This window comes from Semicossyphus pulcher, unplaced genomic scaffold, assembly GCF_022749685.1.
Source record: "Semicossyphus pulcher isolate SPU_LCO1_2020_fin unplaced genomic scaffold, fSemPul1.0.p SCAF_23, whole genome shotgun sequence".
NCBI lineage: Eukaryota > Metazoa > Chordata > Actinopteri > Labriformes > Labridae > Semicossyphus > Semicossyphus pulcher.
This window is the reverse complement of record NW_027211697.1, coordinates 6,259,674-6,403,852: the sequence shown is the minus strand read 5'-3', so window position 1 is coordinate 6,403,852 and position 144,179 is coordinate 6,259,674. Positions and strand designations below refer to the sequence as shown.

General features: G+C 40.4%; 3 protein-coding genes across 3 annotated transcripts in view; all 3 read right to left on the bottom strand.

Moving 5' to 3' along the window:
* Nucleotides 1-81,699: 81,699 nt before the first annotated feature.
* On the bottom strand, nt 81,700-85,932 carry LOC138602913 (ADP-ribosylation factor-like protein 4D). The gene is made up of 3 exons (XM_069674539.1): nt 85,793-85,932; nt 83,679-84,369; nt 81,700-82,702 (listed from the first exon to the last, which is right to left on the bottom strand). Exons 2-3 carry the CDS (start codon nt 84,120-84,122, stop codon nt 82,538-82,540), a joined length of 609 nt encoding a protein of 202 aa, XP_069530640.1. The 5' UTR covers nt 84,123-84,369; nt 85,793-85,932; the 3' UTR covers nt 81,700-82,537.
* Nucleotides 85,933-94,705: 8,773 nt separating this feature from the next.
* On the bottom strand, nt 94,706-124,655 carry nbr1b (NBR1 autophagy cargo receptor b). Its single transcript, XM_069674339.1, has 23 exons — nt 124,444-124,655; nt 120,062-120,124; nt 118,944-118,962; nt 118,826-118,848; nt 114,751-114,939; nt 113,134-113,211; nt 112,757-113,013; nt 111,070-111,195; nt 110,341-110,547; nt 108,863-109,022; nt 107,279-107,362; nt 106,922-107,107; nt 106,623-106,739; nt 105,689-105,764; nt 105,306-105,416; nt 104,919-105,095; nt 104,291-104,566; nt 102,091-102,301; nt 101,620-101,868; nt 101,368-101,453; nt 101,050-101,128; nt 100,790-100,883; nt 94,706-99,977 (listed from the first exon to the last, which is right to left on the bottom strand). Exons 1-23 carry the CDS (start codon nt 124,543-124,545, stop codon nt 99,804-99,806), a joined length of 3,144 nt encoding a protein of 1,047 aa, XP_069530440.1. The 5' UTR covers nt 124,546-124,655; the 3' UTR covers nt 94,706-99,803.
* A 2,492-nt stretch (nt 124,656-127,147) lies between these two features.
* LOC138603212 (sodium- and chloride-dependent GABA transporter 2-like) overlaps nt 127,148-144,179 on the bottom strand; it is an 18,848-nt gene continuing 1,816 nt past the window's right edge. Inside the window, exons 2-14 of the mRNA XM_069674914.1 lie at nt 135,969-136,103; nt 135,304-135,441; nt 132,607-132,718; nt 132,359-132,491; nt 131,417-131,551; nt 131,119-131,222; nt 130,549-130,673; nt 130,335-130,447; nt 129,988-130,125; nt 129,765-129,867; nt 128,500-128,600; nt 127,346-127,536; nt 127,148-127,259 (exon numbers count right to left, since the gene is read on the bottom strand). Of these exons, the coding sequence (XP_069531015.1) occupies nt 127,148-127,259; nt 127,346-127,536; nt 128,500-128,600; nt 129,765-129,867; nt 129,988-130,125; nt 130,335-130,447; nt 130,549-130,673; nt 131,119-131,222; nt 131,417-131,551; nt 132,359-132,491; nt 132,607-132,718; nt 135,304-135,441; nt 135,969-136,103 (1,640 nt within the window). The remainder of the gene's footprint in view (nt 127,260-127,345; nt 127,537-128,499; nt 128,601-129,764; nt 129,868-129,987; nt 130,126-130,334; nt 130,448-130,548; nt 130,674-131,118; nt 131,223-131,416; nt 131,552-132,358; nt 132,492-132,606; nt 132,719-135,303; nt 135,442-135,968; nt 136,104-144,179) is intronic.

The window sequence follows — 144,179 nt, the reverse complement described above, 5'->3', positions numbered from 1 at the left end:
ATCTGGCCCCATCTTCGCTAAGGGCCTGTGGGCGCCTGCAGAGCGAGCACGCCTCAAACTCCCACCAATCCAAAATTAATTCAAGCAGAGGTCCAAAAGATAACTTTTTTGGACCTCAGCCTGAATTTTCCCCCCACCTTTCTTTCCAACCTTACTCTGTAACATTTCCCGACCTTCTTTACTTCTCTCTCTTCACTTTAATCTCTAACTAATCTTACTGTTTTTCCCTTTTCCTTCCACTTGTATGGGTTTACCCCGGGTGCTCCGGTTTTCCCAACGATCCAATAAATTAAAAAAAAAAAAGAAAACTGTATGAAGTGATATTCTCATATTTGAGCTGTTTTTAGGTGTTTTAAAGTTTGTACTTTTAATATTTATCCTTAAATAGTAAATCCTTAAACCCTATAGGGTTTCAACTCTCTCTCTTTTCAACTTAGCTTGCTTGGTGTAGCTCTCTCATACTGTTTGAATGCTGATTACAGTGTACTGGGAGAGCATGGAATGCAAGTTAAAACACACACACACAAACAAAACTAAAACACAGCTTAATAGTGGTAGACATCTCTCGCTTTCTAGATCCCTAGATACTATTCATGGATGAAACAACAGATTTTCATTTTCCATTATGAAATAAATTAAACTCATTCTATAAAAGAGGCTCTGCTGATCCTGAAACTAATATTATTCATCATAAACCAAAGAATCCCAGGTATTGTACTTTACAGAATGGGGGGAAAACCCCTAGCAGCTCTGAAGATCAAAGCCTATGAAATGTGATGATGTCAGAATAAAATCAAAAGAAAATAAACATCAAAGGAATGTGATGATGTCACAAATAGAATCATGAGAATCTATAAATGAAGCCCAGAGATCCAGACCGCTTAGCGTGAACTCTAGATTAATACTGCTACATTCGAAACACTATATTTAGCCTAGATTAATACAGCTACATCTTAAACACAATATTTAGCTCTTACTATTAGGCTTCTTGAAAGGGACAAACCACAAACCAATTAGTATTTTGCTAGTAACTGTTTTACCACCTAATTCATTTTCATTGTCCTAAACAAGAACCATGAGCTGCACAGCCTCAAAGAAGACCATTGGTGGCCGTCCCCACCGCATGCAGGCCCCCACCTCTCAGGTGAACAAAGCCCTGCTTGGGAGGACACCACAGCTGGAGAGGGCTCGGAGTAGAAATCTCCGGTTCCCAAAAAGTGGTCCTTCAGAAGAGACCATAATCATAAAATCGTCTGAGTGGCAGCAGATGGTCCAAGGATTCCCCCCTCTCACCAAGAGGGAGAGGCAGACCCAGAGGACGAAAGAGGAGTTTGAAGCTGCTGAGGACAGAAAGCGACGAATCATGGAGGTGGACAGAATACGGCAAAAGAACAAGCCACCCACTGAGGAGGAGCTTAGGGCCTGTAAGCTTTCAAAGAAGGCGATAGAGCACACCAATATTCTAAGGATGGAGCAAGAGGAGGAGATCCAGGATATCAACAAAAGGATTTTGGCCACTGAGTGTCAAGCAGTTAGGGAGGTCCAAATTCAATTAAAAAATATGACAAAAAAGAAGTTGGCAGAGGAGGAGTTATTTCTCGATGCCAGGTTAGAGGAGGAGCGCCACAAAGAGGTGGAGAAAATGGAGCAGATTGATAAGCAGCGAAAACAAAAGCTGAACAGTGGGCTGCATCAAATTTCTGTTCAAATCCAGCAACGTATGGATGATAAGAAAGTACTGAATGAGATTAAAAAGAAGGAGAGACAAGAGTTAGAAGAAAAAGAGGAGGAACTGAAACTGAAAGACCTCAAGGCCCTGGAGAAGAAGAGGGAGGCACAACAGCGTCTGATGGAGGATGTAGAGCTCATGAAGGCTCAGAACATCCTGGCCAAGCAACAGAGAAAAGAGGAGGAGAAGCTGGCTGACCTGAGAGACAAAGAATACATCCAAAACAGAATCAAGCGGGAGGAGGAACATGAAGCGAAACAGAGCAGCATCAGGAGGGAGAGGGAGTTGAAGATTAACAACCTGTTAGCTGAGCAAACAAAATCAACAGACATGAGGGCAGAGCAAGATGAGATCCATGCTAAGAGGATCCAAGACTTGACTGACAGAGAGTGGAGGAGAAAAGAGAAAGAGCTGGCTGTGAAGAAAGCACAGGAGAAAGAGATGCTGCGTGCTGATCGCCTGAAGCAGGTTCAAATCAAAGAGGACTTACTCACGGCTGAGGCAAGGATCCAGAAGGCCGAGTTTGATCGGGTGCTGAAGGTGCTTCAAGAAAACAAAATCAAAGCTGAGAAGGAGGAGGAGAAGCAGCGTCAGAAAGGAAAGGATTATTTGGAGGCATTGAAAATTCAGATGAAAGAACAAGAGCTCTCAGCCAAAGCTCAGCGCAAAGAGCTGTTAAAGGAGACTGATTACTTCCTTGAGGAAGCCCAGCAGAAACGTGTGCGCCTTGATAAGGTCAAAGAAAGGAAGCAGAATCAGTTAAAGGCTACGCCATTGCCTGAAAAATACTGCAGTGACTTGGAAAGCAGGTTGTTCAAGAAGCACGAAGTAGTAGACAAGAAATGTACAGAGGGCAAACTCCTCACGACGCTGGGGCTGATGGTTGACGAACCAAGAAAAGAGAAGCAGGCCAGTGATAAAGATTTGAATTTGCTTGCTGCAGAGGAGGCAGAAAGTAAGAAACAAGACAGAACAAATACTAAGTTTCACCCGACTGACAAGGCACAAAATCAGCAAAAAGAAATGAATGAAAAGAAACTGCTGAAGACAGACAAGGGACTGCCGGGCAAGAGGGTTGGAAAACTTCTTGATAGACGACCAACAATGGAGCCCAACAGAAAATCTGTAATTCAGCATGTAAACAAAAGCAATGTCGCCAAGGAGTCAGTCGACCTGCCAGCCATTCCCGGTGCAGTTAGAACAATTTCACGTGTAGAGAACACAACCACAGGAGGGTCTGATGTCATGTTCAGAGAAAGGGAGCCATTGCGTAGAAATTCCAAAGCTCCACCTCCCAATATTAAAGATTTGCACGTCTACAAAAAGGCAGGGCTCCAACGCCAAGAGACCACGGTGATTGACATGAGACAAATCTTCGCCTCATCTGGCCCCATCTTCGCTAAGGGCCTGTGGGCGCCTGCAGAGCAAGCACGCCTCAAACTCCCACCAATCCAAAATTAATTCAAGCAGAGGTCCAAAAGATAACTTTTTTGGACCTCAGCCTGAATTTTCCCCCCACCTTTCTTTCCAACCTTACTCTGTAACATTTCCCGACCTTCTTTACTTCTCTCTCTTCACTTTAATCTCTAACTAATCTTACTGTTTTTCCCTTTTCCTTCCACTTGTATGGGTTTACCCCGGGTGCTCCGGTTTTCCCAACGATCCAATAAATTAAAAAAAAAAAAGAAAACTGTATGAAGTGATATTCTCATATTTGAGCTGTTTTTAGGTGTTTTAAAGTTTGTACTTTTAATATTTATCCTTAAATAGTAAATCCTTAAACCCTATAGGGTTTCAACTCTCTCTCTTTTCAACTTAGCTTGCTTGGTGTAGCTCTCTCATACTGTTTGAATGCTGATTACAGTGTACTGGGAGAGCATGGAATGCAAGTTAAAACACACACACACAAACAAAACTAAAACACAGCTTAATAGTGGTAGACATCTCTCGCTTTCTAGATCCCTAGATACTATTCATGGATGAAACAACAGATTTTCATTTTCCATTATGAAATAAATTAAACTCATTCTATAAAAGAGGCTCTGCTGATCCTGAAACTAATATTATTCATCATAAACCAAAGAATCCCAGGTATTGTACTTTACAGAATGGGGGGAAAACCCCTAGCAGCTCTGAAGATCAAAGCCTATGAAATGTGATGATGTCAGAATAAAATCAAAAGAAAATAAACATCAAAGGAATGTGATGATGTCACAAATAGAATCATGAGAATCTATAAATGAAGCCCAGAGATCCAGACCGCTTAGCGTGAACTCTAGATTAATACTGCTACATTCGAAACACTATATTTAGCCTAGATTAATACAGCTACATCTTAAACACAATATTTAGCTCTTACTATTAGGCTTCTTGAAAGGGACAAACCACAAACCAATTAGTATTTTGCTAGTAACTGTTTTACCACCTAATTCATTTTCATTGTCCTAAACAAGAACCATGAGCTGCACAGCCTCAAAGAAGACCATTGGTGGCCGTCCCCACCGCATGCAGGCCCCCACCTCTCAGGTGAACAAAGCCCTGCTTGGGAGGACACCACAGCTGGAGAGGGCTCGGAGTAGAAATCTCCGGTTCCCAAAAAGTGGTCCTTCAGAAGAGACCATAATCATAAAATCATCTGAGTGGCAGCAGATGGTCCAAGGATTCCCCCCTCTCACCAAGAGGGAGAGGCAGACCCAGAGGACGAAAGAGGAGTTTGAAGCTGCTGAGGACAGAAAGCGACGAATCATGGAGGTGGACAGAATACGGCAAAAGAACAAGCCACCCACTGAGGAGGAGCTTAGGGCCTGTAAGCTTTCAAAGAAGGCGATAGAGCACACCAATATTCTAAGGATGGAGCAAGAGGAGGAGATCCAGGATATCAACAAAAGGATTTTGGCCACTGAGTGTCAAGCAGTTAGGGAGGTCCAAATTCAATTAAAAAATATGACAAAAAAGAAGTTGGCAGAGGAGGAGTTATTTCTCGATGCCAGGTTAGAGGAGGAGCGCCACAAAGAGGTGGAGAAAATGGAGCAGATTGATAAGCAGCGAAAACAAAAGCTGAACAGTGGGCTGCATCAAATTTCTGTTCAAATCCAGCAACGTATGGATGATAAGAAAGTACTGAATGAGATTAAAAAGAAGGAGAGACAAGAGTTAGAAGAAAAAGAGGAGGAACTGAAACTGAAAGACCTCAAGGCCCTGGAGAAGAAGAGGGAGGCACAACAGCGTCTGATGGAGGATGTAGAGCTCATGAAGGCTCAGAACATCCTGGCCAAGCAACAGAGAAAAGAGGAGGAGAAGCTGGCTGACCTGAGAGACAAAGAATACATCCAAAACAGAATCAAGCGGGAGGAGGAACATGAAGCGAAACAGAGCAGCATCAGGAGGGAGAGGGAGTTGAAGATTAACAACCTGTTAGCTGAGCAAACAAAATCAACAGACATGAGGGCAGAGCAAGATGAGATCCATGCTAAGAGGATCCAAGACTTGACTGACAGAGAGTGGAGGAGAAAAGAGAAAGAGCTGGCTGTGAAGAAAGCACAGGAGAAAGAGATGCTGCGTGCTGATCGCCTGAAGCAGGTTCAAATCAAAGAGGACTTACTCACGGCTGAGGCAAGGATCCAGAAGGCCGAGTTTGATCGGGTGCTGAAGGTGCTTCAAGAAAACAAAATCAAAGCTGAGAAGGAGGAGGAGAAGCAGCGTCAGAAAGGAAAGGATTATTTGGAGGCATTGAAAATTCAGATGAAAGAACAAGAGCTCTCAGCCAAAGCTCAGCGCAAAGAGCTGTTAAAGGAGACTGATTACTTCCTTGAGGAAGCCCAGCAGAAACGTGTGCGCCTTGATAAGGTCAAAGAAAGGAAGCAGAATCAGTTAAAGGCTACGCCATTGCCTGAAAAATACTGCAGTGACTTGGAAAGCAGGTTGTTCAAGAAGCACGAAGTAGTAGACAAGAAATGTACAGAGGGCAAACTCCTCACGACGCTGGGGCTGATGGTTGACGAACCAAGAAAAGAGAAGCAGGCCAGTGATAAAGATTTGAATTTGCTTGCTGCAGAGGAGGCAGAAAGTAAGAAACAAGACAGAACAAATACTAAGTTTCACCCGACTGACAAGGCACAAAATCAGCAAAAAGAAATGAATGAAAAGAAACTGCTGAAGACAGACAAGGGACTGCCGGGCAAGAGGGTTGGAAAACTTCTTGATAGACGACCAACAATGGAGCCCAACAGAAAATCTGTAATTCAGCATGTAAACAAAAGCAATGTCGCCAAGGAGTCAGTCGACCTGCCAGCCATTCCCGGTGCAGTTAGAACAATTTCACGTGTAGAGAACACAACCACAGGAGGGTCTGATGTCATGTTCAGAGAAAGGGAGCCATTGCGTAGAAATTCCAAAGCTCCACCTCCCAATATTAAAGATTTGCACGTCTACAAAAAGGCAGGGCTCCAACGCCAAGAGACCACGGTGATTGACATGAGACAAATCTTCGCCTCATCTGGCCCCATCTTCGCTAAGGGCCTGTGGGCGCCTGCAGAGCAAGCACGCCTCAAACTCCCACCAATCCAAAATTAATTCAAGCAGAGGTCCAAAAGATAACTTTTTTGGACCTCAGCCTGAATTTTCCCCCCACCTTTCTTTCCAACCTTACTCTGTAACATTTCCCGACCTTCTTTACTTCTCTCTCTTCACTTTAATCTCTAACTAATCTTACTGTTTTTCCCTTTTCCTTCCACTTGTATGGGTTTACCCCGGGTGCTCCGGTTTTCCCAACGATCCAATAAATTAAAAAAAAAAAAGAAAACTGTATGAAGTGATATTCTCATATTTGAGCTGTTTTTAGGTGTTTTAAAGTTTGTACTTTTAATATTTATCCTTAAATAGTAAATCCTTAAACCCTATAGGGTTTCAACTCTCTCTCTTTTCAACTTAGCTTGCTTGGTGTAGCTCTCTCATACTGTTTGAATGCTGATTACAGTGTACTGGGAGAGCATGGAATGCAAGTTAAAACACACACACACAAACAAAACTAAAACACAGCTTAATAGTGGTAGACATCTCTCGCTTTCTAGATCCCTAGATACTATTCATGGATGAAACAACAGATTTTCATTTTCCATTATGAAATAAATTAAACTCATTCTATAAAAGAGGCTCTGCTGATCCTGAAACTAATATTATTCATCATAAACCAAAGAATCCCAGGTATTGTACTTTACAGAATGGGGGGAAAACCCCTAGCAGCTCTGCTTGTCTGCCCCGACAGGAGAGCAATAAGCATCTAGTTGTGAAAAAAATAATAATAATGAAAACAAAAAACGAAATAAACCTTTAAAGTCAAGTCTCACTTCATAATTTTGCTGTGTCACATATGAATTTGTCGCAGATCACTTCTAAACATTGGTTGTTGCCATTCGCTCTGCATTTGGCAGTTATTGTTTAACTTGTTTGAACTTGACCTAATCGAATAAAAAGGCAGCTAAAATCAGTAACGGATAAGGTGTAACGCCAGAACATCATGGTAAAAAGATACTACATTCTATACATCTGAAGTAGTGCAGCAGGACTTTTTTTTACACTAAACTCATCTTTTACCTGGACCAGCAGCTTCAAACAGCCTGCCAGAGTAGCGCTGAACTGCTGCAGCTCCCTTTACAGCAGCTGTGTGTAAGCTGACAAGAATTGTTTGTTTTTAAAAGGTCTCATAGAATCCTCTCCATTCTGTTTTGTAATCAGATTGTTTTTATATATGTTGGCCTTTTAAATGGTAAATGGACTGTACTTATAGCTCTCTTCTAGTCTTTGCGACCACTCAAAGCTGCTTTTACAATACATGTCACATTCACCCATTCACACACACATTCGGGGCTGCTACGTAAAGTGCCCAACTGTCAATCAGTTAACACATTCATAGCAATTTAGGGTTCAGTGTCTTGCCCAAGGACACTTCGACATGTAGACTGAGGGAGCTGGGGATCGAACCCCACTTGAGTGTTTGTTTCCAGTAAAAAGTAATAATCCACAACAAATATTTTTTGCTCCAACTCGAAAAACGAGAAATAGACTAATAAAAAGAAAAAAAGGCTGAAAAGTCCCAGCGATGTGATGAGTCGTTGTGGCACCATCTTTAATACAGAGAACATAATTATAATTACGAATAATTAATTCATCATCATACATTAATCATACATTCAATCCATCTAACAATCTTTAGATTAGAGATTGTGAGATTGAATACAATAAAAATAAAAAACAAATAACAACACAGGGGATATTTGTAAATTGAAGAACTGAAATAACAACTGAAAAGCTGAACTGCTTTAATTACGTGCAGTTATGACTCACCACTTCATCCGCCTATGGGGCGCAAATTTAAGGGCAAGCCCGAGAGCATCCTCCACTTCAGTGGCTGTGGCCTTTGCAAATCATTTTTGACATGCTCCTAAAACAAAACAAAACAAAACAAAACAAAATAAAAAAGGATTTATTTATTGAGTTTTTCAAATATTAATGAAGATGAAAAGTAAATGTATCAAATGTATCAAGTATCAAAGACTGAAATAAACTGAAGTTACTGTCTATCACAGCAATAGCCTACCGATCATTGCTCCACACAGCCGAAGTTTGTGCAAGAGGCGCTTTTCACGCCTCCCCCTGAGGCTGTAGTTTGACCAGAGGCCAGATGTGCTCACTCGGCGGAGCATTTTTCCTGTAGCGGCAGCTAGGTTAGCGCCACCTAGTGAGCGCAAATAGTTCACCTGTAAGGAATTAAAAAAGGTACTTATAAATCACACTTTGCATTGATTGGAATCACCAAGAAATCATGTAGCCTCAGGGTGGCCTAATTTGGTGTCAACCAGGATGCAGAACAAAAAGAATCAAATTCAGGAGGAGGAGCAAATACTGTAGTTGTGGACTGCATTTTACAATTTTGCCTTTCATTCATCTATGACACCTGATTCTCCCATTGTCAAATCACAAGATGCGCGAGGGCTGTGATGCAGACTTTTCAATGCCAAATTATGGCCTTTCCATGAGACCTCAACTGCAGACTTTCCTGCGGGACTGAGAGTTACTCAGAGTTCATAGCAAACTTGGTGACATATACAGACGCAATTGTCCAGCACCCCACTAAATGTAAACAATTGTTCATACATTGAAGTAGTATTCAAGTTTGTTAAATAAATTTGTCTTATGTTATGTTATGTTATGTTATGTTATCTTAAAATATGTAAACACTGTAAGACTCATGCTGGAGGTCTTTTTTTTCGTATTAGACACTGCATGCCTGATGCCATTAAAGTCCGTGAGTGTTCAGTGCTTAGGCTTTAGGCTGGAGATTGGGATTGGGCCTATGTAGCTCAGTGCTGTAGCCTACATGGCTGAGGATTTCCGGGTCAGTCGAGGAGAAAGGAAGCGAGGATGTGCAAATTAACACAAGACAGCCTGGCAGCAGACCTGCACTCTCAGGTCGGTTCTGTTGCAGCGTCCACTGTCAGGACTAACCGGAAAACATAACACAACTACACAAGTTTATTTTGTAATTTTTTTATTCCATTTCCGGGCGTGACAGTGGGGCTGCAACAGAACTGCATGACAATGCAGGGCTACTTCTCAAGTCTCACTGCAGCCAGACCCCTCTTAAATTAATGTAATGAGAAGCTGTGCAGACGCCTATAATAATAATAATAATAATAATAATACATTTTATTTGTATAGCGCTTTTCATGGTAATCAAAGTCACTTTACATAACTAAAAACAACTAAAGAAACAAAATAAGAACAGCAGAAGAAACACAATAAGAGGAACTATGAGAAAAACAAATAAATAAATCAGCATCAGAGGTTAAAAGCAGTTCTAAAAAGGTGGGTCTTGATCAGACATTTGTTTGAAGTCAGGTCAGTGCAGTCTTGGATGTGTTGGGGTAGAGAGTTCCAGAGGGAGGGGGCAGCTATGGAGAAAGCTCTGTCACCCCAGGCTCGGTGTTTGGTTCTGTGTGGCGGGGAGAGGAGGTTTGCATCAGAGGAGCAGAGGCCGCGGGAGGGAACATGGCGGTGGAGCAGGTCTGTAAGATATGAAGGGGCCTGGTTATGGAGGGCTTTGTGGGTGAGAAGGAGGACTTTGAACTGGATGCGTTGAGGAACAGGGAGCTAGTGGAGTTTCTGAAGGACGGGGGTGATGTGTTCACGGGAGCGGGAGTGGGAGAGGAGGCGGGCAGCAGAGTTCTGAATGTATTGGAGCTTATTTAGGACTTTGGAGGATGAACCATAAAGGATGCTGTTGCAGTAGTCAATTCTGGATGTGATGAAGGCATGGATCAGAGTTTGAGCAGCAGGGAAAGAGAGTGATGAATGGAGATGAGCGATGTTTTTGAGGTGAAAGAAAGCAATCCTGGGGATTTGATTGGCGTGTTGTTGACTTTTCAGTCAGATAATGACGAGAATATCACCTTATATCAAAGACCAGCTGGTCTTTCCCTGGAGGTCCCAGAAGACTTTGGCAGTTTTCCAATGGATGATGATGCCTTAGAGGTTAGTAAATTAAAGTCTCCTGTGTTAGTGGTAAGTTGGTTACGTCAGGACCACTGTGCCACTGATATCTGTGTCTGATTTTGTGTTTGTATTTGAGACTTTCAGCCAGAGTATGTAGTTAGACGATGATGAAATAGAAAAAGACTCACAAACACACAATGTTCTGTTGAGAAATACTCCACACTTTCTCTTTACTTCCTGTCTCGCTATTAAAGGCAGATGCTTGTGAGAGGGCCATTGTAGAGATGAATGATGCCAAACTGGATGCTTCTACAGAACAAAATGTGGACAACATAAACCCTGATGCTGAGGGATATCCCGTACTCTCATTTGCGGTGAGTTTGGGGAGAAAAAACTTTCTAGGTATCAACTAGAAAATATGATTGTATTTACCCTCTATTAAAACATACTGATTTCAGAGGCTTGACAAGTGGGATTTAGAGGATGGGCTGTCTCTGCAACAATATGTGTCAGCTGAACCAGTGAAAACTACAGGTTAGTATTCAGAAGACCAACCCCTGTAGCTATACCAAGCAATTAATGGTTGCTGGGTAATTGTGTGTGTCTCATCTTGTTTTATAGTTTCAACCCAATTTATTTCATAGGTGGTAACAAGGACAGATACCAGGAGAATATAATGGAGAAACTAGTTGCTTTCTTTAAGAACCAGTCATCTATGTCTGTGTTAGAGCCTGTGAAGAGTCCAAACCAAATCAGGTAAGTCATATCACTCCAAAGGTTTTAGGACCAAGTTTGTTTGTTAATAAAAATCTTCATCTTTTTCATGCAGACAGAATAACGCTTGGAACACTTCATCAGAGCTGCAGCTCAGCCGCCGGGAGCGTCCTACTGTTATTGACCTGTGCTGCCCCACCCCTAACCCTAAATCCCCAACCAAACACAACACCCACAAAGAAACATCACCTGCAAAGAAACCCCATCTTAAATTGCACGCAGGATCACAGATGGAGGGCAGGTAAACACAGTATATCCTGCATCAGAAGTATTTGTAAGGCTTTTGTCCAGCACATTTTGTTTCAGTTCATATTGTCATGTCTTTGCTTCCAGGGAAGTGACTGGCAAGTGTATGTTGCTTCAGAAAATAAGAGAGGTGAAAAGCAACGTAGAATCAAGAACAATCTCAGAACAGCAGCAGCAGAGGTACGTATTTTTTCTGTTTTCAACCCCCACATGATTGAAAATATAGTAAAATATTTCAACCATTATATGATTTTGTTAGTGACCAAGAGAGACAACCAATTGAGCAGACATTACAACATCAACAACACGAACAAATCTTTAAGAAACTGGAAAAACATCGACTAGCTAAATCTGTCAATCAGATGGAGCCAGCTGCTGAAAGGGCAGATGTTCTTTATCATTTTGTAAGTGCAACAATAACTTCAAACCCACAGCACGTATATAATAAACATTTTGACAAAACAAAAACTTATAATAACTTGTTTATCAGGAAGCATCATATCTCCAGCCTGTCAGCACACTACCAGCAGAGATTGCAAGTAAGGGGCAAATGCTTCTGATCATCAGCCTCTCCACTCCTGGTATGATTGGAGACAAAAATCATCTGTATCCAGCTGCAACCAAATCCCACATCTACAACACTTTGGTGGCTGGATGTGATGAAGGCATGGATCAGAGTTTGAGCAGCAGGGAAAGAGAGTGATGAATGGAGATGAGCGATGTTTTTGAGGTGAAAGAAAGCAATCCTGGGGATTTGATTGGCGTGTTGTTCAAAGGTGAGGTTATTGTTGAAAATTACTCCAAGGTTACGGATGTATGGTGATGGGGACAGTGTGGTATTGTCAATGGTTAGGCAGAAGTCATGGGTGGTTTTAGTGAGGGATTTGGGGCCAATGATTATGTCAGAATTATCATAGTTGAGTTGGAGGAAGTTTGCTTGCATCCATGTTTTTAATTCGGTGAGGCAGTTGGTCAGAGTGGAGCGAGTTGCTGTGGTGATGGATTTGGTGGAGATGTAAATCTGGACGTCGTCGGCATAGCAGTGAAAATAGAGACCATGTTTGCGTATGATGTTACCGAGGGGGAGTATGTAAAGGATGAACAAGAGAGGACCAAGCACCGAGCCCTGGGGGACACCTTGTGACAGAGGAGCAATGGAGGAGGTGAAGTTATTGATGCTGATGAACTGTTGTCTGTTGGTGAGATATGAACTTAGCCAGGAGAGGGCAGTGCCGGTGATGTTGAGGTAAGATTCCAGGCGGGAGAGGAGAATGGAGTGGTTGATAGTGTCAAAAGCTGCAGTGAGGTCGAGCATGGTGAGAATGTTGAGGAGGCCAGAGTCAGAGATGAGGAGGAGGTCATTGGTTACTTTGAGAAGGGTTTCTGTGCTATGCTGTGAGCGGAATCCAGATTGAAAAGGTTCAAACAGTGCATTTGAGGTGAGGTGGGTTTTAAGTTGAGCTGCGACAACACGTTCCAGGATTTTTGACAGAAAGGGGAGATTGGAGATGGGCCGGAAATTGTTCATGATATCAGGGTTGAGTCCAGGTTTATTAAGGATGGGGGTAGCAGCAGCAAGTTTGAGGGGTTGAGGTACCAATCTGGAGCTGAGGGATGTATTAATTATTGCAGTGATAAGTGGAGAGATGGATGGGAGACAGGCCTTAATGAGAGTGGATGGGATGGGATCAAGAATACAGGTGGAGCTTCTCATCCCTGTCGTGAAGTTAGAGAGCTCCAGTGGGGACAACGGAGAGAACTGAGACAGAGGCTGAGAGGGTGGAGGGGGGGAGGTAGGTGGGGGGGTTGAAGGAGCAGGGGAGGTGGACAGGTTGCTGTAGATGTTGTTGATTTTGCTTTGGAAAAATGACAGGAATGAGTTGCACTTATCTACTGTGAAGGATGCGGAGGTGTTATCGGTGGGTTTGAGAAGTTTATTTAGTGTGGAGAATAGAGTCTTGAGGTTTTTGGAGCCAGAGTGTATGAGGTGGGAGTAGTAGGTGGATGGTATATATGAGTAGTGAGAGAGGCTGAAAGGACTGGGGGGGTGATGGATTTGAGATTTCTGAATGATATTTTGCTCTTGTCTTTTGGGAGGGGGATGGGAATGTCAATGTCCATAGTGATAGCCAAGTGATCGGAGATATGGAGGTTGAAGCTGGAGAGTTGTTGTAATGTGAGACCAGTTGAGCAGACCAGATCCAGGATGTGACCGCAGCTGTGAGTGGGGAAGTATTCTCAACAATGTGCTCTTCTGTTTGTGTGTATTTGCGGGTAAGCAGACATATATCATACCAGTGGTATTCAAATCAAATGTAAGTAGAGACCGTTGGTCACTGTGAGGGAAATTCTCCTCCTGAAGATAATTTGTGAAGAACAAGCAAACTCAATGTTATGCATCAAGTCTCTTTACTTACATTTTACATGCAGCATGAAGAGAAGTACAGCAGTTCCCTCCTAAGCTATTACAGTGTTCAAGCTTATATACAACATCAACAAACCCCCTACCCCATCCCCACATGGTACTTCAATCATCCACCTGGCCTTCGTCAGCAAGATAAGATGATCCTTCTCTGCTCTCCAGGGGGGAATCCGGGGTTCAACAAGTAAACGTCATAAAATAAATTGCCCCCCCCCATATAACTTTAAATTTAAACAAGTTACCCCCCTGATGATCCCCGGAAAATTCCCACATTCCCTCCTTTTGACACAAAGTGTAAACAATCATTATTGGGGATTCAATTTCACATCACACTCCATGTTATAGGATAATCAAGTTAAAATTTCATGAATTTGCAAAAAATACAAAACAAAATCAAAGACACAATACACCAGAGGAAATTACAATTATGCTACAAACAATACCATAGGAAATGTACACTAACAATAACAACATATAACTTGAACAGTTCTTCTTTATCAATTTATATTCGTCTTCTTCTGGGGTCTCTGGACCCTGCGACGGTGACATGCCAATGCCACTTCCCTCTGTGCCCTCTTGCACCCTTAGTAACATTAGTCCATTTCCGCCCTCCTTTGATGGGTCGGGTGTATGTGTATCAGTATAAATGAAGTCAGTTTGGCTTTTGAATGCAAGTGGATCAGTTTGCAGTGTGGTGGGTGTAAGTATATGAGGATGTTCGAAGTCCAGTCCTTGTTAGTCTGTGAATCTTAAAACTTTTTTAAGTCAGTCAATGCTGTTTCTGTCAAGTCAAGTCAAGTCAGTCTTTCCCCATGAGTCATGTCATACATGGGTTGGGAGATCTCCACAAAATCAAAAATCCATGGATGGCAATACCTTGCTATGCCTAAAAAGAGAAGGTAACACACTGATCGCGCAACAAACTGCAGCAACAACACTGTGTCAGCTTGATAATACTCTTGTGCAGGGAAAACACACCAAGAGGTCATCAACATACTGACCAAGTGTGCTGCCACACATTGGCTTTCAATATATAACACCTAGCATTGAATGTGGAAGCAAACCAGAACTGTGAGTCAGGACAAACAGGAATGCTAAATATGCATTTGCCAAATCAATCACAGAAAACCAACATGTGTTTGCTAACACCTGTGAAAAAGAAGCATGTGAATTAGGGCATTCCACAATGGCACCTTGATAAGCTACTTATAAACCTGTTTATAAGTGTCACCAATGCTTGTGTGTGTGTATTCTGCGCAATGCTCTGACCTGCCTCCGCTGTCTCCTATGGCTGTGTCAACAGCAATCCTGGGAGTGAACAACAAGTCCAATCATGTGACATGTGGCCAAAACCTTCACATCTGTAACACCTCAGCTTGCAGCCATACTTACCTTGAAGTCTTTGACGTGGACCCCATCTCCTTCTGTCTCTCAGCATGCAGGACATGTGTCCTAACAGTTGCTGCCATGGACTGTCCACCAACACTTCTGGATCCCAGTGGCTGTGTGCGCTCCTCCTGTTGGCCTTGGCTTGAGATTTAGACACATCATCATGAGCAGTTGTTTGCACAGTCCCTTTGTCCCTTAGCTCCGCAACCAATAATAGAACAATCAAATGAAGTTTGGACAGGTCAGGGTATACTGTTGCCCCTTCCCCCTCCTGCTCAACTGTTGGGGGATGTGTCTCGTCACCAGGAGGCCTGCAGGCATGGAAACAGCATATGGAGGCAGGAGAGCCCTATCTTTTACCCTACATTTGCTTTTCTCTCTGTTTTCTACATACCCTTTCATCTTCCATCTTTTGCTTTACCATCACATCAGCTATTGACTTAGCTTCCCTTATTTCTGCCCACTTTTGGAAACCTTGCCAATCCATCTGCTTCTTCCCCACTTTCTTTCCCTGTTCTCTTTCTTCTAAACATAATCTACATCTTCCTACACAATCATTACTCAATGTGCATACTAAAGGAAAAAATCCTGTGTTATATAGTGCCAGAGTGAAACATCGTCAACCACATTTTTCCCCATTTGTCTACAATCAATTTAACAGGACCTGAAAGAAGGTCAGGTAACTGACTCAGTAGGACAGATATGCTTGCAAATCCAATGGGCTTATCATCCACACAAAAAAAAACACAGTCACACTAATCTTCCTATACAAGTATGGTTGGATCTTATCAAGCATACACTTCCTTTGGGTAACTTATTCAACCAGGTGGTTTGTACGACACATTCGTTCCGAGCAACGCACCCCTGTACACATGAATATGTACTAGACACTGAATGAGTAACCACAAAGTTTATTCTTTATATATTTCTTAGATTTTTCAATCATACGCCCATTTTATCACAATGTGCTATACCCTTATAATGTGCTAATATTACAGTATACTTAGGTTGCAACAAACATATATTTACTAAACTTCTTTGAGGATTATCTAAAACTCCTCCACCCGTACAATCGCTTTTTTTTGTTTTTGCTTTTCTTGATTCCCCTTGTCAGTTCTAACAACCTTTTTTCCAGAATTACATAGAACTGGTCTACAATACCACAAAGGATTTACATGCCAACGGGCTCTGCTCCCCCAAGGAAATCCATCAGAGAAATACAGCCTCACGTTACTTTCACAACCGCTTGTCTGGAATTACGCTGAAACTAGTTTCCAATACCACAAAGGAATTACAAGGAAACAGTTGTCCTATCACACAACAATTACACAGGTTCCATCGAGAAAATGATTCATAACACCGTACTCACCGCGATAAAAAATAGATGGAGCATCCACTGTTCGAAACCCTTGTCTGACTTCAGGCGGGTTCCTATCACCCTTTTTTGTGGGGAGGTCACCCTGAGTCTCAAAAAAGACCCCTGCCGGCAGTTTACCCTCAGTCCAGACTCAGGAGTCGATCAGCGAAATGTCCATCCCACTTCTGACACCAAATGTGAGGGAAATTCTCCTCCTGAAGATAATTTGTGAAGAACAAGCAAACTCAATGTTATGAATCGGGTCTCTTTACTTACATTTTACATGCAGCATGGAGAGAAGTACAGCACATCACGGATAGAGAGTGGGGAAGCTGGTCGTTTATTTCCACTAAGAATGTTTTAACGGAAATTGAGTTGTTATCAAACCAAACCCCTCACCAAAAATATGTGATAAATAAATATTTAATGTTTGAAATTAATACTCTTCGTTTTTTTCATTGCTCTTTACAAAAACTTTTTAGGTCAAATGACTACTTCAATAAAATCTTTACTACCATGTTAGAAATAATATGATAATATGATAAAATTTACTGAGAGAGGAATTGTGGAGAGTCATAGTGTGTAGCAAAGGCGGTCCTATTGGTGAACATTTGTTATTATTTTTGTGTAGGAATTGCAAAATAGCTTTATTTCCTTTACATCACAGAGAATGTGACATTGTAACATTTTGGAAACTCATTTTTTTTGGGACCGCCATCCCATGCATGCTCTGCTCACACGTGTCCAATATGGTGTGTGCCAAAATGTGTGCGGTGGCAGTGAGAGAAGACAGCGTGTTCTGCATAAGGTAAGATTACCTCGTAAAATACTTTTTTAATTAATTAATACGGTCGTTGTCATTTGTAAGTTGCTGCTTGAGTTCTGTTAGGTGCTCGTTTTTGTCGACGTTAATAAAACTAGTGAGCTAGCGCCATGTGAAGTTGGTTATGCCAACTAACCTTGGCTTCCCTGCCGTGCTGCTTCAGACTTCGTTCTCCAATTCGTGTCCACAGCAGGCCTCGTGTGGCGTGAAAGGCTAGCCCCTCTCTCACAATGCAGTGTGTATTGTACATGTCAAAATATGACTATGCATGAGTGTTATGGTATTCAATGTAGATCACTATATAATACTGTAAGGTAGGCAGTGAGCGCTACGTAATGCCGCATTCCATGCAGTAAATTGACGATGATCGAAAGAGGCTGTCATGTTTTTTGAAAATCTTATAGTTCATAATAGTTTTATCCTTTCATTGCTCAGTTCTGTGCCGTTTTGTCGCGCCACATTATCAGTTATGAATTTGTTTTGTTCCACTGCGTGAGATAATTCACTTGTCGCGTAAAAGCATGTGAAAAGTGTCAATGCGTGAGACTTCGCAGCTGTTTCAGAACAATGGACATCGCTGTTTTTTGACGTCTTAAAAACACAAATCAGTAGCATGAGACAGTACTGTAGTTTTCCCGGTATGTAGCCTGTTGAAGTAGCTGGTGCCCTACCAATCTTTTTAAATATATAACGCCACTGCTTGAGTAATGCAGTTAGTGCGCTCATTTGAGTTGTAGTTGTTAAAATGTTTGTATCCTAGGCTTGTGGAATATAAGCACAGGGTTCACTTGAGTGATAATTGGAGGATAAAATTTATTGATTTTATTGATTTATTTTGTAATTGATTTTGTTTTATGTTACTGATTTTGTTATCTATCACATAAGAAAAGGCGTTTTGCCCATCCAGAACAAATAATTAATAGTCAGTTTTGTTATGTTCATTGAAATTTCCATGGAGCATACATTTTGACATTATAATTGTATAAATTATACAATGATATGTTTATATAATCCTAACTTAAAGATGATCAATTACCCAGTCTGATATGATCAGGTCATAACAAACCCTGCTGTTGACCTCTGACATGAGAAAATGTAGAGTGAGAGCACAAAACATAAATTGCAGAGAGAAACTGACCACAGCTAGTGTTAAAGGTCTGAAATAGTCATCAATTTTATTTTACACAACTGCTTTCACTTTATCACAGTATATACTAATACCCTGTCTTTTGCCCTCTCACAACACGCTTTCTGGTTTAAAGCTAAGCAGAATAGTATATGTATATGAGGGCAGACTACTTAAAAATTAAAGCATTTCTGAATAAGGATTGAGTTTAAATGAGGAGACTTGGAATGAGTAACAATAATATTTGGATTTAAACATCTAGATATTAAGACAAAGGAAAAAGGGATGGTTGACTAATGAAACTTTCAACTAAATCAAGGTCATTTTAAATTGAAAGGAGGGGTCACATATCCTTCTAATATACTAATTCCTTTCTCATTTTTTAATCTCAAGTGATTTTCAAGTGCATAACCTTAACATTGTCAGGAACATTTTTAAGAATTGTAAGCATTCCAAAAGAATTGGGGTTCACCGTTTATCTTAGAAACATTCGGGAGATTAAAAAAAAAAAAGTTATGAAATTGAATGGCTCACCATTTTTTTCCTCTGTCCTTTTTCCTCCAGGTCTTCCTCCAGAGCCTGGAGCTCCTCCTCTGTCTCACAGGGCAATGGTTCATCTTCAAGTAAAAGATTTGTAGCCATTGCCTTCTTTGGTTCCTTAATATTTCTTCCTGTAGTTCTGTTATTTAATCAAATTTTATGAGAACTTTGATTTGAAAGTCTGAAAAACAGATTAAAAAACTACGTGTAATAGTTTTTAAACTTGATTTTGTCTAAAGATAGTATTAGTCACATGCATTTTTTGTAAAAGTAAAGGCTCTATATAAGTATATCTCATCATGTGTTTTTCTTTCATTCTGACTGATTAGGACTCTGCTCAGGTGTTAATAAGGCAAAGCTATAATGGGAATTATGTTTACAAGGATCGAAAGATGTAAATGCTAATGAGAATGACTGGGCTCCTTCTCCTGCAAGGTGACAAACATGTTTAGACTTTAGCCTGTGCCACCACAGTCCCTAGAATAGGTGGGCAAGGTAACATAGCTAAGTGAGTTTACCACACAGGTGTGTAAGGACTTACTATCGTGAGGCACTTGTGGTGGTGCACTGGACGCTGCTTCAAATAAAAACAAGCAAACAAAAGGTAGAAGTGATGACAATGTAGTGTTACTACAGGACCGATCTGATATGAACTTTTCAACCTACCATTAGGAGGAGCTCTGGTTGACAGAAGGGTAGCCACTACAAATTGAAGAAAGGTGTTATGGCCAGCGCAGTAAGAAAAGTATGCATGTATGTTGCTATATGTCTTTTTGGAATATTATGTGGGTCTTTATGTTAGGAGGAATGTGATGTGAGAATCTGTATAGTAGGCACTATTAAAAAGTACAAAATGAAAAGAGTAGCTGTTAATAGTCAGCGCTTTCTACTGTTGCCTAAAGTCAGGGGCTTGACACCTTTAAGGCCACATTTACTTTAATTGGAATATGATTTGATTTCTGAATGTGCACATCGATTGATGTAATGAATTGCATCTAATAAATTTACTGATTACTTGAGTAGTTTTCTTACGTGATACTTTCTTACTCTTATTGAAGTAGTTATTTTTATAGCTAATTTTACTTCTTCTAGAGCACATAAAATTATAAAGTAACAGTACTTTTACTTGAGTACCATTTTTGGTTACTCTACCCACCACTGACTGTGGTAAAACAAAATGTAATTGTCATTAATGATTCTGTATGTACCTTCAACCGGAGTGTTTTGTGGAGATGGAGGAAAGCCAGGTCTGGGAGAGAACAACTCTTGTGATCCCTCTAATTCTTGTAATCCAAAACCCAAGGAGAAGAACAGGATCCGTCAATGAAGGTATTAGTACTCAACATTAACAGCAGCAAAATGTGAACCTTACTTAGAGGTATTTATCAGTAAGTTAACAGGAGTTTCTGAATCGGTCCATTGATGTGCTGTAATAATAAGCAAAACATACAAGAGTTTGTTGTAAATATGCTTTTTGAATGTTAATCAATGTGTGTCTAATTCGACATTGGTGAAAAAAAAAGGATGCTTGCCTCCTTTTAGTTGATCTGTGTCTTTCCTTGGAACATCTGTGTATTGGGGAAATGATATATATATATTTATAAAAAAATAATGCTTTGGATTTTTTACACTTAAATCATAAATTAAAAGAAAAGGCTAACACCAGTTTTAAGACTTAATGATACTCCAACCATATTCTCTTATACTTGAATATTGTTAGTGTGATTCACAGTACCCATATAGTGCAAAGTACATAATGATAATTCATTAATTGTTAATTAATTAAGTCCGTAGACGTCTGTGTGGCATATAGGGAAAATAGGGGTGGGACGAAATTTCGTGCCACGAAATATTGGCGCGATAAAACGTGACGATATGATATGATATCGTTATAATATCGTATCGTGAACCCAATATCGCCTATCGCATCATATCGTGAGCTGAGTGAATCGTCACACCCCTAATGGAAATGGTCAGATTGCTGCCACTGGTGTTTCCTCATCCATTGTTTGTGCAATCAATGCAATTCTTAATGTGTTTTGTCATCACGTGTTTTGCTTGTATTTGTCAAACACTGAAGACGACTTTTTGCTCTGTACTCTGCTGGACACAACATCCTAGCTGAATGCTCACCATGCTTACACACAAATTCATATAGATCAGGGGTGTCAGTCGCAATCTACCTGTCAATCGCAGGGTGCTTACAGGTCGATCACACAATCCTTTTTGGGTTAGGAGTGTATGTATCACAGACTAGGAATCCCCACCAGGAGTGAGACGCGAGCAGCCTATACATTCTGTCATTCAGCCCCCAATGACTCTGCCTCCCATCGCATTTATTGAAGCGTAATCTGCATAGACAGCTCTTTAAATCACACAAATATGCTGCTGTATATGTATATCTACATTACTTGATCAAGGCTCGCAGTCTGTGCGCTTCTCCTCACTCACTCCAGCAGATCATGGGGAGCTGAAGGGACAGCGGCCAGCTACCCTGCCTTCACCTGGCAGAAGGCAGAAATTTACTGAACCAAAATAGTTTTAATGTCGGATCCATGGGAAGAAATTACCAGTGCTTTTAGGTATTGATTTATTGATTTTAATTCCCTGCTAACCGTAGTCAGTGAGGGGAATCTGTCTGAAGTGAAACAGAAAGCAAGGAGACGAACTGAGAGCGTTGATCAGTCAATCTAGATATGGTTAATAAGTTCAAAACACATACAGTGACTATAAAAAGTATTCACCCCCTTGGATTTGTTGCTTTTATTAAATGAACCATGGTCAATATAACTTTGCTTTTTTGACAAGAATTTACAAAAAAAATGTAAAATTTAATTAAAAATATTATTTGAAAATAAGTGATTGCATAAGTATTCACCCCCTTCAAGTCAGTATTTAGTTGATGCACCTTTGGCCGCAATTACAGCACTGAGTCTTTGTGGATAGGTCTCAATCAGGCAAGCACATCAGGACGTTGAAATTATACTCCAATCTTCTTTGCAAAACTGCTCCATGAGATGTGTGTCTCTGAAGATGAACACGCTAAGTTGCTGTTGCATACTGACATGCGTGGATTAAGAGAATTGCCAGCTGGATGAAGAGCAGTGTCTCATGGACTCTGGGTTTCTCACTGACCTGACTGCATTCTGAATGAACTGAATTTAGAGTTGCAGGGCAAAACAAAACTATAACTGACATGATAAGCACTGTAACGGTTTTAAGTGCAAACTACTGCTACGGAATGATACAGAATGATACAGATAAAATCCAGGACATCCACTGACATGAAGGGTGAATTTTGGCCCCTGCTCTCAGAGAAGTATCCTCACATAAGATGTAAGAACCAAATTAAGGTTTTCTATGTACCCAGTAAAGTGTAATCTGTGGTATCTTTTGTGGGTGTTGCGGTTCCACCTCAACTTGTGAATTAAGTTTAGGAAGTTCACTGTCTAAGTCAGGTGTGTGTGATCCCGGAAGGGCAACAGTATTTGACTGCTGCAGCCTAAAGTTCTGTTATCAGCGCAAATTGTGTGTTTGCTGCCTTGCATTGAAATGGACTATTTTAATCTGGACTAATGGAGAAATCAATAAAAGAACTGTTTTAATTGCAATTCAGTCTGGCTGCCAATCATCATTTAATCCTGGGTTAGCCACCTAAGTAACTCAGTACAAGACTGAACTCCAACCTACCTATGTCAATCTGCCTTCTACCATCATCATAAAGGTCAAGTTCAGATCCTCCATGACAGACAAACACCTATCCGCCTGCCTGAGACTTGTCACCACCTGCTCGTGCGTGATCATAAGAAACGAGCAGCAGTATCCTCCCAATGCCAAAGATCCCATTAAGGTAAACATATGTCTGCTGTATAACTGTAGCCTTACGCAACTCCTTAGCGGACAGGGACTGCGATTCGGGACTGGTAGATTTTTTGATAATGCAAAAGTAGATCTCAGGTGTAAAAAGATTGGGCACCCCTGATATAGAGCGTGTGGGGGCAGCACCGATGCACACAGACAGGCACATTTCTCTATCATCGTGCTTGCATTGTTTTGAAGTGTACATGCTGGGAAAAGCAACTTATTAATCAAAACTATTTTATTAGAATCATATAATATATAATTAAGTTGCCACCTGGACTTAAATGAGTAGTCGGCTCTTTGGCAAGCAGGCGCTTCTGGAAATCTCTGCTACTCTAGAGATGGTCCATCTCAGCACTGCTTGGTGCACTAAAACTGGTAATGGAAGCGCAAATCAGTGCGGCAGGATTTGACTCAAAGCGGCCAAAAATGCAGATGGAAAAGCCCTACATGTCAGATGTAATGTAGTGTAATGTCATGTATTTCCCTGAATCGATTCTAATCCACAAGGTCCCAATTCCTTTGGATTCATTATCGATTATTATGATTAGGAAAATTTAAGTTAAAATACAATTTTGCTTGGATTGGAAAGAGATTCTCAGAACTATTCCTGTAAATTAAGGAACCCTTCTAAACTCATACTTACATGAGGAAGGGGCTGGTGGTGCTGCCTTTTGTTTATTTTTTCTGGGTGGTTCTTCCGAAAAGTTGAAGCATCTGAATTAACACAATGAACATAAATGTATTATCATTATTTTTCATTTTTCATTTTATTTAACCAACCCTGATCATTGAAAGTCGTGGCTTTAATATATCATGGAGGTCTTTTTTGCTTTAGGATTTCTTTATTTTTTTGTTGTGTCTTAATTCAATACTACAATAAGTATGTACATTTCTGGATATGAACCTGCTGGTATAAAACCTGCTATAACCAAGTAGCAAGTGTGGTGGCAATTTTCTGATGACGAGACCAATAAAGTTCTTAGGGGAACAAAGTTGTCTTTTGATGTCATTTAATTGAAGAATATTAAAAGATGAGTAAAAGTAAATAACAACTCGAGCTGGGCCAGATCAGTACTACACAGAACGCAGCTGTCTGACTGACTGACACAGACTCAAGGTTCACAGTGTATTTTATACATTACAGATAGAATTCCTTCTCACTGAGACAAAGCTACATGTCATTGTTATGACTTTAGCTGAGGCGCCTGACTATCTAGAGTTTACCCTTGGCCTTGGAGGTCTCAGCCCCAGACAAGCCCACCAACTATCTCTCGAGGACAGAAGGAGCAACAGTAAATCATGCACAAGACCCTGGAGAGGAGCAGACAATACATATCCTTAAAATTAACCTTAGCTGATTATACCATGATTATTGATTCTAGAGTAATAAAGAAATCAAACACCTGATCAAACAGGTTGACATAAAAATTTCCTTCACAGCAAGTAGTGTATGGTGGGGTTACTAGAGCCTTTAAACTGAAAACCATTGCCTAATATGGCAGAAAAAAATTCTACGAGCAAACAAAAACTGCAAAGAAGTGGGCTGGCCAGCTAAAGAAGGAGCTGAAAGTCACTATAACGCTCTGTAAAGCCAAGAAGGTTGCAGATTTGGCGGATGATTCTCTGGAGGTTCATCACAACAAGCGACCCTTTTCACATTGTCATTTGATATATTGTTAATATCAAAATAATGATTATTATAGACACTGTAAGGTTACAAACATTATTATTCATGCCATTTTAGTAGTTGCTACTTGACCTAACAAGTGTATTTCACACAGTAGAGCAGAATAATTTTCAAGACAAAAGAAAATAAATTATTTGTAATGTAATCTGTAATCTGTAATGTTACACTGTCCACACCCTCCAAGTTAGAAACATAACATCACATAATTTACCATCAGTGGAACCATCCGTTTCAAATCGCGAAGGCCTTTTTGCTTTTCTCTTCTGCGTTTCAGCCTCCGTCTCAATGTTCGAGGTCTCTGCCACCAGTCGGGCCTTTTCAAGTGCCTTGTTATATGAGTCTTAAGATATAATATGAAGAAAATTATTGTTGTACATGACACATTCTGATTATCTTATCTCTGATCATCTTAACATATGGATTGAAACACAGGGCATACTGTTGAGTACTTTTCCAAGGCTGGATTTTTAGTTATGTTGCGACAAATGTCAAAGGGATTTTTTTTCGTGCTTCTGGAACTAAACTGAAGTACTGGTTTCACTTTTCAAGGAATCAAGTTAATTTATCGGTCAGTTTGCAACACAGGGTGGAACAACATTTTAGATTTTTTGTTATTGTTGATGTTATTATGAGGTGATATATCCACCTGTCATGGTCCAGATTTTTTTTAAGAGTGTCCACTTCATTTTGTCTGGCAGCTCACAGATCTTCACCTTCTTCCTGACGTCCACAAATGTCCAGTAGCAGAACAAACCCTACAGAGAGGATGGATACAGTGGTGAACAATACAGATGTGGCAGAAAATCCAAAATGCATGTTGGTCATTACCCGATTGGTCTTCTCCACCCAGGAACTGGGAATAACCTCCACAGAACTGTCAGCTGAGAACTCCACAACCGAGAACTTTTTGGGATTAATTTCTACCAAAACAAAAACAAGTGGGGAAAGATAGTTCTGGTAGTAAGTAGCAAGATTATTACTTTTAAATGCACTTCCAGTGTTAACTTATAAAATATCTGGAAAACGGAGTGTGTTGCTTGTACATAATAAAAAATCTAATCCCATTAATTAGGATCTAGTGGACCAGTACTTTGGGCTAAATGCAAAGTTTTTAAATTATTTTATTTCTGTGGTAACACAATCAGTGTTTTATTTATAGTATTACCTTTTTTGGCTCATCTCAAGGTTTTATTTGTTTCTGTTTGTAGAAAGTGAATACTCTTAAGCTGTAAGTCAATTCAGTCACGTCTGCCATTCAAGGGACAGGGCTCTTTGAAATCCTATTGTGTTTTTAAGGTAATCTAAAGTTTATTCCTTTTATTCTTCCTTTCTTTCTTTTTTCCACAATTAAGAATGTGGAATTCGACGTTCATTCAGGGACAATAGACAAGCCGGATGCGAAGTGAGGCCTTCCATTGTCTGAAGGGTCCCATGGCAGCAGAGTAATGTGGAGCAACAAACATTGTGTCCAGCCTGTGATCCCACATTTTGGTAAGAAGACGTATTATTATTATTCCTTTTTTTGAAGGAGTCTCAATTTGGGATAAGAATTAAGTGGTGGTGTGTGGTGGCTTGACTGTATCTGCTGTTTCACTTCTTTCTTCACCTCTTTTCAACAGGATGGAATTTGAGGCAGATGGAGCAACCTAGTCTTCCTAGATAAGTAGTGGGAGTTGGGGACACTTTCCTTGGGACTTGGGCAAATGAAAAGTGAAAGTGAAGTGAAAATTTGACACTGTGGGCCCTATTTAAACAATCTATAGTGCAATGTGTAAAGTGCATGGCGCAAATGCATTCAGGGTGTGTCCAACCCACTTTCGCTAGTTAATGTTGGGGTAGGCAGTTTATTTTTGGCACCATAGGGCAAAAATTCCATAGTAACCTTTCAGCATATTGTAATTCAAGTGATCTGAGAGAACCTCCTCCTCTGGGTTTTGTTTTCATGCTTCAGAAAATCGGGCCTGTTACAGGAGACTTTGGCCAATCATAGGTCATTTTAGAGAGAGAGAGCACTCCAATTGGCTGTTCTACAAATGCGGATGCGAGTGCAATATTCCTTCGGTGAAAGCCTGATTCTTAAACTTTCTATGCCAAGCTGTGGTCAATTCAGGGCTAAACCATTAGGTGAGAGAGGCTTAATTTTCATCCACCTATATGCAGTGCAGCACATTACATAGAGGATGAAACTGTGTTAAAAGGTAGTCAGGAGAGCTGCTGGTCTGCTGGGGTTAGTCATGAGCTAGTGCATAATAGCATAAAGGTCTGAACAGTGGTCTGAACACAATTTTTTTCAAGGTGTTTTCTTTTGTTATATAAGAAAGCAGATGACGCTGATACAGACAGTAAGTGACAGCTGACCATTATGAATATAGGTTTTAGATAACTGCCGAAATAGTTATCCTTTAGCCTAGCACAAATACTCGCATTTATTGCATCTACGTGACCTCTCACGACCCCTTATGGCATCTCCTTGGTCGGATTGCAGCAGAGATACCCTGGCTTCAGGCTCTGCTCCTTGAAACTTTAGCAGGTTAAGACTGTGCAAGGTTTTGTGGAAGCCGGTTAGTCTAAAGGCAAACCCCAGCCGACCACCACTCCACTCCATGGACAATAAACTGGACTACCTTTTACACAGTCTATATTACAGCATCGGAATGATTACAATGAATGACGAGTACCGGTACTCTATGAAATTAGTGCACGTGCACGAGCACTACAGTCGCAGACCCTGGAAGTGGTGAGGTCCGGGCGAGGAGTGCTGGAAAGCTGTGAACCAGACTGTGCAAATGTTGAAGTGTAAAAAAATTCATTATAAAACTGTGGCAAATCAAATTAGACAGTGGCGGCCAAATATCTGGCTCATGACAGCACGCCGTGCGCCTGCCGACTCTAAATGAAATCTATTCTGTTAACAAAAAGGAATACTAAGCTAATGCTGGCTCATGTTATTTTGCTTCTTACACTTGCAGCTGTGAAGCATGCAGCTGAGGGAAATATTTTTTGCCATACTGTGCCATTGACTTTAGATATATATAGATATTTAGATACCTCAAGATAGCAATGTGCCAATAATGTGCCTGAACACACCTCATCACAGGACCAACCCACAACCCAGCGATGGCCACAAGTAGATTTGCTATACACACATTGGTCCTCATTTATCAATCTTGCGTGAAAACGGGTGCAGATCTGAGCGCAGAATTGGTCTTACGACAGGACACACGTGTGATTTATGAAACGTTCCTATCTGACCAATCCCAGCGTACGAACGATCGGGTCTTGATAAATGCGGCGGCTGAATTCGATCATTCGTCATTAACATGTTACGCCCTTAAATATTCCTGGTTCGGAGGCCTCGCCCACTGAGGTCAAACATGGAGAGAAGAAACACTGGCAAGAAAAGAAACTTTTCCGAGATGTTAATCGGCATCCTCACATCTGAGGTGGAGCAAGATGTGCTTTTTGGCAGTCTGAAAACTGGAATTAAAGGAGCTCATAAAAAGCTGTGTGGAAGAGGATAACGGAGGCAGTCAACAGCGTTGCCGTACAGGAACAGACTCTGGCTGAGGTTTGATTAAAAATCTCAATAACTTACAAATTTCTTACAAATAATTAGGCTTACACGTTACATGGGTATACATTTTTATTGTATGTTTAAATGTTTCAGAGCCAGGCACCAGCAGTATGTCGGCCAGGTCTCCCCCCCAGAGCGGTCCCACTGAGTCAGACCCACCGAGTCAGGCTGCCGAGAGCGAGCGCGTGCCCTCTGCCCCCCGTGCTGCGCTGCCTCAGTTGTCGGCACACTTGAGGCAATAAATAACACATTAAAAGAAATTAACGAAACCCTAAAAAAGCCTTAATAAAATGTTTAAATGACTAAATGTTGTCCATCGTCTGTGTTTAGTATGCCTTTAGCCAATTTCACCTAGGATACTTCATCACATTACTGATTAAACACTGCAGCGTGTTTGCAAAAGTTTAAGGTATACTTTACATTTTAAAAGCGATTAATGATGTCCTGTCTCCTCCGTATAGCCCCCAGTGGAGGCTGTGCTGCCACGGTTCCCTGGGCATTGGCTCCTCTGGCTGCGCCGGCACATCTAAAGGCACTCCATTTACTAATGCAATGTTATGCAAAACGGAACAGGCCAAAATAATGTTGCACACTTTCTCTGGGGTATACAGCAGCGTTCCCCCCGCTGGTCCAAGACAGAGCCACCTGCCCTTGAGCAACCCAAAGCAGTGCTCCACTGTGACCCGTGTGCGTGTGTGCGCACTGTTGAACCTGCGCTCAAAAACAATTGCACAATTTTACCATAGGCTATTTTGAGTTCATTTGCAAACACAGATTTCTGCTTGTATTTATTATTATTTCAAATTTTAATGTGCAATAATTAGTTGTCATGTTTAAAATATTTAGCCTATCATATTTTTTTTATTTTACAAAAAAAGTGGTATCAGTAAAAACGTGGGCTTTTAAAAAAAATCATTTTGTTTTATTCGTTTTAAGAATCCGTTTTGATCTGTTCTGAATATGTGGCTGCTTATGCTTAGATGACAGCGGAGGTTTGTTTAATAATTACTTTCAGACTCAGCCAGATTTTGCTGTGCTGCACCGCAAATCCAAAAACTCAGATTTGCGTACACAAGCTCAGACCTGACGTGAGATCTGATCGTAGCTTCCGCTCACGTCCAAATTGATAAATGCCGAAGCTTGCGTGGAAATGGTTGTATGCACGTTTTTTTTTTGCCGTACGTTCGTTTGATAAATGAGGGCCAGTGAGTGGTTAGAGTACTGCTTTCTTAAGTGAGTCCAGCCGTCCATCCAGATGCTCAGAGTCAAAACTGCCAGATACTGTGAAAAAAAAAAAGGCTAGTCCATAGCTGGGGAAGCTTTCATATGTCACATGCAATTTTCTCAAAGAAAGATTGAGACAAGGATTTACCGAAGAGACAAGTAACAGATTTGTTGTTTAACATCAACAAACAGGGCTTTTGTCTTTTTGTAAGAACACACTGTGTAATTTATTGATGTCAAATTTAAAAACAATAAATGCTAAATGGATTGTACTTATATAGCGCTTTTCTAGTCTTCTGACCACTCAAAGCGCTTTTACACTACATGTCACATTCACCCTTTCCAAGACACACTCACACACTGATGGCAGAAGCTTCTACGCAAAGTGTCAATCTGCTCATCAGGATTTAACACATTCACCAGTTATGGATCTGCCTTTGGGAGCAATTTGGGGTTCGGTGTCCTGCCCAAGGTTACTTCTACATGTAGACTGCAGCAGCTGGGGATCAAACCGCCAACCTGGAGAGTGACGACTACACTACACTACATTGGAAAAGAAAAAACTGCTGTACTACATCTTCGCATTACAGACTGAGCCGTTGATTGTTATTTTTTAACAGAGGAACAATAATATAGTAAAAATTAGTATTGAACACAAAAAAATGTAGAGACTTAGTTTAGGTTGTAATTAAAAACCTTATGATTTAGTCTTGTATGCATGTTCATTTAATGACTGAAGTGATATACTCTCTACAAGCAGGATAATGAGCCCTGGCCTCCTTAAAGACTAATGCAAAGAAAGCATGCTTTGTCATGATATAATGAACCTTGGCCAAAAGCCAAGATTGAATTTATACAGTTTGGCCCAGGCCGCAAATTTTTAACAACCCCGAGGGCCATGACCGCGTGAATGTTGTTGAGAGCAATTACTTCAATTAAATTCCCAGCAGCCTTACTGACATGTGAAGCTAGGAGGCAGATGCCCTTTTATGTTCCCTTTTTAAAAACCAAAGAATAGGATGGTGCCTGTTGTGGTCGCTTTGAAAGTTTCTCACACAAGCTGATGCTAGAACATGGAAGCGTGGTAAACTGAGGCAGCCCACTTAAATGAAGAAGACACCAAACAACTAGGCCTTTGAGGACTGTTATAACTGAATGATTTATTATCTGATGTACCCTATTGTGTAATTCCTTTTCATCTGTTTATGTAACTGTTCTCCCGTCTATCTATTTGTTAGTTTGGTTGTGTATCTAGCCCCCGTTTACGCAGCATGTTTAAAGGTGGGACTGTTTATGTATATTCTCCCTCGCCATTCTTATTAAAAAGTACAGGCACAGCTCATAACATAATCTCATCCTTCCCCCAAGTTGTGTTATATATCATATCATATTTTTCAAGGTGGATGTTAGTTTGACACCTCATGGCTCGCTCACATTTATAGATAAGAAGACATTAGCTAGAATTATAGCAGGTATGCTGCTGTTCTGACTCTATTTGTGTTGTTTTAGTCATGAATGTATTATGAGAAGTGGATGCTGGACACCAAGATGGCATCCAACCATTTGAATTAAAATGAGTTACTAAGCGCATTTGCCAAAAAAAGTTTTTTCTCTCTTTCTGGTTTGCTTCTGTATTATGAGGCCAAGCGCAAATTCAGTCATGGAGAAACTGCTTTTAGAGCGACACAGGATTTCTTTTTAATTACTGGTTTAAGTTACCAGCATGGCTGACTTGACAGTTTTCAGCTTTCTTTATGTATACAGTCTCAGACTGTCAACCAATGATTGAACAGCGACAGTTGGCACAATCATGAAACAGAACAGTTTCTTCTAGATTTAGATTTTCATCTCAACAAAGAGCACAGAACTGGAAGTTTTACATGGCACGAATATAATATGCTGTAGGATATGCAGTTCTATAGACTGTTTAGAAATGTTGTCTTTAAAGCTGGACATGTACTTGCTGCTTGGCCTTGCGTTCACGTACACAACCGGCTGCATCATGAACGTAATGGTTCACATACTTGTCTAAGCACTACGCGTGTTACTGGAGGATACCTCTAGAGGGCAGACCAAGACATGGAGACACTCAAGGACGTTACTATGATGTTCATTCTGAGATCATGGTAGAATAGGTGAGTTTGGTGGACAGAACACACCGTCTACACCGTCCCAACTCCGTTTCTCAAACATTTTGCTCCGTGCACGGACTTAACGGTCCCAGATTTGTTTCCATTTAGTTTTGCAGGTTTCCACGTCGACTTCTAAAATGATCTTATCTGTCTCCAGCAATTTTGACAGGAATGTTTGTCGTTGTGTAGCAGTGATAACGCATCGTACAGATGTGGTTAATGGCGGACTTTATCTATCAGCTCTTCTTCAAAACTTTCTGCCTGCTGCTGTGTTGAACCTGTCACATTCCCTCTTGTCGCTACACTGCCCCTACCGGTCACGTGCATACTGCATCTCACGTATGCGTAGCATTAATTTCTGAGGATGTGCACAGCTGGCGCGCCAAACAGACGCAGGGAATGTGTTGCAGCCATCATGCGTACACATACGCGTACCTACAAGCGAGTATATCTTCGCCATAAGGGTAATTAAACTTCCTGCTTTTGCACTGCACTGGTGGAATTGTTGATAAGCTCTGGGCTACATTAATTACAACAATGATCACTATTTTCTAAGTGTATCAGTAATGTCTCTGTGTCACATGCAGGAATAATTTAGCTACTCATAAAAAGGGGGTGTGCAGTGTTTTATAATTATTTTGCATCACATCATCTAACATAGATTACCTTACAAAAAACTGAAAGACCTAGTCAGCAACAATCTAGCAAAAAAGTATACTTTTATTTTTCAAGTTTCGCATAAACAAACCTCGTAACACTTGGTTGTAACGCTGTGCCAGCAATGGAGATAGATCTGGCTGAATCTAAATTGGGTAGCAGAGCTGAACGTGGCATCCACCAGTCCTGTAATGTTTATGCTAGGGATGCACAGTATTGGATTTTTTGTCGATATCCAATGTGCCGATATTTTCCAACCCTTTCCCGATTGCCGATTTCGATACCGATATGTTAGGCACATGTTTTTTTCCACCTCATTTCAGAGAACATCAAGTCTCCCCTGTAGGGGAATTGATATCATGACTACTCTTATTGTAGTGACCAAGTGGCAGAAATAACATAATACAGTGCTTTTTACAATGTTACAATGTTACAATTCACCCCAGGTGGTGGAACAAGCTACCAAACTCGCAGAGTCCCTTTCGACCTTGACGAGCATGTCTTTGGACTGTGTGAGAAAGTGGAGTACCCGGAGGAAACCCATGCATGCACGGGGAAAGCATGCACACTACACACAGAAAGGCCCCTACGTCCAAACTGAGATTCAAACCAGGAACCAGACAGACATTCACACCTACTTGCAATTTTAGAGAGTCACCAAAAATTGGATGGAAGCCTGAGTACCGGGATTCAGACAGGTTCATTTTCATGTTTTCAACATCTTATGAAGCCATATTTATCTGGGTTAAGTTTAAACTAATGTATGGTTTTAGGCTAAATTGAATTTGTTGAGGTTATTTAGGTTTCAGTGAGTTAGATTGAAACAGTATTACATTTATTTTATGTCGTCTGCACAATCTCAATGCTTATGTACAGACTATTTTAACACATATCTATGATTTTGATATATGTTGGGATGATGTGGCCTGAGCTCTGTGTGTAGCAATATACATCATTCTCAGGGAAATATCATGGAATATTTTTAATTACAGTCCATATCTAAGCGCGCACTGAAGTAGCCAGTTTCCATGCACTAGTCTTTCATGTGAATCTGAGGATATTTTCAGGTCTACGATTACAGAGTGCTGTTTAAGTAGCAGCTGGACTACAAGGCCAAGCCAAACCTCAAGGCAGCAGCCCAACTCCAAACTGCACATGAGACTCTGAAAAAGATGAGTTGAATCAGGATGAGGTAGGGGCTGCATGGACTGTTCTCTACTTTACATGTGATTGAATGTGCGGTTTTGTCTCAGGCAGGGGCGGTGTGTTTGTGGGGGTCAGAGATGTCAAGGTTTGTACGAATGTTGGAGGAGCAGTGGGTGTGTGTCTTGATTTAAACAGAGGGGGGTGGAGAAGACATATACAGTACTCGAGTAAATGTGTTGTTACTTTGCAAAAACAAATATCCAAGTAGAGGTTATTATAGTACTCAAAATGACTTCTTGACTTCAAACACAAAAGAACAGACTTCAGTAGCAAGTAACTTGTGGGTCTTTTGTAGTTGGACTCGCCGACTAGAAAAACAAAATCAGTGCTTCAGCATCTCAGTAGAAAGCATCCAGTCTTTAAATCTAGTCCATGCAGAGGACCTGACACATGTTAGAGCCAACATTAGCATTTAACATAAATCTGTATGAATCCTTGTTAATCCAAGTTAAGGCTGCAGAATGCCAGGTGCCACTTGTTTTTCCTTATATCATTACGAGCTGGTACCAAGCAGTAGCTCACGCTCATTTATACACCCGGAGGAAGTTGTATTTAAGGGCAAGAATACAGAAAATAAAATGCTGCAGTCAATTTGTGACAGCCTATGCATTTCACGCTAATTAGCTTCACTTCACACACTTAATTAGCCTCATATTTCTATTTGTGTTTCAGTCTGTGGAAGACCCCAACACCTTTCTTAATACAAGACCACTCTCCAGCCCTGTGGTGATCGTCTGTGAGAGCAACTGCATTCTGGCCATCGGAATCATGCCTGTGCTGAATTTCCCAAAGGAGGACATCTCTGACAGTGCGATGTACATCATGGCATGCTATTACACCTTTCACCTCACATACCCCAAGTGCTTAGCCACACTCCTCTCTGTGCTGCAGACAGAAGTCCTCATGGACGCCATCCATGACCGAGACATGACTTCTTCATATAAAAAAGCTATGGCTGAGTGGAGGAAGTTCACTGAGTAGGCTTGTACATTGATCTCCAATTCCAGTAAATGTTGGATGAGCCGGTTTGTTCAGGTCTCGGCGTCCTAATACTATTTTACAGCACATTCTTGTGTAGAATGTTTATTGTTATACAGTTTACATAACTGTTTGCACAGTCATCTGTCCATTCAGCCTTTCAATGATGACCAGTAATTGTAATGTTTTGTTCTGTTAATGTGCACCTTAAATATATTAAAGAGGTGAAAAGAAATTGGATTCATATCTTCATTTAAGCAAGTGAGATTTACTGTTCTTGTAGTCAGGATCACTGATTATAAGCATTAATATGATTTATGAATTCCACAGCATCTGGCTCATTTTAAGAATTTTAAGAAAATGATCCTACATAATGAGAAATATATTCTTAACTGTTGCCTTTCCATCAAGAAAAGTTAATTAGTTTTAAGTAACTTTGTTGGTTTCAAGAAATGTAATGCCTAGTGCATATCATTATGTCAAGATAATGGCACTAGCATTTACTTAATTTAAGAATATTTTTCAACATATTGAGAAAAGAGGCCTCATATTTTTTATTTCTATCAAGAAAAATGCACTTGTTATTAGTGAGAATATACGAATTTTAAGGTATTTCTGGGTTCATTGAGGTTAGATATTTTTACTTGTTTTGGAAAGTCTTGACAAACCAAATTTTCTTGTTCTGTTGGCAGATAATTTTACTTAGTTTAAGTAATATACCCACAATTTTTGTATTTTTTTTTTTTTCTTGTTTTTGAAGGCTGGCTTTTTGCAGTGTAGCTATTTTGCTGACTAAAATGTTGACTAAAAAGACTAAATAACTGCAATATTTATAGCCTAGCCTGTATTATAGTAAACCTCGTCACTTACCAGTAGAAGACGAGCCCTGAATCAGGGAAATAAATTCAGTGTCTAGGTAGATTTTGGTTCTTCTTGAAGCAGCCACCATCTTGAAAAGCTTGTAAAGTCACATTGTCTTTTGACTTAGGCAAAATGAAACAACCTCTTGACATAGGCCATTATACTTCAGCTGTAGAATCGCATGATCTGTTCAACTGAGGATGTAGGCGATTTTACCAGAGGTGGCCAGCATCATGAGGAGATGATTTAGGCAAAAATAACATTTTTGTCAAGAAATGACTTTGGCCATTATTTTAGGAAGGTGTGGATATGCTAAAAAGTCTTCTGTGAAAAGGCCTATATGCCTGTCGAGAAAAAAAACAAACAACAAACATCCTATTAAAAGTTTAATTCTTATAGCTCCAAGAGAGCAAACCATGCTTTCGATCATAAAGACAATCTCATAATTGTGCATTTAAAATGCAAGCAGGAATTTTAATGGCTCAATTCTACCTGAATTTAATCAATAAGAACTGTTTATGGGTTTGTGAATGGCAAATTTATACTACATTAAGCTATGTGTGTTATGTAGTAACCTAAATAGAATCAGTGCCATGGCCTATGGGCAGACAATTGCAACCAGAAACTCTGAATCAGAACCCGAATCACTTCTGTGATGTATATATCATCAATTTTAAGAAAAGGCAAAATATATTTCCCTTTCTCAAACACACACATACATAAACATAAACACACACACAGACACACACACACACACACACACACACACACACACACACACACACACACACACATATCTTTGTCCACTGCTGTCCCAGAGGATAACAGCTCATCTCACAGCCCATTAACCAAATCTCATTAGAAATCCCTGGGAAAGTAAATAATCCTTTTAGTTTCCTGTGCAGAGGGCCATATGGATGAGGATGCTGATGATGATTAGATGTATATTACGACCCATTTTCTTACAGCAGATGTTTTACATACTTGGATCAAAGCAAATAATCTGCTTTTATGTCAAGAGGGAAGGAGAAGGAGGGCCCAAATTAAGCTCAGTCACCCAAAGATTTCACTTTAATTGTACTATCTTGGTTGTAGCTTTTTAAATCAAGCTTCATCTTGAGATCTTTCAGTGTTTTTTTTGTGTTGATATCTTCTTCATAGAAATCTGAGTCTGATATTTCCTCGCTCCTTGATTGTCGCTCCAATTGGTGGTAGTTCCGGATCCACCATATTAAGGACTATCCCAGAGCTCTTATCTTTGATAGGAGAAGTGAGGAGGGAATTCTGAGAAACGATGAGCAGGGATACTCGAGAGCAGCCTTCCTGGAAGACCTTCGGCTGAACGGTACAAAAGCTCCGCTCCTGCATTCAGCCGTTTAAACAAGATGGCGGGAAAGCAGTTTAAGTGGCTGTTTTTTGTTCTTTGCAGTGAATCGCTTTAATAAATGTGTCTACATCTGACTCCAGACAGCAAAGATATGTAATGCAAGACGATGGTGATCCTGAATGTTGTTATTTCTCAATTTTTCTTAAACACTTTTGTTATGTCATGAATGTCACGTACAGCACCTTTGCAAAGCATTTACTGTACTCATCCCTAAACTGTAAGATTATGACAGTAACAACAGTAAGCGTTCTCAGTTCTAAACCACAATATCACTGTTGTAAAACACACACTGGCCTTTCATGGATTTTTCTGTTATGAGAGTTAAATAAGGTCTTTGGTGGCTTGTATGAGGCTCTATGCTGTTTCATAGATACTTCTTATGTAACGGGGACAGAAGAAGACACAAAACGACTCATTGAGTTGAGGTCCGAAAATGAACACCTGTTTACAGAGAGAAGGCATACTGCCAAAAAAAGGGTGGGGGTGAGTTCACTGTTTCACATCTGTTTCGTCGCGTTATTCTGCTGTCCAGGAGGCTCAATGCTACAGCATGCTATATGCTAAAATAAAGACATGTAAATATTTTGGGTGACAATATAAGGGATGGAATAAGTTGATGTGATTTTTGCTCCACAGCGAAGTGATAAGGCTGATGAATTTGGAGGGCCAAGTGACAACATCCCAGGTCACATAAAATTGAATAATTTTAATAGAAACTCACTACTGGTTTTTAAGCATTATTGAAGCTTGTTGTTTCACATAATGCAACATGTGGTTCTTAAGTTTGTCTGCACCTCATTGATAAATCCCTTGTTTCACTTTTAAACAGGATCCATAGTCGTCATTTAAACGTCTTGTCAATAGAGAAATGCTCAATGGAAACCTCAACAGATACACTTCCACAGAACATGCCTGCAGCAAGATTGTTGCTGTGGTGTAGTAGTCCTTTTTGCTTAGGAAGGTTACTTCTAAATAGACTTGTGGGCTGCAGTTACTTATACGCAGAGTTGGGTAATGTTACTTTTAAAACTTGTTAGGTTACTCGCACGCACGGAGCACAGGAGAGAGAGGAACAGAACAGTCACTTGTTGTGCACTTATCATGGAGAAGTTGATTCACTCACTCGTCCACTAAAATGCGTTATACTGTCTGAGTTCAGCTCAGTAGCTCAAATCTCTGTTTAAACTGGACATAAAGGAAGACTTAACCTTTAATGAATGGGAAGGTGTAGATGGTTTACAACCAACATTAATCTTGCAATATTTCATACTTATAGATTAAAAATAAAAAACAGAACAGACTGAAATAGCGTTGATGTAAATGAAGTTAAGTAGGCTGCATGTTTCTGTTTGCCTCAACGCTTTGATTATTTCGGGCCTGAGCAGCAGTCTGTGTCCCAGGATTGGTACATCTTACACCTCCACTGACTCCAAAAGTTGCTCACACACACCAAAGACAACTTTCTGGGTGAACAGCTTGAGCTCTGTTATTGTCATCCATAGGAATGTGAGCATCTTCACCACAAGTCGAGCTTGTTCTGCTCACGCTGTGGGAAATAGCAGTTATTAGTGCTGTTGTTGTAGACAGCATGGAGCGGAGTTGTGGTCCAGTGGTGAACTTGCACACAGGAAAAAACACAGTGAATCATAAAGAATTCTTTTTTCAGCCCGTCTCCAGAGGCAGATGGGGTCCTGAAGAATCCAAACAATGTAACACGAAAACAAAGTAAGGACCCAAACAAGGATGGACATGTTTAAGGAAGCGTGTGTGCGCTCAGGGCACGCTTATTGTTTGTTGTGTTTGCATCTGCACAATTATACACGGGAGTGTATTTTGTGTGTTTATTGTTTCCCTTTCGTTGCAGGATGTTATAGTTAGCGCTGATGACCGAGCGACAGTGTTTGTGTGGTTTGGATGGACAGCAGAACTGCAATCACTGACCTTCTGAGCTGAGCTTAGGACCTCAGTGTTTATCACTTCTACTGTTGTTTTGTCAGGCGTAAATAATGACTGTTCTGTCCGTATTCTGCCCATGAAGACACGTGGCATCTAAATTGATCTATTCATTCAAGTTGTCCCTGTCTTTTCTCTCCCTGTGCCAGGGTATATTATTTGGTAAGGTGGAAAGTACTTTACTGGTGTTACTGTAATTGAGTAGTTTTTTGTGTACTTTTAAAAAAATCTGTAATTTTACAGATTTTACTTAAGTAGGTTTCATATGAAGTACTGTACTTCGCTACATTTTAAATCACATCTGTTACTGAGTAAAAAAAATGTAGGCCTAAATAAAAAACTAAAGGAGGAGGAGGAAAAAATCACGCCCTGTAAACAACTGCAGTGAATGATCAACAGGAGAACAAAGTGGCACTAAATCACAAGGAAGATGGAGACGGACACATCAGGCAACAGTGGCGCAGACCCAGCTGAAGGCGAAACGTTGAATTCTGAGATTTTGTTCTTCTTTGGTTCATTTAGGGAAAGTCACAACACTTGTGACCTTGAGCCGTTTTGATTAATAGATTTGCAGTATGACTGTTGTTGGTGTTTGTTGGTGAAGAAAAGAAGGATGGTCTACAGAATCCACAATTTACGCCACCTTCAATGGTTGTGTTGTTTGAAAATGTTTTATGAGATGGCCTGAACTAAAATGACACATTATACCTCCCTCAAGGTTTTAAATGTTGTGTGTCGACATGTTTTATTTTGTTAGTGCACTTCAATTTGTGAAGATTTTCCTTTAATTAAAAACAACTAGTTTGAGATTTATATCCCCTTGTCCTTTTTGTACATCACAGGATTTATTTATTTAAGGATGGCCGGTCGATAGCAGGTTCGGCTCTCGGAAAAGAACGGAGCCATAAGATCCGAGGTGAGAGCGAACGTGCCTGCACTCTATTTCTCCTGTGTCAACCATAGATTGTATAAAAAGATGGACGACATGACAGCTCCCTAAAAATGAAGCCAAAAATTTCGGGCGCCCCCTGCTGACTGGCTGCAGTATAGGTCATAAAGCCTGCCTCCTCCATGTTACAGGTGGGACATGAGTCAAACTGTAAAATCAAAATACACGCCCGATAAATTTTTCTCAAACATGGTTTCTGTCATTATAGCTAGTTATTATCATGGTGATTCACGTCCAATTTTTCTGACAAGTTTATTTTTAATTAGTTATTTGATGCTGTCAAAATGATGATTGACTGCTCTGTTGACAAATTCGGCTCCTGCAGCCAATCAGTTCCGGGTGAGCAGAGCAGAGGATGATCCGCGAGTGGAAACGTAACTAAAACAATCACTACAGTCATTGAAGTTTCCATACCTGTGAACGTTAACCTCAGACCAACACAGAGAAGCTGTTCTGCTGTTAAACACGCCGGCGTGCGGGATCCTTGCTGTTTTTTCATTAAGTTAAGTGTGTGTTTGGGCTAGGGGAAGTGGCTACTGCCGCTTCACTCGCCGATCTCTACTGCGTAGTCTCTGGCTCCATATGACGTCGCCATCGCAAGATGGCAACGCCTATCGCAGGGGCTATTTTGGCATCAATTTCGTACAATGGGAGCAGATAGAGACGCGCTGTCTATCTATATATACAGTCATTGGTGTCAACACACGCATATTTAAAACTCTGCACTTTTAAAATTTGAAAGGAAACAGCAGAATAATGTAGGAACAATTAATTAACATCATTGATTTGCCAATAATTTATGATACAACCTGACCTGACCTGGTATAGCGGAGTTGCAGTTGAGAAACGTTTCTCTCACCTACCCACCAAAGAGCCGTTCAAAAGAGTCTGATCGTTTGCAAACGTCACAACACCACTAGTCCGAGTGGTATTGACTTATCACGTTTAAGCTAACTTTGGTTGTAGGCAAGAAAAAGGAAAAGATGCAGAACCTGATGCCTGAAACGAAATCCCAGAAATCATCATTTCTCGGATTATCATCTGGGATGGGATGAAATCACTATCGTCTGATGACAATTTAGCGCAATACACTTAATATATGAGGAACAGTGTAAGATGGAACACATGCGCTGATGTGATTACAAAATATTTTCATGCAAAAGTCTCTTGACTGACAGTGAAAGAAACATAAAAGCAGCTTTTTGTAACTAAGTTTGAGCCTTGTTGAGCTGCTTTCGGCACAACGCTGAATCTTTCTCAGTTCAATACCATTGACAAAACAGAAAGTGCAGACACACTGAGCCGTGGGAATTTGTCAACCAATCAGCTGCATTTTTTGTTACAGCTGGAGAAGACGAGAGCTAAATAACGCTTCGCCAAGTTTGGCTTCCCAGAGAACTTGCTGGTGGCAGTAAGTTCGGCTATTATTAAGCATTGCCTGGTTCAGGTTTGTATAGGTGAAATTTATACTCAAAGCTCGATTAATTGGCCAAGAAGCTGTTATCCTGTTATTTGACAATGGTTAAAATACCATCTGGAACTATCAGTTTAATCACGGTTGAACTCAGTGAATAATTTATTCCCCATCTCAACTACTGGAAATATGCTCTAACTTGAACCAGGAGTCAGTCTGTTAATTTGATACATGTTTACAGTGGACAATTTGGGAAATATTGTTGCATTTGTTTTATCTTCCCTATGAGATCAACACGCCTAGTAGGCTAACACTGTAGATAGCTGCTGCTTCTGCTTCCAGTTAGTTGTGTTTACCGGACTTAAATGGAATTCCTCTTCCTGTCTGCTGGCTTCAAACAACATAATCACATAAAGGCAGGTTTTTCAATGAGAACTTAATAAAGGGTTAGTGCAGCCAGCACACTGGGGGGGACAGAGGATCGGAAGCGGCTGGCATATGGAATCAGATCCACAGGGACTCATGAGAGGAAAGGGCAACAAGTGGGGCGTGGTGTCGTCAGCATAAATAAACTTTGGGCGGTGACGGGGGGCTCAGACACTCAGTGTGTGTGTGTGTGTGTGTGTGTGTGTGTGTAAGTGAGGTCAGAGGTTGTATCAAGACTGCAAATCAGAGAGGGATGAACAGAAGGCTTGAGAGTGCGGGTGGTAGTCGGGGGGTGTGAGATGAGATAGGTGGTAGAACGGCTCTGTGTGCAAAAGCGTGTGTGTGTCAGAGGAGTCAAATGGCATCATGCATTAATGAGCCACCTGAAAACAACAAAGGAGTGTGTGTGTGTGTGTGTGTGTGTGTGTGTGTGTGTGTGTGTGTATGTAGCATATTTTTCCTTATCTATAACCCTTAATGAGTCCAATACTTCCTCTCATAAAGCCAAATCTTGGACTGATTGTGACAATCTTTGACATTTTACCAAAAGCATTTCTGTTTTTTCTGATGCATTTTTGCTGCTCTGGCTCATAACAGTTAATTTACTTATATTGATCATTAGAGCGGCTAAGTATCGGCTGTCATAGGCTTTTTAGATGCCTGGGAATAATAAATAAATAAATAATAAACAACTGATATCTCAGTTTGTATTTATTAACTTTTTTTTTGTTAGTGTGTGTGCACTCGCGGTATCAAAAACACCTGAAACGGCTATTATCCATTTTTGCAGGTGAACTCTGTATAAAGGCCATGATATGCCAGAGGTCATATTTCTATTTATTTTACACAATGATTTAAATCCTTCTGCCATCAGAGTCACGAATCCTCATTCCTCCTGTTTATATGCGTACGCATTGGTCAGAGCTGCCGTGAAGGGCCACACATTTCCCTGTCAAGTTTGTTTTTTATAAAGCCCAAAGTTTGCTTTGAAAGCGGCATACACCTTCTTTTGTGCGTGTGCTGCGTTTATAAATGAAGCCCCAGGTCTCTTAAAACATCACAAGGCAAGAAAATGTTTTAAAAAGCATGACTCAACATAATGTAACATCAGACCAGCACGATCAGAGTACATGAGTCATGCTTCACAAGCATTTTGTGTTTCTCCCCCTTAAGCTCCTGGGAGGCCACGTCGATCTGTACACCTGGGTTTCTCTTTTCTTTTTGTTTGCACTAAAGTACCCTGCCACAAAGTCTGAGGGGACTGAACTATTTAAACGAGCACAGTCACTCACACATTCAGTATAAACACTGCAATAACACCCAGCTATTATGTTGCTGCAGTGGAGACTTGGTGTGGTCTAATCACAGAGAGACAAGGGTGACTTCCCAGTCCTAGCCCAAACACTGCAGGGAAATGACAGATATTTTTGGCATCTGTGTCAGAGGTGAAGGTAAGGATAATCTGGTAGTCTGGACCACAAACACAACAGTTATTTTTGCTCGCTGTGAAAATGTACATGTGTAGTAATGATGCAGGAGTTTCTTTTCTACATCTCTCTGCATCTTTTTCTAACATTATCCATCTCCTGGAACGGTGGAAACGTTCAAAGAACTACATTATCTCGAGGATTGTGACACAAAAGCAGACATTTAACAGTGAAGAGGTTGTCCCCGTCTACATTAAGAGTTGTAACAAGGCCTTCCATACTTTGCCAAGTATTAAAACTGAAGAAAAAGGACGCTTCCACTGATTGTCCAATGGCAATGACAAGAGAAACTAAAATAAGGCCAGGCTGGCTGCACTAGACTCATGTTGATGACTCAGTGCTGAGAGATTCCCTCACACAGATACTGTATAAAGTAGTAGGCAGTAGTAGGCACGGAGCTGTGGGTTGCATCTACTTTTCTTAAAAACTGATTTCATGCACAACCTTTGCAAGAACTCCAAGTGACCTAAATCAGACACCTACGATGTTAGATGCCCAACAGAGGCACCCTGGGCCTGGCTAATGTGCTTCAAGATAAAACGGATCCTCAATTGCTACATTCAAAAAGAAGTTTCGTCCACTGGGAGTTATGTGAAGCCTTTCGGTGGGTTTTGACAATAAACCCTGTCACGCTGTGCCAACTGTGAGAGCTCACTGCACTCTTCAATTTTCCGGGCGGGCTGCACGTGGGAATACAAACTGCCCGATTTTTAAAACCCGACTTTAGGCGGACTTTTCCCTTCAAAGTTGGGGTGAGCCGATGTTTGTACGCAGTAGGTAATAGTCCGAAAAGTTCTCTGTGGGCGAGTGGGCAGGTTGATATATCATGCGGCCAGTGTGAAAACGAAAGAGCGACAAATAACAGCATGATTAAAATCATCTGAGGTTGAGAAAGAAAGATCATTTACAAGACAACAATAGCAAACACACAGACACCAAATGAGTTCAACTTGTTGAGGAAATTGAACTCATTTGGTGTCTGTGAGAATATTTTAAGCAACTTTTATCAAGCTTTAATTGAGAGTTTGTTGGTTTAACAGGTTGTCTGCGTAGGACAAAAAGAGTCTTAACGACATCGTCAGAGTTCGTGCCAAGATTATCGGAGTCCAACAAGATGACCTTTGCTCTCTTTGGAGAAAGCGAGTAGTCAAGAAAGCAGAAGGAATAATACATCAACCTGACCATATCCTATTCAAGGATTTTCCAGCTGTGCCCTCAGGCAAGCTGCACAGAGAAAAAAACAGATATGCAAACTCCTTCATTCCTTCTGTTATCAGGCTGCTAACAGTTTGAATGCATAACCCGACTGGGAAAGTCCTTTGTTTGTTGTTGTTGATGCCTGATTGTGACGTCAGCCTATGCACTTTATCTGTTCTTTTTATCCTTCTTTTATTCCTCTTATGGATGGGTAAGACTGTAAAAATGAATTGCCCTCTGGGATTAATAAAGTATTCTGAATCTGAATCAAAGATGTCAGCAAATTGGAGAGATAAGGAAATTCAGGAGCTTCTGGCTAACATGCCCTCTCCCTCATCCTAGCAAGTAGGCTCTCTCTCTCTCCCTCTGTCTGTGTGTGTGCTTGATTACTTGAAGTGGGATCAGGTGTGCAGAGGTTTGGGCTGCAGCTGCAAATCATCTACAATCAACGCTGCTACAAATACTGGATTCAACTCCACCACGCTGCCAGATCGTAGGCTCTGTTTTCTCAGTCTAGTTCAAGCCATTTTTTTAAAACCACTTGCCTGTTTTTGAATAATTTACTCACACCTGTTCTCCTTTGCCTGCAGCTGTGCTCGACCCAAACCCTGCCTCAGTTCCACTCCTGAACCCTCTGGATTCAAGATACCCAGCTGTCCCCTCCTGCCAACTCACCTGACCTTGCTCTGCTCCACTCCCTGGCTCAGGACTCATTCCCCTGACCAAAAGACTCACCCACTTATTTCACAGTATAGTAATAAATTCCTGCCTCAGTCTCTGTGTTGCATCTGTGTTCCCAAAACTAGTCTCGCCTGACGCTTGCTGTGAAGGCCAACACCGAAACTGTCCGCCAGTTGTGGGGACTGCAGCATACTTTATTTAATGTCCTGCATCCTGAGAATGATACACCACAAACACCTGGTGGGAATATCTTCCCATTTGGCACACTTCCACTTCCAACGTCCACTTGGACTTAAGAATGAACCTTTTAGATATTGGTTGTTATAGGTCAAGGTCACAGTGAGCTTGCATCAATCCGGTTGTCGTGTGGTTTAACATATCAACATTTACACATGTGTGTATGCTGACTTTCTTGTCTTAAAAAAATCCTTTTCAGTGGGACTTTGTTGACTTTTTGTTGACATATTACCTAGCGTTTCAGTGTATAGCAACATGTACACTATGTACCAACCCTGAGACTTATCTGAATGAGAAACAGATCAAATATCTCTGTAACAGCTGAACTCAAGCATTAGGGAGTTTCTGGAGCCAGGAGCATCAGGAAAACCATCTCAAATAGCCATGACGTCAGAATTCCTAAATGTTGGTGATCTTAAACCAGTAAAACTGACAGCTTCAAACTGTAACAATGGAGTTACTCCGTTCAAATTGTTGGAAACTAAGCTTGTCCTGCAGCAGAGCCAGGGTGGCCGCAGTGATAGTATCCTGTCGTAGGTTTGTGCAGAGACCAGGTGCTGGAGAATTAAGTTGAAGGCAGTGCTATTTTAGATTTAGTCACCAGCCTTGTTTACCCGATTTGGTCTCGGACCAAACAAACGGACTTTAGGTGTAAATGCGCCCTTAGTCTTTAGATGAAAATGCTTGTAATTTTTAGTCCCATTTTAGTCATTTTTACCCTTTATAGTTTGCCTAGTTTTAGTCAACAAAAACTAAAACACTTTAGTCCAGTTTTAGTCACTAAAAAGTCATCACATAGTCATTACTTTTAGTCAAAACGTTTACTTCAGGCACCTTAAATATCAGCAGATTTTCCATACAGTAAAATAATGATGAGAACACAGCATCCAATGGCACTGGGTTACATTTTTATGCTTGGTCCTATTTTTTCAGCACAGAACATGACTGAAGCAGACAGCCGCCGATTGTTCCTTTTAATGCAGAAGAAGCATCGAATTAAGCATAAAACGGCCCTTTTTCTGTGAACACACACAGAGCCTGAAGCAGAAAGTCTGGGTTAACAGAGAAATTCATTTGTGATACCCGATATCTCTAACCGGTGCTTGAGGCTATAAAAATATCATGGAAAATATCAATAAATGTCCGACAGCCCAACGTGAGCGTTTAGTCTCGTCTCGTTAGCGAAAACAACAAAAAAACAAACCTATTGTCAGAGATTTTAATATGAGCTGTCAACGTCTCGTCTTCGTCATTAAAAAATTGTTGTTGACAAACATTTATCGTCAGTGGTTGAAGTTCATGTTTACTGTTCGTTACAGACCCTTTGGTTGGGCACACTGCAGGTTCCAGGAGTGGGTCTTTGAAGTCTCACTGCATTGACGCCGCATGTACTAAAGGGGTTATTGGCTGAAGATGAGTTTGAAGAGGTTTAGGTGAGTCAACACCTCTGAGTTTCAGTTCATGACACTAAGCTGAAAAAGGCTGCTTTGCCTTCTTTAGAGAGTTGAGTCCAAAGTGAAGGAGTTTCAGTAACAGGTCTCTCTCACTAGTGGGAGTAAGATAGATATGGGTCACACATTTGTTCAGCATTAGCAGTAACTGAAAGAATAAACACGACACAAACCTTGTGATGACAAATTATACCGACTTATGATTAAATAGCCAGTTATCAAGTAAAGATCTAATTAATTGATTTAGTATTCAATAGAGATAGCCTACTAAAATGTGGTAAGATCTGAACTGCTCTCCTCTGCTCGTTACTGACCTCCCTTTATCTGATGACTACAGGCTCTTCAGTGTGTTTTATGAATTCACTGCCATTACAGCAAGCGTCACAGTTGCCACATTTCGGGCCCAGCATGAATGTGCTGGAGAGCCTGGTCACTGTTGCAGCTTGTAGGATACAGGAGGGATCGATAAGGGAGTTTGTGTTGTGGAGCTTAATTTCACTGTCTGTTTCAGAATGGTACGTGTCCACTAACCGATTTTTAGAGATGTCAGCAGCCCCAACAGGAAACACTGACTTGTCTCCTAGTGCTTTAAAAACCTCACAGTAGAGTGTTGCGAGTGTCATCCAGAGACTTACAGTAAATAATAGTCTTCTCAATATACTTCTCTCTTTGGACTCCTTGACCAACCATGCTAATGGCTCTGTTCAACACAGCCCTGCATATCCAGGCGCTTCATCACACTCTGTCTTGTTGCCTGAGATGCTGTCCTCTACAGCCATCCCCACAAGACGTTTGCAAAATCATTTTTCTCCACTTATCGTTTGCCACGAATGTTTCAGGAGATCAAAAGCGTTTGACACAAGTCAAGTTTTTTTTTCTTTTATAGATACAAATGGACTGATAACCAGCACGATAAGATCCTCTGCCCTCCTCGGGCATCCTCGGTTTTGTTTGGCTAGAGGCGAACATGTGTTGGACATACCTGGTATAACAACTTATTCCAAACACTGATGGCAAGCAAGCTAACACACTGTGTCTGTTGAGCAAATACCTTAAACAAAGCTGTTGTAGTGGTTTTAAACATTTAACTGAGTGTAAACTGGCTGTGCGAGAAAAAATCTGGAGGCAGATGTTATCTGTCAATTCTAGCTCTATTCTTGTGCCACAAGTTGATAGTCAGCTGTAAACAATGAAACAAACATCACATGAAATAATGTGTTGGTCTGAATCGGTTAATGCTTCTTCAGCTGCCATCATTCACAGAGACATATCGTAGTCAGATGATAGCTGATGCCTTCCGAAACTTACCATTAAACTTTAATTACAGTTGGGAAAAAATAAGTGTATTTATGCAACCATGAGACTGTGAGATTCAAAAGGCTTTCTTTCACTCGCACTAGCCCACACACACACACACACAGTTACTCAAAGGCCATCCTTTACCTTTTATCCAGATCGTCTCTTAAACACAGCAGCTACTGATTAAGTTTAATAGACAGGTGTGTGACTGCCAGACTCTTTTGCTACAACAAGTGTAAAGCCACAACAAAAGCTGAGTCGTCGATAAGGAACCACACACACTTATTACAGTCATTGTAATGTTGGAACATAATTGGTCCTGAAACTCTGACATGCTACTCTAGAGGACAATGGGGCTTATGTGTATGAGATTACGTGATTGTGTGTGTGTGTGTGTGTGTGTGTGTGTGTGTGTGTGTGTGTGTGTGTGTGTTGTCTCTCCTGATCTTCCTCCAGGTGTGTTAAACAAAGGGGGCACTGTGTGACCAAGAGAACACGATGTACTCTCTCTGTTGATCCTCTGACTCTTTCTTCGCTGGGATCATCAGTTTAAATAAAACATTTCTAATATTTAGTTTTGTGACCTGAAACTGCAAAAAAGCCTCAGCTGTACATGCTGTACTTTTTGGTGCTGCTGTGCAAATTATATAAAAGACTAATCAAAAAGGTGAGGACCCAGATGCAGACTGAAATAAGAATTTAATTTAAAAAAAAGACAAAAAGGAAAATCAAAAGACACAGCAATAAACTCACAAACAAAACCAGGAACAGGTAATGAGACATGAGGAAATCAGGGGAGGCACGAGGATAATCCAGAAACTAGACTTAGACATAGACTCACGCACGATGGATGACACAGGATAGACGACAATGAACAGGCAACGAGACAGGGGAGCACAAAGACTAAATAAACTTAGGAGGTGAGGCTAATCAGACACAGGTGAGACAATCAAGGGGCAGGTGAAAACAATCAGGGCAGGGCACAGAATCAAACAAGCAGGAAACACAAAGGCAGGAAGTGGACCAACACGGGAGACAAGGTGACAAAGTAAAACAGGAAATGATCCAACCAAAGAGACACAAGTGAAATACTAAACTAAACAAGACTAAACACTGACAAGAACACAGAATAAACTAAATACAAAACTAAACGATGAAAACTCATGACAAGGGACAAAGTGACAAGGTAAATCAAGAAATAATAACTGAACACCGAAAAACAAGACAAAAACATAACTAAATTAGAATGACTCATGACATTTCATTATTATTATATTGGCCTTGTATGCCTTTTAAAGAGAGGCCAGTGGATCGTGTTGGAAATGGGAGGAGAGAGTGGGGATGACGCATGGCAAAGGGAAGAGGGTGGGAGTCAACCGGGGGCTGCCGCATCGATGACTGTAGCCTCTGTATTTGGGACACTCATTTTCACGTCTTTGCTCCCCCATCTGTAGAAATGTTGTTAAGTCTCTCAAGTGACATCACATATTACCTAACCATTATTCATGCACCAGCTGAACAAAATAAACTGTAAAAACATCCAGCACATTTTCAACTTCTGCCCAATTATTACATTTAATGCAGCATAGTAACTAGAGGTGAACCACATCTTTTTATAGCAGGTTTTTCTACAAGATAAACTAGGTACTGCCTTATAAAGACACTTGTGTGCCTTGGTAGGGACAATAACACAAGGGGAAGGTTTATATAAAAATCTCCCTTAAACATTCAATGTCAATGTAGTTCAAAGCAGGAGCGTTAACTATAAGCATGTTCTTTTTTTGTGTCTGTTTAAGTGTGTTGTCTTGTGTGTGTGCATGTGTGTGTGTGTGTGTGTGTGTGTGTGTGTGTGTGTGTGGTTGGTAAGGGGGAAGGGGGTCTTTTCCTGAGGACTCATCTGCTTGTTAAATCAAGTGAATATTTAAGCGACAGTCTAGACTGTTTGTACAATTGAGGCTCATTTTCCACTCCACTGATGTAAAAAGCAGACCGCCACTGAGCCAACAGGAAAAGGCTGCTCATTTCATTGGGACATGTTTCATATTACATTAACAGGCTCACTGGGCATCCAGGTCAATAGGAGAAAATCATCTTAATGTCTGCTCCCAGCATCACAGATGTATAACACTAGAAAAAGGGTAAATGCTCTGAAGAAATTGTGTGTGCTTGCTTCAAAAAATGCACAGGTGAGACATTTGATATAGTGGAGATACTGAAATCTTAGTTTAAATAGAAGTAATGGGAAAAACTTCAGTTAAATATAAGCAATAAAGTAAAATATATATGGCTATGAATCAAGTGAGACTGTTAAAAACAATGAGCTGAAAAACTCAAAAGGAGTTTCATTTTAAAGACAAGTCTGGGTGATACAAGAAATCAATAAAGTAAGTTAAGCTTTAGTTACATAGCACTTTGAAATGAACCAAAACAAACACAACACAGGGATGGAAAGGTACAAAAGGGTTGTCTATACAGATGAGTTTTTAGAAGCAGATCTATTAAATTTTAGAAGATAATATCAGAGAGTGAGGGCTAAAACATCACAGTCTGATCACCTTTTGTTTTGCAATTTGAGTGTGGGATGGTTAGAAGGCCGAGATTAGATGATCGGAGTGGGCGAGACGGGGAACATGGAACGAGGAGGTCGGACATGTAACTGGGGTGAGGTCATGCAGTGCTTTGTATGTAATTAACAGTATTAGTAGTAATATTTCTGAGCTGCAGGAAGCAAGACAGGAGAATCTTAATGATATGATGGTCATATACTGGTCAAAGATGATTCCGAGATTCTTAATTGTAGATTTGATGTGTAAATTGAGCGACTGCATTGGTGATGTTATAAGGTCCTGATGTAGGAAATTGAGAGACTTTCACTCTTGGATAGCAGCTAAACAAAGAAGAGTGGACAGTTGATTCAGGTTATTGAGTTTTGTAGATCTGAGTGTCATCTGCATAAAAGTGAGGTGATACATCGTGAAATGGACTGAACAAATTACTCAAAGTTAGCAAGCCACAGAGAGAGATTAGGATGGGTCCAAAGACTGAACCCTGTGGAACTCAACAGAGCAGACATGCAGAAGAGGACACTATTGATTACTGAAATATGAGTGAAAGAGTTTTTTTCACAAAAGACAAAGTGACACTGAGACAGGGGAACACAAACACTAAATAAACATGGGAGGTGAGGCTAATTAGACACAGGTGAGTGGGTGAAAACAACAAGGGCAGGGCACATAATCAAACAAGCGAGAAACACACAAAGGCAGGAACTGGAAGATCACTGAGACAAAGGCTGTGTCCGAAATCACACTTATTCACTACTCACTACATAGTGAATTGTTTGTAGTGGACTTTATAGTGAACTCATCGCGTAAAACAGATCTTTTGTCTCCGGCCAGGGTGAAGACTTTTAGAAACTCTGTTTCCACGGAGACGTGTAGGTGAGGTGAACAGCGTTTTTGGCTTGTGACGTCAGACTGTGCGATATTATCTCCTTTGTGAGGCGTCAAAAAATGGGGACAATCCTTGCAAAATGACGGACGTTACAAAAACAGTGAGGAACAGAGGCGTCAGGATGAACTACTTTTTTCTATGACTGGGCTATATCACCGCCTGTTGGTGTGGCATTCTCATGACAGTGTTGCCAGCAAGAAATGTTCACAATCCTCAGATGAGAAGAGGAATTTACAAGCTAATTAATAGTATGAAAAAGGAACCTAGGATTGTGTTTATTACTATAAATCAACCCAAACAATTTTAATTTATTAGGAAAAAGAGATAAAACTAAGATCGAAGAAGCTAAACTGTAAAGTGGGAAGGGTCCACGCAGTCTCCAAGGAAGGACTCACATCATCAGCATCCTTCGCACCATCCAGGCCTCATGTTGCAGCCTACATCCTTGTCAAGCAGCGTTTCACTTTCAGTGCACCGAAAGCTGCACAACATTTTCTGGCCTCAGCTCCCAGTAGGTAAGCATCTTTTTGCAGCAGTTTATCAGCTGGAAGGAAATATTCAAACTTTATTTAATTTGGCTTTTACCTAAAGATTGCAAAACCAAAAAACAAGAAGCAAAAACCTGAACAAATATTTCTTACTTATGATGTGCAAGTGAGCAGACCTTCATCATTTAGCTGTTGCTGAGCAGATTCCTCTGCATACTATTCTGGTGCTGATCATGAATGATTGATTTCCAGAGCCATCAAGTTTCTCTCCATTATGATGGAGAGAAATTCACTCTGCTGGGCTCAGCTAAAAACCTTTCCCATGTTTTTGGCTTTTTGCAGCTAGAACACATAATGAGTGAAGTCCTGAAGCAGGTTGCTTTCTGTTAACTGCTGCATAAGGTCTCTAGATATCTTCAGTGGGTCTGTGAGAGTGCCAGCCGGGCACATTGGAGGCTCAGGCTGCTGCTCTCTAAATGAACCACCAGCAACCTGTTTAATGCAATTGCATTCACTTCTCCTCTCTGCAGGCGAGTTCCCCCTTGTCTGTTTCCTCTTGGTAACTTTTCTTACGTTGTTTTTGTCGTGTTACATCGGTTGTACGTGAATGTTGGATACACCATGGATTAGTTTTTTTTACATGTGTTGATTGAAGATTGATTTCAACCTTATCCGTTATGTTGAAATCAGTCGAAATGTTGAGAAGGAAAGTGTTGGACAAATTAGTGATGGCGCTAATAGAAATGTGCATATAAATTATCCTATATGCATGTTACACAGAAATGTCAAGACAATCATATTTATCCTGGACCAAAGAGGTAAGACCACAGGGAAGACAAGCACTGAAATCCACTGACACTCATATCAATAAATCTTCATCAGATGTTAAACACATGTTTATATTTATATATGTGTGTATGTGGACTCAGCCGAAAGGTGGTGTCCTGCAGAGTAGTGAGCAGATAGTCATCTTTTAAACTGCATTCATTTCACAAATGGGACATTCTCATGAGAGCTACTTTAGAAAACACGGGTGGCAGCAACTTAACAAACATAGTCTACTTAAAGTGATGCATTCTCTAAATGTGCCTTAGAAATTTTACAAATGAACTTTATTTAGATTCCACTGTTTACAGAAGAGCCTCTAAGAAACAATGTTGTCAAAGTAACAGCAGCAAAGATTCTTGATCCAAATGTTCTTACAGTATCATCCATCCATCCACCCATCCATCCATCCATAATATCCTAATCGTAATTCACTCACTGGCTATACTGTGCAATGTTACTTTGTTATTGTACATTTGAAGACTAAAAATATGAAATGCATTCTTTCTCTGCACACTTCCTCTATGACTCAAAGAAAGTTCTGAAATATCCCAAACTGCTCTGCGTCAGTGTGAGTGTAGGTAAAATGGTCTTCCCTTTTTTCGTGTCTAAATGAACAGACCTCTGCTCCCAGTATTCCCTCTGGTGCCGAGTGAAGCTGTTGCACGTGGGAGCAGGATTCCTCGTGACTGCTCTCGCCTGTGGCATCCTTTCAGCAATAAAACGCTAGATACTTAACCACTCTCCATATGAACTGTGGGTGTGTATATGTGTGTGTGTGTGTGTGTGTGTGTGTGTGTGTGTGCACTGACTGTATTACACAGCAAGTTGATGTGGCTGAGCATTCGCCCATCTGTGAGCTGTTACAGATAATTGTATGCATTGTGTGAGGTTGTTCAACAGCTCATAAAATGTGTACATGTGCTCTCGCAGCACACGCTGCCTATCGCCGGGAGTTAAAATGGGAAGGGAGCGGCAAATGTCGTAATCCAGTGTAAATTAAAGACTGATACCACCCTGTAGAAAACCTGATATGAATGTGAGGTGCTCACACTTTGTTTCCTTATGAAACAATGGAGACAGTTTGTGCAAGATAAGCAGGTATCATCAAAAGATAAGTCAAGACATCATCAAAACTATTACTGTTCATCCTGAGGGGAAAATGATTGTGTGTACCAAAGTTTGTGACAATCCATTTGTTGGAAGGAGAGCTGCAGAAGTCTGCAACTTAGCTCATCCACACTTTTTCCTCAGCTGTCCTGTGGACAAGCAGAGGACATTGTCTCTAGCAAGCAGCATATTAGAGCTATTTGTCTCTCTGTTGATAGAACAGAAATAGCTTAAAGAAATCTGAACACTGTGTATTGTCTGCATTTGTTTTGTGGTGTGTAACATTTTAATACCTTTACATACCTACGGTATGTGATATTTTATGAAGCATAGTGTGAACAAAGCCTGTAACCTCAGAAGGAAGTCATACTGAACACAAGGAGGATTTGAAAGTTTGTCCCATTCTGTGAGTTACTGTTATATTAGAAGCTGTATTTATTATTACTGATGAAGTGCGTGTTTTATTGTGTTGGTTGAGGTAGGTTTGGATGTGATGGATCTGCGAGCTTGTTTGCCCTGCCAGTAGTTTCCCCTTCTGTCAGCTCAGTAGGAGGATGAGTAAGTTCCTGTCAGTGATGTGCTTCTCTTTCTCTTAAGGGTTTTATTTCTTAAACTGACTGATAGTAATGTGTGTAGTAAGAAACTCTGTTGCTTTTGTTAAAGTAAACTTTAGTTTAGTTGTCTAATAAAGCACGTCAACATGTAACTTTTATTCTTTGCAATAGGGCTGGGAGTTGCAGGGTAACTTACGATACGATGTGATACGTGGACCACGATAACGATAATATCACGATACAGTGAATCTGCGATAATTGATAAATCACAAGACAATTATATGATGCGTCACAATATCTGACTAACTGAAGAATACAAAATGCCACTAAAATGCAGGATTAATGTATTTATTCACTACAATTGTGTGTAAGTTTCACAGAATTTGTCACAAACTCAGTCACTATAGAACAACTGTCATTTAATCCTGCTGTCAACTTCTTCTTCGGCCAATTAATTTCCATTCACTTTACCCTCATTCAAGGAGTAATGAAGTAGTGACACGGTAAGTCAAAATCGCAGGGAAATGTTCTGAGCGCCTTATATTTGTTAATTACAATATATTTGGCACCAGCCTATTGATAACTTTACTGCAAGAGTCAGGATGATGATATATTGCTGTATCGATATTTTGTCCCACCCCTAGTTTGCAAAGCTACTTGCTTCTTGTTGCTGATGCTAGCAGCCAGTTGCATAAATTACCAATGTCATATAAGTACGTTCAATATGAAGTTACAGTCAACATCTTTTTAGCTTGCCCGCAGTCTGAGGAAAACTTCAAGAATCATGTGACCGATCTGCTTATACTGAGATCAGACCTCCAGATCAGAGTCCAAAATCCTCTGTAAACCAAAATTTATTTAACCAATAGTCTGCAAGACATTATTAAACCAGAATTTGATTTGGCCAAGAGACTTGACTTGCAAGTTAATGACTTTATAAACTGGCCAATAATATCATTATTAGACGGGCGACTAATACCTTGTCTTTTCTCCTTATAAAGACTGGATACTACAGGAAAGAGTGCTGTATCTTGGGAGGAAAAAAAGTGACTTTACTTGGGACTTGACTTGCCTTAACTAAGGACTCGATTTGACTTGACTTGACATAACCTGTGACTTGACTTGCCCAAGAAAAAATGACTCAAGACTTGCTTGAGACTTGGACCAAATTACTTGAGACTTACTTGGGACTTGAGCAAAGATGACTTGGTCACAACACTGGTCAACACCCATCTCCAGATGCATGAGCATGGGTTAGAACAGGGTCAGCCCCAGGGTGCCAGCAGTTAAACCAAGCAAGAACACCACCCTCATGTTATATTCTGCTATATCGTGCTATATATCAAACTGGTCTCCCGTTCACCTGGCTCTGGTTGGTGCCAAATCTGGTGACGCTTAACAAGTGGGCAAAAATGATTTATGATGTCGCTCCATAACTGCTGGATGTGTATTTAGGCAAAGTGTTTGCTACAAATCTCACAAGATGTAATTGCAGGTTTAAAATTGAAGCAGCAAAAATATATAAGATGAATAACATCACCAGTGCTATTTGTTCAAACTTTGGAAAATCTCTTTCTAGAGCTCCTTATATTTTACACAACACAGCACGTTGTGTCTTTAAAGCTGAGATGCAGGTCACACAGGGTTAACCAGTGTCTCCTGTGTTTCTGTGTGAATGCTGGCGTCCTGACAGGTGTAACAGGAGCCTCGCAGTGACTGTTTGATGTTACACATTGTGCTGCAAAAGGACTTTCATGTGGGCGGTCTTGCTGCAGGTTAGTTTTTGGACATGTCTGCTGTGAATGTTTAAACCTGCTGAATATAATGTCAGAAAGATTTAGATTCCCAAAAATGTAACAGCTGCAGGGTTTCTGCTGGACTCAGACCAAAGTATAACTGACCACGTGTCATTCAGCTCCACTCTACCACTATCTTTTTATGGCCTTGGACAGAGACAACCTGTACTTACACATTGAAATATGATGACATCCAAAATCACAAACCACAATGGAGTCTTTATGAAGGAAAGCCAGATTGTTCGTGGCCTCAGCATGCTGTGACTTTAAACCATGGAAGAGAAAAAGAGAAACACAGACTGTTGCTCTAGAGGTCAGTAAAGGTCATGAGTTTGAAATGCTCGTTATTTGGCTTGATGAATCATTTAAATTTAAACAGCATATTGGAAATCTTTTCTGCAAACTGCATCAAGGTTTTTGTACAGAAACACATCTTTCAACTATAAATCTTTCACCAGACGTTCACCCTCAATATAACATTTATGTATCGGACAGAACCCCACCAAACTCGCTCTACTCAACATTGCAGGCTTAATCCGAACATGGAAAATCTGCCTTTAGATTTAGTCCAACAAACATGGAATTATTTATAAAACATTCTCAAGAACGATATTCTCTTAACACTTCGACATCATTGCACATGAGGGAAACATCAGTGATTTGCACGGATTAAATAAAGCAGTCAGCATTAACAAGAAAAAAAAGTGTATCCACATTGATGTTAAACTGGTTTAATAACCACATGCTTACAAAATGATAACATTTGCATTAGACACAATATACAATAAACTTTTATTATTGTTGTAACATGATAGATTGGTATTCTTAGGTTATACGAGTGCAATCATTATTTTTACCACACTTTTATTCAATCAATTATTTATGTCTGTCTTGCTATGATATTTTTCTGTCTCTGCTGAATCTCATGGGCTTTCTATGTGTTTGTTTCTTTAACTGTTTTTATCTCTCTCTTTCTTTTTATCTACCCTTGTTACCAAGTCAAGGCTGTCAGCTCCTGTCTTGACTGGAACACATCTTGTTTATGGACACTGCGAGTGCACTGTCCTGGGTAAGAGACACTCAGGATCAACATCACAAATTGTGTTACATGTACAGTCTTTGTTTTCGTGTGAATCCTTGCAAACTCGTTGAGTGTACTTAAGATTTAGATATAGTGTACTTAGATATAGAATGTGGATGTACAAAGCTGCTCCTTAGAATGTTACCTTTAGATATACTGTGTCAACTATGTTACCAGTCAGAACAGGCCCTTTGATTTAGATCATTCAAACATTTGTCAGCAGCAGGAAACAATCAAAATGTATCTTGTGTAGCACTATTTGTTAAAATCATGATTAAAACTCATGCTCACCAAAGAAAAGAAGAAGGCAGATGCTAACGTAAACCTTAAAAGAGGCCGTAAACAGAAAATAAAGGGTACCTTGAAATAGACACTAAACAGAAAGTACCTTGTGCGTTTAAGACACCAAAGTGTCATGTAATTGTTGACCCTGGGGTGAGAACGCACTTGTTTCTTTACAGTACACTCAAATGTTTGCGTTAACAACACAAAAACATGTTTAAGAGTGCAGTACCTTTCTTAGCTTTCTTTATGCATTGTCCAGTATATTGGACAAAAAGAATGATGGGTAATGATGACAAGGTGTTCATTAAGCTGTGAAGCTGCCCTGACACATCTGCTTTGGAGGCCTAATGTTGGCTGATTCAGTGTTTAAGGTGGGGGATTAAAGGAAGATATGACTGAAACCCATACTACAACATCAAAGAGTTGCTACAGTAAGCACCAACACTTACCAGTTACATTTAGGTCCCTAAAGTGAGGTTACTTACTGTGTCAGTGTGTGTAGTGCTCTTCTTGTTTGTTTTATTCTAAAAAGGTAAGATTGAACCTGAGTAAAAAAGTATGGAAAGGAATTAAGGATAGTATACATGCTTATGAGGACAGTTGAACACAAATAAAACAGTATACTCTGATTTAATGACGGGATGGCAACGTCTCCTGCTGTACCTTTTTTCTTCATTCTGCACCTCTTGTCATCCTCTATCCTTTCCTCCTCCTCCTCATCTCTGAATGCTCCTCCTGTCCCACACATGGTGGGCACCTCCTGCTGTGACTGCAATTACTGCGGGAGATTAAATGACGGGGCGGGGGTTACTCACGCGTATAAAACTCACACAAACAAAAAAGGCATCTGGCTGTGAGAAAAATGTTTTCTTGATTGCAGACATTACATCTCCTTACATCTCTGACAGAATTCTCCCAGACAAAGTAAATGCTAAACAAGGCCCGTAAAAGTAATCTGTCATCCATACAATGCAGGTCAAGTGTTAATGAGCAGGACCCTTTTAATGTTGCGGCTCTAACTGCTACAAAAACAGAGGCCTGAGACAAAGAGCAGAGGGCAGCAGAGGAGAAAAGGAGGTGTTACCTCTAAATAAAACAGTGGCATCAGGGTCTCTCACTTTATGACCTGTGGGATTTGGAGGGTTTTGAGGAGACTGTGCAAGTCTGTCACAGGATGTGAGGGTTTTCCCATTTCAAGACCAGGCCGGTGTGTGGGGTCCAGGGTTTATCAGAGCTCACAGGAACCTCTCGAGGAGGACGAAGCTGGCCAGCAAACCTTTTGTCTGCCGTGTTGTCTGTGAGGAAACCACAATTATTACGTTCACAGGAGACAGGATGTCTCACATTGCAGCGACAAAAAACGGTATGTGTTGGGACATAAACAGCGCTGGGTTTAAACCTGCAGAGGGATTCCACATTGTCCGACACTTCAACCCCTCATTCATTACATATTTGCTTAAGAAATGCTGCATAATCACACGTTTCACTCATAGACTGTATACAAGAAGTGGATGTCGCCTTTGATTTGAAGTGCTTATACCTGCATTCTTTCAAATGGGCAGCAGCGGGAGATTCCACTGGTCGCAAAAACAAGTCTGATTGCATCAAACCAGATGGAATAACTACCCGACTTCTTACCTGATTTATTACCTCAGTGAAATCTTTCCCAATAAGTGAATCTCATTTCAAATTTCAATTCATACATGATTAATTTTATTAATAATAGTCTACTTTATAAGATAAAGCTATGTATGCTCTAGGGTGGGGCTACCAGCATGGCAGACTGTCGGCCAGGATGAGGCGGATCAGCAGTATCCACACTGTTGTCAAAATACCGTCTCTTCTGGATCCAAACAAAACAAGATGGCAACAAGTGCCGAACTCAAGGCTACAAAAGGTTTGTTCACAAACCAGTGCATCATGTCCAGAGGCTTGGTGCACGTCTTTGGATTTACTGTTTAAAAATGTTGTTTTCCAATGATGCAATATCTATCGAATGGTCCTTTAATCTTTCTATCATTACTTTTTGATGCACACAGGAAACCTGCTCTCCATTAGCCAATTAGCTGCCATTGTGCAACAACTAACATTAGCAGTCAACCACTTCCTAACATTACCGTATGATTGTGTTAAACATTGTGTTTTCTTTTACTTAGGTAATGTGTCTAATATGTGTATTACTTGTAAAATTGTTTCAGGGCTGCACAGTGATGCAGTGGTTAGCGCTGCTGCCTCATAGCTAGAAGGTTCCTGGTTCAAATCCTGGTTCGGATGTAGCGGGCCTTTCCGTGTGGAGTTTACATGTTCTCCCCGTGCACGTGTGGGTTCCTCCCGGTACTCCAGCTTCCTTCGACAATCCAAACACATGTGCGTCAGGTTAATTGGTGACTCTAAATTGCTTGTAAGTGTGAATGTGAGCTTGAAAGGTTGTCCTTTTTTATCAGCCTTGTGATTGACTGGCGACCTGTCCAGGTGTACCCTGCCTCTCTCCCAATGAAATATCAGATGAAGTAGAGACTGATGTCTCTCAAACATTTCAGTTAATGATCAATACTGAAGCATTGAAATGAAAATGATTTTTTTAGATCCCTTACATTTATGCGACTTGCAATCTGGAACACAGCAGTACGACATTTGACCTTCCCATGCTGAACGTGACATCAGAGGAAAATAGCCACCGTGTTATTATGGTAAACATAATGTTAAACACACAGCCAAGACAACCAAAGAGTGGTTTAGAGACAGCTGTGTTTATGTGTGGGCCGGCCAGAGCCCTGTCTTGAACTCAATCTAACATCTGTGGAGATGCAGAGAAAACGTCCTCCAACACTCAGCATCCAACCGGTTGTGTTCTTTGCTTTATTTGTGATGAGCTTAAACTTTTATTTCATACTTTAACTGCTACAAAATACTTGCAAGCAGACTTCCTTTTGCGGTGCGCTCTAAAATAGTGGTTGGGCTTCATCTCCAGTTGGAAATTCCCAGTACAGACCCAAGTGCATTTAAGTGCTGGTTTGGAGTTTAGTGTTGAAATAAATCTCTCAGTGGACTGTGGCAATAGAAACCTCAATGAAATGATGCTGTCGCATGAATCCACCATTCCTCACATCATGTTAAAGACACCACTACTTTTCTTGCATTTGAAGAATGTGCAAGGCTAGGAAAAGCTCCTCAACAGCACTCATATCAACTATTACACAGCATTTGTCTCTGCGATGCACGGTATGTTGTAGATGTTGTAGTTGGCGCTGACGCTGTTGTGTTACATGTCAGGCACATCATGTCTATTGTAGTTCTGGAGCACTGGCTTTTGTCTTGCATCACACATTATCAGCATTATGCTGGTGTCATTTGTTCAGTGTAAAAGAGTACAGCCAGCATAATGACGGGCCAGTGAGACAGACACAGACTGTTGATGATGCTGTGTAAAACAGAGGCAGACTCTTGCTTCTGTTTATTGTCGGCCACAGGCTGTTAGTGTGCCTTTGATCTCCAACAAATCAATCTTTCTCACCTTTCTTTCATCCAGTTGACCAGTCCTGTGTGTGCGTGTGTGTGCGTGTGTGTGTCTGTGTGTGTGTGTGTCTGTCTGTCTGTCTGTGTATGTATGAGAAACAGAGAGTGAGAGAGAGCTGGCATTAAAGCAGGACAAAATAAGTTTTATTACAGGTCGTGTCTTTTAAGCTCTGGCAACGCAAAGCTTCTGTACATGCTTCTGTTTCTCTTTCTCTGACACTCTCTCACACATTCCAACACAGTCACATTCTTTACCCATACACTTCTAAGTTGAGTAAACAAACAGCCATCAACCGTGTGTGTGTATGTGTGTGTGTGTGTGTGCTATTTACCTTTAACAAAGGCTGACGTAATACATGTTCTTTGTACACAGCAGGTGACATAATTGTGTGTTTAGAGGAAATAGTCAAAGTCAGTAAAAGAGAACACACATGTTTTAGAACAGGAAGTGATCTGTACAAGTACTGTAAACACACACACACACACACACAGCACCATCCTATTTGGCCAGCTCCCCCAATTCCACAGAGGCCGCTTCATCGTGTCCTTACCTTTGCAGCTGGTTTAATACCCACCCCTTCATTATACCTCCGTGCCATTGACACAGAACGGTAAAGTGGATTAAAGGGATAGTTAAAACAACGTCTTCTGGTCCCACCGTGAACGGCACTTTGTCGCTTCCATAATATTGTATTTCTTTTGTTGTCTCTACAAACCGCTGACACAAACAGCTGATCCGACACCGTATGCTGCAGGTGTAGTAACACGTATGTGTTGCGGTCCACACAAAGTTGTGCCAAAGAAAGATGTTCTTAATGAAAAGTGAAACGCAGTGAATTATTCAAGTATAGAGTAAAATTGAAACCACTATTGATTTTTAGGGGAGACGTCCTTATAAGTGGATAAATTACGTGTGGAATTGACCCTATGTGCAGCAGCATATAGCCTAGCATCCGTGCCGGCACTCCGGCCAGTTTCTCAAGACCGGGGCTGTGCTGTGCTGTAAACTATCTCCATAACCACATGGCCGATACAAACACAAGCAAGTCAGGGGAGATTGAACTTAAAGCCTTTCAGGCTCTACATATAATCATAACGTGCCCTCACAGGCAAAGTGAAATGGAGCAGACCCACTAACAACACCAAAAAGGTCATGTATAAACACACGTACTGCCAGACTATGTTCCAAAAGATATGCAGACTGTCTATCTTGAAAGTGTCCCTGGAACTTTTATATACAGAACAATGTGTACGATTGATTGTTTTGTTATTAAGGAAATGTGTCATGGGATTTTTTTTAAGGAGGTCTAACGCAACACAAACTGTAGAATATTATGGCAGTCAAAACATGTATAGAAGAAAGTAAACAATTGCCAGAGGTGTGGGTATTCTCAGGTGCCCTGCAGATTTCTGGATGTTTGCAGTGGTCATTCCAAGCTTTAAAACTTGGCTACATAACATTTTGGCAGGTAGAACAGCTTGTCAACTCCTTGAGACGCCCTGTTGTCAGAAAGAGAAATAGAAATGTAAAGAGCAGTAACCCCTGGTGAAATCAGTTGTATTAAAACACAGTATACGTGATAACAGACCTGTATTTATGTTGATCACATGATGTCTTGACCGAGAATTAATGATATGGTCAGCTGTCCTGAAGAAGCCTGTTTTCATGAGCTGGTCTACATGATCTACAATAATGACCTGGAAACGCACAAATCATTTGATGATTTAACACAGATATTAAGCCAGCTGAAATGTGGTCAGCCAATGAAGACGTAGCTTAAATGCTTATGTCTGTGTGTGTCTTATAGATCATAGAGTAAAACCCAGAGTGTGTGGGAGGGATGAAGAGCTGCGAGGTATGCAGACATAAACACAAGTCGTGCTACATTCCTCGAATACCAGACGCAGTTCACCCACCCGTTGCCGTGCACCTGCTGCAGCTCAGCAACAACTACATACTGTCAGGCCGGTCAAGCCTGTAGGGGCGGCTGCTCCAGCAGATTGTGCTGTCAAGTGTAAAACTGTGCAAAAGAAGGAGAGGAGCAGTCCCATAAAGCCTAAATCAGTCTCTTTTCACAGCCCATATGGCAAATATACAGATCTGAAACTTGTAAGTTATCTAAATGACTTACAAACCAGATGCATAAATCACGTTTTATCACAGATCTTCTTTCAAATATCAAACAAGACAAGATATGAAGATAATGTTTCATCACTCCTTCAAGGATATTATGTATAAATTATCATGTGTTCAAGAGGTAGCAACAGACCACCTCACTTGAGCTCTTATGATGTATCAGCATCTCAGAATAGTGAGTTAGACAAGAAGTCCTGTCTTTTCAATATTGGATTGACAGTTCAAAACTTTGGGCTCAAACTGGGTTTGCAGTAGTTTGAATCTCTCTTTTTTTTACTTTTCTGTTTGTGTGCAGATTAAACAAACTAAAAATAAGAAAAAAATGTTTCCCCCTGCTTAAAGTATAAGCTTTAAGTTTTTTTTGTATAAGGCGCTAGTAATTTATTCAGTTTTGAGCGAGGTCTGGCACGTGTGTTCACCATGCATTCACATGCCGTCTTGTTTAGCAATTGGTCCTGCCAGGATGCCTAAAGAGGTGCCACAAATTGTGCTTTTTGCTTTCAAAGACTTTACAGCAAATGCAAGACAGAGCAGTGCAACATGTTCGAAATGTAAAAGAACGACATCTGTCCAGGGTGCACCCAGAAAAGTAAGTGAGTTGCAAAAGTTAGCCTACTTGGACTGTTAGCTAACTGCTAGCTAACGGTAATTTTAGCGCCCCTGGTGCCCTGCCTTCACAGAAGTGCATTTTTCAACTTGAAGGACTCTGACTCTGACTCAGGTAATTGGGCTTCCACTCGGACTCGACCTGCATTCTTCTTTGTTGACTTGAACTTGGACTTGAACACTGGGGACTCGAGACACGACTCGGACTCGAGGTTTGGTGACTAGACTAGAACACTGCCATGTTATGACTCCAGCTCTGTTCTTATCACATGAAATCAGTTTCAATCTTCATATCTCAATCTTCACAACAATCTTAAACTATTTCTTTAAGTAATTTCTATAAAAACATTCGACATTGAATTCAGTGGAACACGTAAAGTAACATGGGCAGCGATGCTACCGTAAACTACGTTTCATTTACCTCACAAACGCTGCATTTATGCTGCCAGGGGGATGAGGAAAAATGTGTGTTTTATCAAGTCGGTTTGATCTTATCATGAATGTATGTTTCATTAGACTTATATACACAAAATCAGCAAAGAGACAAGACGTACCACTTTGTCCACAGGGGTCACCAAGATTGACACAGAATGAAAGTTCCTGCCAGAAGCTTTTAGTGACGGTTAATTTAGTGAAGTGGAAGAAATGAGACCTCAGTGGATCATTCTGAGTTACACCCACAGCTTGCTCATTGTAATTGTATACCTGTTCATCCAAATCACTTCAGCTGACACACAGCTGTTTTTTTTTTTTGACATTTATCATCCAGCTTATTCATCACAACTCACACACACACACAGTGGGGTTTTACATCTGTGTGTTTTTCATCTCGCAAAGGCTGGAGCCCTTTGTTTTGTTCTGCTCAGACCATCTGACTCATCTTTCCCCGAACAACAGACCTGCTGTCTTACCACCACAACTCACACACACACACACACACACACACACAAACAACGCATACATACAGTAATAAATTGTACACATCACACTGCCGTAGGACTAACAGCTGTTAATCTAATCATCAGTCTACCTGGCAGAACAATCAAGCCCTCACACTCACTGCAACAGACATTATGTAAAAGTTCAGATTTCATTCTCAACAGCAGTTTTCCACATGACAAACACATACTGTGTGCGTGTGTGTGTGTGTGTGTGTGTGTGTGTGTGTGTGTGTGTGTGGTTCTGACCATCTTTTTCCAGACAGCTGCTGAGGTTGAGCTGTGCAGATTTGCCTTGGTGCACTGATCCCAGGAATACGTTTTACTCACAGAAATATACCTCTATTACCACACAGTATTTAATTCAAGTTTTACAACTTTACTGTGAAAATGTAAGTTATTAAGTCATTATTTGCATGGTGATGGCTGTGCCTGCAGATATGTGTGTTATTCTTTAAAAGTTATTTACAATAAAAACCACAATAGCCAGAGCTTTTATTTTCTTTTTATTTCCTGTGACGCCTGCATTTTTGCTCCAACCTATTGTACATATGTGGATGATGTCATTACCAAACCTTACGTGTACAATTAAAGTGTCAGTTTGCAAGGGTTGTGGTCTCTGTCTGGTTGTGGGAGATCATTGATCTTTGTGTCTGAAAGAGACCTAACAAGTACACTCGACTGGCAGACCATGTTTTACACCAACAGAACACAAGACTCTTGCAAGACTCAGGAAGGTGGAAGATAGTAACAGAGCTGTTACTTACATTAATAAATGCATGTATTGTTTTATTTTACTTTAGTCTATTATAAGTGAGTCTTTGCATGTCCTGTGCGTGTAGCATGAGGGGGCTGCGACCTACATTTGATTGTGCAGCCCCGTTTAAGTATGTTGGCTGACAAAGGCCACACGCTGCAACAACCGTTAAGATTTTTCATTAGGAGTGCAAAGCAAAACAGAAACATGCATTAATTACCAAACATGCTGCAGATACACAAAGGATGCTAGCTAAACACACAAACCCCATATGCAGGCTGCATCAGTGCTCTCTGAAGATCTAGATAGTGGAGATAGCTCCACTCCTACACTCTCTCCATAAACTGATTCAGACTCCCTCTGTCTTACATCACTCCCTCCATCCTGTCAGAGTACCAATTAAAGAATGAAGAACCAGGGAAGAACTGCACTTCTCTCTCCATCCCGCCTACTCCCTCCTCCTCTCTGCTCTACATCTCTCTTTCCTCTGTCTTTTTGCTCCATTTAAAGGCGGATAGACACTCAGAAAGTCGTACAGTCATACAGTGGGAAGCAGAAGCAGTAGTATTGGGTTGCACCAGCTACTGGTTTATTTCTAACACTGCTCTCGTTGCAGTAAGTCTTAGGCACTGTACATGGTAACTGCAGACTCTTCAATGTGCTCCAGTTGATCTGCAGCGAAACCAGCAGATTCTTGAATTTATTATGTAATTTTGATAACTCAAAACATCCTGATCTGTTGTCAAAATAGGATGATCCCGCTTACTGTTAACTGTGCCATGTTGTCTCCTCAAAACAAATTGCTGCCAGGAGCTTTAAGAGGGTGAAAGTTAGTCCAAACACTTCTTATTAAAAACATATAAAAAAGTATTTTTCTAACTCTGTCACCAGACAGAACATTGGTATGATTTGATTCTGTGAAAAACCTTATGATCCAGATGACACCAACGCCCTTGGTTAGGGAGGTAAATGGTAAATGGACTGTACTTAAAAAGTGCTTTTCTAGTCTTTGCGACCACTCAAAGCTGCACTACATGTCACATTCACCTATTCACACACACATACAGGCTGCTACATCAATCAATGTCATCACATTCATACCCGTTGGCTATGCCACCGGGAGCAGTGTCTTACCCAAGTACATTTTGACATGTAGACTGAGGGAGCTGGGGATCGACCTCCGACCTTCTGATTGAAAGACGATCAACTCTACCACTGATCCACAGCCACCCTGCAGAGGGTGAGAAAAAGACTGACAATACATTTCCAGAAAGCAAACATTAACTTTCACTCGGACTGCCACAACCTTACTTTTCACTGCAGAATGATCCAAGACAGTCTGGCTGCAGACCTGCTCTCTCAGGTCGGTTCCGTTGCAGACTCCACTGTCAGGCCTGGAAATGGACGCAATAAATTACAAATTAAAAATATGTAGATACTTGTAGTTTTAGAGTTTCAGTCATTTATATATTTCAACTGCTCTACTATTACTCTGGCTAACAGTTATTTACACTCGCTATTGATGTATTCTGTGAAACGGGAGATTAACGGGAGAGAATGATGTAAATTTATACAAAAAATAAAACCCTTTTAGTCTGCAGTTGCAGCATACGGCTGTCTTCTCTTTCTAAGAAAACAGAATTCCCATTTGAAAAATAATATAATTCGGCGTTTAACTGCAATCAGCTCAATTTAATATGAAAAACAGACCTCTGTCAGTATTTTCCCTAATATGTCTACTCGTACTGTAAACCTTTCTAGGATATAAAGGCCAATTATTATTTTAATTCACTTTTTAATTTGAAATATAAATAACTAAAACGCTAATAACTGGAAGTATCTACATGATTTTATTTTGTAATTTCTTGCATCCATTTCCAGGCCTGACAGTGGAGGCTGCAACGGAACCGACCTGAGAGTGCAGGTCTGCAGCCAGACCCCTCTCGAATCATCAAATATGATGTAATTCCTCAGAACACTGTTTACTCAGAAACAATGAGTTACAATAATGCAGCCATCACAGGACAGGAGTCTTTTCATACCAGCAAATACTAAAGAACTGAGGATAAAGACACTGCTGTCACAGCAGAATACTCAAACACACTGTTATCTCTGAAAGCTCTGCTGGGAGAACACGTTGGCTGAAGATCTCTGTGAAAAACAGACAAGTGTCCTGGATGAGCAGGTTTAAGCACTTGCATGTCCTGCTACACTGACTATGTAAGATAGAGAATAGCAATCATTTTTAGTTTTTCAACAGTAGTCAACAAACCCACCAAAAGCTCCTCTGTTGCTACTTAATTTAAATGAATCCAGAACAGAATGAACATTTATTATGATGAAAATGATTTAAATGTTATATAAATGGATGTTATTAAATTAAAACCAGCAGGAACATTAAATCAACAGGAAATACTTATATCTTTTTTTTTTTTTTTTTTTTAATATATACTATATAAAAACATTTGGCTACAAAGGCGCATGTGGGCCTAAACTGTTTCAGTATGTTTGTAGTATTAACAACAATATTAAGACATTCCACCTTTTTCTAAACTTTTCAAGCCTGGCTGCTCCAATCTATTGGTGTTTACCACAGCTTAAGTTCATCAGAAGTCTCATTAATGCAATGTAACTACAACAACTAGCCAGGTAGAGATATTATTCATTAACAGAAGTAAACATAACTTTTAAAATGTGGTGCAAAGCAAAAATTATGGCAAAATGGCACCAGAGGCTCTCATAGAGCACACTACAGCTTGGTAAAATACAGACAAATAAAACTGTAATATTGAATAAATGTTAAATTCACTAACACGCTGTTACAGGGTTTCACAGAAACATCTTTTCTTGGTCAGGACATAAAAACCTAGCTTTTAATTTTAGGTTAGGTTACTTTATTTGTACCCATATTTGGTACCTACCTGCCTGTGCCAGCCTAAGGTTTAAGCCTAAGGAATGTATGTTGCGAGGGGTTTATCCTTAGCTTCACAAAACTGACAATGTTATGTTTAGATTCCTCTTTACAGTTTATGTGTTTTATACTGCCAGCGTCTACCACGGACAGTTGGTAATGTTGGTGCGTACGTTTCAAAACAGCGAGCAACATTTTGGATTCAGGCATTCACTTTAACAATTTTCAACACCTCTCATCACATTCATTGCTGAATGTCTAAAAAGTCTTCTAGCCAACAGGGGCAAGGAAAAACTTGGAAGAACCAGGCTGTCAGTCATCTGCCTCGACTGGATGGGCTGAAAAGTGGGATAGAGAGAGAGGCAGGATTGAGATAAACATACAGAGCAACAGCAACAACATATGTTGTGGTTGCAATAACAAGTTCAAGCACAGTTATGTCAGATTACGTTCTTTAGAGAGAGAAAAAGAAATCAGATTTTAACTGTATCATTCTTTAAAATAGTTAGAGACTTGAAGCTCCCTAACAGAAACTCTACCTCAAATGATGACATCAAAAAACATGTTTAAAAAATAATATATTTTGCATGTACTTTACTTTTTACTTTAGCCTCTGTCCCATCTGTTAACATTTAGACTGGCTTTTTGACCCATACTGCAACCACCAACCATTTGGCTTCATTTATGGGGAGCTGTCATGTCATCCATCTTTGCATGCAGCCTGGCCTCATGTCGGCTGGGTTCTGCTCTAGCCTTCCATCACACTCTTATGGATAACTGGTCTTAAGCTAATGGATGGATGGAGGTACCTAAAAAAACATTGCCATTTATTTAACAAGAGAGGTTGAAATGACAACCTTCTTGAAAGAGATTTATTGCCAATTACAGCCATACCATTCCCCATCTGCTGTGTGTTTCTCACATGTAGAAAAGTAAGCCACCCGCAGGTGTGTCTGCCACACACAAACACACATGCCTGGGTTACACGTGAGGCTGTAAGCATGTGAAGGACAAACACAGCTCAGGGTTAAGAACATGGTTTGAATAGCTTTGATGATAAGGAGGATGATAAAATGTTTCCTCTGAGACAAAAAAACTCTTTTCAGTGTGTCTCAGGTCCTTTTTTGGTGTGCTTTGCGTGATAAAATTGAAAAATATGTTGTTTGTTTATGTAACTATACGATACCCATGCTGCCATGGGTATCTCATGGTTGCATAGTTACATTACTTACATGAAGTTGACTTCTTAGAAGACGTCAACACTGACTATTTCACAAGGGAATCAAACCCTAATCTCCTAGATAAAAGTCCCAGGCTTGTGTGAGCCATCCACTCCCCCTGACCACCAGCCCAAGCAGTCTTTTGGTTCTTCAAGCAGTGTTACCTGTCTTCAGTGCCACATCACCTATGGCATTAACTTTTGAAGCACTGGGCTGCTGAGGAAGCGGCAATATTTGACAACCTGAGAGTAGGCCGGTGAGTGTAGGCTGAGAGGGCCGAAATAAGCTTCCCTACACTAACTCAATCTACCCAAAAAAGATCATTCTCTGCCAATAACAACAAAATAAAAAAGAGTTTGCACCTTGATGGTGATCTCATGCTGTGTTAAATGAGATTTATGGAGATATTTAAAAAAGGTCACTTACTTATAAGGGATTACAAAGATTAATGAACAAAGCCTTTGTAAACTTGGGCTAACTGAAGGTGACCTAAATAACTACCTCCTACTTTTCTGCTTATGTATGAACCCCTGTCAACAGTCCAGCCAAACCTGTACCCCAGCTCACACTGAACTAGCACAAATCTCACAGAACAGTGTTTGTTTAGCTCTCATGCCAGGTGGGATGGGTCTATATATCCAGAAAGGCCTGTTTTAAACACCTGTATTTAGGCGTGTGTGTGTGTGTGTAGCTGCAGGGCATGGTGGAACAGCCCTTTGACGTCAGTCTGGCTGCCTGGCTCCTCCCCTCCTCCAGTGATTGACAAAAGGAAACCACATGAGCCACAGAGGAGGGGAGAGCTGTCATTCCAGTATAGAGTTACTTGAGAAACTTGAATGATCTGGATTTTCTGCCTATGGCACAGTTGCTGCAATATAGGTGGTAAAATGTAATAAAGAGATAATGTTTCTCACAAACACCCGGACACTTTAGTATGCAGTTTATATCATGTGGGACTTTTCTAACTGAGAATAAAACCTGTATGTTGTAATAAAAGAACCTAGATGCGTCCCTGCGGGCATTTAAAAATCATTAGTAGTCTGAAGCGCGTCAAAGAAGCACATAGCTTAGATTCTTGACATGTTTCACATACTGACGATCAGCCTGAAACTCTGAGGTCAGTCCCTTGAATAACCTTTTCTTCTCAGCCTGTGAACACAACAAGTTGTACCAGGAGACACAGGGGAGGATTGCATCTTCCATCTGTGATGATTACATAGGTCAATCTGGTATCTTATGTTTGCTGTGAGATGGTAAGAACTGTCAGTAAAAGGCCCAGCATGCAAAAGAAAGTAGGAAGTGTGAGTTAAAAGAAAAAAGGGTGATTTAAAAAGTGCCATCAAGGATGATGGCACTTGGAAAAAGTTGGGAAATGTTACTTATAACCACAGTACGGTGTCTATTAAGGGCCAAATTAAGAATCTGACAACAACAAAAAAAAGTGCACCAATCAGGTTGTTGCCTTACAACTGCATCAACTATGCATTACTCCATTTTAGTATTTTAGTATCATGTACTCAGTGTTTTGTTTTGTTAAATGTGTGAACATTCTCTTAACTCTGTTTAGTATGTGTGTCTGTACATTGAGAGCACAGAAAACCCGGAGTGAAATTCCTTGTAAGTGCCCCCATACTTAGCCAATAAAGATTCTGATTCTGAACTTAATGTGATATATTTTTTGATTGAAATGGGAATTTCTAATTCTTTCCCCCATCGTGTTTGTGACTAAGATGGGTATAACCTTACAAACATCCATCCATTATCTATGCTGCTTATCCTGTTGAAGGTCACAGGGGGGCTGGAGCCTATCCCAGCTGTCATTCGGAGGCCTGGTACACCCTGGACATGATCGCCAGTCAATAGCTGTGACCCAATCCATGGGCTGCAGCGCTCGAAGGAAGCGGTCCACGGAGGATGCTCCATTCATAGCCTGCGTAGACAGTTAAAGCCGAACTGAAATGAGACCGTCTGGTCTACCCTTGCGTCACCAAACGGCGCTCCTGTCGCCTAGCAACAGGTAGCTAGCGGGCTAACTAGCTAGCATAACTAATGTTAGTAAGTTAACCTATTCTAAAGATAATTTGTTCCAAGGGCCCTTTCGTTTTATTAAACATGTGTGACACTAGATTGAGTTGAAACCAAAGACTTTGACATTTTAAAGTGTATTCCTCTGCCGTTTAAAAGTCTGCCATCTCGTTTGAATTGCCGCTCAATTCATCTTGGGATACGATGGGCCGCGAATTAGGACAGCCTTTGACGCGCTTCTGTGACGCAAGCGGCCTTCAAATATGGCCTCTGAAGGCTGCAGCCCCTGGATTGGGACACAGCTAATCACTGGACTGACACAAAGAGACAGACAACACTCACACATACGTGTAATTTAGAGTCACCAATTAACCTAACAAGCATGTCTTTGGCCGGAGCCAGAGTACCCGGAGGGAACCCACGCATGCACAGGGGAGAACATGCAAACTCCACACAGAAAGGCCCACTTCGTAATCCGCACTTCGCATTGAAGCCTCTGCCATCAATGACATGTGGTGTAAAGCTCTCTGAGTGGTGGGAAGACTGGAGCAGCGTGTTATAAGTGCAGGCCATTTACCATTTGAAGTTCTGCATAATTAACATCATGGGTGCTTTAAGTGACAGATGGGTGCCCCTGGCTGTCCTGCTGGGTGTCTCCTCAGCTAATTCCAGTCACTGAACTTAACCTCTCGGCTGCATTTGTGCTGTGGGTACATTTTTGAGATTTTCCCATGCATATATTTGACAAAGAAAGTGACTTGCTATGTGGTTACTAGTCCTAAAAGTTCTTTCAAAAAGTCTGTGAAATAGTCTCCCATAAGCTTGAGCTCTTTTAAGTCTCTTTGAAAAGGCAGCTAAATAAGCACAAGGCATTTCATGTTTGAACTTGTATCATATGTCCATTCCCAGTGTATTTTATACCTGATGATTTATCTGTCAGGACATGAAAGGTGGATACTCTCCCAGCTAGTGTGCCAGTCACAGGAGCTGAGTAATAGGCCCATACAGGGAGGGTGGGGCTCTTGTTGCATTCTGTTTAAAACACTGGTTTGTCTGCAGAGATGGTTTAGTACAAGATTAAGTTTTTTGTTTTAAGAAAGGACTTCTTGGATGCTTTAGTCATCTGGTCTCATGCTTCAGTCAACAAATAAAGGAACTGGTGCTGTAGTCAAGACCACTTGAACTGAGACAAAGCCATGACCAAGACCAAAGAGTAATGAGGGCAAGACAAGAAGACTTTGAAGGGGTTTTTACCAAGTATGAGTCAAAACCAAGGCCGCAACAGTGCAAGTCCAGCATTGCACGACAAACTACAATAAAATATGGAACGTGCAAGCCGCAGCCACAGCTCTTATTGATCTGAAAGATCCACATTACCATAGCAATAAACAAGCACAAAAAACAAGTAAGACAGCTCTTCATTCACTTATTCATTCATTTCATACTTCATTCATTTATTTTATTTTATTTTTTTTACAAGTGTACCATGAAAAATGTCTCAATGATCTAAGACATTGCACCTTTATACTGTTCATAGTGTTCGCTAAATATCTATGTGTTAGGGATAAAGACTAAGGGGTAAGTTGGCTTCACACTTAGCTTAACTTAACTTCAAATCATAAATATGAAGAAGTTAGTAGTTGCGATTAAAGTAGGAAGCAGTTATAACCCTGACAAAGTTTGCCTTGATGGAAAATGTTCTTCTTATGGTTTATCTCCACAGATTGTTGTAATGTAATGTTTCGGATGCCCCCAGTTCTATTTTGGAAGGCATGTTTCATCTGAAATGGTGCGTAAAGATGGGTGGACTGACAGACGTGAAGATACTCATCAGAAACCACACAGCCTTCTAAAAATACTGTCCCGCTGTGAGAAAGGAATCATAGGAGAGAGAACAGACAAAGAGAAGCACAAAGTCAACTAATCTATCTAGAAATATAGGAGTGATACAGTTGAATAACTAACAATATCTTTCTTTCTCTACTCATATGTGATTATTTGCATATTGACCTGCACAAGGAGCTTCAGCAGAGAGAGAAGTTTAGTTTAAAAAGGCAAATGAAGTATGAAAAAGTGAATGTAAAAAGTAAAGCAGTTGTTAGGTTTGGTCCTGATCCTATGTGGTGAGGCCTGCTGACATCTTTAACAGTGTAACTGAGAAAGAGTCCAGGCTTGACAACAGATCATGGGAAACAGCTTGTTCCAGCTGAATGAGCTCTGAATTGTGGGTTGGACTGAAACTCTTGTATTTCCAGCTCATTTTGAAAAAGCCATATACTGGTAAAGGCTATGTTAGCTACTTTGAAACAGTAGCTAGCCATTACGCATGAATCAATCCAGCATTTGGAACAGGTCTAGTCCGTACTCTTTATGTTATTAACAGAGATCCAAAATTATCATTATGAACAAGAACTTTGCAACGGTGGAAAGGATAAACTTCCTTTTAACAGGCAGAAACCTGGAGCATAATCAGACCCATTGGTGAACAAAACTAGTACAGTTCTGTGTTTTCAGAGCTCAGAGTCCTAAGCAGAAAAATGCCTTCCGCGTCAGATGTTTTTTGTCGCTGTGCTAACAGCGCTCTCAGTTGAAAATAGTTCAACATTTGGAACACAGTCACGCTCGTCAATGTCACTTCTCCCTCATCGACCAATCAAAATCAAGAAGAGGCGGGACTGCTGATATCAGCTTTGTCAACAACAATGGTGGAGGAGAAGCTAATCCTTTCATTTTCCAAGGGAACAATTTCCAGGTCTAGAGCTGCTACTAATGCTAGCACATGACTCATTTTCATTGTTTTATGGTTTCTTGGTAAATTTCCTTGAATAAAAGCGAATATAAAGCATACAGAGTCATTACCAAAGGAAGTGGAAGTACCGCCACACAACTTTTGTAACCTAGCAAGCGCTCTAAAATTGGGTCATGGGTGAGTAATAAAATGAAAAATTGCTTCATTTTTGAATGTCTAACAAATGAATCATTATTGACATGTCATTGATTACACTCCAAAACGAGTTGATGTCATTGTCACAGACGTCAGTAGCAAATCCAATAACCACACATCCACTATTAAGGCCATTTACGCCAATGTAATAAACAATAAGGATCAAGTATTTATTAGGATAAGTATTTATTTATAGTTATATTTAGAAAGTTTACGACAATGTTGTGATACTATGTCATATTTATGATACTAATTATTTTGATCAAGTTTGTCATTTTGTTTTATGAGATTTTTATGAGATTTATTTTTCATCATATTGGCAGAAATGGGCTTCCATACTCATGTCACATAAACACCAAAATGATTTTTAAAAAAGCTACATCTTTTTCTTCCTTGTCCAGGTAAACAGATGATATATTTTTTAACAGTCTGGACAGAGAGTGAGAGAGGGGGAAATAAAACTGAGACTGAGTGGGATGAAAGGTCAGAGGTGAGAAAAACTACTTTAAAGTGGAGGAAAGAGACAGAAAGGTGCCGAATGGAAAAGAAAACAACACAGGATGAAAGACAGAGGAGGAAGAAGACAGAAAACCGTCCTATAAACCGCCTGAATAAATCAAAGCCGGCTTCTGCTGGCTTAAGACTTTTCATGTGGAGGGTTTTCCTCTTCATTCTGCTGACTCACTAATCCTGCTATTTACTTATCATGTCAACAGCTGAGTCTCAGCAGGAATGAGCCTCCAATCACGATAATTGGATTGACTGCGCAGTAAGTGGGCACGGGAGGGTTGGACCAGCGATGTGAAGCCTACAGGGAGATGTCACGGATAGCTTTAAACATCTGTAAGAACTGACCTGCCGTGACTTACATTGAAAAAAGAAACTTTTGTACGCATCCTAGAATAACAAGTACAAATACATACATACAATACTTGTACACATTATAACATGAAAATCAGGATGGAGTCTTGCAGCATTTTGGCAATTTTGTTTTTGTGTTGTTTTGCTCAGTAAAAGTTTGTTATTGACCAAAAACGGATTTGTTGAATTGCATTTTTGAATCCTACGAAGTTAAAATACATATTTAATGGTTAACATTTTTTTCAAAGTATTGATTCTAGCCAATGAAAAGGCATTTAAGGAAGACTATCAGTCAAATCAGATATGAATATGTTGTATGTTGTTAGGTGAGATCTCAGAGGGCAGCATGTGTATTTGTATTTACACTGGTTTTGACATGTGCTGCCATCCATCCATTATCTATACCGCTTATCCTGTTCAGGGTCGCGGGGGGCTGGAGCCAATCATAGCTGTTGGGTGAAAGGCGGGGTACATGCTGGACTGATCGCCAGTCAATCACATAAGCCATTTTCACACTGCCAGTTCAAGGCGTGATTATCACCCCTTTTATACGTTCCCTCTTTTATATGGTGGGGCGAAATCGTTCTGCCTCTGAGCCGGCACAGGAGGTAGCAACAGAGGTGAAATGGCGTCTGTGTAAACAGCGGAGCCGGCAGGGCAGAACAGTGCCGTGTGTGTGTATTTGATGCATGCGCTGTTTGTTTACACCTCGCCCATATTTTGCTTCAGCATCGCCGGAACGCTGTGTAAAAACACATAGGGCTGTCTTTTACACCGGCGATGCTTGGTCCAATGTAAAATGGCAAAGGCTGCATGATGGCGGTGCTTTGTTGCAGCTTTGAGGCGAAACCGCCGTGTAAAAAGGGTTACAAACAACCTTTGATGCTCTCATTCACACCGACGTGCAATTTAGATTCACCAATTAACCTCACAAGGGGAGCATGCACGGGGTGAACATACAAACTCCACACAGAAAAGCCCCCTATGTCCGAACCATGATTCGCACCAGGAACCTTCTAGCTGTGATGAGACAGCGCTAACCACTGCACCACCGTGCAAATTTAACTTAGTTGCATGGCTCCCAAAGTTCAGAAGCAGGTAAAGATGGTTGGACACACAGTATTGTAAACAAAATCCCAGGTTATCCAACCATATTTAGGGGAGAAATAAAGGCACAAAGTAAAATGATTGATTGTCGCTTATAGTCTTCAGACCAACTTCCTGGATCAACAATCTACTTGCCGTAGTTTTTCTGTGTAAAACATTATTATTAGCAACCAGTTGTGATGCTAACTATGTTCTTGTGATACTGATGCATTCAAATCTGAAAGGATGCAGGAAACATTTAACACTGAATTTAAAGAGCATTCGTACTGAGTGTTTGGTGGTTCATTTCTTGTACTGATGAACCGTGTGTTGTTATGGTGCCTGGATTGTGTGTTTCGTGTTACCTAAAGGGAAGGTAGCATGTTTCGTCTCAGCTCAAATCATCACGTAAGCACTCGTCATGCAAAAGAACCAATGAACAAATTAAATGGATGAAGGAAAATGCAAGCAAACATTCTGCTTTAATAATAGCAGTAGGCATGCAAACATGCCACTGTAGGAACAGTGGTTATGTAACCTTCAAAACGAGCCACAGCTTAAGTGTCGTAGTAGCACTATTAAACAAATACCACCACACCTCATGGGGTAAATAAACTCACGTGGCCAACGACTGATGTTGCATTCAATCATGTCCATGATGTTAAGCCTCTAGTGCGACCTTGAAAACAAATTACATTTATACCATAATTTACTGACATTTCCTTGGATTGATTCACACCAATGATCTCAGCCATTTATTGGGTGATTACAATATAATCATAATAAATATAACTGATGGCCAGACATACCACCCATTCAGCAGACCTGCATCACAAAATATTGTCTGTCACTTTTCAGACTTGTCACAGAGGAAAAGCACACAAACAAATGTTTCATACTCAGCTTCCTTCATTGTCAGAGCGCGGCGTTGGTGAGAACACCCTCTCTTGATTGAGATATTGTATATAAGCTCTTTGATCCACTGGGAACGCGCAGTGGGGAGATGGTGTATCATTATTAAGTCTTTTTTTCATGTAAGATATTTTATTTTCATGTTCACAGCAGTTGCTATTTGTGCTCTTATCCACCTAAATGCTAGTGTAAACAGTGTTAGGAAAAGTCTCATTTTAGAGGGTAACCATCTCATTTTAAACATTGATCCTTTAGTATAAATTGGTTGACTGAATTTGTTTCATGCATGTTAATCTTCTGGATAGAACTGCCTGGTTATAACGCAGAATAGTGGAACATAAATAGGGAATAAATGATCTTCAAATCATTTATTATCTAATCAGTATATAGTTTAATTTTTGTGTCCGAACTCGTGCAAACAAAAAGTACGACTTCTAAAAAACCAAATGTACAATTTAAATACTGGATGCAGCTTGACTCATGTCATATTTAGCATAAAAGCATGCAGAGACTCCCGGGGGACAGAGAAATCAACACTGGACGAACACATATGGCTCTTGGTATAAAGTGGACTTAGAGATTAGGCTGCAGGTTTGAGCATATGGCAGAAGTGACTTGTGGGGGTTGGGCATTGATCTAACCTTCAGTATCTACAGCTCAGGGACAGGGTGGATGGGCCATTAGTGAAGGTTTCAGCGGCTCACATTACTGGAATACCAATAGAAACTTCTATTATTTTAGCTTTGCTGATTAGTCTACCATGTGAAGTAACTGCAGGTGACAGAAGAGTAACACAAGTAGAAAAACAGAGTAGAAGTGAAGCTAAAAACTCAAATTCCCTGCTAAATGAGCATAAATAGTGCTGCAGTGTGAAAAAGAAAGCTGGTGGCCTTTGGGCGGCGTGTAAACATGCCACTGCAAGAACAGCGGTTATGTAACTTTCAAAACAAGCCACAACTTTATTGTCATAGTCGCACTCCAGCACCTAAATAAATAGCACTATACCTCTGGTGGTAAGTAAACTCACATGGACTGATTGATACTACCTTTACTTACACTGTTCTTAACTTCAGAATATACTTGGTTTGGTTGAGGTGAGGGGTAGCGCCTGGGTAGAGTCTGCAGGAGGAATACTAAGGGCTCATGTTGGAATCAATGCAATACCACTGCAATAAGAACTCAGTGTTAAATGGTATGCAGTCTTCTAGGGGAACTACCAGGTTGTCCCCCTCTAGATTTACACAATATCATGTAGTATCCTCTCCACGATGGCCGCCCTTTACCTCGCCTTTGAGTGTAGGCATTCAGAAGAACTATAAACACATTTATCTTTGATTTGGCCTGACAGCATGGCAGAATGACCCTGGCCCTAAGTTTATCTCTGAGTACTTTTTGACTCCTCTACTTTGTCTGTGGCTCTCAGTTTCAAGCCCACTGGTTCCTACAGAAGACATACATCTTTAAAAAAACTGTATGCTTGATCATGGTAAACATTGTTGTGGTAGAAAGCACCCTGATGGCCCATCGTGTTCTCATCCCATGTTGTCATACTGACACTTTGTCCCACCCCTTTAGCACTTGGTCAGACGCATAATGGTAGCTTTGTGGCGTGGCACAGAGATGCACATAGTAGCGTCTGTTTTTGTCCCATCCAATTTGTGTTTAATGTCAAAGGGCAAGGTTCAAAGAAAACATCATAGTGAAGTTTAAAAAATAATGACTTAATTATAGTGACGGCTATAATGTAGCGGATGTTGCCTCATCTCTTCATCTAGTAAAACCACTTTAGGAACCACTGTTCTATGGCACAAAGGAATATGAGAGATATTTAGATAAGGATTTAAAACCACACACATACTTGTTAGAAGAATACATTTATTTTTGGTGTTGCTAAAGAAAAATATAAAATATTACCTACTTCTTTTCAACAAACCTTTCTCTTAAACCTGTTGTTGACATTCTTACCCAAAGACTAAACTCTTTGTCAAGGATATTCAGTATAATTAGTGAATCAGTTTGCATGCTGGTGAATTATAACTCAGTGTTTCAAATCTTCAAAGACATAGGATTTCTTCTTCTTTTTTTCCATTGTAGCTACGTAGTCCTTTGCATAACCTGTAGCTACGTAGTCCTTTACATAATTCAAAGGACTGTGCTCGGTTCCAAAGACTGACATTTTCTACTGATACTCCCTTTGGCAGTATGGCTGGCTTTAGGTTTAGTGCCCCTCTGATGATACAAAAGTTCTAACAACAACCACAAGTCAGACAGGATAACATGAGTGGGCTACTGTTGGTCTGAGTATCACAGTAGAGTGGTCTAGATTACAAAGGAGCGGGTTTGGGGGTGGGGTATCAGAGAACAGCCCAGACAGCCATGCGGGTGGGGGCTGGGCTGCTGAAGGAATACTTTAACATTCCTGTGTGACTGATAAACAACTGATCACACAGGAGCTACAGTACCTCTAGCTTGTTCTGTATTTTCTAGGTGCATAATGTTGGCTGCATGCTATCACAAACTTAGACTCATATTGAGGATTATGAGCACAGTTTTGACCGAGCTCTTTGTGGATATTCTTGTCTGTGATTGCAGAACTGAAAGAATTTCCGGCCCTTTGACCGGGCATGAGGTTTACTGAAAATGATGATGATGATAGATAATGAAATTAGGGGTCGTGACCTCTGTGCCCTCAAAGAGAAACAAGGCACTAATCAAACCTGCTAAATTGTGTTATCTTGCGGCTAACAGATGCTCTTACAGTGAAGTACAGCACCGCTTAGAACAGCAAATAAACAGCTATGATGGCTCAGTGCTTTCTGTTTACAACTGGTGGTATGAGCTTAAGGTGAATGCAACAAACATCCTTATAGGTACTTAGACAGGGAAAAAAGTCTTCACGTACCATGGAGGATTTGATGTCCTAAAATCCTCTCTATTTCACAGATAGTGCCCTTTCAAATTGGAACCGGAATTCAAATGAACCTGGCAAGTTTAAACCCACCAGTCAGAGCACAACAGAGTGCTGCAGTGTAGGCTATGCCCTACTTTAGCAGTCTAGCACTGTATAGTATCCCATTATTATTTCTACTGTGTGTGAATGTGGGTGTATATTTGTTTGAAGTCTAGCTTGTACACAGCCTGGCTTCCTTTCATTTTCCCTTCAAATATTCATGAAAGGCCAAACCTCCTTTGCTTCATTTGTGGTATTATGTGCACCAATAACAAATATGCCAATAAATCCAAATAATCGCAGGCCCACACACTAGAACAATGTGCCTTTCAACAACTCAAAGAGAAATGCAGCACATGCAGACAGCCCGTTTAGGAACATTGACCCAATTCTACATTCTCACAGTGGAAAACTAAGCAAAAACTAAGGTTTATTACAGTTCAGGTTTAATTTGTGGCACTGTGGACATCTATAGAGTAGTATTGGTAGTGAAGGGAGGGGTGATGATGCATGTTTTACAAATCACTGCATCTCCTCTCTATAAATTTAATTTAAAACTCTGAGCTGAACCCGACGTCATGAAAAGTGAAATGTTAGCATGCATTGGTTTCACACTGGGGGGGCTTCTCTTGAATTGGCTCTGCAGGGCAAAAAGTTAGCGATACGACCTTGTGCACTTGATACCATTATATGGCAGGGTGAGCGGGGAGTAAGATAAGGCAGAGACAGTGGGACGGGTAATAATACAAAGCTATGTGGGAGAAATAATGAATGACCTACTGATGAAACTCCTGCCTGAGGACAGGACTGACGTGGAACCTGTTTGATGCTTGTATGACAACAAGTACTGCTGCAGAGCACAAGCCGGTCTGCTTCAAACCTCCCACAGTCATGAGTTATCCACTATCACTATCATGTCATGTTACCAGCTATCTATTATCTATCAGTAGGGGTAGAGCGAGGGCATTGTGTGCATATTTTCGCAGATTTGTCCAACAAAAAAATGGACACAAACTAGTTAATTGTAAATCCCACATTTGCATCCCTGCTGCTGTAAACACCAAATGATCACCATCCATGGGCCTCTACAAATCCACGAATTCTTCACCAGATAAACATTTATGGGGTTTTTTGAAACATGAAACTTTAAATGTGTCAGATTTTTGAGAATTATGTCCAATAATGGACTGATTATAATCCACTGTAAGGGGCTCATATCAGTTAGTCCCCAATAGGCAGAGTGAAAGGGATGAAAATAACAAAGAAAACTACCTACATAGCCAAAGTTTACTGTATTGTACAAAGAACACCTAAAAACAAGAACCCAACATTGCAAACTTCACATAGAGAGGATGTATTTCATGGACACTGGGTTGCAACATATTGTCCTGGTAAATGTCATTTCAGGAATTTTATCCACCCACTCTGACAGCTTTAAACATGTTTCTGTAACAACCTGGATGTATGAATCACTCACCATCACAGTTCTCACACCCTTCCAGTGATTGTTTTCAGTAGCTGTGCAGAAAGTGGGAGCAGCGCTGATGTTTGTAAAGACATGTTCTGACAACTCTGTGTGGGTCATTAGTTTGCATACTTATGTTCCATAGTGAACTACGGCTCTTCATCCATGGGAATAAGAGAAATTAAATAAAAAGACAAGTCTGCAGAAAATATTGCCAATTCTTGCTCAATAATTTATTCATATCTTGACATTTTACAAAACAATGTACACAATATAAAAACAATTTCTTGTTCGAACTAACAACCAACCATTCAGCCAACCCTGAAGGACATCAAGCCGAGACAAGCAAACAACTTTGGTAAAGAATGGAAAAACTGTCTAAACTTTCACGGCTGGAGTCAGCAGCCTCAGTGTGTCAGTCTGTAGATGTCACGCTGTGAAGTCCTGGGGGCATACCTAACGAGTACAGGGCATCTTCTCACCCACATTAATCATTATACTCTTCTTTTGATCACCAAAAGTGTTGTCTTAATATTCCCAAGCAGACAATTGGGTGAGCTTCATGCAACATAAAGATTAAGAGTAAAGTGTGACATTAAAACTTAGTCAAAGGAACAGGAACTGTGCTCAGGCCAGACCTGCAGGTTTCTGTTAGCACACATCGTTGTACAAAAAAATCCTTCAATATTGGAGTGAGTGCATCGAAGTGTTCATCTTATATTGCACAGGTTTTCTTCTGTTGCTCCCTCTGAAGCTCTATCTCTCTCTGCTGTGGTCCTTTAAGGAGGAGTGATGAGGAGAGGGAAGAGTGCCCAGGAGCACAAACATCCAACGGAAGCACGCCTAATGTCTAGAAGGTGAAGGAGGGTGTGAACATTTGGCCCCAACTTCCACGCCAGTTAGAACTTGATCGATGACGTCCAAACTCCACTAGCTTCCCTGTGGTTTCACCTGCCGAAGTTCCAAAGTGTTGCAGACATGGCTGCTGAGAAGCTCCTCAGACAAGTAGTGGTTCAAAAAGTCACCTCTGTCCCAAACACCGCTGTGATCCTCTGTCTCATCTCTTCTTCTTGCTGTGTCGGAGCATCTTCTTCCTCTTCAGGATCATTTCATAAAGTTTCTCTAGGCCGGGCTGCAGTCCCTCGCCATCCAGTGCAGAGCAGCCCTGCGTGTGGTGCAGCGTGGACGAGCTGAGCTCATGGAGAGCGAGGACCTTCTCCACCTGAAACACAGTCATATGAGAGGACAATAGTGACAACCTGACACTCAGTATAGCATATCTGACCCATATCCCATCTTTGTGCAAGTAGTAACCTCCGGGCTAAAATATGAAGCCAGGCAAAAATTGCAGTTCTTTTAAAGTTGCTAGGGTGCTCAGAAAAACTCTGTTATTGCTAAGTTGGCCACACTGCTGACTACTATGATCCCTTGGTGGGATAATCAGGTAATAAAGTTTGACTCAACCTGACTTGACATTCAAAGCCAGCTTTGGGTACTTGAAGGACTTGTGGTCAGGCTACAAAATATATGAAATAAGTGCATTTCCAGAATTTTGGTACTCCAAAAGTCTATTTTCTGCAAAGAACTAACCCCCTGCCTCTTCTACCACACTTGGTTTAGCACCCTCACAGCTGAAGATGTAAGACTCTCAAACTTAACCAAAAGGTTTCTCTATATGCAAGATTTACAGTAAGTCTGAAAACTGCAGCTGTTGCATCTATTAAGATATAACATCAAGGCTCGGATGAGCCTAGTGATAGTAACTTATACTATACAGTACATACGCTGCAAGTATAGCCATTAAGAGGATACAGTCTGGGTCGCATCTGGTCCATTTATGTAGCCAGAGCGTTAACTAGCAGGAGGAGGTGAAAACGATAAACTGGAATAAATGCATGCACTCGTAAATGCACTTGTCATGGAAAACGAGAACCTTCCTTTTGAATCAACCAGTAAAATATTTGTTGCATGACTTGTTCTAGTTAATTGAGCTCACTTGACTTGTGTCCTGCTATGCGACCATTGTTGAGACCACAATGAGATGTCAATGTTGAAACTATGGGTCACGCAGCCCTACCCTGTTATTCATTTCACAAAATTGTATTAACAACAAAGCAAGACATTTTTCCAACCAATAAAATGAGAAATCATTTCCGCACTTCACAACAATACAGAGCCATTAATGCAAAAGTAGTTACCTCTAAAGCCGACATGGCTCCTCTCAGGTCCTGTTTGTTTGCTAAAACCAGCACAGGAACCCCCTGGTTCTCTGATGACCGGGTGATCCTGTTGAGCTCCACCTTAGCCTCCTCCATGCGTTCAGTCTCGGCTGCGTCCACCACGAACACCAGCCCGTCCGTCCTCCTGGTGTACGACTTCCAGAGGGGCCTCAGTTTATCCTGACCACCTACGTCCCAAACCTGGAGCATGGTGGAGTTGGTTTTGGAGTTGCCCATCGGCACTTTAATCCGCTCCATGTTGAAACCTTTGGTGGGGATTGTCTCAACAAACTCCTGCAGCTTTAGTCTGTAAAGGAGTGCAGTTTTCCCTGCAGAGTCCAAACCAATCACTACTATGTGTAGAGACTGAAAGTTGGGGAGGAATGAGGTGTTTGGGGCAATTTCTGTTAACTGGTTCCCCATGTTTAGGCCCTGTAATGTAGAATAACCCCTCTAAAGATTCATAGGACTAAATTAATTAGGCCTTCTTTTGAATCCTTTATATGGCTCTTTTCCTGGGTCCTTGTCTCACTTAGCGTGCCCTGAGATGCTTTGAGGTTAGCAGGACGCAGTCACAGGGGTGTGGGGTTTGGCTGGAGAACAGTTAACACTCCTGGCCTCACTTCAAAGGTTGGTGCAGGAGGACATTGGGCTGCAGTCACTGAGAGAACTGACAGAAAAAAGGGAAGGGGGAGGAGAACATGAGTCAGCGATTTTAACAAGGGCAGTGGGCTGTAAGTAATTAGAGTGGCTGAGGCTTAGTGCAGCTCCACTTCTCATGATGCAAAGGGCAGAATGACAAATACAACATTTGGCATCTGTTCAATAATTAGAATGTAGGTTTATACAGCAAGCAGGGTTGAGATGAGTTAAGAATTAATTACAACAATAGTTTAAAGGTAAAACCCATGTACTTATATAAGTGTTGTTCCAATACCAGTGTCAGAAGTGCCTCTGATGCTGTCTAAAATCTGGGATCAGGTATCTGCAAGTAAGCCTATAAATAGGATGTGTAGTGGCAAGACTCTGGCGATATGAGTGTCATGATACAGAGGTTACGTGTCAATACATTGTGATATATTGACATACTGTAAGCAAGAGGATATGTATAAGTTTAGGAAACCTCATATTATAAAAAAGAAACACCACCATAACATAACATGAGTGTAAAAATGTGATCCCATCTTATTGTGCAGTTAATGGCTAGTACTCAAAGTGTCACTCAAATGTCATAATGACTGACCAACATCTGATGTGCATCTTACAGGGAAAAAGTTTGACTCATACATACATACAGGAGTTTGATGTGGCACTTGACAAAAAAAGGCATAGCCTAGTCAAAGCTTCATAACTGCCAAACAGCCTGTTAATTTAAACAGAATCAGGCTGTAAAACAACGATATAAATAATAAAAGATCAATATAAGGTAAGTGGTAAACAGCTGTCGAAATAAAATGCTAATGATGTGTTTCTTTTTTTGTACTGGTTTCGGATTGGTCCAGTACTGTCCGATATGCAAATTTAGGTATCGAAATCGGTATCGGCATCTCTATTAAATATACCAAAAGTAATTTTGTGTTTAAAAAGACACGTTATACATTTATAGAACTTATGTTGTAAACTGCTGACAAGCTTTTGTTGTGATTGATTTCACAGTGAATGTTGAGCCATTGCATTTGCAGGGCAGAAGGCATTGTCAGCAGCTGTAGCCTAGTGTTTTCTGTTTCTAGCTGTATCCTGCACGAGACTGGAAACACGGGGATTAAAAGGAGCCTCCAGCAGCAGAGAAATGCAGACAAACACTAAAGGTTCTGTTTGTAATCGGGTTAAAACAAAGCCTCAAACAACAGATGGCAGCTCATGGGAAAAAAATAACATGCTTTCACACATTTGAACTATGTAGTGCAAAACAGAAGGTCTCAATAGCGTAACAAAGTTAAGATTAAGTTTACAAAAAAGTATAGCCTTGTTATCCTTCACTTGATAATGTGCTTAGCAGCGAAATCTTCAAAGGACAGTGTCGAGTGTATACCCGCTCTTAAGTGAACACACGGTTATTTGATATTTGTTGTAAAAATGTCCATATATCTCACCTGCCAGCAACTCCAATCACAGCAAACTTGTCAATAATGTTGCAGTATAAAGAATGTGAAAAATATCCCACTTTAATGCCAAAATAATCCCGAAAAAATCCGTTCACAAAATGTGCAGCGAGTAGATCCGCGTACTCCGTTTGTCCGACGAACAGTGGCAGCAGTAGGAGACACAACACCGGGGAAAAGCACTCCCAACCCCCCGCTGCTGACGTCACAGCAGCGGGAGGGACAGAAACTGTGAAGATGGTTCACTAACACTAATGTTACACAATGTTGTACTCTTTAAGATATACTTTGATATGATTATAATATGAGTAACAAATCAATGCTGTGATTTTAAAAATGTATTAATCATTAGTTTTTACATTCACAACGCTCCTTCCAACCTTTTTGTAATATAACTCCGTGCTTAACACTTTTCCCCTAACAACCAGTATAAAAAGAAAAAGGTTAGGGTTAGCTACGACATCAAAAGATTTTATTTATTTTTATCTTATAATTTTATTTTCAACCTTATTAGAATATAAATTTGTTTTCCATTGCATTGATTTGATTTAATGTCTTAATTCGAATTATTTATTGTTATCAGTGAAAGCAGAGCAAAAATGGAGAAACATTATCTGTAATATTAATGTAGCCTAATAATAAGTGTTTGTTTGTGTTTATGTCCGTGTGCATGTGTAAATTAATGAGGTGCATTGTAAAACTAAAGAGACAAATAGATTTTTTTTTTTCCAGTGCTGTCAAATAACTCAAGAACTCAAAATTGGATTTTCAAATTATATATCAATTTCCATTCATTATCCTGAGGGAAGGCATAGGGGGTCAGAAAGGGGGGAGGGTTCTGGTCCTACGTACGAACTTTTGTCACTGTCACATAGGAGATGCTTCTTTATTTTTTTTCTAGTTCTTCTCTGTAAAATTGTAGGGGGAAAAATGACAAAACTGACAACATAAAAATTTAAAATCCAGCCTGGGAACACAACCTTATCCAACAATATGTTTTGTGTACAGTTGACAATGCTGATGTATTATTGGGGGTTGTAGTCTTTCTGTGCATACAATTCTAATTGCAACTGCTGCAGAGCTGATTTGTGTGAAAAGTTAAGCCAAAGCTGAAAGGCTGATGGAAGAATACTGAATGCAGGCCGATGTATAAACGCAGCAAGTAATTGTACAGACCATTGGTACAGACCAATCACAGTGAGCGCATGGACATGTTGATGATGCTGTTCACCAAGCTCAGGTTCCAGTGTGCTACATGTGTAAAGGGGCATGTCCAGACAATGTCAGGTCCTTTAAGCAAGACTGCTTTGAGTAGGCTATCCGGAGGCTAACCCAGCTGTTATGCAATGCATTTGTCTACTTTTTTGTAAGGTCCCTAAGAGGTAAACGGTAAGCAAGAAACAAGCTAAATTGCAATAATGCTCAAAAAGTAACAGGTTCCTCCTTAGAAAAAGACTAATTAAAAAGAGCTTTAATGACCGACTGAAAAAGTTCCACCTCAGCCACAGCAGCTCAGAGTGCCGGCAGGCCAGCAAGGGTCATAATGGGTAACATAGCACAGCTGACATCATGCGTAAGCTGTATTGATTTGCATTGTGATGGTGCATGTACTTCCTCATCGTTATGCAACACTGATGGCGATGTGGGTGTCTGCAAAAGTGTGTGTGTGAAACAAGTGATGACCCGCTGAATGGTGGTTTGGATGAACGGAAACAATGATGTAATCGATTATGCGGAAATTCAGACACAAAGCAGCTATAAAGGTCCTGATTTGAATAGATCATACAGTTGTCAGCTTCATGGAATCTAAACATTTAGAGCACCGGTATGTCAAGGGACTTATTCATTGACAAAGAAACTGACTGACTGTAGTTGGGGAATTCATCTGTCTAAAGGTTTTGGGTGTGTTTTACATCTTTGCAGGTAAACACTAGTGTTTATCTGCAGGAATTAGTGGTTTAAGGTAAAACGCAGCCATGCAGGCCCTTCTTCTCCATTGCACAGTGTATTAGCACCCTCTGCTCTTGACAAAAGGAACAGCAACTTATGATAATACAGTTCTCAGTTGTCTGGCTCAGCACTCAGTTGGTTGTTGAGGTCGTCCTTGTGAAATGCTAAACAACATTTTGTTACTTGTGCACAACACTCTTTGTTACCATCTGTTACTCAAATATTTAGCACATTTTGAGCCCCCTGGTTTTACACTATGTCAAAGAAATGTGTTGTGTAGTTGAAGTAACTTATTCATTGTCACAGAAACTTCATTTAAAGGTTTTGGATGAGTTTCACACATTTGCAGGTGAACAATGGAGTTTTATGAGCTATTTTGGGAAACACATTTTTAATGCTAAGGTTTAAAAATTAGAAATGTGCCAAAGCAATTGAGAAAAAAAAAATCTTTCTCTGTATACAGTCTTGGAACTTAAAAGACAGGCTTTGGTATCATCTTAGAGGACTGAAAGAACCACAGCTTCTACTTCTCTGAAATGCATGGAGCACTCTTTACATTTTCTTGCGCAGGCCTGAGAAAACATTGGCTCACATACATTTGGAAAGTTGTGCCATAATAGCAAGAACACAATTCTGTCTTGGTTCCACACTACACAGTCCTTGTTCTGTGAATTAATAAATGTATTGCACTGAATGGGGATGTAGATTTTCTCCTCGATGTCTTATATTGAAATCACTTCAGGGAGAGATATTTCATGGCCAGTATGCACAGGACCTCAGCATTTACTAAACCTTTAAATGCAAAAATGTATCAAGCTCAGTATTTTTCAATATAATGCACGTAATACTTCAGTATTTATCTCATTGAAGGTTCTTTATGTACTTCATAGATATGTAAAATAATAAAAAAAAGAAAATAGACCTTAAACACGTAAATCACACAGAGAAGGACAACACATTGAGCTGGAGCCTTTGTTAGAGAGTCACAGGAGGTGGTGAACAATGATTTATCCATCCCACCTTTCTGCTCCTCTCTCTCTAAATAGTTCCCAGGAGAGCATTGTGTTGCCTGGAAACTCCTCTTAACAAGGTCAGAGACAGGAGAGAGGTAAAGAGAGACTGACACCTCAGCCTTCACCAGTCCTCCACCGAGGCTGCTGCAGCTGCTTTCTCTCCAGGGCACAGGCCAGGTGAGTGAACACTTATTCACATGCTCACCGTTTCTCAGACATCACTCTGCTTAACTGTAGAGCCTGCTGTTACATACATACTCCTCTGTTTTGCTTTTAGAGCAAAAGTAATGTGTCTCTTCTAAATGCAGAATAAAGACATACTTTGATGCTAATATTAAGTAAAACCCTGAATTATATGTTGCATTATGGGTTTCTTTAATTTCCACACAGGGTACAATAAAAATATATAGAGAGAGAGAAGTCAGTGTGTCATATCATTTAAAAGTGTATACTGCATTCTGTATCAGCTTCATACTAATCATAAACCTGTGCATTATGACGTATTTACATGCATTACAGATTAAATACAATTTATCATCTCAGCGAAGTGGGTCAAACTCTAGAGTAGCCGTGATAGGTATTCATTGTGTGGCAGGTGACAGGAGTGCATGCAGAGAAGGTAACACAGGAAAGAGATCAGTAATCAGAGGAGCTGCTGGCAGTGGTTGGAAGCTCGAGCAGATCAGGTGACACTATTGTCAGATCAAATGGCTGTAATGGAGTTGGACAGAGAGGAAGCAGGTGTACATCTATTCTTGTTTGGTCCTAATGAAATATACTTAATTTAATTGTAATGCCAAATGCTACTCTTTATTAAGCTAATCTTTATGTTCAGAGTATTAAACAGTAACTTAACGCATGCGTTTCACTTCCCTGTCTGGCTTGAAGTTTTAAGTCTGTTTCACTGATTAGGTCAGAGGTGTTCTCTGGTTGCGCACCAAAATTGAACCAGCACGGTGTGTTGGTTTAGCTCAGTGGTTAAATCGCACGCCGCATGTATAGTGGCATGCCCTCGATACAGCGGCCCTGGGTTCCATTCCAACCCCCTGGCCTTTTGCTGCATTTTGTCCCGCCTCTCTCCTCCTTTATTTCTCACTCTATCCACTGTCCTACAAAAAAGCCCCAAAAAATAAATAAAAAAATAAATAAAATAAATAATAATAATAGATATAATATGTAGCATCATTGTCATCGAAGGCGAAACACATATTTTACATAGCATGACTGAGTCCAAACAAAAAGGTTCTGCACTGCTTGCTTCCCATTGTGCAAAGACTTAAAGCAAGTGTTTAAAATTGAAGGGGGTCAAAGTTAAGTTTACTGACAAAGTTAGATGAGAAGATTGACACAAAATTATGACTTAGAGTTCCATGTAAGGCTACAGCCAGCAGCCACTGAGCTTAGTTTAGCATTGAGACCAGGAACAAGGGGAAACTAAAAGCCTAGCTCTTTCTTAAGCTACACCTTCAGATTAAAAAAACAGGATATAACAGATTTTGTTAACATTGTTCAACAGGTATGAAAAGAAAGTGAGTAATATCTTCATTTATCAGCGGATACAAACATTATTCCAAATGACAAATGACATGTTGGACATGTAAATATGCAAATCTGTGCTAATGTTGTGTTTAAACCTTGATTCTACGCCCCCCAGTGGCCAACTTTTATCGTTGCAGGTTTAAATACTCCAGTTTGCCTACCTAATGACCGACAAGTAACTGACCTAATGGTTGTAATGTCTCCCCTAGTGTGTGTACATAAGGATGTCGGCTATGCACTGGGAGGCCAGACGGCGTCAGTGTTCTCTGGACAACAGGATGGCCAGACACAAACTGCAAGTAAATAACATGTTGCAATAATTAATTAAAGCAGAATGTAACTAAGTAATCTTAATCCACCACTTGTGACTTCGAGCAGAGTTGATGTAAGAAAATTCAGACTTTTTTTCCCTAAAAAGTGTTTAGCTGATGGAGGTGCAGCAGTCTGACTGGGCTACTTTATTATTGAACAACAGCAGGGCTGAGTGGTAACTGAGCAGAAACATGACACCCCAACATGGGGCAAACCTATTTCCTGTCTGAGTGTGACAGCTTGTATCCTGTTACTGATTTCCGTGTCTCCTATTCTCGGGATATGTTTAGATTTAAATAAAAAACAAAACAAAAAACCTAAGATAGCTTAAATTTACTCAAATAAGAACCTACCCATTCATCCAATTATTTGATTGACAAACCAAAGAGAGGAAGGAAATATGAGGGAGAGAGAGACGGATGACATGCTCGTAATTGAACCCAGGCATCTGTGAAAAGGACTCAGAGTTAATGCGTCTGACGTCTTACTCCGTTACTCTGGCGAACCAGAAAAACTTTTTAGAGAGAAAATCCACAGGCAAAACTGAGGTCTTCTGCTATTAGCTTGCTGGTATTACTGGATCACTGGGACACAGCTCACTTAATGTTTCTCTTCAGGAGGGAAGCGATTTTCAAAGATCTTCTGTAGAAAAACACAGAAAAGTCAGATATAAGAGCTGAGGGGTTAAAGGTGTCCTGTGTGGTTTTACAACACTAACACTATGGAGCAGTGTCTATAAGCATGGCTGCCCTCTTTCTATGTACTGTACACAATCCTGTTGGTATCACGGTACTCCTGTGATTGACAGCTGTTGGCTGTAACAGGAATCAGTTTTTCAGAAACATTTATTAGAGCTCAGAGATACAAACAGTGTTTTGGTTTGCAAAGATTACTTTTAATGTTTGAAGAAAACTCCATAGGTCACATTAAAATTCAATGAAGGCCATTGTTTAACAGGTCTACTGTTAATAGGAAGAGTTTCCATCTTTTGACATGTAAGCTTGAGAGCTTCTTGTGTCATTTTGCACTGACTGAATATTCAGAGTACATTTTGTTTTTGGTGCTGAAGATTTGGAGTGTTTGTTACAGTTAACTATTTCTCTGTTGCAGAAGGATTCTGACACCAGCAGCAACGCAACTGCATCAAATACATCGAATACAACACAAGAGCAGACAGGTATCATTATTTTTTCAACATAAAGATTTTAAAAACAACATTGCATTAATATCATTCATTCAAAAAAAGTAAGGCAAGTTTTACTCACCTGTTCCACTTATAGACTGCGGCGTATTCCAAATCCATCACAAGCCGCACCCGACCCATCATCATATCCCCAGGTCATACCCCATGTTATTTACAATTATCTTCATAAATACTAATCACACATGTAACGCCACCCCCACATACACCTACTACTTCCAACTCAAGCAGTGCTACAGTCATGTTGACTCACAGCTGAAACATTTAGTAAATCCACATATGCTTTTGTGGTTTCTATGATTAGCATTGTGATTCTTTGTTTATGGTTGTTGCTGTAAACATTTTGTATGCATTTGATTTGTTCAGTCCTTATTTACAGAATGAACTGTGTCTGCGTTGTGCATTTTAATTATTAATCTGACATACCTGAATCTGGATATTCTGTAATAATATTATTTTTAATGTTTATGTTGGTCAAAATTAGCTGACCGAAGCCCCTGCTATGAACAATCTAGCCCCCCTGTTTGCAATTACCTGGTGCCACTGCTGACCCACAAACACTACACCTGCACACAAACAGCAGGTCAGCTGTCACAGTCCAGAGTGCTCTTATTATGAGGGGATATATTGAAGGATTCATGAAGAGCCTCACAGTCACTCCACTCTGTGTCTCAGATATCACGAACCAGCTATAGTGTTTTCACAGCAATGACCTCAAAGATTCACTGGCAGCAGAGTGAAAGCAAACAGTATACTTAGCCATCACTTGGTGACACTCTTTCTATGGGCATTTTTTTTATTTCATAACTTACGATGTATGGTGTGATTTAAACATTTCAATTCTCAAAGACTCCAAGTTAACAAAATATGAAGAAAGGATCCATACAGGTAATTATTTAAGCATAAAACAAGGACACTTGATGGAGTTGTGTCTAAAACTCTCTTTTAGCTCCATTTTTGGTCTCCACCAAATCCTGACAAAACTGGCACGCTAAGGGTCACTGTTGATGCACTGTGGATTTATCACTAAGAGTAACACATTTAACATTACCCACAACATCCATTATAAATTTAAAACCATTGGTAAGTGCAGCTTTAACCTAAGCAAGATTTGATAAGTATGTTTTCATGTGTTTAATGTGTGTTCCCAGATGGTGGACAGTGTCCCCACTGTAAGGGCGACCTAAAGACACCTGTCCATCACAGTGCCAAAATCCCCAACAGATACTCAGTAAGTGTCAGCACTTCTTTTTTTAAATTAATGAATCAGAGCTTTTACTTTAATAAGCAGGCTCACTTATCATAGGTGATTACCACTTTCTTGTAAAAGCGGGGCAAATTTTCAGATGGAAACTTTCTTTTTCTCTTACAGTCTTTACAGTACAACCAGCAGTGGTGAGGAAGATGCTGCTCTATGGTAACCTCAAGGTTTACTCGACCAAGTCTGGAAGCTCTGAACAGCAGCTCCATGTGATTGAAACATGTCTCTTTACCAAGCACAGCGGAGCTCGTGGTCATCTGGAATATGTGTCTTCTTGTAAATTCTAATCACATTTTAAATAAATTAATAGCATGTACTTTTTTATTTCCTACCATACCATAAATGGTATGGTAGGAAATAAAAAAGTAAATAAATGGAAAAAGGACCTCAACATGTGCATCAGTCCAAAAACATTTCCAAATTGCTTAAAACTGAATGGTCAAACATAAGGAACTGTGTCGTTATGTCAGGAAACAGTGAAATATACTGATATAAAAATAAAAACAGAATAAAGCCATGACAAACAAGCGGTAGCTTCAACAGTCTTCCCAAAAAAAAAATCCTAGACATAACTATTTAGAAACAAAGAAACGTCTGTCTATCTGGTTACATAGTTCATCATCTGATATTTGCCATTACAACATACAAAGAATCTTATGGCATGATGTGACTCTGACGTCCTTTAGTTTTTTACTGTCTTTACTTGTATATTTGTATTCATGTTCGGTAAATTGTTGAATAACATAAAAAACAAAAGAAAACACTGAAGCCATATCTCGGAACCAAAACAGTGACAACACTCCAATTTACACAGAATACATGGAAATGTATTACTTACAACCAGTAGCATAACAATATGGATCACAATTATCTTTGATTTATTTCAATGATTTTATTTAGCATAACCTTCAGTAATCTTTATTTTCAAATAACCAAAATAAATTGTCAAAGGATTTCCCAATTTGACAGGATTTTGGCTTTTAGATGTTTTCTTTCAGAAAGTCTTTGAAACCCATGACCAAAAAAGTCTTATGGATGCAATTAGGGCCTGTGTCCACTAATGGCGTTTTTTGCACTGGCAGCACCCACAACCTCAATTTCAGAGCGCTTCTCATCTGTGCTTACTGTTGTTAGGTTAGAAAAGTTGTCTGGCGGCACTATTGCTTCCCTTGGTAGTGACCATTAAGTCTATTGGTCTGTATGCTTAATATTTGCTTTTATTAAAGGAAATTTTACAAAGAAAAAATAAAAAACAATGGAAAGGAATCATGTCCTGGCATTAGCAGCAGAACTAACAAAAACGATTGGGTGGTGAGGGAGAAGGAACATTGATGATTGCTCTCAGATCCAAAAGTTGCAATAACTTCAACTGACAGCGCTGTGAGGGCAGCAACACAAATACAGCTGAGGACGTTTTTGTGATTAGGATGCTGAGCTCTGAAAACTGCATTGGTTCTTATAGAAAATAGGTGCTGCCAGCACAAAAAAACCACTGTTAGTGGACACAGGCCCTTATAGTAAAAATAAATAAATACATTGCTGGGGACCCACTGGACGCCCCTCAAGGACCTTGGGCTCCGTCGTATGTCGTCATGTTAACAGAAAAATAAACCAGAAATGTCTCATTGGTGTAATGACTTTAATCGGATACAGATTGATTTGTACATCATAACCATGTTCATAAAGTGCAACACAGAAAAAAAAGCTCAAACACTCCAGCTTCTCTCCTTCTCCTTAAATACTTCACTTATAATCTTACACTAAAATGAAAATATCTCAGCTTACCATTCCTCACGGAACACAAAGGTTGATTTAAAACTAAATGACAGACATTACAGCATGTGAAACTCTTCACCTTCAGTGCACATTTCAGCCGGGGTCCATTTCACCACATGGGATCTGTGAGCGTGATGTCTGTTAAAGGGACTGTGGTGAAATCAGCTGACTTTGATGCAAAATAAAACCTGGGAATACATTACATGAAGCTTAAGTAGACTGTGGCGGATAACAGCTTTCCCCCCAGGAAACTGTATGTAGCAGGAGATGAACTGAAACAAGACATTTCAAAATAAATCATATGAGCAAATATCTTTATAACAGTTAAATCTTCCATTAACTTTGTAAATACTTGTCACCAAAACATGTTTGAATTACAGTTGGTTGGTGAAACCATTTTTTAACATGTGGCTGGCAAGATAGTCCTGTGTGACCTCAACAGTGATCACTTTGTATGAAACTGTTCTCTTGTATTGTTGCTGACAGACCGACTCTTGGAGTCATAACCTTGTGTCTACCGAACTTTCAGAAAACTTTTGTTTTGAAAACTAAGTACTATTGGTAAATGGAATGTACTTATATAGCGCTTTTCTAGTCTTCCGACCACTCAAAGCTGCTTTTACACTTTCACTATTGAGTGGGAAATGTCGCAATACAAATGCAGTAAGCTAGATGGGAAAGAGAGTTAAATCTTCTCATGTAGCTTTGTTAGACTGCCAATAAATGTTAAAAAAAAAAAAAAAAAAAAAATCCAGAATTAGCATCCTTACTTTAAGATTTTTGGGCCCTGTAAATTCTTATTAATGCAGAAAACGTAGTTAAATCCTAGAAGTGCTGTTTTTATTAAATTATGTCTTTGTCTTTAATCACAAATCCTTCCATTTCTTTCATTGGCAAACAAAAACACAATCTTAAATCAATCTTGCAACTTTTTTCACAAAGAAAAACACTAACACACACATACAGCAGTGCAAATTCAACCACCACACAATAAGCCTAAAAATACAACAGCTCATCTCTTAACACAGCTTTTTTTTTTGTTTACATTTCCAGACATCGTCAAGCATTCGAAACAAAAACACCTTAAACAATCTTTACTTAAAGGAATTAAGTTAACTGATAGTCATAGCTTCCAACTAGGAGGTTCTGTATCTATTTATACATTTGTGAAAGAAAAAAAAACAAAACATATTTTCACATTATTACACACATTGTTTTTCCGGTTCAAGTTTGGAATGACCTTACTGTTACTGTACATACTCTTCATGTGCGCTACCAAACAAAGTGCACATGCTTTTAGAGTATCAGCCCACACATCTGACCACTTTGTAGACACACAAAAGAGAAGACAGGAGTGCAAAATGATATGAATTGATGTGAGCTTGGTTGAATCCTATTCTTATTATTAAACTTACCCCATCTCACTTAAACATAGTCACTTAAGCTGCCTATTGTCTCAGGGGATAGAAACATGTGTATGGTGATAGATAGATAGTTCTATTCAATATTTCCTCAGATCAATAAGAGACAAACAGATGTGAAGTATTAAATGTTATGTTTGCAACTTCCATTGAGACATGCAGGCTCCAACCTAGAAACAGGGAACATTAAATGAATCCACTCACAAAACCTGAAGTTTGAATAATATACACTTAATATACACCGAATGTAAATTATTTAAACTTCCCAAAACATGTAGATTTACTTATCTATAAGGTCCAGTCAAATGTATTCATAAAACCCACAAGAAACAAATAATGCATAAAGAGGCTGGTTACCTGCATGCCTCTGTGGAAGTAACAACTACATGTTTATTTTGCTCTCAGTACGTGTCAAACAAAGATTTTATTGGGTCTTAGGTCACTTTGAAGTGATCTGAAGTTTGGCTAATTTGGTCTTGACGGAAAAAAACACATCCATGTAATTTCTGGTCTATTTCATGTTCACTTTGGCTTTTTCACAAACAAAGACTGACAAGTACCTCCTTCACTGGACAATCAAGGTGAGGTCATCACAAGAGCCATCAAAATAAGCGCAACTTGGCGTAAATACAGTGCTTTCATTACATAATCCCTTACGTACAAAATCCCTAAACTCACATGCTGAGATGCATGCATAATTGTGGTTACCAAATGATTTGCATAAATGTAGTTTTCTTTTTCATGCTTGAATACTATTAAATCTCTTGGTTGGTGCATTTTGCTTTCTGATCATACACATTACACAGCCTAAGACCTCCTTTTCAGGCAGTCTTGATGCAGTTTGTTATGTCAATGCCACCGTTTGTTGACATCTTTCACACCTGCCTTAACAAAAAATTAATTAAAAAATCTAACCTGAAAAATCAGAAAATCTCTAGTTTGAAGCGTACTGAGAGCTTGAATCTAACCGGGTTAGAACCAGCTAACATGTTTAAGACATCAAACAGCTCAACAGAAGAAGCTTAAAAGTCAAGACAACAATGTGTGAAAGATGGCAGGGTCAATGGTTTCTGCTGAATGAATGGTCCCAAGTGAAAACACTCAGCTAATCAAAGGTAGAAGATGCTTTCCACTTTCAGTAGTCATATACTCATCTACAAAAGGTTACGTAAGGTACAGTTCTGTGAGAGGTGTGTGGAAACCTACATATGATTCAGTGACTTGGACAAAGGTATATAAAATAAAAAAACTACTATCATAAAATTGTCATACTCCACACAGATTCGGACTTTGTACCAAGCTATAAGGCTCATGATATACTTGCTTTTAACCAACATGAATGTTTAGACAAATAGCTATGAAGGATGCAGCAGTGTGCATACTTGCCTGTGTGCTGTACTGCGGGTGATTGGGGGTACATGTAATTCTACATCACAATATTTTTTGGTCCTGACTTAACCCAACTGGAACTAAAAATCTTATGTTATCTTGCTGGACTAATGCAACAAATAAGCTCTGGGGCCAATTTACAAAAGGGTTGCACCTTTTGCAGCTATTAAACTTGTGCAATTGAAACAAAAAGAAACCAATTCTTAAAGCCCCTGCAAAATGTGGAATGCACCTCACACGGCACTAATAAGCAAATAGCGTCTCGGCGTATTTGATATTTGGCATTATGCAGACAATTGGTGCCCTTTCTATGCAAATGAACCTCATTGCAAAAAAAAAATCCAGGTCACAAACAACTGCACTAATGGCAGTTAGAGTAAAAGTATTGAAGTCTTCAGAGAGTTGGTGGTAACTGCTGCGTAACAAACGGGGAAACTGATACCAGATCTGTCAAGACCGGTCTTTAAAATAAACTGAAAAAAACCCCAAAACCCTGCCCTCTCCCCTCCGAGCTTGTTATCTGTATCTAGATAGCGTTTAACTCCCAGTATGTCAGCACGTAAACACGGCTCTCGCAGTAGAGAGTGAAGCATCTGACATCTCTTGTCAACAGTCAGAGACATGACAAAAGCAAATCACATGAAGCTGCAAAACTTTATGGGCGTGTTTTCGATGGAATATTATCAACGCATATCTTTGGCAAGTTGGACCTTTAAATCGTGCAGAAAGCCGTGGGAATTGATGCTCAATATACTTGCAACACATTAAGGAATAAAATAGAGATTTTCTTAACAATACAACTGTAAATGAGTAAAGTAAAAAATGGCCCAAACGCTATGTAATGTAAACTCTATGTTATGTAAACTCTAAGGCAGATTTAGTGCAAGTAATTCCGTGGACAACACTGGAAAATCTTCTTTTACAACTTTGAATGTTGGTCTATATAAACTTATATAACATTGCAACACTTACTATTTTAGAGACAGCCGGGGTATTAGTTGACCTTCAAAGAATTCTACTTTTGTTTTTGTTTGTTGAGTTTGCTGCTGAAAGGACACCAACATGCTCATGCACCTGCAGCTATCGCACTTCTAAACAGAGATTTGATGTTCTGTGTTTAACTCTGAATCTTCAGCCCACACAACAAATTTACCCTTAGCTACTTATAAAGAAACCCTCGAACCTTCCTCTTCATTTGGCCTTTCTACATTTGTGGAATGTTTGGAAATAATTTCTGACGATTAAAAAGAACAATCTCACAGAAACACATTGTTAAAAGCAAGTATATCAGTGGTCTGAGCTTTTTGGTCCATTGTAAAAGCACACAATAACTTCAAAGTGGATTTTCGACCTTTACTGTCTAGCGTGTAAACACATGCTCTGACTAAAAGGCTGTGTACCTATTTGTGACCTGTGATGTGGATTTGCTCAATATTTTGTAAGTGCTAATGTAGATAATTGATATCATCTTGCTGCTTTGTAGCTCACTGTGTATAACTGTCCTTGGCCACAGCAGGAAGGTAATAAGCGTAGCATTTTAATGCTACCCGAACTTTGATATTTCGATATAGGTATAATCACATCTGCTAGCCTCTAGAGTGCTTTTTACAGTTCTGTAAAATCTGATTCTTCACTTTACATTATGGAATTGAAACTTTAGCTTACTGTGCTTACTTACTATTTGCTGCTACTAATGATTTTTACTAGGCTGTATACTAATCCTTGACCTCTTGGCAGACTTCGGAGGGGCTCATGGGATATGTGGTCTTAATTTTTGGAAGCGCTAATGCTACACAAACAGTAGTTGATTGTTTCTTCATCTCTCTTAAGTTCCTACACAAGGCAGCTGCCTTTCACAATAAAAAGCCTAAACTGAAATTAATACTACAGAAAGTGGGTGTTTGATGGTCCAGGTCAGTAGCCCAGTGAGCTTGCTGGAATGTCTCTTCATCTAATATGACAGAAGATCAATCCAGCTGGTCCGATAAGAGGGGGGATGGCCGGAAGAAGAAGGTTAAAAAGGTGGATGAATTGAATTTCTCTCTTCCAGTCTTTCTGCTTCTTCTTTCTTTATCTGTAAATTCTTGTTTCATCTCCTTCTCTCTCTTTTTTTTCTCTACACTTCCTCCTCTCTCTTGTGTCAGTAGCGAGTAGAGTACCAGTCATTGTCGGTCATTTGAACCAGCTCGTTGACCACATCCAGAAGATTGTAGTTATATTTGTTTAGCAGCCGCTGGTTCAGCGGCCGATCCCCAAATCCCATCTCTACAAGCACGGCCATCATGGTTTCCTGTGTGGACGCATCCACTGGAGGCTGTGCAGGAACAAGATCTCATCAGTCCATAAAACCTGATTCTAATCATATGAAACCTAACATGCCTGGCTGGTTTCTTAAGGTTTTAGGAGCAATCTTTAAACATGTATACAGCGCAGTTTGAATATTTGTCTCACTTATCGTTTTAACCAGTTTGTGACACATGATCTCTTGCCTGTTTGTGATCAGCTCTGCACACTGTACACAAACCAACTAGCTAACAGTTTACTATGCTGGAATTAATTGCAGTAAGTATGGATGGATAGTGACTGAAATAAAAGCCTGATGTACAATTCATTGTCAATGTAAACTGCTTAGCAGGATTTTTTTTCTTTTTAGACCAAATGAATTTCGTATGCATTTAAATGTAGTAATTATTACAAATATTGACTATAACATTATAATAAATAGGTTACAGTATAATAATAGTAATAATTATACTTACAATAGCAAATACAGATAAACATGTCTTACATATCAGGCTACAAGTACGCTTTTTAACTTTCGGACATGGGCAAAATAGGCAGGGTTGGAGAGAAAAATACTAGGACAATAGCCAATACTGCTTTTGATATCTATGACATTGAAGGTAATTTAGATTCATTTTTGATTTATAGCTGAAATCGTGACACCCATAGGAAGATTATACTCCAGCAACCACAGGCACTCATTTTCGTGTGACTGTTACATGCACCACAGTGCCAACATTGGAATCAGGCTGTTAAAACTTGTTTGGGACATCCCTACTTTTAGTACTTTAGGAAGACAAGGAAGTATGAAATAAGAGTATTGGATATAAACTCTTTGCTGACCTGTGTGGGGCCTTGTCCAGTGAACAGGGCTTTGTAGGCGGAAGCAGCTACTGACAGAGCTCCTTTCACCAGGCCACTGGTGATGCCTGGGTGTCTGAGGAGAGACAATAGAGGTTATGATCAGAACGTTGCTGCTGCGTGAAAAGCCTTGGCTGTACCTCCACCATAGCATTTCTAGGATATTCTGCCTTTTTCATATTGTTTTTATTACATTATCCTCATGACCTGTGTCTGATTTTTTTTATGTGTGTGTGAGAGACCTTGGGTCGTCAGGGTTGTCCTCTTCTGTGTCTGCAGCAGCTTCAGTTTCATCTGTCTGAGTTTTTTTAGGACCGGAATCTGTTGGAGAGCAAAACATCACGTTATCTTCCACAACACCCAGTCACAACCTTCCCAGTTTCAAAAATAAAATGCACAGCCAGTATTTACATCTATATCTCTATATATCATCTATATATCTATAACATCTATGAAACTTGGCAGTATAAAAATAATTTTAAAAAACCTTTAACTGCTGTGATTGAGTAGAGCCCCATAGAGCTGCTGTTTCACTGGTGGCAATCTTGCGATGTACTTACCATCCTCTGTTTGGTACAGATCTGAGCCCTCTGCTCCCTCAACAGCTGCTGTAGGGTCCACATCTGTTTCTTCACTGCTCTCTGAACTGCAAAGTATCATTACATTCCAAGTTTTAATAACCAGCGCAACAATTACAAGTGAACCCCCTAATACCCTCCAAAATGTAATCAAAGCTGCATTAAGGCCTGCTGTAGCAGAATAGTTAAAATGCATAGCACTTACTTTTGTTGTATTTCACCCTTCATACTGACCTTGGTGTGACGATGGTTTTAGGCAGCGCCACCACTTCAGGTGTCAGAGGTTCATCGTCCAGCGTCTGAGACGTGCAAAGCATGTCGTTGGCACTACTGGTGCCTGACACACCCATCCCTGAAGCTGACGCAGCATCAACCTCACCAGGCTCCCCATCAGGGGTGGAACCATCCGGGTGGTCAGAAGACGGGGTTTCTGGGTCTGTGGGGGTCTTGGCTGGGATGTCGCCGGGCTGGGACAGAGCAGAACTGCAATTGCAAAAGGAATTGAGAAGACAGTAATGATGAATCTTAATTGGTTTACTTGTAATTTAAAGTTTAATGAACAATAATAAGGTCCCACTGTTCTCAAAGTAGTACTTTTAATAAGCAGCACTTTAGCTTGTGACTATTGCTAAAATCTAATCTCAGATCTCCATGACAACACAAGCTGCATGGGGTGCTGTGACTGCCTTGCTACACATCACATACCTGTACATGGACTCCCCCAGTGGGCGACTTGTGTCAAAGCAGTCGGGGAGGATGATGATGTAGTCCTCTGAGGAGGTGGAGGAGGAGCGACTCCTCATTCCTTCTCTATTCTCTTCCTCATCTTTATCCTTCTCCTCCTCTGACCCCTTCTCTATCTCCTTCAGCCTGGACTCCACACAGATGCTCTCCATGTGGGACTCCTCACCTGTATCTGTGTAGACACCAAGAAAACACATTAAGAATTTTGAAAGCCAAATTTGTAGCAGTTTCTAGAAACTTTTCATCTGTGAGCTATTATCAATAGTTTAATATTGTTTCTTCCCAGTCCCTTGCCAATCCTTACTTAGCAGCCATCAGTTTGTGTGTCCCCTAGGGCACTATGCAGTTTCTCAGGCCATGGCGCAGGCTGCCAGTTAAGCTTGTTTAAACTGCTTTGGTTTTGGCCTCTGTACAGGCATGTTGTAAGCACAATCTCACAGTGGACAAAAGTAAGCAAGGCACTTTCACTCCCCAGCCTTTGTTTGCCAACAAACAAACAGTTACAGCAAGTGAAACCACCTAAAACCACAAATTCTTGTTTTTAAAATTATGTTTGTAAACGGTTTAATCGAACAAGATTAAACATGCCAATTCATACCGTTAGAGGTTTGGTAGGTGTGGCATTGAACTTTAGACAGAGCCAGACAAGTTGTCTCACCCTGATTCCAGTCTGTATGCCTGGCTCTTAACCAGAAGTCTTATTCAACAACCTGTTTACATGTGCAAAATCAGACATTGTAGCTCCTCTTTAGTCAAACAATTTTCTCTCAGGCACAACATATCTTAATGATAAGATATATTTAGGATCAATGTCAACCATCCTTTGTTTTGGCTTCATCTTAAACCCTGCAATTAAAAAAAATGCTATTTTAGTTAATGAGTGAGTGAATCAGCTTCTTAAGCAGGAATGAAGAAGAAAGAGTTGTTTAAAATGTATTAAGTATTATTATTATATTTCAGAGCAAAGTGAATTTGTTTGTTCAGTGGGACTCAGCACACACAGCTCAAAACACAGCATTTCACCCAGGGGCCTTGCTTATGGCCTGGGTCACGCAGATCGTTGTGGGACAGATTCGCCTTTCGTTAGCTTGCATTTGGTGGCCTGGTCAAGTGACCAATAAGTTGGCAAAGCAGTAACCCAAGAAGTTGTTTATTAACTCATTTGCCGATTTTTTACTTACCACAGATGATTTTAATTTGTTTTTGATCTGAAATTTGAAGGAGATACACTTTTGCTTCTTTTAGCTTTACTGCTGCTATAGTTTCAACATTGACAAGACTTTTTGCAGATTTTTAAATGAATTTAGCTGACTGTTTATAAATTGACAATAATTATTGAAAATATGAACTAAATTGCTGAATTTTATTTTTATTATGGTATGTTATTTTAGACAAAACCATGGTAAAACAGTACTTTTGGTACCTAAATCTAAACAAACTGTGACCATTTTGTTTTGTTTAGTGTAACAGTTTGCTTAGGTTTATGGTTTAAAAATATGTATCATGATACATTGTAGCGAATGCTGTGTTTTGGTTTAACATGGGACACAGTGGTATCAGCTTTGATTCATCAACAGGCCCCAAAAGTGAGCACTGCTATGTCCTGCAAAATAACACCTATCCAGGTGAAATGTTTTTGGTTCCTTTGTAGTACTGCAGAGCAAAGTTACATGGACAACGGTGTGAACAAGTAAACGCTGCTTTTTCCACTAACCTTGAGATGGAATCATTACTGTAACCATGGTAACTGTACAAAACAAAGATAGCGAGGCCAGACTCATAATACTTCCTTCAGAGCATCCTAACAATTGAATCCAGTTCCGCAATAAATTAAGGTATCATATTATTTATTAAAGAGTCATGTTAAGAGCTGGCAAGACGTCAACACTGATGCTTTATATAACTTTAAAATTAATATACTGCATCAGTCTCATCTGTAATTTGGACTTTAACCACTGATGTGGTTAACTGCATTGTGTGTGCTTTTTACTGTGGTGTATTATATTTTATAATCGTCATTATTCTAGGCTGCCTCAAAACATCACGCAAACAGACTGAGACTGCCAACGAAAACTAGACTTTAAGCTAACGTGTGCATTTACATCTTTTCAATGTTGATCAATGTCCCTTACCAACAGACAAATACCAGTTAAAAAGTCACCTGTATTTGTGTTCTCCTGCAGTATGGAAGCCCTGGGTGAGCCATGGAGCGGGGTTGGTGCTGAGCTGGGGCCAGGTCCCAGGATCTGGGCTGCAGACAGCACAGCAGGCAGGGAGGCTTTCAGCATGGGAGGGAGGGAAGCTTTCAGTGTAGCCGGCGGTTTCTGGGGGGTTTTAGGGCTGCTGGGGCTGCTGTTTGGGGTCTCCTCTGTTTTCATTATTTTACTCTTCACGCAGGAGGAAGAGGAGGAGCCGCCCTGAGCTGCCGGACGCACCACTGAAGACAAAAAGGAAGTCCAATGAAAGAGGATGTTGACAGAGAAGAGAAAAAAAAAAAGAGAGTGACCAAGCAAGAGGTCAGATAAAACAAGAATACATCTTAAACTGGCTTTTACTCATTAGTGAACTGGTGAGTTGCACTCCCAAACTGTAGGGGTGCTATTGCACAAAAGATAACAATATTGGATAATGTTGCTCCAATAATCTCTAAATGCTACATGGATTTATTAACATACATTTTCTCTTCTCTTACTTTCATCAAGAAAAATTCCAGTAATCAACAACTGGAATCAAATTTAAGGACAAAATAAACCAACAGGCTTAAAATCAATGTAAAAGGGCTGACTGACCTTTACCTGTCCCAGAGCGAGACCCTCTGAGAGGGGCGTGGTCAGGGGCCTCCTCCAGGGTCATTGAGCGGATCACAGTCTCACACACAAACTGAGTCCCGCTGATGTCATCATTGCCTTCCTCCTGAGCTGGGACTCCGCCTCCTTCCGTGCCAGCTCCCGCCCCATGAGGAACATCTGAGGACCAGTGACAGGTAGACAAATGTTATGACCTTTGATGTTTAAGTAAGACATGGATACATTGCATGAATGTTCAGTGGGCCACACAAAGGTAAAAAAAAAAAATTTGCATACTGAAAAATTTGTTTTGCTGTTTCATTTTAATTTTTTTGTCAAGAAAACCCAATCAAGAACCTTCAAAAATAGTATGACTCAAAAATCCATTACTCATGATGCTATTGATGGCTTCAGTCTCTTCCTGGATGAGACCCAAAGAGGGACTGCTCTTGTCCTGCAGGTGGCCATCTTGAGGCAGAGGGGACATGCATGGAGTCATGTCTGAGCGGACAAAAGATGAGAGAGACAGAAAACTTACTAAACCCAGGTCTCTTTATCAGTCATGTCTCTTTAGTTACCAACATGTTACCATAATACATGTTGATAAATAATTTCACTAGAAGCTGCTCGAAAATAGTTTTTTAGTCTGTTACAATATCAGACTTTTGCGTGGTTCATCCAAAACAGCGGTATAAGTATCAGCCTTCAAACAGAAACTCTCAAAGTTCTCATTTAAAACAGTAACAAATGGAAACCACAAGAATGCTTCTCACCAGCAGGCGTGTTGTTTGGGACACTCTCTAATTCTTGGACGATGTTGATGTCCAACAGCTCAAAGGACAGAAGATCCTGAGAGATCAGAAGTAACAGATATTTTGTACAGTTTGTATTAGTAAGATATGTTTGCATTATGGGACAAGTAGGACTTGGTGTTTGACCCATATTCTGGATAAAATGTCGGAATTTGTGTGCCTCTCCTGTTTTGACCATTGCTCTTCATGTGTCTTTTTTCAGTTCTCCAATTTTATGTCAATGCACACCGAAACGCAGGACTGCCTCTTCGAGTTATTTGTAAAGGGAAAATGACAAACCTTTTTTATGAGGATTCCCTGCCTTCCTGCCTCTCCTTACCTTTCATCCTTAGAAGTGTTTTAAAGAAAAGATATAGACGCAGGTTAATTTATTCAGAACAGCTTGTTCTAACTCTGTCTTATGGACACAGTAGGAGGACAGCTTATGTCAGGCCCGTGTCCGAACACAACAGCAGTATATCCTATAGTAACAACTGTATATGCACTCGGACAGCAGCTATATACATTTCCTCCAGTAGTGAACTTCAGTTCGGTTTTGATGTTCCTTCACTTCAGTATTTTAATTACATGAAACTTAAACTTCTACTCCAATACAATTCAGAGGTAAATATTGTACTTTTAACTGCACTCAATTACTTTAAAATTTTAGACTTAAAATTGAATAGGTAATTTATAAATTTATAAAATTATAAAAATGTATTTAAAAAATCAGTTAACCAAACCCAGCGGTAAATAAAGTAGTTATGATTAGCCTCAATTATAATTATCAATAGAATATTGTACATCACTCTAAAATTGTTATGATTTGATGGATTTAGGTACATGTTGCTCATGGTGTGTCTCTACTTTTACTTGAATAATGCAAAGTGTACAGCAGTGTAATGATGACTTTTACCTGTGCAGTTAGAAGGTCCACAGAGGGGATATAATACTCTTCTTGGTCCACTGACATTAATGGCTGCTCCCTGGAGGCTGCACAGGCTTTTCCGTCCTTTGTCACAGGGTTCTTACCCTGCAGATACATTCTCAAATCATTTCAGATACTTTACACCCCAATATCCATGTTTGTCTGTGTAATTATTTGTATATCTGATTGTAGTTTAGTTGATTCACCCACACATTTTTTTTTAATCAATGCATTCATTAAAATGATTTCATAGGATTGCTTTTCCACTCATCCAACGATTGTTTTACCTGTGGTGTGACACAGGGTGACACAAGTATCCCGTCTGCCATCATGGGTGCTGGGGCCAGAGGATCGACCACAATGCTGCACCAGACCCTGGGTCCAAACTGCTCTCCAGCGTGGGCCAGGCGCCAGTGGGAGGTGTAGGAGCCCTCCACAGTTGGCGCACACAGCGCTACACTCACTATACCAACCTAGACACACACAAAGGATTTTAAGGATCATTAGGCTTTTAAGAAAAGAAAAGAATACTGTAAAATACAAAGCAAATGACTGAAAATAAAACAGATTAGCTAGCTGACATATTCTAGGTACTTTACCAAAGGTAAGTGAAAATAAAAACTTCCCTCATGTTGCAACCTCACCTGTCCAGGCTGGAGGAAGGGGACAGACACTTCCCTCCAACGGTCCCCAGATCCCACTGCCAGGTTCCCCCACATGAACTTAAGCTGCAGGGAGGAAACAAGGGAAAATATGATGCTCACTCAAGTCGTAGGTGTCAGTTATATTTTGCTTACCATAGTTTAAGAGAAAAATCTGTCTGATATATGCAAACAAAATCAGACTCAAAACCATTGCAAAATGTGAAGTTACCCTGGTCTGCTTTGGGATGCTATCGGCCAAATTTGCAATTTACCCTTTTGAGTTACCTCAATCGACTGTACCCCAGTGCATTTACTGCTTGTACGAGGATTAAACAAGGGCATCTGTTAGAGTAACTTGTAAAGTCTTGCTAATGAGTAAGAATGAAATAAAATAAAACTGAAAATGAATCTGACATTACTTTATAAAATCAAGTTTTGCCTCATACTTTTTTTCCGCAAAACGTGCGCTACGTGTAAACAAACAGCGTGCTTCAAATACACAGACACAGCGATGTTCCGCCCTGCCGGCTCCGCTGTTTACACTGCAGGGTTTCGCCTCTGTCCCACCTCTGTTACTACCTCTGGTGCTGGCTCAGAGGCAGACGACTTTCACCATTCTGCCTCGTGCATTTTACATAAAAGACGGAACGTAACAGTTGCGTAATAATCCCGCCTTGAACTGGCAGTGTATAAGGGGCTACTATGTCTGGTGTGCCGTCTTGGATGTGTCTCTGTGGAAGAAGAGATTTCAATCTGAAAGGACCTCTGGGTTCAAAAAAGGTTAAATATATAAAGAAATTATCTGTTTGTGCTCAAATTGTACGCCTGCATTCAGATATATCATTGCTTGCACTTATTTTCTATGCTCCAGCTTCAGCCAATCACCTCACACTCAGGCTGCTTTTTTTCCTTGTGAAACATCTGGTGTCACATTTCCGCTGTGCTCTGTGAAAACACCCCAACCAATAGAATGCCAAATGAAGGGTTGACCAATGAAATGATCCCTACCTTGTTGTGAACAAGTTTACTTTACTTTTAGAGCGTGCCAAACGTTCATCAACTTTTGCCCTTCTTGGCTTCATTGCATCAAATGGCTTTATTATTACGAGCATACAGTTTGAGCACGAGCAGAGAAAATCTAAGGCCAAGCAGGGACTGTTTGAGGGAAGACAATACAAAATCAATTAATGAAATCAATAAATCATGTTCCTAAATGGAAAAGCCGGACGAATAAAGATAGGAAAAAAAGTAGAATAACTTCACTAATAAATAAGCCAAGCCACATTTATTCTGGTCTTAAGTGCCGCTAAAAAGAGCTGATGTTAGAGAACCAAATAAAACCTTCACTATTGAAGAACTTAAAATATTTGTTGAAGAAAAGAGTGTGACCTTTTCCCACCAAAAAAGGCTGTGTAATACAAAATACTCAATTGTTGTGACATCTAGAAAATCAACCAAGCTAATTAATGGTACCCAGATGATGAACCTTACCAACTTTGGACACTTCAATCATTCTATAATGGCACCCTAAGGAGGACAAATTAACTCCACGAAATGTGCTCAACACACAGGAAAGTTCCCCACCTTAGTATCGGCGCTCCAGTTGATTGTCCCAGTGTTCCTCATCTTCCAGTACTTGATAAACTTGGTCCCGGGACGCAGGCGGGTTCCATCAGGAAGGTTCTCGTCCAGAAATGCCGCCGTCATGGCTGGAACCACCAGGGGACAGGGACGCTTTGGGCGCCTGGGGAAGAAATATCCTTTAGTCCTAGTTTATTTTGCATTGTTCTTTTAAAGATGTTCTTGCAGATGTTAAGACTTTTCTTCGATCATTGTTGAACCTACCAGCAGATTGAAATTAGTCCATATCTAAAACGTGCACAACTTCATTTTATATGGACTCAAGAACCCCCACTGCCATTAATCCATGTTACTTTTAGCATATATTTCTACTTTCCTTCCATTATTTTTAGCTGTTTTAACATGTATCCTTTCCTTGACAAACTTTTTTTGTAATGATCACTTTTACTTTACTATTTCAATCTTTCAATCTTTCTTTCAATCTACCTACAACCCTAATTGAATCAGTTTCCACATTCACTGAGACATGCCAACCTCATTTATTCTGTCATGGTTTCATTTTTGCCGTAGCCATCTTGTCTTTTTCGTGCTAGAAGTGACCATGTGCGGATGAAAGTGTCTGCTGACCTCTGGCTAAGTTATCTGATAATGCTATCCCTTCGTTGGTTAGCAGGGAGCTGCTGTAGTTCATGATAACTGAGATTTTAACTGAGATGCCAGTTAGGGCGGCAAAAAAACAGCTGTAATCTCTTAGTGCAACCAAACTTTAAACAATGCATTTTTTAGGTTAGACCATGATTTACAAAATGAAAATCATGCTGTATGGACAAACATTTGAAATGATCGATTGAGGCTCTAAACTCATTTGGAAAATGTTTCCTGAAGTAATAAATTAATTGTGAAGGAGACTTATTTTCTTATCTGTTACCATACAATCCAACCTCAGTGGAGTTGCCCCCTGCTGGCTATCAGCAAGAACGCAGGTTAAGCACATCTGCATTGGCTTCACTCTTCAGCCCTGTAGATTTTATCCACTTCTAATATACAGTCTATAGTTCACCATACTATACTTAGGGCGTTTTCACATTAGGTACGATTGCTCAGTAGCGTACCCGAGTACGGTTGCCCCCCCTCTCCCCTCCCCCACCTGTCAGCTTTCACATTAGTCATTTTGTTCCGTACCCGAGTAAGTAATGCACCTCAAAAACAAGGAGAAAAAGAAGAGTATCATCAACTATGTAACATTGTTTATGTTGTCGTTCCAGTGATCCCAAGCCCATACAATGGAGCCAACCTTCGCACTATGCCTATACTTTGCGGAAAATCTCAAGAACGACCCTCTCAACCGCACGGATCAACCAACTGTGCCCAAGTACGGTACACAGTGTTCACACTAATAAAAAAATGAACTGGACTTTGGGGTCAAGTGTACTTGAATCCAGGCCCGGGTCCCTAATGTGAAAGCCCCCTTAATAACCTACTCAGGGCTGCTGTGCTGGGTGGCTCGAGGCTGCAGAAGGACAGGGGAGGAGCTTCCATCTCTGTGGGAGGAGCTCCACTGTATGCCCCGCCGCTCCATCCTCAACTGTTTCCGGATCTCTTTGACCTCTGCCTTCAGCAAGCGCTTCTCTGCTTTCAGACGCTGCTTCTCCGCTTTCCGAAAGCTGCGGTCACCTCGCCTGTAGAACCTGACAGATAGCAAACATACAAGGGAAGACATCATGGAGACACAGATGCCGACCATTTGAAATAATAAAAAAAACAGACAAAATGTGCTTTATATATACATATAAATCGACCTCTGCAAAACCTGAACTGTTCACAGACCAGTAAGCCTGACACTGAGCTCATTGTTGCTGAAGTTTAAAAAGAGGGAACTGACTGGATGACATTTCACTGTGGTGTATCTATATTAATAAATGCAACAAATTAATTGCTTGATTGATTGATGATCGATTCATCTTTCATCACTATTTGTAATTTACCACTTTCAACAAAAGGCTTTAAATTGTAATTTTAATTTGTTTAATGAACTTAATTAGACAATGATTTATGTATTCTAAAATGTTAACCTCCCCTTTATGTAAAGATACAGATTCAGAGTATTCAGAGTAAAAGATATAAAAAAATATATATATATATATTTGTTTTTAACAATATAAAAAATGGTAGCATCTTAAAGTAGTTCTAGTAAAATGGTGGTACGTTACCTGCTGTGGTCTGGGGCAGGTGATCCGTGCTCCGGGATGGACAGTGGAGTCCTGGCTCTCACCAGGTTATGACTGGGATCATGAGAGAAGCTGCAGGGCTCACACAGAGTACAGGACGTGCACACACTGAGCGGAGACAGAGAATAGAGGACATGAAGAGAGGGTGGAGAGACAGAGAGAGGTAGAAAATAAAAGAGAAAGTTGAGAGAAAGGGTAATTCTGACTTTAAGACTAACTACATGGCTTAAGTACACACTTTCAAAATCTAATGAGACAGTAAATACCCGAGAACCCCTTAAAGTCCACAACACTGTCCACAGAGAACAACTGTTGGCTTATGTGCTATTAAACTGTTTCCATGAGGCTGAGACAAATCTAAAGAGAAAGTGGAGCGACTGGAGTCAGGGTGTTAAGGGAAACAGAAAGTCTGAAGTTTAAGTTTCAGATACCAGGAAAAGATTAGAATTTTTGCTTTGAGGTTGCGTAGCTCAGCAAAAAGTCACCTTGCAGTTCCCACCCAATGACAGCATAACTGTGGCAATATTTGTTCGGGGGGAATATTTGTTCATTGGAATTATTTGAAAGAATAAATCAATTTAAAAACAAAAGAAGGTCATTATTTGACAGAAGAGAAAAGTGTTTTGCAGGACATTGTGATGTCAGTTATCCTGGTCTCTGACCTGTCATTGGTCATTTATATAAGTTGTGTGTTATTGTTTCATAATTATATATGATGGATTCTTGAATTGTCGAGAGATGACAGTGACCTTGACCTATGACCACCAATTACATATCAGTTTATCTTTGAGTCAACACAGACTTTTTGTCAAATGTGAAGATTCTCACTCCAGACATTTCTGGGATATTGCATTCACAAGAATGGGATGGACTGGTGGACATGGAAAATCCATCCATCCATCCATTCATTATCTATACTGCTTACCCTGTTCAGGGTCGTGGCAGGCTGGAGCCTATCCCAGCTGTCATTGAGCGAGAGGCAGAGTACACCCTGGACTGATTGCCAGTCAATCACAGGGCTGACACATAGAGATAGACAACCTTTAATGCTCACTCTCACACCTACAGGCATTTTAGAGTCACCAATTAACCTAACGAGCATGTCTTGGAAGCCGGAGTACCTGGAGGGAACCCACACAGAGAGAACATGCAAACTCCACACAGAAAGTCCCTATTTGTTCGAACTAGGATTAAAACTGGGAACCTTCTAGCTGTGAGGCGACAGTGCTAACCACTGCACCGCCGTGCAGCCCCAATCTGAAAATATAAATGCAAAATGAACTTAATGTGACACATTTGTGCAGGAGGAGTTTAGTTTAATACATGCATTTCCATCAACCTGTTTATATTTTCATTTTTGCCACAAACCAAACTAAGTGGGAAGAAAATACTATAATAATATTTGAGTTTTAAGTGCACTTCTCTTTATGACATAATTTCTTTGGCTCCACAACTTGTGTCCAACTCCTTATAATTTCATATCAGTCTTTTGCAGGTTTCCGGAAAATCTTTTCAATACTTGTGGTCAATTTGTAAAGTAACCTAAACTAAAGGAAGTAATTATTGAATGCAAACAGTATTTCTGTTTTAGAAGAGAACCTGAGAGCAACAGAGTAAAGACTGTGACTTGATTGTCTTGGTATTCAGTTAGTGATCGAACAACACATACCTGCACTGGTAGCCTCCTCCAGTGGTCTGCCCCCTGCAGGAGGAGCAAGGTGGGGTGGAGGAGGATGGAGCTCCAGGCAGAGTGGAGGAGGAAACCTCAGGGACTTGCTGGGCCTCTGCTCCTGCCACTGCTTCCCCTCTACCTTCGCCGCCCGCCCCTGCTCCTCCACCTCCTCCCAGGGGCTTGTGAATACAGCACTGTCCAGAAAACTCCCGGCAGATCTTCTCCACAGCCTCCCGAACCACCTGGTCCTTAAACTGCAGGGATGAAGAGAGAAGAGCGGGAACTGATTTTTTGTTTTTGCACTTAACATGTGTAACATATGTTTGATGCATAGTTGTCATTCCAACCTCTCACCTTGATCAAGTTGTTCTTACCTTCTCCATGTAAGAGGTGAACCAGGCTGGAGGAGTCTTGTCTTCTTCTTTGGTCCCCTTCACTTCTTTCATGATCAACTGAGCAACAGAAGAGAGTATTACTAAGGTAAACCTGAAAATCAACATTTTTTCCAGATTAGTGACATTGTAAATGTTGAGTTATATGTACTGTATATTGTAAGTCCTTTACCTGAATATTTCAGGTAAGTACCTCATGATGCAAGTATAAAGGCCAAAATTTTTTAAGTTGAGCATTTGCATTCATTGTTTACGGATAAAGGGTAAAAGCATTGGCTCAACATTTGTGCCTGTTGACATATTGAGAGCAGAAAACCTCCACATCTCAAACTCATCTGTTCAGAGGTTACACCGTGCTCCATAACTAGAAACTAGAATAACTGCCAGGGAGTTTTATTCCTCTGCCAACCAGTCAAGTTGAAAATCACATCCATCAGTGTTTCCCACAGAATGACAGTGTAGGGATGGGGGACTCATTTGAATATTGAAAATATTTAAAAGTGTATCCAACAAATAAAACAAAACGACAGGGTAAGTAGGCCTACATTACACAAGAGAGGTTGCAACACAATGAGTTACAGGAGTGATGTAAAACCAGACATCCTCTCCTCTGTGTCTCCCTCTGTGTTTCTTTGCAGAGCATGTGTTGTCAGAAGACCATTTTTGCAACAGCAGAAGCAACTTACTCGGTGTTCTCTTTCAGTGAATTAAATTGAAAGAGATTGGATTCACAAGAGTGGAAATTAATAACAGCCATAAAAAGTAAAGTCACAGTAAAGTTGACCTTTGACATAACTTTTATCCTAGCAGAAATTGACTCAGATCAACATAGTTGTTAGATTAATTCATCATCCTAGAGGTGGGAAAAAGTTGATTACAGGTGACAAGTCTTTACCAACAAGTCCCAAAGGAAGTGTGACATCAAGACAAACAAGATCAAAGTCAGATTGGAGCGGTACGCCTGCTGTCTTGGATCTGTATGGCGTGTACAGTTGTTTTGGAAGCAGGATGCTTAGCAATGATGTATTGTATCTGTTTGTGGCTTGTAAGATTAATAACTGTGATATGACAACAACGAACCATTGTAAACTTTGTTTGAGTGATATTCATACACTAGTTAAGCCTACAGCTAACAGATTTGGTTTCTCTGTAATAATTTTGTGGATGAAGCTATGGTTATCAACATTCAGTTTAACATTATGTCTTCATAATAATGAGCCAGTTGATTACAGTCATGTCCACCATCACCTCCATGAACAGTAAACAGAAACACAATCTGGTTCATAAATAAAGTAGACAAATTAGAGACCTGTCTAAGAGAGAGGATACTTTTTTTTCCTGTTCCTATTCCTCACAGTAGTTTCTATTTTCAATTTATTGCAAGAGTGTTGAATTAGACTGTGTTAGTGCATCTTTTAAACTGGCAAGGAATTAAGGAGGGAATTAAACCCTTTGTGCCAACATCAAAATTGTCTAACAATCTAAGGGTACAAATGACTAACCTATATCCGTAAATGTATCATTACTGGAATACAGTGGGAAGATGTATTAATTCTAAAGTTGACCAAATGAATGTACTGCTGTGTGTTGGGGTCTTACCATGCCCTGTTCTGGCACTGCGGCTTGGACTTTGCGGCTGACCACCTGGGCCAGAGCCGGGCAGTGCTGCGGAGGTCTGAAGCCCCTCTTTGGCTCTGTTGCGCTGGCCTTGTTGGTAGGGACCCTTGTCGGCTGGCCCCGAGTCTCGTATACGTTCATGTGCAGTCTGTTCCCCTGCCTCCCTGCACTCTGGGGAATGAAAAAAAACATTGACAACCTCTGAAGCAATGAGTATTTAGCACTTTTGGACTAAGCAAACTTAAGAAAATATTAATCTTTCAGAAATAAGGTTTAAGCTGAGACATACGATATTCATACGTAATAACCCTGTTGTATAAAGTCAATCTAGAAGATTCTCATGTGCTTGCTTTGAATAACACAAAGGTTAACATGAATGTTATTGTAAGGGTTAAAATGTCTTGGTGGAGCTAAGCTGCCCATCCCTCCACTACGGCTTACACTACAAAGACTGTTAAACCAAAGAAGACAACAGAGCAAGCTAAAAAGAAAGAGTTGGACTGAGCCCGAAATAAAAACAGAGTAAACATCTGAGCGGCATTTCCAAGGTGGCGAGAGCTATGGGACCTGAAACGCGATAAAAACTGCTGTATTTGCTTTCAAATAATGTTTACACATTGCTAAGATGTCTTCGGTTACTGTGATGTTGTGTTACATTGTTGTTGCAGTCGGGCTAACGTTAGCTTGTTCTCAATGCGGCAGCTGATCAGCGTTGTTTCATGGTGGAGTGGCTGAAAATATCTCTGTGAAGTGCCCAGGCAGTGTTAACGTTTCAGACTTTCTCCTGGGGTCCGTTTCAGAAAGGAGGTTCAACAAACCCTCAGTCTAAGCCCGGACTGTGGTTTGACTTACTCTGAGTTAAAATTCGCTGGCTTTTTGGTTTCAGAACAGCTGATCAGAGTTAGTTCAATCAACTCTGAGTAGGTTAAATGCGTGCACGCTGACTATAAAAAGCCAGCATTAATGGAGCCCCGATACCACGATTCACCATGACAACGGTACGCAAAAAGAGGTCCTCCTAGTCACACCAGTGGAGCTCGAAATCCTCATGTGGACGTTCAGCGTATACAAGCATGTTTTTAGAAAGCGCGAGACGGGCTGAATGAATGAGGAAGTCGAATGAGGGTTTTATATTCTAGAGGGAGGAGACAGAGCGAAACTCTGAGTTTCCTGAAGAAAACCTGCTCCCGACCAGGTTAGGTTCACAGACACAGTTACCATAGTAACCAACTCAGAGTTAAAGTTACCTCTCTTTCTGAAACGGCAAACCTGAGGTTTCCCTCATTTCAGGGTCAACAAACCCGGGGTTTTCACTAAACCCGCTTTCTGAAACGGACCCCTGATAGTTCTGTGTGCTTGTGCTCTCACGGCTAAATGTTCACAACATCAGTGTGTTACTGATTAGTTTGTTTTTTTCACAGTTTCTTTTAGCAAAGTAAGTGCTGGTGGTTTTGCCAAATAGAATTAGCTGTAGATTACAGTTCACAGCAAAAACACTGATTTCCGCTGGGTTGATGTGTATCTGCTTAGATAGTGTTGGTAGTGTAATACAACGGCTGTGGTTGTTGTCATTTCACATTTTTACTGGTGTGTCCGCCATATTGTATACCTGGCTTTTTCAGTTGCCGTGGTTACTAGCCTGCGCACGCATGACGCACCCCCCAAAGCCCTCCGTGGAGAGAGAGGGGGAGAGACCTGGAGCCTGTAATCTTTCAAATTTTGTAGCAAAGTCCACTCTCTTCTCCATCTTTCCTACTGCAGCTTTAAGTCATAGAGTGAGGGGCTTGAAAATCCAAAAGAACCTTGGAGAAATCATAAAAGAAGGAGCAAAACCACTGCTCCCTCATGCTGCCAGGAACCAGCTAAAGTTGTAATTAGGATCTCATTAGGATGCCCCCTGGATACCTCCCTGTGGAGGACCTCCAGGTTTTTCCAACTGGGAATAGACCCATTATGAAAAGTATTATCCAGCTTTCTGCATTATTATATAGCATGTTTGACAATGCTGGCTCTGCTATTGGAGAGGAATTGAACTGTATATTCCATCTAGGCTGGGAATGCCCTCGCTCTCCAAAGAAGAGCTGGAAAAGGTGGCTAAGAAGAAGGGTGCTATGGGCTTTAGCGTTCTGCCAGGGTCTAAGTGGAAATCGACCTAGCCCTTACTTGTCTCTTTAAAACCAGATCTGAATGAACAGGATTTGCCCATACTCCGTTTTGGCCTGTCAGGTTTGTATTAGGCGGAAGGACTCAGAAGGAATGGTTTAACCCCTACCAAAATGTAGTTTCAAGAACACAACTGTCACTACACCATTGCCATTTACAGTATATTTTAACAGTCAAAAGCCCATATTCACAAACATCCTGAGAATACTCTCAGAGAGCTCCTAACTTAGCTTAAAAACTTCTAGCAAGGAGTCCTAGCTTAGGAGAGATTTAGGAAGGGACAGAACCTTTTATCTGAGTGAGGAGGCGTGGTTGACCCCGTTGCTTAATATGACAAATTCTTTCAAGAGCTGTGATTGGTTGATCCAAAAAAAAGCTCTCTTAGTTATAATGGGCATATAACACAGTGAAATCGATCGGCCTAACCATAGAATCAAGTCAGACTCTGTGTCATCATGAACACTATTTTATGTAATGAACATCTCTGTTGGATAAATTATATACTTTAAAGTACACAGCCTACAACATGTTGAAAACACATGCTCAGTTGCGCAGTAGCCTCTTCACATGCTGATAGTTATATTTATTTGATCATGTTTATTTGCCATGCTGGTAACTTTAGGACTTAATCTAATTGATATTAATGAGGGAAAAAGGGTCATCTTTCATCAGTTCTGTGAATGCTGGCCGGCCTATAGGTTATAAGGCGCTGCGTTGCTTGGCATTAACAAGAGGAACCAGAAAACCCAACTGGACGGAGGAACAGCGTTTAATTGTATCTCAAGAAGTTGATGAACGTAAAAAACATTTTAATGCATAAATTCCCAGTTTTACAGCTCAAACCAAGAGGCAGGCATGGGAGAACACAGCGCAGCAGATAAATGCATCTTTCCCTCTAGTTGTGCGCACTAGTAAGGAGCACGAAACGCTTTCTGAAACGGACCCCTGATAGTTCTGTGTGCTTGTGCTCTCACGGCTAAATGTTCACAACATCAGTGTGTTACTGATTAGTTTGTTTTTTTCACAGTTTCTTTTAGCAAAGTAAGTGCTGGTGGTTTTGCCAAATAGAATTAGCTGTAGATTACAGTTCACAGCAAAAACACTGATTTCCGCTGGGTTGATGTGTATCTGCTTAGATAGTGTTGGTAGTGTAATACAGCGTTTCGTGCTCCTTACTAGTGCGCACAACTAGAGGGAAAGATGCATTTATCTGCTGCGCTGTGTTCTCCCATGCCTGCCTCTTGGTTTGAGCTGTAAAACTGGGAATTTATGCATTAAAATGTTTTTTACGTTCATCAACTTCTTGAGATACAATTAAACGCTGTTCCTCCGTCCAGTTGGGTTTTCTGGTTCCTCTTGTTAATGCCAAGCAACGCAGTGGTATGTGTTGAAGTCTAAAGCAAGAGGGGAATGTGCAGCACCAAAACGGGAGTCTGCACACACACAAGTGAGATACCACTTCCTTATAACTGCTGTCAAAGTTAACTTATACAGAATTAAAAATATACCGGCGCAATAATGTGGCTTTGCGTCACATTAAAGGAAAGGAAACACATTGCATCACAACACATGTCTGTTCATTCAGTTTTTGGAGAACATTTCACCTATCTTTCCGCCTTTCTGCCATTTTTCTCCTCTGCTTGAGAAACTCTTAAGCCTCTTAAAAGTCCTCCTTACTATACATGCTTTGTGAATAACTTTTATTTTTACCTAGTCTGAACTTTAAGGGGACATTCTTAGAAGACGCCACGATTCTAAGAATTTTCTTCACCAGGAGCAACTTTTTGTACTAGGAAGCTTTATGAATACGGGCCCAGATCTTTGATGTATATACAGTATATGTGTCCCATAAGTACATGTATGTGAAAAGTAATTAAAGCTAAAATCTACTTACCTTCAATGCCTCCTCGTACTCCGCTGAAAAAAAAAAAGAAAAGTTCAATATTAAGTTGACATTAATGTGCAACTTTTGTTTAGCAGGTTGTGTCTTCTGATTGTTTATGTTAGCTTACCTTGGCTGTTAATGGACACCTGGTAGAAGAAAGGAGAAGATTCTTAATGTCAACATATTCATTGTGTCGTCAGTTTATTGGTCTGGTAATACAGTTTTAGGAACTAAAGGGGCACTCTGACAACCTTGAAGTTGGCTTAGTCAAATCGGAGAAAATAATGATTATGTCATTTTGAAGTCATCAAGGTTGTATCAGACTACCGAAATATTCAGCAGAATATAAACTAAGGGAGTGTTTAAAGAAAGGGGCATCTAAGTTGCACAAGGGGAAACATACGGTCCAGTATTTTGGCTCAGTTATCTTGTCAGCTGAAGCACTAATTTTTCTAGTCACCAGTTTAGTTCCCAAATGTCATACTGATGTGCAATAGCAAATGTTGGAGTACCCCTTTAATATTATAAAATGACATCTAACAAATATTAAGTGGGGCTAGAAACTAATAAAAAGAAAAGCAAACCCAATGTTATGACCTTATTGTATCCATATTGATAGGTTATATAATGTATAAAGACCACCAAGTACAACAAAGAATCTTACTCTGTTCACAGCAGCATTTTTTTTTGCCACTGATTCATAAGATTGTTATTCAAAGTGTCTGACTTTGTATCATTTTGAAAGTTTCCAAACTGAGAAAGTCCTTTTTTTGTTCCCTGTTTTAACAAGAAACAGCCGTTACAGTGCTCTCTTCAAAGCCATCAGACTATTGACAAAACCAGTAACTTAACCAACAGGAGTTGCTGGTCTACCACTGCCTGGATCATTCGTTCATGTTACTGGGTGACTTTGGTGTTAAATGGTCAGTCTGGATCAAAAACACTATTGTGTAACACATTATAACACCAAAAAAACGGATCGAGTTAGCGATAAACTAGCAAGTCTTGTGTTGTGCATGGTTAAATACCATTTTAATTTGAAGAGAGCTATGTCACATCTTTTCATCAGCAAAACGGTCTACAACCGTAACGATCCTTGTACCAAATGGCCACCAAGGATTTTGTCACTGCCACTGTTACCCATTTCACTGCTGCCAGGTGAAGTGATGATATTACCCAGCCTTGCTGTAAAGTGTAAGAACCGCTAATATGACAAACACAGAATTACAATTAACAGTCTCTTACCTCCTCGTTCTCCTCATCAAAATAGGTCAGCTGAAGACTGCATAGACCAAAGGACCGTTTGACCTGCACACCAAACACACACACAGAAAGATCTGATTAGGACAGAGGATAATGGATCTACTGTCCTCTTTGGAGGATAAATTAAGTGGTCACAAATTTGAGACCAAACAGTCAACTCAATTCTGTCAAAGTTGGAGTAAAATATGTGTGTACATGTCTATGACATATAACGTACTCAAAAAGATGCAGCTAGAAAATAAAAGTGCAGAGCTACCACTGAAAACACGAGTGTCGACACAAGAGTCCTACAGCTTACGATTTGAATTGTCCACTTTCTGGAGGCAGCTATGGTGACATTCTACCTTCTGAAACACCACAGTATGCGTCAACATTAACCAATAAGAGCTCATGTTGCATCAGCAATTCACATCAAATAATAAAGAGAGAGCCCAGAGCTTAACGTGTACACAAAACCTTTTCGCATATCTCTCTCATTGGTAAACCAACAAATCAAGTCTGATGTGTGTGACTCAGCAACACTTAAACAAATGAACTCTCTCAGGCTGCTGTGGTTGAGAGAGATGGACCATAAATTTAAAAGGTGCAGAACTCCAAAGCCATATTTCAACTTCTGTCTTGACACAGAGCATTTACAATCCCAGTGGACTGGTCCTTTGCTGTCAGTTTCCAGCGGCTCGAGGTTCATTCTAGCTCATTGGTATATAAAACATAATGTAGCAAGAAAACAATGACAATGGTGCAACGGAAGCCAGATAGACAATCAAAACGTTGAACGTTGAAAAAATATACAGATAAATTGTGGTAAAATTGAAGTTAAGATGAGATAAATCACACCAAACAACCAAAATCTACTCTGATGGGGGGTGATGAAGGTTTAGGGAGCACTTCTTGGTATGTTAAGGAAAAGATCATGGTTTGGGTTCAAATAATTTGGCATTGTTGTATCTTGGTCTCACAGAGGAAACAGCGGGCTCCTAGGTTAAATAAAACCACCTTCACAATGATGGTCATGGACCTTGCCAAAGCAGGCACTACTATGACCACACATCCAGGTAAATGATCCTGTATTTAGTTAGGCATAACTATAGATAAGATTTTAGCAGTGGCTGCTGGTCAGCCAAAGTAATAGACTTTCTCCAAGAGAGTGTGTAGTCTATTTTCACCTGTGATTACTGGCAGTATGACTAAATGTCTTGGCTATCCTTCACTGAGCCTTACTCTTTGCAGCTTTGGCCATGTCACCTTCAAACTGTCCAGTCAACAGGTAAGCCAGGCCTGGACAACGCTGCAGGCCTGTGACCCAGAAACAGTATTTACTGAGTTTACTTTACCATGATTTTCTCGGATCTACAGAGCCCCCTGAGGGACAAAAAGTGGGGAAAAATGAAGACCAACATATGCATTGACTTTGGTAAATAACTTAAGAAGAAATAATGTAATTGTCATGCCAGCTTCCCCCACAGCGCCTTAATGAAGCTACACCATTATGTCGCCTTTGCCATGTTACATTGGATAAAGTAACACCAGCGTAAAGTCGCCCCAGTGTGTGTTTTTAGATAGCGTTGCAAAAGGAAAAGGCGTGCGAGGTGTAAACAATCAGCGCGTGCTTCACATATAAACAAATGGTGCTGTTCCGCCCTGCCAGCCCCGCCGTTAAGCCTCTGTTACGTCTCTGTTACAACCTCTGATGCCGGCTCAGAGGCGGAATGACTTCGCCCCACCATTCTGCCTTTCTGCTTTTTACATAGAAGATGAGGCGTAACAGAGGTGTAATAATCCCACCTTGAACTGGCAGTGTAAAAGGTGCTACAGAAAAATAAAATATTAAGAAAATAAGTGAATGTTGGCCTTATTGCAATTCCTCTTTGTGGTATATCCATCAGATCACATTAATTCATGTTCAAGTAAGAGTTCACTTCAGCCGCATTCCCACTGGTCAAAAAACCCACTAACACCTGGCTTTTTTGCTTCATGGGAAAGGTTAAAATTGGCATTCAGACCCGGGTCTAATGACTCTGAAGTAGACCCGGGTAATGATCGCCTCGGTTCCAATCGGCATTGATGGGAACACAAAACCCGGGTCAACACGCACGCAACATCTCCTACCCCTTTCCGGAGCGATGCTATGCTCTGTCTGTAACTTCTGCGACTCCTTCCCATCTCAGCTACAAATTCCACCCGTCTCGGTCCAAGCAGCACTCGAACATCATTACAAATTTGTCGGAGTTTGATACACAGATTGAATGAGTAATAGATACAATAAAGACCTAACCACCGTAATATCTTCACTGTTTACTAACCCTGTTTCGGGCGCATTTGTGACGTCAGACGGTGACGCAGCAGAAAAGAGACTGAAATGAAACCATTTGCATTTGTCTGTACCATATGGTCCAGAGGTGACTCTGTACAACAAAGCCCTTAGTTAGATTCTGACATCAGCTGGGTGACAGGTCAACAACAGTCCAGCTGGCTGAAATGTGACTTGTGTTATCCATTGTGACTCATCAGCCACATGCTTTTGAATGGCAGCTACAGACACGGATGCAAATTAATTCTGTTGTCCACATACAGCACTGTAAACACTCCACTTACTTCAGCACTCGACCTTAAACAAATGTTGTGCCATTGTTCTTGTTGTCGATTATATGAACAAAGTAATTCCATGCCGTCGTGGGTTGTACTATAAATGTGGTATGTAGACAAACATATTATATTGTACAGTAGTACAGTAGCATGACTCTGTCAGGGAAAAAACTCTGACAGGGTGATGCAGGACCTTGTCGTAAACAGAAGCACCCTGAGTGTGAGGAGAAAAGGGGCTGAAGCAGGTGATCAGGATATCTTGAGAAAAAAACAAAAATCTAAGAGCAAACATGCAGTTTGAGCAGAAGCATATCAAATCAAAAAGTCTAGTGCGAGGAGTTATGCTCTTAAATAAAGATAGGAAATAATCCGGTAGTTTTGGGGCCCAGGAACCAGAGGAATCTGTATACTTGTGTTTAATTTGTTGGTAAGTAAGTAAATGCAGGGCTCGCTCTTGTAGTGGAGTATTTCTTTCTTTTAGTAATATGATTGAAGTTCAAGCTGAAGTAACAAACTTTGGAGAAACCAGCAAGCATAAGTTGGACTTACTGAAAGTATCCTACATAAGACATAGCAAAGCCACTCCCCCCACCCCTAAGAGTGCACTGGCTACTCACATCAGGTGCAGGAAAAGTCCACAAGATAGAGCAGCACACAACCTTTGTATCCATCTACCATCCTTCCCATTCTTGTAGCTTGCTACTTTTACCTTGTGGAAGACTGTGCTTTTGCACAGCATGTGGCCTGGCAGAGTGTGCTCAGCTTGGCATGTAGTTCGGTAGACAGACAGGTAAGCCCTCCAAGTAATAACAGGCCTACGGCAGCTACAGATCAGATATCTGTCTTCTGTCTTTTTTTGTCAGAGCATTTGATTTATCGATTGCTCAGTAAATCTGATGAATCAATCAATTTCAATGTAACAGAAAATGCATCTCAGTAAAATGCCTGCTACCTTTAAGGTGAAGACACCACTACACCACTTGCCTTTGACGAGACTGATGTTGATTTGAAAGAACTAGTGCTGTGGAAATGTAAATTATGCCGAGTTATCAAAACAGGTAAGGACAGGTCATTAAATAAACAATAAATAATAAATAAAACAGGAATAGGTCAGAAAACCGTACGTCTTAATGATTGATCATACAAAGTAAATGCTTTCCTCTGACATAAAACAATTTAAAATGGACCAGCAATGTATTATAGTATAAAGCCTATCGATTCTGCATATTCCTGTCACGTTATTGCCAACCTGTACAGACCAATGACTGTATACAGGAACTGCACTCCCAATAACACTGACTTATATACATATATCAGCTGAGCTAACAGAAGAGGACTACATCTCAAATGGTGGATGAGTGATTCAAACTGCTCAGACCAGTTATGTCGAACTGGTAAATAGTGTTTCCATGACGACAAACCACTATAATAATCCTGTAAGGACTGCGGTGCATCCTCTCCTCCCTGTCCTCTGTGACACTGCTATCTGTGTTGTGCTGTCAGTCTGAAGGAGGGTTTGCCAGCTTTACTCTTTCAGCTCACATTACACACGCTGTATAATGCTAATGCTATAGCACTGTATATCAATAGCATATCTGGAGCCGCTGGGCTATCCCCTAAAGGGTTAACACAACACTCCGATGTGGCACATCGATGTCAACATTTACAAATAATTTATCTGAATGAGTGTATAAGAGCAGGAAAGCGGAGACAGCAGTATGACGGTGTGCTGTGATCAGTGGTGTTTGAGAACGGGCCCGGTGATTCTCCTCTCTTACCATTGCCTCCATTGACTCCCAGCTCTTGGTCTCAGATCCCGACAGGAGGAAATTTTTGGAATTTCCCCTGAAATTCACCTTCAGATTGATGTAGAAGTCCATGTCGTCGCCGGTCAGTGCCTTAAAGCATATTACACACGACGGACGACGGAGCGTTTTCCCCGACAACGACAGCTATTTGGGTTAATCTCGCCAATTCGCTCCACAGTCACTTATCCGACAGGGGATGAGGCGTACTTTGTGTTTACATCAGCGTCCTGGGCACGCCCACCCTGCATCATGTGTCCGGAACAAAGGTCGCCACTTCCGCTTTAGTGCAAAAAAAACAAAACAAAAAGAAAGAGTGCGACTCAGATAGGGACCGCTGGAGGACGGCAGAGCATCACCTCGGATCAGGAATGCAGCATTGTCTTGGATCCAGCTAATAGACTACTCTTACTGCTTTTCAAAGTGTCCACATAGAAAGATCTTAAGTGATGTAAGATTTTTTTTTTAAACCCGAAACAGCAGTTACATTGCTCTCTTCAAACCCACCAGACTCCATTGACAAAAACATATTTTACCTGTTGGTCTACTGCTGCCAAGTAGGGCTGAACAATTTGTTGAAATTAAATCGAAATTGCAATTTGGCTTGCTGCAATTTTCAAATTGCAGGAGGCGCAATATTTATTAAAGGTGAATTGTCAAAATACCATTTTAATTTAAATATTGTGCTCCAGAGATGTTCTGACCTACACATCATACACAGACGTAAGTATCAAATATCTGTGTTTGGATTTGTTTGTGCAGATACCTGCAGAAAACACATCATAATCATGTAAAGTATGTAAAAAGTATCATTCAATTTAATATCGCAAATCTTATCAAAATTGCAATACTCGGAAAAATTAATCGCAGTTAGATATTTTTTCAAAATCGTTCAGCCCTACTGCCAAGTTATTATTTTTTTGTGAAACCCTTTCTGTGGCTATATCTGATTTTTTTTTAAAAAATGAACAATCTTAATATCACATAAAGGTCCATCCTTGAAAAGAAATCTGTCAGTGACAAAAACAAACACTTTTAGTGAACTTTATTTGATTGGGCCCATTTACCCCAAAGGATAACATGGCAGCAATTGTAGCCCATCTAGTGGCTGCCAGCTAAAGCAATCTAATAAAGCACTTCCAAAACTTTTTTGTAGGCCTACCTTTAGTATCGTAGACAGCAAAAAATGTAAAAGCAGGGCCCAGGTTTGAAAATATGGGAATTCCCTTTTAAATTAAAAGTCTCCTTGGATAGAAAGTACTATTTTGGTGAATTAAATCTATGAAACTGTTTGTACTTGGACAGTGAGTAGTTGGCTATTTAAGGGGAATTAACTTCCCAGTAAAGTACTTCCATAGTAAGTATTTAGGTATAATAAAGTATACAAACTTTTAGTAGTACTTTAAAATATAAGTATTTGGGTAGGCAAAAAATTTAAAATTATAAGAACTATGACAAAAATAAGGAATACTGCTTGGGGATGAGTACGCCTACAGGTGGGAGGTTGACCATCTGGTGACCTGGTGCAAACAGAATCAACATGACCCGGTTCTGCAAACCAAGAGATCTTCAATGATTAAAGGACAGTTTATTGTAATTTAAAGATGGATCTTAAGGTTTGACTGAAGTGATCTTGATATGACTGATGGGGGCTGGGAATGGCAGAAGAGAGTTGGCGGTGAACAAGTTGGCCTTGATGTCTGTACTGGAACGGAGACTGAACGATCTGGCAGAGTCTCCATGACTTAGGCGGGATTATATACTGCATTGGCTTGATTAGTTGATGAAATGCAGGTACACTAGCACTTAATTGCAGTTTAAATACAGATATTTTGCCCAACAGAATATATATTTATCATCTGATGACATATTTTATCCAGAACCCGCAATATAATGTTGAAGGGTGTGACCTGAACATAATGTAGATTGGCTTCAGACAATTTTTATCAATCACTTTTTATTAACAGATACATGGTGAAGGACCACAACACTCACACTCAAAGTGCAAAAGAGCTTACAAATTGCAGAAATAAGACAATGTTTTTTCCCAAAGTTTTTATTTCATGACCTCTGTCAGTAAGATCACATAGATGATTAGGGATAGAGAAAAGCATTAAGTATAAACCTGCAACTTTTAACTCCTAACAAACCCACGACAATATAGCTTCCGTTGTAACCAGCTGTAAATGATAAAGGCCAAGACTTTCTTTTCCATGTGCTGCATTGCTTACAGTCCTACTAGCAACTTGAGAAGCAACAATGTTTTTTTTCCTAACAGCGCATTTTAAAGGGGACATATTTTAGCTGTGCTATTATTCTAATATGTTTTTGAATCAAGTTGGTAAAGTATGTTTCGTTTAACAAATTGTATACATATTAAAATATGCCTCTCCTTCCTCCTTCCTGCCTCCCCCAGGTGTGCGATCCCACGTGGGGGAGCGGTTGTAGATGATACTTGGAAGAAAATCGGAGCCTGTCAGTGGCAAAAACGAGTACTTTTAGTGGACGGACTTTGGTTGGGCCCATTTGCCTTGAAATATTGTGATGCAGCCATTACAGCCCGCAGCTGCCTGCTGAAGCAATCTAATGAAGCATCCAAAACATTTTGTACCAATAGTCAGCTTTTATTTAATGGGACATGCTCGGAAATCCACATACATTTCGTACCTATAACTTGTCAGGTGCTGATTTTAATTGGTGGTTTTAATTCTGTTTTATCCAGGAGATGTTCTTTGTTTGTCTTGGGACTAAAAGGTTCTCGAACGGGATACCACAGCACCACCAGACGCTGATAAGAACAAAAATTATGCTGTATTATTATAGAATTATAAAAACAGATTAAAACAAAAAGTATTTTAAATGTATATAACAATAAGGGTGTGTTGGTGCTCTTACCTGTCTGAGGGTGCCCTTGGTAAGGCAGATCTTGCTGACAGCCCAGAGTGGTATTGCAATCACAGAGGAGAGAGCCATGGTCCAGCCCAGCCAGTAGGCCCAGTTTGGGTACAGACGGCCCCCACTGGATGTCAGGGGCTGATAATCCAGGAAGGAGCAGAAGAAGCAAACCTTGAAGGAAAAGCAAAGGAACAAACTAGTATGTCTGTGGACACTTTAACCATAAGTCTGTACTATCTGTTGTTGTTGTTGCTGTAACAAGAACATGTGTTGTTGTCATTGCTCTGTTTGCCTGTCTCTATCTTGCATCTCCCTTTATCCCACTTTTCGGCTCATCCAGTCGAGGCAGATGGCTGTTCAACATAAACATTTTTCCTTGCCACTGCTGCCAAATGTTGTTAAGTACTGCTCATGGTGGATTCCTGGTGGAATTTAGACCTGCTCTTGTTGTAAAGTGTCTTGAGATAACTTTCGTTGTGTTTAGCACTGCAAATAAAATTTGATTGATTGGTTGATTGAAACAGGCTGTACTAATAACATGTTATCCTCCAGTAGCTTTATACCCTTTTGGTTAACAGTCAAAACACGATTGTATGAAGTCTATTGCTTGTGCATTGAGATCAGCAAAACATTGTAGACTTTATGTGTCAATTCAAAAATTCTCCATGTAAACCAATTCTGGGCTCATATTTAAGTGTCTCCGAATTCTTCCTAGCATCAAGTGTTCCAAAAACACCTTTCCTATTTTCTTTTTGCCGGACTTTCATCTCCATGTGTCACCCAACTTTGCTGGTGCTTTCCTAAATATGACAAAGGTAAGGGTGATTTGGTGAGTAAATAAGGGGGTAAAAATAAAGCAGGTGAGTATATGATATGTACCTGCAAGATTTTTGGTTGGACCCTTATTGTAAGCTGCTTTGATAAAAGCATCAGCTGAATAAATGTAATGTAATGTCATTAATACAATGCACATTTATTGCCTAAAGAAACACTTATTGAATAAAAAAGCCCAGGAGAAAATTATCTTACTGTGTTATTATTGCTGATGGCTTAACCCTAATGTTCACCACAGTAGTCTTACTTTCATTTCTGCTTTGTTTCAGACTCGTGCAGCTGTTACCAATGATTACTCACCATGCAGATCAGAGGGGTGAAATAACGCCAACACAGTTTGAAAAGAATGAACGGTCTCTGTCCCGTCATGAATTTAACTGCATCACACATCTGTTCAGCCCCTGCATGATAATGACACTTTGTCAGTAACAATTTTCAAAGGACATGATTCTCACTCTCTCACTCTCTATTAGAAAGCACACATAATTCATGACATCACGTAAGCTAGAGAGGCCTTAACACATTCTGTCACTGCTTTCTGACACCTTCACAATGATATGTGGTCTTATTAAGTCTCCCTTTACTTAGACGCCTCTATAAATCTGAACCTTTATCACTTGCTGGTACTTCATTCGTTAGACTGTGGATCTATGTTATCACTAACTTTAGCCAGCAATACATCTGTTGTTTAACAGTTGTTGGGTGTCTCAAGACCTCCTACAACGGAAATAAGACAGTTACAAATCATTACTGTAGTGAAAACTAATAATCAATAGTGACCTGTCCGGTTTTGTCATTGATCGTAATGTAATGTAAGCTGTCTTGGAATAAATAGGGGCGTGAGGTTAGCTGTATGCAGCTGCTTGATAAGTCAATGATCTGCTTGAAAACAAAAGGAGAATTAATGTGCAGTTTTATATAAAAAACATCAGACATCATTACATGATGTGGTATTCTGTGGAAGCATTTCTGCAAAACTTGAAAAAGCACAGATCTACCAGGTTTATAATAGGCGTGGGACAAAATATCGATATGGCAACATATCGTCGTCCTGACTCCTGCAATACAAGTATCAATAGGCTGGCATCAAATGTCGATATTTTAATTTGCAAATATACTGCAATTCTTTCCACATCACATCTTCATGACTCCTCGTGGCGCTTATGACATGAATCGTGTATCGTATCGTGATTACCCTGCGATTCCCCACCCCTAGTTTATAATGTGACTTGACTTGCCATGTCTGCTCAATCAACTTCTTTAAAAGTGGCAAAGTCTGGCACCAATGCAAAACGTAATCCTTCCCTTCGTCTTTTTTAGTTTATCAAGATATTCTAGAAAGTAGACAAATCTGATCTTTCTACACTATGAACACTTTTTCAGGTATTGACACTGAACAATTGCACCAGGAAATTGAGAGGCGCAGAATCATCCAATACAAAAATAATTCCCAGGAGATGTTGTTTTTTTTAATTCAGAGCCTGCTTCTCCAGGTTAAAGATAACTCAAAAGTACTATTACATCCGGCAATTTACAAAATATTTGAGTAATTGTATACCACTCACCAAAGGCCCATCCAACAGCCATACAGTGGATGAACGACACAAATAATATACATGCTCCGTTGGCTCCATAGTAGTCAATCAGCTGGAACACATACATTCCTCCCTGGACAACACAGAACAGGTGCTGTATTTAATGTCATTTAAAATACTCCTCCAATATAAGAATATGGTTATTGGTGTGTGGTAGTGTGTTTGGGTAAGGGTACACAGGCCCGTGTGCTACCTGAGTGGTGAGAGAGATCTGCACGATAAAGCCGACAGAGCACAGGAATATAAGGAAGATTTCCCTGCGCCAGGGTCTTCGCATCTGTCCTGGGAACATGTCGATTACTGACGAGGTAATAGTTTCCAAACCTGAAAACTAACAAACACAAACAGAAAAGAGAAAAACTTCATCTCTACATGACTCATGCAGAGTGAAGAGTCTGACATGGTCTTTACTATCACTCTCTAAGTATGATTGGGTTTGATTCATACTTGAAGATTCCAAAACAAATGTAGCGACCTATTTTAATGGCTGAAGTGCAAAGAACAATGGAAGCAGTTGGTGTAGGGTTCTCTTCTTCTTACCAGTGTGTCCAGTCCCAACAGAATGAGCATAATGAAGAAGCAGGCTGCCCACAGCTGAGGCAGGGGCATCATGGCTACAGCCTGAGGGTAAGCAATGAATGCCAGCCCAGGACCTGTTAGGACAGACAAATCTTTAATCTTGTCCTCTCCACTTGCCTTGTATTTGATGTCTTTCTTTTCCAGGATCAGATTTGATTTGGCCTTTATATCCTACCTGATTCAACCACCATGTCTATTGGAACTCCCTGTTTGTGTGCCATGAAGCCCAGAGCTGAGAAGACAGCGAAACCGGCTACAAAGCTGGTGGTACTGTTCAGTAAGCACAACCACAGGCTGTCCCTGCAAATACACACACATACACACAGCTTAGCATACAGGGGAGAACTGAGCGGGAGAATCTACTGTGAGTGGGGGTATTTATAATAGGATTGCGCGACTTTTGCTGCAACTAAACCTGGGCAAATGAGACAAAAAGAGTGCAATTCTCAAAGCAGCCACAAAGTGTTAAGTGTGTCCCTACCTACCAAGGCTGCAGAGCAAATAGTGTCTAGGTGCCCTGGTGCTGTTTGCATGTATTAAAATCAGCCATTATGCAGTAGTTGCTCCTCGTACGGTTCATTGGTCTCAGTGCCAACAAATAATAATTTAAGGCACTCATCGTAAAGAGTCCTGAGATAACTTTCGCTAAGATTTGGCGTTACATAAATAAGTAAAGGACTGATTTACTGATTGAAAGGCAATCCTTCCATAATGTATTAGCAGAATTACTCATTGCATCACTTACCTGTAGCAGTTGTTATTGAATTTGTTGTAGCTGCCCAGTGTGATTATGGTTCCTGATGCAACACCGTAGGAGAAGAGGACCTGACCGGCAGCCTCCATCCAAACCTGACAACCAAAGAGAAAATAACCCATCTATGTCATCATGTCTGTGTGTCATAGGTTGTTGTTTTTACTGTGCATCCTTTTGGCTTTACTCATCTCCAGTGATTACTGACCTCATATAGATATGACCCTACATTTTCAAAATACAACTATTTGAATAAACAAAACATTGTTAAGCTGCATGATTGTTGTGTCACCTGAAGGTCTGCCAGGCGAGAGGGGTCTGGATACAAGTAGTACACCACACCCTGCCAGGCGCCCGGCAGCGTCAACCCCCTGACCAGCAGGATGGCCAGCGTCACGTAGGGGAACACAGCCGTGAAATACACCACCTGAAATCACAGTGCTTTTAACATTTTGCAGGCCATGTTTAACCACTGCATCAAACAAATCACTCCTTCGCTTTGTTACTTCTTTCAGTCTGTATGCATGAAGATGATTTAAGTCCACTGTATTCATACACATACACCAGTCCACAGATAAAGTTAACTAGTTTAAATAAGGTCCAGCTTGCAATAACCCATGGTAGTATAACACTTATAGTAGTACTATTACTCTACTTAAGTGTCATCTTTAATTTTTATTTGTACATTGTATGTTTGCTATTTTTTTTGTTTGGAATATACCAAGCATTAATTGGTGACTATGGTATGATGCAATTTAAGTCTCTGTTTTCGGTGGACAGCCGCTGATAGCTTCTGATATGAATGGGAGGATGTTACTCTCAAATGGCTTTCCCTTGTAGTAAATCTATAACCTAAAATGGACACGAGTATGTCTTCTGATCAAAGTGGGCAGAATGGCCATGCCATTGACTGACTTATGGGCTGACACTTTAACTGAATCCTATTCCCTTAATTAGTAAGAACATCTCATGTTATGATGCCAAGAGAGAAGATCTAAGAAAAAGAAATACAAAGAAAGCAGCTCTCTTTTAATCCCGTCACATATTTTTATGCCATACAGACAACAGCATATGAGAGAAAGAGAGAGGAGGGAGGTAGGCCCACTCATTTCATATTTTCAATGATTATTCGATGTAACTAAGGGGCTAGATGGATATTGAGGATAAAATCCATAAATTAGGTTGCTACTGGATTTTTTCGCTGCATTATTGACCTTTATTACCGCCTACAGACCTTTCCTGTAGAGCGGACCCCTTTCCAGATGCAGAAGTAGCAGGCCACCCAGCAGGCCAGGAGACACAGCACTAGCTCCCACTGTACTGTGCCAATCTCTTCTATTCCTCCAGACAGAGACAACACTCCTCTCCTGTAAGGATTACACACTTTACTATAACATATTGTAGATTGTAGTTAAACTATTTCCCACTCAATGTTATTTAATTGTATTAACTGTACATATTTGTTATTTATCACTGACTCACTCCCAGAACTCAATGACCGAAGACTTGGTGTCATTCCCAGATGTCCAGTTTCCTGTCAGGTTGCCACTGTGTACTGCAGTGTGATTCGCAGAGGTGAGATCCACACATCGGTCTGTCGATAGGAAGGCAAATTATTTATTATTATAATAATAATAATAATAATAATATTATTATTATATTATAAAGTGTAAATATTCATATCTTCTTGGTCATTTATTAATTATTCAGCATCTTTACCAAAAAGAGGGTAAACCCACTGTACACCCTGTGCAGTTTTTTTTTTTATGTGTGGTCCCAATGTTGTTGACCCTTGCGCACACACAAGGACAGAAATACCATACACTTTACATAGGAAGTGGACTTAGCCATTTGGCATTTTTCGCTATCGCCATCTTTCTTTTTTACGGTGGATCACAGGTAGCCACTACCTTTGGCAAGACCTTTTCCTTATTTTCCATTTTACTGTAGACAGGACCATAGTTTATGAAATTAACATCATGCTGCGTCAAAGCTGACGTTAATCTATTAAGTGTGGCCATGAACTCAGTCGAGAAAAATATTTACTGCGATAATAAAACACCGGAGAAGTAGGATCATATCATCATCTGCTTTCATACTATCAGACTTCTTTGTGCAACTAGTGGAAGTCACTTTTGAAACCAGGAGTCTACATCGGCTACTATACAGTGTATGGCACATGCGTAAGTGGGTGACCTACAGACCTGTTATTGGATTCAAACAAACTACTTCCATCAACCAAGTCCCCTCTCTGCAAGGCCTTGTGACACTGGAACCATTTCTACTTCTGCTGTTGCTTGTGGCAGACAGTGTCACGATTCACATGAAGGCGAGGGCTTGATCAGTCATAGCTAAGGGATGATTTTGACATGAGAACAAACAACTGGTGTTGTTTGTCTTGAGAACACTCTTATGTTGAATTTGTATACCAGATTTTAAATGAAAGCTACTTGGCTTCCTAAAGTTGAACCGTCACACACATTTTTTTTTTTGTGTAATTTCAACACCTCAAATTATTGGAAGCTCCCGCCAAATCAATGTGTTGATCTATTTCAACAAAAAGGAAGAGGTCTCATTAAAGTTAACTCTTTCTCTTTCAAAATATGTAGGAATGGAAATAAACTATAAAACTGTGCATACTTCATTTACATTGCTGAATAGCACCACAAATGTTTCATGCTCGTCAGTGTGGCGCGTTAAAGCATCTGGGCAGCAGACTAGATTGACTTGTGAGTATAGCAAATACTGTATTCCTGGAAGTATGAGTGCATATAGTGTCGTTTGTTAATGTTTAAAGGGGCAAGTATGAGCAAGTAAACCGATGCCACACACTACAGCACAATAATATTCTCGTAGTTTTTGGCAATTTACTTTATGCGTTAGCTTCAAGCTAACAAAGTAAGTGTTTATAAGTGTAAGTTTTTACACATGTGGCAGTTATGCTAGCTGTAGAAGGGGTTGTTTGAGCAAGGTGCTGCACTGTATAGTTGTTTGAATTGGCATTTGTTACCTCGATAATGTGAGGTAGTGTTGCTTAGTGTATTTTTGTTTCTTTATTTGGAAGGCAACAAATTATCAGCCTGAACCATGAAGATGCTGTCTCTCATTTGAAGAACTGTTTACCTATCTTCTGTCAAACTTCAAACAGTATATATGTATGTTTGTGCCCTAAATGGCCTTGCACCATGTGCTTTAGATCATTCAAATAGGGCCCGGAGTTTCTGATTATTCCTTTTTAGCAATCTTGCCAGTACCCGTAAAACGGCACGGTCTCTGCATGAGTTTCCCTTATTGCTGAAAGCCTCTGCTGCCTTCCCTAGCCATTTCCTGCACTATCTACCAGAATACAGGGATAAGTGTGTGGCGCCTTCCACCACAAGTGTTTCACAAGTGTTCCCATCAATCTCTCCCCTCATCTGGGCTCAGTGAAAGATACTTTCCAAAGTCTTTATGAGGTCTTGAGTTTTGGGCTGCTAAATAAAAGTGAGAACTTCAACTCTGCATCCTGGTTTAATATCTGGGTTGTCGTGGTGTTTGTCAACTTTAAACTTGGTCTTTCAAGAGGGCTCCTTAATCCAAAGTGGGGTTAATTCTGTTTCTTCTCATCAGACCAGGTCTTCCTCAGAAAGTCTGCCAATTATCTCAAATCCCAGAAATTTGCTGGACACCACCTCGACAGCCAGCACTTGAATGAAAACATGCTGTTATAAATGTCATCACTAGTCAGATTTGGCAGGAGTCCAGAGAAAAGAACAGTCTGGTATTATCACCGACCCAACATTTATTTGAGTGACCTCTGATTGGGGTAATCAGGGCTATTCTTCCTTCAGACAGTTACCCAGAAATGAAGGAGCTACATTTGGTCAGCTGAACTGGCTTTTTGGGGCTGCTGTCTAAAAACTTACTAAGCCAAACCTCTAACACAGCAAATAAGTTATAGACATGTGGCACTGAAGGAGGCACAGGGCCAGATAAACTGACATAAGGAGTGAGAGAAGCAAGAGATGGAGATGGAGAGAAAGAGGCCATTGCTAACTTATAAGCTTGGCAGTACAGTAACAAGCAGATAATTGACTGTGGATTAGTGATGAAGTTCCTAAAGAAGGTGAGAGCTATGAGTGAGATTTCTGTATGTTGTATTGATTTTTTCTAAATCCACACACCTTATCCCATACATACCTGTGTTCCAAGGATTGTTGCAGGTGGCCCAGGGCAGAGGGTCTCTGAAACAGTATATGAGGTAAAGGAGGGCCCAAGCCAGAATAATGATGTAGAATCTGGAATAAAGCTGGATCACTAGTATAGAGAAGCCAGTACCTGGAGGAAGAAAATTTCCATTTAGGCTCTCGTTTGATATAACATTGGCCCTCAGCACCCAATGAAAAGACTATGAATACTTGCAAAGTATCATACAGACTCTGAGTTCATCATCAGCTTTAAGTCAACCAAAGATGAATAACAGTTTTTCAGTATTCGTTTTAAGTGACACTGATAATTAAAAGTTGTATATAATCAAAGGTGTAGTGCTATTGCATGACTGGATTAAAATCCACATTAATTTATTTACATAAAGATCAAATCATCACTAAAGCTTGAAAAGAAAAACAAATTAAAAAATTAATGATTGACATTTCTGTTGCGATAATTGATTCAAGACATTAACTCATTTAGAGAACACTCCACCTTAAAAGACTCTTAAAAGACTGCGTCTGGATTGGACGGTGGTGAAAGGTATTATATAAGAACTTTAATGAAATTATGAATACACTGTAACTGACACTGAATTAACAGAGTTTTGGAAATGTCTTTGTTAACAGTGACAAAACCAGAAATAATGTGATTACCCTGTGCCAGTGGGCAGAGCTTGATCCAGCAGGTAATAGCGCCCTCCTGTGTGTACTGACCAATCACAGTCTCCAGCAGGAAAAGTGGCATGCCACACAGCACAGCAAAGATACAGTAAGGCAACAGGAAGACACCTGCAAAGAAAAAAAACACAGAAATACAACAGAGACTGATGTTGTGCAACAGGATGAAGATTGAATAAGCTCTAACAGAGAACAGAGAACAGAGAAACGTGTTTAAACCAATGACTGTATATAAAAATGGACAATGCGTCTCCATGTACTCTCATTGCACAAAATTGAAGCCAATATACCTCCTGTGATGGGCACTGCCACCTTGCGCTGGTGACATCATTTGGAGCCAGAGCTGCGCAGTAGAGTTCGGCTGGTGGAGCCACCGTAGCCACTTCCGCTAACCAACCCAAAACACACACTTAACTTAACGGAAAAAATGTCAACGATCCCGCCGACGCTGTATTTAACAGCAGAACAGCTTCTTGTGTTGGTCTGAAGCAGACCTTCACGAATATGGAAACTTCAATGACTGTAATGATTGTTTCAGTTACGTTTCCTCTAGCTGTTCCTCCTCTACTCTGTTAGTCCGGAACAGATCGGTTGCAGAAGCCGTATTGGTCAACAGAGCTGTCAATCATACTTTTCACAGCATTAAATAACTAATAAAGACTAAACTTGTCAGAAAAATAAACACTTGGATGTAAATCAGCATGGTAAGAACTAACTATAAGGACAGAAACCAGGTTTGAGAAAAATGTATTGGGCGTGAATTTTGATTTTATAGTTTGACCCATGACCCACCTGTTAACATGGAGGAGGCGGGCTTTATGACCTATACTGCAACCAGTCAGCAGCGGGCGCTGCAACCATACATTTTTCTCAAACATGGTTTCTGTCATTACAGTTGGTTCTTATCATGCTGATTTACATCCAAGTGTTAATTTTTCTGACAAGTTTATTTTTAATTAGTTATTTGATGCTGTCAAAATGATGATTGACAGCTCTGTTGACAAATTCGGCTCCAATCAGTTCCGGGTGAGCAGAGCGGAGGACGATCCGCGAGCGGAAACGTAACTAAACCAATCACTACAGTCATTGAAGTTTCCATACCTGTGAACGTTAACCTCAGACCAACACAGAGAAGCTATTTGTCATGAGTTTCTAGTTTAGTTCTGGTTTTGTCTTGTATTTCGGTGTTATTATTTCTTGTTTTACCTTGTCACTTTGTCCCTTGTCATGAGTTTTCATCGTTTAGTTTTGTATTTAGCTTATACTGTGTTCTTGTCAGTATTTAGTCTTGTTTAGTTAAGTATTTCACTTGTGTCTTTTTGATTAGATCATTTCCTGTTTTACTTTGTCACCTTGTCTCTCGTGTTGGTCCACTTCCTGCCTTTGTGTTTCCTGCTTGTTCGATTGTGTGCCTTGCCCTGATTGTTTTCACCTGCCCCTTGATTGTCTCACCTGTGTCTGATTAGCCTCACCTCCTAAGTTTATTTAGTCTTTGTGCTCCCCTGTCTTGTTGCCTGTTCATTGTCATCCTTCCTCTGGAGTGTCGTCTGTCCATGTCCATGTCCATGCGTATTATTCTCAGTGGTCTTAGTGTTCTCTGTGTGGATTTTTCACCTTCTTGTTTTATTTGGATTACTTATTGCCTGTTTTGTTTGGACCTTTCTGCCATTGGATTTTGTTTGCCTGCACCCCTTGGATTCCTCAGATCAGTAAGCCTTTTGTTTTGCCTTCTGCATTTTTGTTTAAATAAATTCTTATTAAGTCTGCTTCTGGGTCCTCACCTTTTTGTTTAAATTAAATTGTGACACTATTCTGCTGTTAAACACGACGGCGTGCGGGATCCTTGCTGTTTTTTCGTTAAGTTAAGTGTGTGTTTGGGTTAGCGGAGGTGGCTACGGCCACTTCACCCGCCGATCTCTACTGCGTAGTCTCTGGCTCCATATGACGTCACCATTGCAAGATGGCAGCGCCTATCACAGGGGCTATTTTGGCATCAATTTCATACAATGGGAGCAGATGGAGACGCGTTCTATATCTATATATACAGTCATTGGTTTAAACCAATGGAGGGCTGACAGACAATTATCATCTCTCACAGGTGTAAGTCGGAAGGGGATCATCGGGTCTGGTTCTGGGATGCGTGCATGTGTGATTGTGAGTGTGTATATCTGTCTGTCTTCTGCTTATATCTCAAACTGCTGGACCCATCAACCCCAATGTTTATCTGCACATTAAGCAGAAGGTTAAAAGAGTCTGGGTGACAAATTGGTTGGGCAGGCATGTTCATCTGTATTGCTCAGTGAGAACCTCGAAGGTGAGATTTTAAAAATCAGTTTGCTAGGTACAATGAGCCTCAAAGGCTAGAATATTTTGCTTGGCTACACAGTCAGCAGATCCATCTCCTTATGATCTTGTTTCTCTCATTTGTTAATATGTTCTGGCTCAGAATCAAGTTATAAAATCATAACCCAGACTTTAAATCCTAAATATCAAACATGTTTAATATTATCCTGCAGCCACATGAATCTGTGAGCAGTTCAGGATGTTTAATGCTAGGTTCACATCACAAGCCTGAGCAGCGCATTACTGCTGCCTCACTGAACTTCAGAGGCAGTTGAAACTTTATAGAAGGTGTATTATTATAGGTATTATGTAAATATGACTATCCACATATAATTTGCACAGTGTATATTGCAGTGAACCACGCTCAGCTTGCAGTAACCTGTAATTACAGATAGTTATCCGTAGGCACGGACCGGATTTAGATATCGGAATAGTATTGACCAATCAAGTATTAGCAGGCTTTCGTTGGTTTCCGGAGAAACAGTCTGTATGGAGAGCAAAACAGGGTGAAATCCACTGCAATGCCATTTCTCCTTCCATAGGTGTTCACCTGATGACGATGTAAGTTTTTTATTAATCTGTATATAGACATAGACACCTGCAGACAAATGCAGTTAACAATCTGTTCTTATCATCCTATCTGGACTTCATTCAAGCATCTCAGGTTGCTAGTCGGACTGTAAACAAAAAGGAAATCTTGACCTTAAGTCCTTTATCACTAATCGCTGTCTAAGCCGGAAGCCCTTAAAAGTTGGCCCTTGTTCTCACGAGGTCATACCATCATCAGACTATAGCCAATGGGTTTCTGTCATAGGGCTTGCGGGAGAGAGAGAGGGAGATGAGACAGTGAATTTAATTATTATCAGACCGTGTAGTTAGCATCATCAGAGCAGTGTTGTCCATGTACTGACTGCTGTGCAAAAACACAACTTTATATCATTAGTAAAGAAATCATCATTTAGAAATAGCTCCCTATCAACAGACAGTTTTGTTAAAGCTCCTGCGAGGAACTTTTGGTTTGTGTTGATTTTGGTCCCCCCTGTGGACAAAGCCGTAGCTCTTATCTCTTTGCTGATTTCGTCCTGTACATGCTTAAAGTCGAGGTGAAATGAAAAATGTCATTTTAATCCTTTTAGATCACATCCCCGGTAATATTGTGCACTTATTTGACAATTTAGGAAATCCATTTCTTCGTATTCTTCTATCAAAATCCGATCATTTTTTCTTTCTGTAAAACAAAATATCACGTATGCTTACGTAAGCTAGTACCAACCAATTTCAACCAATAATATCATGACATCCACCTGTCAATCAATCTGTAACATTTAGCCACAGAGCGCCAAGAATGCTCGGTCAGTTAGCTAGCTACTGCGCTGTGGAGAACGTCTGTCTACGCCCACTTCTCAACGATTAAATCAAATCCCTCTAATGTTATGTCCCGCCTGCACGTCCTGTTTCACTCGGAAATACGTCACGATACGGAAACCAGATTCTCTCGAAATGCCGTTTCAGCTCGACTTTAAGTGGTGGGTTTTAACAAAAAAATCCCATCCTGCTTTCTTTAACAGTCATATGTATCACTTAATTAAAATTTAGCTACGTTAAAGTGACTCCTTGTTGTCAAACTCCACCTTCAAACAGTCCCTCCAAAACATTCCCCTACCTTCTTCACCCCGGGCCTGACAACTCTAAACTCCCAATGGTCTGAGCTCTTGTGCTAGTTTGAGGAGTGAACACTAACACACCCCTGTGCTTGAGGGCCTGACACCGGGCAAAGTAAGTGAATGATACCGCTTGCTGCGTGGCTAATTCAGATCCATAGCTAGCGACAGCAACACTGGGCTCTTGCTCGTAGCTGTTACACCGAGCACACTGACAGGCCTGTAGCACTTCCATTCTGTTGACTGGATTTGCAGAAAACGCACACGATAGAATCAGTTGCGCTCTGATTGGACAGTTTGGCTTCATCTGATTGGGCAGTCAGTGGACAACTTGGAGGCAAGCTGATTGGCTGGTTAGCTGAGACATAAAGACGTGATTAAAAAATTCTTGTTTGTAGCTCGTAGCTTGTAACTTCAGGGTCACACATGCAGATGGATTGAAAGAAGTTGAAAATAAAGTGGCACTAATTTTAATTACACATACACAAATAGTTTTTACTGCTACAAAAATGTTGTACATATTTGTATACATATTTATTCTGTTAACCAATAAGAGCAAAAACACTGAACAAATTTGCCCAAATGAGTTTAATATGACTGTAATGTATTTATGGTGGTATACATTTATTGAGAATTGTACTGCATATTTGGAGTCTAAAATATGGATACTTAGTATAGCAAGAGGTAAGTTCCTGCTAATTACTATCATGGCCAATTAAAGAAAATACTGTATGTGACAATATTTTAGGTTAAGGTTTGGATTTTGTTCAACTTAGGATTTTCTTTGACTCAGATAACTGTGCAAGCGATACAAAACCTTTAGCTTTTGTTGCACCTATACTCAATTTTACACCTTGTGTGTGTCGCCTTACAGCCCACATTTGATTGATCTCTTTCATTTTATCTCAGCAATTTGTGATTTCAAATGGGTCCTGTGTAATGTCTGACCACATGATTGTCCTATTCTACCTCACCTCTGTCTGAATGGACTGCAAGGGCACCCCGTTGGACCACAATAACAACTTCATCAGTGACTTCAGGTAAAGGGGTTCATCTGCCAATTGCAAGTTCATGACTTCAGTGTTTCAGGTTATTTTTCTTTTATTTGTGCTAGTGTGTATGGGAGGGTGCTTCATTGATATTTGAATGTGAAGCTAGTTAGAAGTTGTATCAGTTGTGTGAACCCACTCTGAGGTTGGTTAAGATGATTCGCCAAATGATTTTTTCTTTTGGCCTTAACTCTTTCATTTGTTTTGTCACAAGCAATCAATGGTGAAAACAGTCGAATGGCCATGACAGTCTTCAGAATCTTTGTCAAATGAAGAGAAGGTGCTTAGCCAGGTGAAGACCCTGAGGACGTGGCATTCATTCTGGAGTGAGTGGAAGTGCTGGATGAGATGTGTTCCAAGTGTAACATTTGCTGTAGTAATGTTGTTTGCTCTTGAGTACACTTTAAACTGCGGCTACCCTTAAGAGCTCAAGTATGTCTTCGAAGCTCTCCAGACGACATTTGTTTGGTCATGTAACACACCTGGATCAGCTCTTTGAAGTCATCGCTACAGAAATCTGTGCAAACTTTAAAACGTCACAATAATAGGATCCATTCTACTGACAATTTGTCAATATATTTAATGACTAGTTGTCTTGGGAAGTACACATTAATTATCTCTGGATTGTTTGTCATGTTTCCACCCCAGGATGTTAACTTTGCTTAAAGTTGACTTTGATCTTTTCCCCTGGCATTTAAAATAAGGAAGTGTGCTGTATTTTCAGTACATTTTGTTTCAGAAACATTTTGTGTTTGCAAGTAACTGCTATGCAACATGTGTCTAAACTATTTTAGAAACATCTCAAGGTTAAACAGAGTTTATAGAACTAACTTTAATGTGGGTCACAGATGAATGCGTTTCGGCTCTTATGCCGTCTTCAGCTTTGTTTTTTCTGGATTTCATTTTTTGCCGTGCACCCGAAACGATACTTTGTAACTTATTTTTGGAGTTGTCCGCGCTGCCACTGCTGTAAACAGAGTTTTACAGCCTGGTCGGTGTCATGCTTGTTAATATAAAACTATAACTGAAGGTTCGGGTGAAAGTTGTGCTGTTCAACAATCTGTATAGATATTGCTCAGACACATCATCACCTGGCCCTATTTTATAATGACATCTTTCTTTTTTATGGAATACTCACTGTGATCAATTTCAGATTGTCTTGTTTTTCTCTGTATTATTTTACAGATTAAGTACTAATATACAATATGTTAGAACTTAAAAAATGAGGAAGCTGTTGTATTTTCCCATTAACCTTGTTTGCAAGCAACTGCTGCAACAAATAGTTATCACTGTCTATTTTGATAAACACAGATCTATTGCAACATATCCAATTTGTTCGGTGATATTTTTCCACCTTTGTCAGCAACTAGGCTGTAGACTTTGTTCAGGTATTTTTTTCACAGTAAAAATTATAAATGTTGGGGTGCTGGTATAGCTCAGTTGGTAGGGCAGGCGCTCCATGTACAGAGGCTACAGTCCTCGACGCACTGATCACACTGATTTTTGTTTTTAAATGTTTAAGGTAGTGATACACATCAACTTTTACATCAACATTAACAGACAACGTCGATGTTCAATGTAAACTTTTATATTGAAAAAGGTCAACCTCCTCTGACCAGAAATGCTCCAATCACAGCCCAGATTTTGAGTCATGTGATCTCTCTGGCCTGTAAAATTTTCTGAATAATAGCTATGTCCCAATCCAGGGGTTGCAGCCTTCGAAGGAGTTGGTCTGCGGAGGATGCACCAATCATAGCCTGCATAGGCCGTTAAAGCAGAACTGAAGGTGTGGTCTACGGAGGATTTCCTGTTTGCGTCATCACCTGTTCCCGCCGTTACCCTTGCGTCACACAATGCAACTCCGGTTGCCTAGCAACAGGTAGCTAGCAGGCTAACTAGCTAGAATAACTAACGTCATGTAACTTAACCAATTATTTTAAAGATAATTTGTTTCAGGGCCCCTTTCCAGTGACAGTGCTGCATGGCTATGGTGGGTTGAAATTCCCCACAGCCGGTGAAACTATAATCCCTGATTTCTGGGGAAATCTACTCAGACTGGGCAGGGCTGGCAAAGATTTCCCGCACAATTCTGTGTCGAGTGTGACTGCAGAGCATCGATTGTCGGCCGGAGACCAACACCAAGCTCTCCATCACGCACGCTTAGTCTGATGCACGCTCTCTCTAATACTCGCAGAAACACGCACACAGAACGGGTATCCTGAAACTTAACTACCTGAGGCACCAACAATCGTTGCCACAGACATTAATACACTGTCCAGTGTCCATTATAGGCATGTACAAGAATACAGCCATGTGATCCAGCAGCAAAAATAACTAAATAAACTTTTACAGCCTACCTTTCGTTGATGGTCAGCACCAATGACTGTATATATAGATGGACAACACGTCTCCATCTGCTCCCATTGTACGAAATTGATGCCAAAATAGCCCCTGTGATAGGTGCTGCCATCTTGCGATGGTGTCGTCATATGGAGCCAGAGACTGCGCAGTAGAGATCGCCGAGTGAAGTGGCCATAGCCACTTCCGCTAACCCAAACACACACTTAACTTAATGAACAAACAGCAAGGATCCCGCACGCCGGCGTGTTTAACAGCAGAACAGCTTCTCTGTGTTGGTCTGAGGTTAACGTTCACAGGTATGGAAACTTCCATGACCGTAGTGATTGTTTTAGTTACGTTTCCACTCGCGGATCGTCCTTCACTCTGCTCACCCGGAACTGATTGGCTGCAGGAGCCGAATTTGTCAACAGAGCTGTCAATCATCATTTTGACAGCATCAAATAACTAATTAAAAATGAACACTTGTACGTAAATCAGCATGATAAGAACTAACTATAATGACAGAAACCATGTTAGTAGTCTGGTGCGCAGTCTGTTTTCTGTGACGGTACCGATGTCCCAGGAACGCAGAGATATGTAACAAAGCTTTATTTTTTTTTATTTTTTTTTACTGTTTAACCGCCTAACCCATAGTATTAATCGGTCAGCATTCTTATTGTCGGTAAAGGGTAAATTATTAACATTCCCATTAATTCATTAGGCATAAATTGCTGTTCAAAGCATATACCTTTATATATACCTTTTATATACATATTTTATTTCACTGTAAGTCT

Bases quoted from the DNA above. Each gene is read 5' to 3' on its own strand.
- LOC138602913 (XM_069674539.1), bottom strand. From the start codon at position 84,122: ATGGGGAACCAGTTAACAGAAATTGCCCCAAACACCTCATTCCTCCCC. The intron at 82,703-83,678 runs GTAACTACTTTT...ACTGTGTTTCAG, and splicing joins GAGCCATGTCGGCTTTAGAG to GTGGAGAAGGTCCTCGCTCT.
- nbr1b (XM_069674339.1), bottom strand. From the start codon at position 124,545: ATGGACTTCTACATCAATCTGAAGGTGAATTTCAGGGGAAATTCCAAA. The intron at 110,548-111,069 runs GTAACGTACCAC...GCTATCTGTCAG, and splicing joins CCTGCCCCAGACCACAGCAG to GTTCTACAGGCGAGGTGACC. The intron at 102,302-104,290 runs GTGACTTTTTAA...GTGTCTACACAG, and splicing joins GCAGGAGAACACAAATACAG to ATACAGGTGAGGAGTCCCAC.